Genomic DNA, 125724 nt, shown 5'->3' on the forward strand with positions numbered 1-125724 from the left:
ATCACTAATTCTCAAGTGAAAGAGCTCTGTGCATCTTTGCCCACCATTGCATTGGGCAGCCTTCAAAAGCAACAACAGACACTCTGTGTGGAGTTTTGGAGGCAGCTGACAGATTAAAGGGACATAGCACTGTGGTTTAAGAACATAAGATGAGCCTGCTGGATCATAGAATAGAATCCCGAAATTTTAGAGTTGGAAGGATCCTGAGGGTCATCTAGTCCAAACCTCTACAAGCAGTAAATGCATTAAAATGATCAGGACAACAGCCTATTGAGCCAAACGGCATGTTCTCACAATGGCCAACCAGATGCCCCAAAATAGGGTGGCATGGGCATAGTCAAGAGGTGGCAGGGAGGCAGCTGCCCACACAAATTAAGTAAATCAATAAAAATACTTACCTAGCTGAGTACCTAGCTGGCTACACCCATGTAGGGTGGTCCAACTGTTTAAACCAAGTGGGCCGCAAGAGTACTTTGACACAGAATCCATGGGCTGTACACTGCCTTCTCATGTGGGTAGGGAGCAAGGCCAATATTTCTCTCTCTCTCTCTCTCTCTCTCACACACACACACACACACACCCGTCCTCACTCTGCCTTCCCAAAGTTGGCTAAGTGAGGTGATGGGCTTTGGGAAGAAGGTGTGAGGCTCTGGCAGGGTCCCAAAACCTCCTCCATCCTCCCCAAAGCTGGGAAATTGCTAACTAGGTTTTACCAGCCTTTGGGAAGGCAGTGTGAGGGCTGTGGATGGGGCGTGGGAGGCGTTGCCAAGAACCACTGACAAAGGCCTTGAGGCCATGCAATGGGCCACCCTGCTGTAATGGACAGTAGAGCCAGACTAGATAATCTGTAGTAAATTGTAGAAATTTGTGTAATTGATGTACTGTGAGGTGGGTGCACTATATTTAATTGGGGGCAGCTGGCTGAGTAGATCTGCCACAATATTAATTGGCAGTGAAAAGAGGTGGGACCACTACACCTGCCCCAGAGGGAAACCTTCTAGCAGTATTCAATGGCATCTCAAGTACAGTACCATTTTACAAACCCATGGTGGGGTGGGGGCTTTTAACTTATTCTTTATGTACTGCTAAAGCTTTGAGTCATATATATATATATATATGGTTCACTGCTGTAGCATCATAATGCTATCCTATTTTTTAAAAGAAACTTTCCTAATCATTGCAATTAACTACATTGCAAAAATGGCAATGACCCAAGATATATTTAAAATATATTAATTACCATTACCGTGTAATGGTACAATTGTGTAATAGCACTGTTATATAAAAATTAACAACATGTTAATTTTCTATTATTATTCCTCTCATTAAAAATATGTAGCTGGGAAAGCATTTTAGCAATAATTAAAATACTGATTTTTTAAAAAACCCAAAGGTCTTAAAATAGCACTAATCTCAAGCATTTGAGTGAACATAAGATCATAAGGAGAGAGCCTGCTTCCTGGATCAGGTTAGTGGCCCATGGAGTCCAGCATCCTGTTCTCACAGTGGCCAACCAGATACCGCTTATGGGAAACCCACAAGCAAGACCTGAAGAGCTCTCTCCCCTTGTGTGGCTTCCAGCAACTGGTATTCGGAAGCAATCCTCTTTTAAAGCCATCTGAGTTGGTGGACATGCCTCCTGTGGGCATGAGTTCCATAGTTTAACTTTCTTTTATCGATCCCGAATCTTCCCTTGCTCACTTTCACTGGATGTCCGTGAGTTGTAGTGTTAGGAGAGAGGAAGAAAGACTTTTCTTCTCCATGCCATGCATAATGTTACAGATCTAAGGTAATAGAACTTAAATCACAGGTTAAACCAGGAAATCACCTGGGAGAAGGGCCATCTGGTGTAATTACCAGACAATGGCCAGTCATCGACCCTCTGTCTGAGCTCTGAGCAGAGTTGGAAGGGGGAGGTTTCAGGAGGCATGATGTCACACAGGAAAAAATGCGTCCGTTTGAAAAACAGAAGTCTGGATAAGGGGAGCGAGCTGTCAGATGGGGAGCAGTTACTTGGAGAAAGGGTTATTGGGAAGAAGACAGGAAGTGGGCAGAACTACAGGAGCTGCTATGAAGGCCAGAACCATCATGGCAGGCTGGGAATGAGGCATGGAGATGGCATGCAGGATTCTTTGGACACCACTGCTATGGGGAACAAGCCCCTCTAGAGATGCAATGCTCTGAACTCTCTCCAAAGTAGACCCAGGTGTAAATATGCATGCCTGTTACAACAATAACAAACCATATTTCTTAAAGATACTAGTCTCCACTGAGCCTTGATTTCCCAATGGAAACACAACCCTTGGTGAGCTCTGGAACCCCCTTGGAATATTGCTACTGCTCAGCAGATATTAGGGGTGGCGCACAAAACTCTGCAGCAATAATTTTATACGCTTCTACCATGTCGCCTCTAACACGCCATTTCCCTAAACTAAAAAGTTCCAAACACTGCAACCGTTCTTCATAGGGGAGTCGCTCCATCCTCTTTGCTTGCATATGCCCAGTGCAGAATCAGCTAGCATATGCCTGGAAAGTTGCCAGCTTCCCCATCACCCGAGCAGGGCTTGCTCCTTGGAGCGGAGTCGCGCTCTGACACATGGCTCCCAGCTGCCACGGCTGGATGCCACGTGGGCTTGGAGAGCTTGTGCATGAAACAGAGCCAGCCAGGGATGAGCCAAGCCTGGGAGCAACACAAAGAGCTGGCTTGTTTACTTCCGTTCGGTGTTTAACAAGCAGGATCTGGTGCAGCGCCTTGTTTACAAAGGATCTTGGCTCTCAGGTGGCGGCAGAGGCGTCTGACGCTTTCTTGCATTTCCTCGCAACTGCTGTCATAGAAGCCTAGAAGCCTAGGGTTGGAAGGGACCCCTGGCCCGGGGGGGTCATCTAGTCCAACCCCCTGCAATGCAGAACACAGCTAAAAGATTCCTGACAGATGGCCATCCAACCTCCATTGAAAAGCTCTAATGAATCATAGAATTGTTGAGCTGGAAGGGATCCCAAAGGACATCTAGTCCAACCTCCTGCAATGTAGGAATCACAGTTAAGAATATCTGACACATGGCAATCCAATCTCTTTTTCTTTGGGGGGGAGCTCACCCTTTACAGCCACACCTCTTCTGCTTCTAGGGCCCTCAGCAGGGCAGATGGTTTGTTTCCCCAACTGATTAATGGCTAATTATCCCTCTGTTGGTTTTAGGGGAGGATACCAGTAATATTTGTGAATCAAGGCTCATTCCACCCCCCCTTTTCACCCCACCTGAGATTCATTTCTCCTTGACCCTCAAGCTGGATGACACACTTCCAGGGGGAGATTTGCTCACAGAGGAAGACACTGTGGGCTTTGTTTGGACTGCCCTTTTGAACGGAGGATCACTTTTTTCATCAAAAGGTCCAAGTCCGCTCCCGAATATCCAAGATAAGCAAAGGCCACCCACCCTGGAGGATCATTTGAATCCAAGGGAGGAGGAGATCAAGCTCCATCTCAGTCCAGCCTCCACACACTCTATGCCTTCTAAGATTTAGGACAGATAAAAGGAAGGACTTCTTCAACACAGCACATAATTAAACTGTGGAACTCACTCCCACAGGAGGCAGTGATGGTCACCAAGGTGGGTGGCTTTTAAAAAGGGCTGGACAAATTCATGGAGGAGCGGAGAGCGATCAATGGTTACTAGCCATGATGTCTATGCTCTGTCTTAAAGGCCAGAGGCAGCAATGCTTCTGAATACCACTTGCTGGAAGCCACAGGATGGGAGAGCTGCTCTTTTTTGCAGGTGCTGCTTGAGGGTTTCCCATCTGGTTGGCCTCTGAGAGAAGAGAATGAGGGACCAGGTGGGCTTTTGGTCTGATCCAACAGGGCTCTTCTGATGCTCCTGTGGAACCTCCAGGTTCAGATACACTCTATCTAGAATAATCGAATCATAGAATTGTAGAGTTGGAAGGGACTCCAAGGGTCATCTAGTCCAACTCTGTGCAATGCAGGAATCACAACTAAGCTTTCATGACAGATAGCCATCAAGCCTCTGTTCAAAAACCTCCAATGAAGGAAGATGCACCACCTGTCAAACAGCTCTTAGCACCAGGAAGTTCTTCCTGATGTTAGTTGGAATCTCCTTTCTTGTAACTTGAAGCTATTGGTTTGGGTCCTACCCTCTAGAGCAGGAGAAAACAAGCTTGCTCCCTCTTCCATGTGACAGCCCTTCAGGTATTTGAAGATGACTCCATTGTTACGTCTTATTTTCCAGGGTAACATGCCCAACTCCTTCCACTGTTCCTCCTAAGGCTTGGTTTCCAGACCTTTAATCATCTTGGTTGCCCTCCTCTGCACACGTTCTAGCATGTCTATTTCCTTCTTAAATTGTGGTGCCCAGAACTGGACCCAGTATTCCAGGTGTGATCTCACCATGGCAGAATAGAGTGTTACTATTACTTCCCTTGATCTGGATGCTAACTTCTGTTGATGCAGCTTAGAATAGCATTAGCCTTTTTCCTTCTGCAACACACTGTTGACTCATGTTCAGCTTATGGTCTGCTAAGACCCCTAGATCCTTTTCATATGTACTATTGGCAAGCCAGGTGTCCCCCATCTTACTTTTGTGCAGCTGGTTATTCCTGCCTAAGTGCAGAATCTGACTTTTGTCCCTGTTGAAATTTATTTTTTAAGCAGATGTTTGGTTGCCATTTGTCATGGATGCTTCAGTTGACATTCCAGCATTGCAAGGAGTTGAACTAGATGACCCTCAGGGTCCCTTACCAACTCTACAATTCTATGATCTTATAGTTTGATTATGCTTCCCTGCTTGGAGTGACCTCTTGCCTGAGGTTCAGTTCACAGGGTGACACTCCAAGGCCATCCAAGAATCAGAACCTGGTCTTAGCTGTGATTCCTGCACTGAAGAGGGCTTGACTAGAGGACACTTGAGGGTCCGTCCAACTCTACCATTCTATTATTCTTTACTGGACCTTGGGGCAGGGTCCATCTACAATCTTCTTCCCCACAGTGAAGCATTCGTGGGCCTTCGAGAGGTTCTTTGGACTAGCGTCTGAAATATTTTCTCTACTCAGGAGGACACCTGCAAAACCTGACCCCAGTAGGAGAGCTGAGAGCCTCCAGAATCCTGTTTCCTTTGGAATCAACCGACGTCTCTCTTCCTTTGCTGGCTCTGGAACATCGCAGAGACCTGGGAGTCCTAACGACAGTCAATTGTGCAGCAAGAACTTGGCACTCAGCTCACTGCTGGGGGAAGTGGGTGTGGCAATTACACCAGTCTGCAAGAATTGGGGGTGGAGGTGAAATTCTAGATGCCTGCACTACATCCCACCAGAGTCTAAACAGAGCTGAGTTCCACAGCAGAGCAGAGAAACACAGTCCAAATAACTTCCAGCAGGATCAAATGGGTGAGTGGTGAGGTGCATGAGCCCTTTTGTCAAATTGATCAAGATGGGACAACCTGAACTTAATTAAGTGGAGGAGTGGCGCTGTGGGCTAAAGCCTCAGCGCCTAGGGCTTGCCGATCAAAAGGTCGGCGGTTCGAATCCCCGCGGCGGGGTCCGCTCCCGCTGCTCGGTCCCAGCGCCTGCCAACCTAGCAGTTCGAAAGCACCCCCGGGGGCAAGTAGATAAATAGGTACCGCTTACCAGCGGGAAGGTAAACGGCGTTCCGTGTGCGGCTCTGGATCGCCAGAGCAGCGTTGTCACGCTGGCCACGTGACCCGGAAGTGTCTCCGGACAGCGCTGGCCCCCGGCCAATAGATGTGAGATGGGCGCACAAACCCCAGAGTCTGGCAAGACTGGCCCGTTCGGGCAGGGGTACCTTTACCTTTACCTTTAGTCCTGCACCAGGAGCCCCCTAGTGCAGCAATGTAATAGGCAAGAGAGGTCACATCCACACCAGACATTCAGGCACTTGAAGAGTCACAGTTTCCCTTCCAGAAACCCCTGAGAACTGTAAGAACATAAGAGCCTGCTGGACTGGGCCAATGGTCTACCTAGTCCAGCATTGTGTCCTCACAGTGGCAAACCAGGTGCCTCTTGTGGGAAACGAGCAAGCAGGATTTGAGCACAACAGTGGCTCTCCCCTCCAGCAGTTTCCAGCAGCACCTGAGCGAACTACAGTTCCCAGGATTCATTTGGGGGTGGGGGTGACCAAAGTGATTGGGGAGGGATGGAGTGACGCCCCTATGAGGAAAAGTAGCAGCATTTAGCTTAGAGAAAAGGCAACTAGAAGTGACACGATAGAAGTTTATTAAATTAAACATGGCTCAGAGAAAGTGGATAGAGGTACCATAAGTTTTTCTCCCTCTCTCCTAACACTAAAACTGGTGTGCAGCCAATGAAGCTGAATGTGGGAAGATTAAAGACAATTAAAAGGATTTCTAGGTGAAACTGTGGAACACGCTTCCACAGGAGGCAAAGATGACCACCTACCTGAATGGCTTTATAAGAGGATGAGACAAATGCATGGAGGAGGAGAGGGCTATTGAAGGCCAAGGTGGCTATGCTCTGTCTCCATAGCTGGAGGCAGCAATCCTTATGGTTACCAGTTGCTGGAAACCACACGAGGGGGGAATGGCTCTTGGATCCTGCTATGAGTTTCCCACTGAGGCATCTGGCCATTGTGAGAACAGGATGTTGGACTAGATGCTCCATTGGCATGATCAAGCAGGCCATTCTTATGTTCTTATGATTGGCCTGGAGGGCCTTACTTACTTACTTACTTACTTACTTACTTACTTATTCATTTTCACTTATAGCCCAGCTTTTTTTCTGCAAAGAACTCAAGGTGGTGCGCATAGGTTCCCCCCCTTCTCATCCAGTCCCTGCAACAACCCTATGAGGGTAGCATAGACTGAGAGGCAGAGACTGCAACCTAGCGTCACCCAGTCAACTTCATTGAGTGTGGATTTGAACCCTGGTCTCCCAGGTCCCAGTCTAATCCTCACAAGAACCCTATGAGGTAGGTCAGGCCAAAAGGCAGTGACTAGCCCTCAACATCACACCCAGTGAGCTCCACAGCAGAATGGGAATCTCTGCCCTGCTCTCTCACAGGTCCTAGTCCTGACACTCTAAGCACTACGCCACACTGGCTTCTCCCAGTTTCTTCCACGCATGAACATCCCAGTGCAGCTTTGCAGGGTTGGCGGACAGGTCAGGTCTTCCATGTTGCAAATGCACTTTACTCCCCAGCTCTTACATTATGCTGGAAGAGAAAGGAGACTGGCCATCCTCATCCTTACTGCAACATCTGGCTCAGGGAAATTTATCAGCAGGGAATTGCATCATTTTAATCTTTAAAGCATCTCCCTCCTCCCCTGCTAAAACCTTCCTCCCCCTGCAGAATTGCTCAAGGAAAGGAGGCAGGTTTTTTGGGGGTGGGTGGAATTACTCCCTTCCCCAAATGCAGAGGCGGTAAAGGATCTCTTTACTGGCAAGCAATGGGGGGCTGGGAAGGGGCTCCCCAAATGCCATTGAGTGCTGAGACAGAAGAGGGGGGCCTGAACATTCATGTCAACGAGAGATTAGTGGGGGGAGCATTTTAGGTCTCTTGCCAGCGGCCAGGTTGCCATGGTGACCTGCTCAACCTTTCAACATCAAAGGGCTGCCTGTCAGTTTCCTGCCATTGAAGTGGGAGATGGGAGTCCCCCCTTTTTCCTCTTCTGCAAGCCCTCCTGTGGGGCAGGAGCGGTGTGTGGTGAAGAGCAAAGGACCCCCTCCTCCTTGAGCAGAAGGCAGACTGGCCTGGCACGAAGCCAGCCTCTACCCCCACCTTGAAACTGGCGGCCACTGACTTCTGGAAGCCCACAAAGGACCCTCACCTGCCAAGCTGGGGTGTTTGGGGGTGGGGGAATGGAAGAAAAAGAGCTAGCCCTGGGAATTGGGGGCAGGCTTTGTCCCTGTGACAGATGTCAGGATTTCCACTCAACTCAGCTTTCCACACCAACACAGGCCACCCCCACCCCAAGGAACCATTTTTTTGCTCCTTTCAACCCTTTCTCTCCTCTTCTTCCTCCTGCTAAAGACACAGGTTCATCTCGTGGGAATTGAGGGGGGAATGATGCTGCTTGCCAGAAGAGAAGTAACGGGGCCCCACTTGGATGCTTGCAACCAGCAAGGGAGAACAGCTGATCTGTCCTTAGAAGCACAGATCCTACTGTTGGTTTCCCTGATTGGAGGGGGGTGGTGGCATGTCTGCATGATGGAATGGCCACATTTTACACATAAGAGACGTTCCAGCATTGCAGGGCATTGGACTAGATGCCCCTTGGGGTCCCTTCCCACCCTACAATTCTATCATTCTATGACATATAGATATAAGAAGAGGTTGATGGGCCCATCTGGCCCAGCATCCTGTCCTCACACTGGTCAAATGCCCCTAGGAACCTAGGAAGCTAGGTAGGCTACCTCTTTGCCTGGAGGCTCCATAAGAGCATCATAAGAGCCCTGCTGGGTCAGGCCGATGTGCCATCTAGTCCAAAATCCTATTCTCACAGTGGACAACCATATGCCCATGGTGGGAAACTTGCAGGCGGGATTCAAGCATAAGAGCCCTCTTCCCTCTTGCTTTTCCAGCAACTGGGATTCTAAACATTGCTGCCTTCAACAGTGAAGGCAGAAAATGGTCATCATGCCTAAAGGTAAAGGTAAAGGGACCCCTGACCATTAGGTCCAGTCGTGACTGACTCTGGGGTTGCGGCGCTCATCTCGCTTTATTGGCCGAGGGAGCCGGCGTACAGCTTCCGGGTCATGTGGCCAGCATGACTAAGTTGCTTCTGGCGAACCAGAGCAGCGCGCGGAAACACCGTTTACCTTCCCGCCAGAGCGGTACCTATTTATCTACTTGCACTTTGATGTGCTTTCAAACTGCAAGGTTGGCAGGAGCAGGGACCGAGCAACGGGAGCTCATCCCATCGCGGGGATTTGAACCACCAACCTTCTGATCGGCAAGTCCTAGGCTCTGTGGTTTAACCCACAGTGCCACCCGCGTCCCGGCCATCATGCCTAGCAGCTGCAAATAACCCCTTTCCCCCTCTAATGTGTCTTTCTCCCTGGCCACCATTTTATATCTCTGCACTCATTCCAGGGCTCGTTGTGGGATGAAAATGGGAGCAGCCACAAAAATGAAATAATGAAATATTTTTGCAAAACATATATATTCTATGTGGGCCTTTTCCTTTTCCTGGAGGAAGGAGGGAAAGAAACATCTCTAAAATTCTAGAGTGTTTTCCAGAGGAAAGGACTTTCATGGGAGAACTTTGCCCGGCTAGTGAGCCTTGCACAGTGGACATTATTGAATCATGGAATTATAGACTTGGAAGGGACCCCAAGGGAATTCGGGAATCACAGCTAAAGCAATCATGACAGATGACCACCTGACCTCTGCTTAAAAGCCTCAAAGGAGAGTCCACCACTTTCCAAGGGAGTCTGTTCCACCATTAAACAGCTCTTCCTCGCAGGAAGTTCTTCCTTTGAACCCACTAGGTCCTCTCATCTGGAGCAGCAGAAAGCAAGCTTCTTCCATGTGACTCAGGTATATGAAGATGGCTCTCATGCTCCCACAGCTGTTCCTCATAAGACTTGGTTTTCAGACCCTTCGTGATCTTGGATCACCCTCCAGCTTATCAATATCCTCCTTAAACTGGGGCACCCACAACTGGACACAGTACTGCAGGTGGGATCTGACAAAGGCAGAATACTATGGCACTAATGCTTCCCTTGATTTGGACACGATACGTCTCTTGATGCGGTCTAGAATTGCATTGACTTTTTTTTTTTTTTTTTTGCTACTGCTGCTGCTTCATACTGTTAACTCATGTGAAGCTTGTGGTCTAACTAAGACCCCAGGATCCTTTTTCTATCTGCTGTTGACAAGCCAGGTGTCCTCCATCTCACATTCCTGCACTGCAGCTGGTTCTCCCTGCTTAAGTGGAGAACCTGACATTTGTCCCTGTCGAAAGCAGCCTTGGCAGACCTAAGGAATATGTGAAGGCAAGTATGATTCTTGTCTAGTTATATTGATATTTTAGCAACCCCATTTTTCTTTCTTTTCAGCTCATTTCCTTTTATGAAGTAGAGGAGACACTAGATATTAATATTATCTATACAGTACTGCATCTGCTGTCCATCAAAATGTGATTCACCATTTCTCCTGCATTGTGTTTGTTTTATCGTTTTCTAAACTATGTGCAAAATTGATAAGAGAGTATTTTTTTAAGAAGTTTTGTTAGTTTTGGCCCAGTTCTCCAATCTGCTAAGGTCCTCTTGAATCCCAAATCTGTTTTCTGAGGCATTACATAGTTACCCCTCTCAGTTTGGTGTCATCTGCAAATTGGTTGAGCATTCCCTCAATTCCTTCACCCTAGTAATTTATAAAGATGTTGAACAACAACGGGCCCAGGACAGAACCTTGTGGCACCCCTCTTGTCCCTTTCCCCTCCAGGATGATGAGGAAAACCATTAGTTTGGGTTCAGTTGGCCAACCAGCTATAAAGCCACCTAACAGTTACCTCATCTGGCCCACGTTTCTGACACACAGCAGGAACCTGCTTTACACGAAACGAATGTGGCATCTTATATTCCCTCAAATCCTTTCCACCAAGATTGCATGTGACAGAAAACTCAGCCTTTCTTCACATCTTGCGTGGTGACTGCCATATTAATTTCGCATGCAAGAGCAAGCAGAGGCATGGGGGCTCTTCTCTGGATTGGTGTCACCAGAGACAGAGATGGATCTGGAGTGGAGGTGCGGCATATGCTGAAGCAGGAGCAGAGGGCTGTTTACATGGCACAAACATCCCACTATGAGACAAAGAACCGTCTGTAAAATTACACACACCTAAAAATATGGGTTATTTTATATATATCTCCTTAGAATCATAAAATTAAAGAGCTGGAAGGGACCCGAAGGCTCGTCTAGTGCAACCCCCTGAAATGCAGGAGTGTTACATGTAGTCACATCAATTTTTCCCAACCCATAAGGGAGCAGCAAATCCAAAAATTCATATAGTAAGAAGTTTCCTGCTCAATTAGGTCAATGGCCCATCTAGTCTGGAGTCATGTTTTCACAGTGGTCAACCAGATGTCTCTGGGAAACCCACAAGGAAGACCTGAGCACAAAAGCCCTGTCCCCTCTTGCAGTTTCCAGCAACTGAGATTAAGCATTGCTGCCTCCAACTATGAAGGCAGAGCATAGCCATCATGGCTAGTTGCCCTCAATAGTCCTCTTCTTCATAAATTTGTCTAATCTTCTTTGGAAGCCATCCATGTTTGTGGCCCTCACTGCCTCCTGCAGAAGGAAGTTCCATAGTTATTGATGCACTGGGTGAATGACTTTATCTTTCCTGAATCTTCCAGCATTCAGGTTCCTGGGATGTCCATGAATTCCAGCACTAGGAAGAAAAGCTTTCCCTATCCCCTTTCTCCAGGCTATGTGTATTTTTAGGAATTTTTATGATCCCCCGATTCGACTTTTTTTTCTATCCTAAAAAAGTCCCAAACACTGCAGCCTCTCTTCACAGGGCAGTTGCTTCGCCCTCTGTATCATTTTGGTTGCCCTTTTCTGAACCATTTTTCCCAACTCTGCAACATCCTCTGGATGCTGAGGCAACCAAAACTGTACTGAGTTTTCTAAATGTGGTTACACCATATATTTCTATAATGGGGAGTCACTTTGCCCCCTTGATCATTTTAGCAGGCTTTTCCCATCACCACTGCACCTTGCTTTATCGTCTTTCTGCTCAAAGACTCACAGAGAGGCACAATTAAAATACGAGAGACAAATGATCCTTTAGGGATCTTAAAGTGTATGCAAAGGGCCACAAGAAACTCAAAAAGTGCCCTATAGATGTTAATTGTTGCTGTTCCCAAACCCCACTATGCAGAGTACTGCCAATTAGGCTACAAATTATTTTCCGGGCCCAATTCAAAGTTCTGGTTTTGACCCTTAAAGCCTAATGCAGTTCAGGACTCCAATATCTTGATGACCATCTCTCCATCTTCTCTGGCCTCTCTAGATCTGCAGGGGTGGCAGCTGATGTGCTGGGCTGCTGTCTTGCCTTGGTAATGGACTGGATGAGAGCCAAAAAACTGAAGCTCAATCCAGATAACACAGAGGCACTGTTAGGGGTTGGTTGGTTGGTTGGTTGGTTGGTTGGTTGGTTGGTTGGTTGATTGGATGGATGGATGGATGGATGGATGGATGGATGGATGGATGGGAGGTTGCCTCCTCTTGATGGGGTTACACTCCCTCTGAAGGAGCAGGTACATAGTTTGGGGATACTTCTGGATCCACTGCTGTCGCTTGAAGCTCAGGTTGGCCTCAGTGGTGCAGAGTGCCTTCTGTCAGCTTCAGCTGGTGGCCCAGCTGCACCCCTATCTGAATAGGAAGAGGCTGTTGTTAACTATGCTCTGGTAACCTCTACTGCAACATGTTATACATGGAGCTGCCTCTGAATATAGTTCAAAAACTTTGTCTGGTGCAGAATTTGGCGGCCAGGTTGCTCACTATACAATGCCAATTCTGGCCTGACTGCACTGGCTGCCAATCAGTTTCCAGGACGAATTCCAAGTGCTGATTTTGACCTTAAATGGATCAGGACTGCAATACATCAAGAACTGCATCTCCCCATATGAACCAACCCAGACCATGATCATCATCTGAGGCCCTTCTTCATGTGCCTCTTCTTCAAGACCTGGAGGAAGGCAACATGAGAACGGACCTTTCTGCAGTGGCTCCCCGATTGTGGAATGTTCTCTGGGGAAGCTCGCCTGGCACCTCCATTACTTATCTTTAGGTTACAGACAAAAACATTCCTTTTTCATGCTGCCTTTGTGTGCATGGGATGCTTTAATGTTAAGGGGACCCCCACCCCTTTAAAAATGCTGGTTCTAACATATATATGTGCTTGGATTTTGGTTGCTTTGACCAAAAAAAAGGGGGGGTAACTAATCATAGAATCATATAGTAGGAAAGCACACCAAGGGCTCGTTTAGTCCAACCCCTTGCAAAGCAGAATTCACAGCTAAAGAATAATAGAATTGTGAGTGTAATCTCCAACAGGTCATCTATTCCAACCCTTGCCATGCAGATACAACAGCTAAATTTAATATATATTCCTTGACCCAGTTTCTAAAGGAGAACAACAACAAAAGACACAGAAGACCACCAAATTCCATAGGAAAAAATATTTTATTAAACAATATATCAGGCTCCATCATGGCACCAGGGAATCAAAATCCCATTATTACTGATTTTACCAGTGACAATGATGTTATGATAACTGGGTGAGAACAGTGTGTGTGTGTGTGTGTGTGTGTGTGCATTGAATGAATGTCTACAAAGTGACAAGAATGTCAAGGAAAAATTAAAAAGATGTAACTGTTCCATTAAGTTTGATGACACCCATAGGGCCCCCAGCATTCCCTGAGCCCCTGGCACAGAAATCTGACAATGCTGGAAGCCAGGATGGGATCAACCAGTGGCAGCCTAAGTTGCTGCATTCTATGCCCCCCACCCCCAGCATAAAAACCCAGGGGGGGGAACCCTTCTGTGAGAAAGGGGTATTAAACTAAAGCTTCAAGTTCCCCTACCGCCTGCCCGCCCGCCCCCAGTGAAAACATAGTGAGGGAAATCACAAAAAATGGGAACTGTTTTTTTAAACCTGCGTCCCACGGGGGGGGGGGGCTGGCTGGATGTTACAAAATTAGGGTGGTAGAGTTGGCAGGGGTGGGCCACCCACCTGGACCACCCAGGCGACTGAAGGAGACTCACATCCACGGGAAGGAAAAAACAGAAGGTAGCATTTATCACAAAACTGCAGGGTTGGATGGGTCCCAGAGGGCAATCTGGCCCAACCCCCTGCAATGAGGAATCACGGCTGAAGGTGGCATGGGATGAGGTGGCTCACGAAGGATGTATGTGGATGGGTGCAAGGCATGGCACTCTCTCTTGAGAGGCTGTGTGTACTAACACAGTAGACACTCAACCCCCCTATGAGATGGGCTGGTTCGCGTCTCTGAAAGGTCAAAGATGCTGGGCTTGGAAGCGTGTGTGATGCTGTGTAGATGGCTAAGCTTTTAGCACACGCTAACACACACTCCTCTCTCAGCCTCATCGGCACAGCCTACCTCCCAGGGCTGGCGTGAATGAAGGGGGTTCTGCAGTCCCAGGCGGGCATGGCTGGTGATATGCTTTGCTTACATGCAGCCGGGGAATTGGGGGGGGGGGGAACTAGCTGGATGCAAAAAGTGCTGATTCAGGGAGAAGAGGAGACATTGTGCTTAAGAAGAGACCTTGGCTATCAATTACCAGAATTCAGGAGCGTTGCAGCTTCACAGTGCTCATTCGCACAGGAGCGGAATAAGGCTGTGGCCGTGACTTCTGCTCTCCCAAGTCTGACCTGGCAGGGAATGTGACCAGGACACAAGGCCCTATGTTGGAATTAGAGAACTGTAGGAAGGGACTCCAAGGTTCATCTATTCCAGCCCCCTGACCACTACAAATTGTGCAGAGCCAATTTATTTCTGAAGGGCAAGCAGGGAACCTAACAATTTCAGGGGGAAATGAATAGCATCCTAAAGGAATTTCAGCTCCAGGGAAGGCTGGAAATATTTATGAAATGGCATTCCAGCCCCATCCAAACTGGCCATCCACTTCTGCTGGGGGCGGGGGGAGAGGACTGTGACAGATGAAGGACTCCAAAATGAATCTGAAACAACCAGAGGTTTTGTTTGCCAACCCAGAGATTGCCAAATGGTCAGTGCCCATCCCATGTCTCCTCTCCTCTCACACAGAATTGTAGAATTTGAAAGGGCCCCAAGGGTCACCTAGTCCAATCCCCTGCAACACCATCTGATGATGCCCTTTTTTTGCACTGGGACTGTTTTTTCCGCTGTGGATTCCCCGCCTGGATTTTGGGAGGGTAGCACGCAGGCAATGACACCCCATGTTTGATGGATGAACCCTGCTAAGCCGGACTGCAGCATGACAAAATGTTTTACACCCGTTCTTGTGTGTTATTTTTTTTTTAAGGTTCTTATTTGTTCTGTTTTTCTAAGAAAAAGCAACCAGAAAATAATCCAGAGTTTATACAAAACATCTTTACATTATATTTTTTTCCAAAAAAAGACTAGATATTTACACAAAATAAAACCTCAAAAATACAGAAAGAAATGTTCTTCTGAAGGGGCGGGGTGGGGAGAACAACAACAAAGAAACTGTTTTAGGACCCATTAAGTCAGACACACACAAAAATATCTGATCCTCCTCCTCTCCCCCATTCCCCTTTTTTATTTGGCTGCCCACAACTGGATGAGTTTGTTCCCTTTTGGACGAGGACCAAAACTAACCTTGGCGTTGGACCCTCCTGCAATTGATTGCGCACAAACCAATGGCGACAAGTGATGTCAGGAAAGATCTTACTGATTATGGTGGCAAGGATCATGGACAGGAGGAGGGAAAAATTCCCTGCAAAGTCAGTTTTATGAAGGGGAACTGCCTCCCATGTCGTGGTGGACACGTACGTGTGTTTGACGTATTTCCCTCTATATGCAAAGATGAAGAATATGCAATTTCCACGGTTTTCTTACAGGAAATCAAGTTTCTCAATGTAGCACATTCAAAGAGAATGATTTCAGTTCCGCTCAGCCTGCCATTTCATACCTTCCTGTTTCTTGTTTGCCTCCCCCCACAGGATCTGCTATCTAAGAAATGTATCTATAACCCCCCCCTTTAAAAAAAATAGTAAAAGAAAAACCCTGGCCCCCTTTTTAAAATGTCATTTTGAGTCTGACACAAACTCTCCCTGACTTGGAAAACAGTGTGATGACATGGTAAAGCCAGCCTGGATTTGGTAGTCCTTGATTTCCAAAAGTCGCTGAACAGACCCTGGGACCCCGCCTGACCTGCCAGTTAAATCAAGAAAATGGACAGATGTACTTGTCCAAGGCAGTATGATTCGAGAAACCAATTTGTGCTGCAGGGAAGGTAAGAAGCAAAATGCAAACCACAAAACCTTAGGCTGAAACCAGCATCATCCCTTCCAATCTAGACCTGGGGTTGGCATTTCCTGCAGATATATCTACCACCCATGGATGGCCCACGGCATTTTGCCGCTTGAGGCAAAACAGAAAACAGGTGTCCCTCATGCCACCTCCTCCACTGCTGCTGGAGGCGGTTTGGAGAAGCCCCAGTGAGTGGAAGATGAAAAGGGATGGAGAGAAGCGGGGGGGGGGGGCAGCAGAGACGATGGTGGAGGTGGGAGAGAAGCAGAGGAGATGGGTGGGAGTGCTTCTCTGGGCTGAATCTGCTGTCCCTTCCCAGCCTGCCACCTGAGGCAACTGCCTCACTATGCCTCATGAGTGTACCAGCCCTGCTACCACCCACATTCTCAGACAGAGGGTTCTCTCCCCCCAAACAAACACACACTGCTTTGAACAGCCTTAAAGGACCCTACATTTGTGGCACCAAGAAAGGGATCGTTTGTATTAGGAGGAATGGAGAGATTTTCAAAAAAAAAGAAAGGAAGGAAGGGGGGAAAGCTTCAATTCTTTTTTTAAATAAAAAATAATAATAGCAATAACAACAACAACAATAATAAAAGAGACTGTTGGTTATTTGTGGAGTCCTGAGAAACCTGCCTCCTTGGCTGATCTCCATGGAGCATGCCTGAAAAGTGCAAGGTTTACCTAAAGCCCTTACGGGGTTTCCCACCCACCAACAGCTTCCGGATCCTGCATAGAAATGGGGGAAGAGTCAGTGCATTGGGGGTGGGGGCGGTGGGGGTGGGGTGATAGGCAGGAAGAAGCCAAACTGCATTGGGCATGAAGAAGGTGCAGCTGAAGTAGCCCAACTGGGGAGACCTCAAGAGATTAGCTGGGTGTGTTTGGGTGTGGGTGTGTGATATGTGCGCCTGCTCAATTCTTCCCAAGTCCATCAAGCCTCAGATTATTGCCTTGAGCAGGAGTTTGTATCAAAAGGGAAGGAAGAGAGGGTTTAAGGGCATAGCATGCTGGCAGCTGTAACGGGGGTGGAGGGCACCCTTCTGCGGTGTCTCCAGCTCCATTCAAGGCCTTCTGAGACCACCTGGCCTAGTCAGTTTGAAAGCAGAATCTACCTTTGAAGTGGAGAAATAAGGCTTTGATGCAAGCAGGGAGGGCAGGCAGCTACAGCCTCAGGGAAGCATGGGTGCTGGGCCCATAGGTGTGATGGAGGAACGGTGTTTGTGTGTCTCTCTCTCCCAGAGTAGTGGGGGCAAACCAGGCCTGGGCCTGGGGGCGGGGGCGTTCCTCCTCCCCTACACAAAGTAAGGCCTCTGGCATGACAAATTCAACCCAACAAATTGAGGGCAAATGGCTCAAATTTGGGGGGGGGATGCCCCCAAACCTTTAGAACGTCACAGCCCAGTTGTGGATCAGGCAGATTGGGTGTGTTAGTGATCAAGTGGAATGCAGGGCTCCCCACCCATGGAAAATGTGCTAACCCATCTGGAGACATGGGACATGGGGACAGGTTGGTGGGGAGGTGTCTGTCGCCAGGCGACAAAAGGAAAAAGTTGGAGCAGGGTCTTTGATTGGCGCTTCTGCCCTGATCTGAGCACCCAGCTGGGAATGCTGGTGTGATCAGAGGAGGAGCTGAGCCCCGCTTCTAGTGCACAGCAACAGGGGCCAGGATTCCCGGAGTGCCAGCCGACCATCAAGATTTGTTCCCCCTCTTCCGCACGTGAGGCAGCCAGCCACGGGACAGGCAAGATTCCCCACCCCAACCCCCAACTCTCCTAGGGGTTCTGGAGGCCACGGCTGCGGTTCCTTCCACTGGGGATGCGCCTCAAAGTCAAGAAGTCTGACTGCAATGGGCTTCGGCTAGAAAAGCCATGTTAAGTTGGGCTCTGTCCTATTGCAATAGTATCTCATAAACTCCGTGCCCCTAACTGGATCTGCTGAAGCTTGCTGTGATGCTCTTGGTTCCGTGTTTTATTTAAAAGCTGTTCCCTCACTTGGGTAATGAACTGGTGGTGGAGAAGAAAATTCTTACCACACCCTGGGCAAACCAGAACCTCAGTGCTGTTGCTAAATGGGCTAGTGGGTGACATCAGTGATGGGCTCTCTCCCTTCCATACCATACGGTGTTTGCCTGAGGGATGACGTGGTCCGAAAGTCTTTTCCGACAGAATTTTTTTTGGGGGGAGGTGTTGCTGGGTTTAGATACAGACCTCTTGTGAGAACGGATAAGGTGACGGCTCTCTCTCTCTCTCTCTCTCTCTCTCTCTCTCTCTCTCTCTCTCCCAGCCCCCTCTTGGCCTCAGACAACTGGCTTTTGTCACTCAAAACCATTTGAGACTGAATCGCCCCTCCAGCCTCAAAGTTCATCAACTCCTCTGAGCTCACTGCTTGCTGGACACAGCACGCCAGCAATGTTGGGACGCCTGAGAGAAGCGCTTTTGCACACCTCAAGGCAGCTTCTGTGGAACAGAAAATGATTAGCTGCACAGGCCTGCACATGCACCCCTTTGTTCTCACAAAATCCCTCAAAACTTAAAGCAGACTGCGTCATGTGGCATTTTAATTGGTGCCAAGAACCAGGAAGCAACGTGGTCTTCAGTGCTGGAGCCCCCTGCCTCTGAAAAAAAAAGGTTGTTAACAGTCCCTATCTGTACAACTTCCGAGAGAGATTAAGGGCTCATCCACATTTTTGCTTGACACCGTATTTTGATTGTATCATGGACCGATTCATTCCCTCAGGTCTAAGAGCTTTTCTCGCCGTTCTGCGGCTGTACCTTGTGAAAATCCGGTCTTACCCAGTGAATCAGATCTTATCAGATATGTGGAAAATCTGAAGAGGGATTTTGCTTACCTGAGCTTCAGATCAGCGGGTGAGATTGGATTTTCGCAAGGCACAGCTGTGGAACAGCAAGGAAAGCGCACAGACACAGGGGAATTAATCGGGACAAGATGCATTCCAAATAAGGGCCAAGCAAAAGTGTGGACGAGCTCTAAGAAGCAGGATGAGGACACTAGAAAGGGTAAAACAGTGGGCTTGATTCCTAATGCCTAGGGTCACTGGGTTAGAGAGCAGGTGCAGGCCTCACTGTACAGTGGTACCTCGGATTACAGACACTTCAGGTTACAGACTCCGCTAACCCAGAAATAGTACCTGGGGTTAAGAACTTTGCTTCAGGATGAGAACAGAAATCGTGCTCCGGCTGCGTGGCGGCAGCTGGAGGCCTCATTAGCTAAAGTGGTGCTTCAGGTTAAGAACAGTTTCAGATTAAGAACGGACCACCGGAACGAACTAAGTATGTAACCAGAGGTACCACTGTATTGGTTTTTCGTCCATGGAAAACGGAAGTGCTGAACTTTGTGATTCTGCTTTCCTTGTGGCAGCAAAACATGCCTTGCAAGCCAGTGGCTCAGATCTCACTGAACGGACCCTGCACAGGCGGAAGGTGGCAGCCCGTGTCTCGGACAAGATACAAGGCAGCAAGATACAAGGTTGCCTAACAGCCTGGAGGCGAGGGCTCTTTCCTGTTAAGGTTCCTTTCCTGTTCGTTACAGAACCTGGGCCTCTTTGTCTGTCTGTCTCTCGCTGACTACTGCAGACCTTTATTTTAATTTTTTAAATCTTTTTTCTGTTTTCTAAACTAAAAATAAAGAAGACAGACCTAAACCGGAGAGAGACGGGGAGAGAGAGAGAGAGATGCTCCGAACGTCCAAGAGCAGAAGCTCAAAATAGCAAAGAGGGTCATTGGAGGAGAGGGGTGGATGCCTGTTTCCAGGGCCCTGGTGCAGCTCCCGGCTGGGGGAGTTATGTGTGTAGCAAATAGTTAAAAGAAGCTTGGGAGGCTTTCGGCAGCAACTCTGAGTTCCAACATTCCGCGACTTCAAAAGGAAGTTACAAAAAAGTTAAATGTCGCAGGAGAAAGTCAGGAGCAGACACCTCCCCTCGCTTCGCAGGTTCTCCATCTTTGCCACATTGGCAAACAGCTCCCTTTCCCAACTTATCCTGGAGACCAGGTTTAAGGACAGCTGACCTGGCGTGCACAAACACACACACATTTACACCCCGCCCTGAGAACACCTGAAATCATAAAAGCTTGGAGTAGTGGAATCGAAAACAAAATGGGGAATGAGTAAGAGACGGCGACGGCAACGTTCCCTGGACATGTCCGAAGAGCGAGGGGAAAAGGCACAAAGCCCAAGCACGGACAGTGGTACGTGCTGGGGGGAGGGTGGCGGCGAAGACCTCGGCACTCCCGAGGCAGGAGGGTCTGCTGGCGAGGTCCTTCTTCCTCCTCCTCCTCCTCAACTACAAAATCTCCGAACTACAAAACTAAATTACTGGAGAAGAGGGAGAAGGGCGTGAGGGGCAAGGGTGCTCTGCACTTCACTGTGGCAGCGGGTGGACCGCCTCCTGCCCTCTGCCGTGCAGTGCAGCCGCAAGCACGTTTCGAGCAGGAGGGGTTCCTGGCAGAGGCTGCCCTGCCCCCCTGAGCCCCAGTCTCTAGAAAGCATTTCCAAGGCTGCTGCTCCCTCAAACCTTGTAGTAAATGTTTGCCGGGCTCTGCGGGGGCATCTCCTGGACGATGTAGACGGGGTGCCCGTAGTCCCCGCTCACTTTCTCGTAGTGAGGGCAGTAGTTGTTCTCTGTAGTCCGCAAGGGGATGATGATGTCGCTGGGCTCCGAGCCGCCGCTGCCGCCGCACTTGGGGCTGGCCAGGGTGCTGAGCGACAAGGCTTGCGCCCGCTGCTGCGTATGCTTCCGGTGGCGCTTGCGCAGCTTGATCAGCAGGACCACGAGGAAGATGATGATGAGGATGAAGATCACGCAACCCGCCCCGATGGCGGCGAAGACAGCCACCTTGGAGCTGAAGAAGCCGTTTCCCGGGCTCTGGCCATCCTGGCCGTCCTGGTTGACGTGGTCTGGGAGTGCGAGGGGAGGAAAGAGAAAGATGGGGGGAAGGAAACTTTGGTGAATTGGCTCTGGGCTTGGAAGAGGTTTCTAGAACAGCAATAAACCTAAATCCACTTACCAAACAAAAATAACCTTAGCTATCTTTAGAAGAAGCTGGACTTATTTCGAACCGAATTCATAGTTTTATTATAAAGTAGCATGAAAAAATGCAAGCTCTGATACCCTTAACAAAGTTTTGTTAAACACAATGGGGGAGGATATGTGGCTTTTTGACATGGGAAGGGTTTGTGTGCCAATATCTCATTCCAGTATCTTTTTAAAGGGCTGAATTGATCCATCAGTTACATTAAGCAATGTAGAGTGCAATTTAAAAACTAATCCTCTACTACCTAATTGTTGGAGGGGATGTAATAAACTCAGTACAGGCATCCCCTCCCCACTAATCTGCATCCTATTATGTTTCAAAACCTCCAATTAATCATGGAATTGTAGAACTGCAGAGTCAGAAGGGACCCCACAGGTCATCTAGACAAACCCCCTGCAATGCTAAAGGATCACAGGATTGTGTGTTGGCAGTAGGCCACAGTCAAAGGGGCTGCAAATTTGTTGTGCTGGATTCGATTTGGGGTCTTGCAATTTTGACGAGCTCATGTTTGTTTGTTTTTCTTTTAAAGGAAAGGAAGTTACTAGTTGTCATGATTGTGTGTGTGTCATTATATTACAGTTTGTCAACAAAACTATTATGTATTACGCATCCTTGTTTCTCAAGAAGAAAAGGAAAAGGAATGAAAGAAAATAAAATAAAATGGCATGGGGGTGGGGAAGGATCATATAAAATTCTATAGTGCTGTGAATGAAGTAAAAGGAAACTTAATTGTCATTTCCACTGTCATTTTTTTATGCTTGTGAGAACTAGTATCTTCCTTTCCTTTAAAAAAGAACCCCTGCCTGATCACTTTCCCCTTCTTTTCCTGCCACCCAGCACCAAGCCCCTCTTGATTTCACACCACGGCACACCCTCTTGACCAAGCTACTGGTTTCCTGGTTGCAGCTTTGCACAAATATTAAGGCAAGGAAGGCAGTAAGAACGCTCTAAATAGGGAGGAGCTGATCCAGAAAGCGTGTAGCATTGAAATGAAACTGAGGGAGGCAGAGATCCAGGGACTGGTGGAAGATCCGGACTGCAACAGAGACCAAGAGGTGAACTTCCTGGCACACGTCACTTTCCTGGGTGACTTGGCAATGATTTATAATGAAGCTTTGTGTTCGTAAAAGTGGGTCCCAGTGGTGTCATGGTTTGACGTCCAATAAAATTTAAGTTTTGAAAAGTTGTTTTTAAAAGATGAAGACGACCCCTTCCTGAAACCATGGAGAGTCACTGCTGCCAGTCCATGTAGACAAGATGGAGCTAGATGGATCAAGACTGTGACTCTATACCAAGGCAGCTTCCTATGCTCCTATTTAAATCGGGTCTTTATTCATGAGGACTGGAGCCTTATTTTTAAAAGAAGGGTCATGGCGAAAGCAGCCCTCTCTATTCCTATGGAGAAGTAGCTCAGTGGGGACAGAGCACTTGCTTTGCCTGCAGAAGGTCCCAGGTGCAATCCACAACTGACATCTCCAAGTAGGACTGGGAGAGAGACCAATACCTGAAACCCTGGAGAGGAGTTGCTGCCAGTCAGTGTAGACAAGGCAGAGTGAGATGGACCAAGGGTCTGACACTGCAGAAAGTAGCATCCTATGCTCTTTTACAACAGGGAAACCAGTTATTTTGTGAAGACAACGTACATACAAATGACTCTGTGAACTATCACAGAAGTGCTGCTTTGGAAACTAGAGGCAGGCAGACCCAAACTGACCGTGCTGAAGATCCTAGTGGGCAAAACCTGTATTTTCATAACTTTATACTTGCAAGGGGCTGGGTGTTTCCAGGAATGAGTACTTTTGTTTCATGGAAGCACTGCACCATGGGGTGCATAGTCTGAGTGCATATAAATCATGGGATTTATAGTCTCAAACATTTCCCTGCATTGTGGGGTTCATGGTCTGATTCCTATGCTCCTGCTCTGTACCTGGCTTCCCAGGGTCCTCCACAGGTGGGAGCCGGTTGCGTGGGCTCTGTGTGGCAATTTTGACTGTATTGTCAGAGTCCTTGCTGGGCCGGCTGGTCGTCAGCTGCTCGGGCATCACAGCATTCGGATCTAGGTACAAAGACAGAAAAAATCGGGATGATAAAACTGGGCCCAGAAAGAGGACATAATCTCTCCTGCTATGCACCTGGCCCTTTGGGAGGTGAGTACCAGGCCGGATTATTTTTATCAGCAGAGGAGCATGCAAGGTTAGAGCATGCAAGGTTAGGTTGCTGCTGGGTGTCATAGATCAGGGAAGTCAAGCAGGCAATATAAATCAGGGAAGTCAAGCAGGTGACATGCACTTAAGAGGTGGAAGGAATCCATACAACACTAAAGGATAGGAGTCTGACTTTTGAGTTTGAGCCGCCACTCTAAAATCACATGATTCTATGGCCTCTGTACTTCTAGTCCTCATGATTGCATATTCAATAGCTTGTAGGGCTGTGCAATGTCTGTGAAGGTTTCAAAGCCCCAAAAAGCAACCGGGACTGATTCATTTGGTCTGAATTCTGGGTTCTTAGTGTACGTGCCATGCCTCATACACCAGTGGCTATATTCCCTTCCCTTCTTGATATATCAAGCAAAATCTCACTGAACTACCAACTTTCATTTCAACCTGTTAAAAAAGAAAAAAAAAGTTTCAACGATTGATCCTTGGAAGCCAATGTGTCCCCATGAAGCTGAATCATAGGGTTGGAAGGGACCCCAGGGGTCATCCAGCCCAACTCCCTGCAATGCAGGAATTGCAGCTAAAAAATTCCTAACAGGTGGTCATCCAACTTCTGGTTAAATACCAACAATGAAGGAGAGTTCACAATTCTGGCAATGAAATTAGGTTTTGGTGCAAGCCCAAATATCCTGAGCCACAGTGCTCTCAAGCCCATGGACTTCCGAGTTGGTGGGACCCCCTCTTCTGAAGGAGGCAGGGTTTCCAGACAAGGGGGTGGGGAACAGAGGTGGTGGAGGCAGCACTGGGAAAAGTCTGGTGTCTAGCGGCAGATCTGATTGCATGCGGTTTCCATTTGGCAGGTCATCTGGTTCCTCTGCCCTCTTTTCTTTTTTGAGGAGCAAGACAATTTCTCTGCTATTTCAGAAACTGTTGCGGTCTCGCCTCCCTGCCTCCTCAGTGTCCCCTGAGCCTGAGCAAAGGGAGTGTCAGAGAAACAGGAATCTGTTTTTTTGGCTCCTGCCACTGCGGCTGATACTCTAAACAATGAAAGAACACAAGAAGAGCCTGCTGGATCAGGCCAGGGGTGGGGGTGGGGGGCATCTAATGCAGAATCCACTTCTCACAGCAGCCAGGCCCATTGTGGGAACCCTGAAAGCAAGATATGAGCACCCTTCCCTCCTGTGGTTTCCATAGCAGCATAGTAATGTAAGAAGAGCCCATCTAGTCTGGCATCTTGTTCTCACACTGGCTGACCAAAAGCCTAGTATGTGAAACCCCGAGCACAAGAGCATTCCCACTCCTGCGGTTTCCAGGAACTTATATTCAGAAGCATTGCTGCCTCCAACAGCGGAGGCGGAGGAAAGCCATCGTGGCAAGCAGCCATTGCTAGCCCTTCCCCCCATGGATCTGTATTTTAGAGCCATCCAAGGAGGTGGGCATCACCGCCTCCTGTGGGATGGAGTTCCCTGGTTTAACTATGTGCTGTGTGGAAAAGTACATGCAGGTCCCCCTATCCGCCCGCTTGTTAGCCGCAAACATAAACACCCAAATATCGCTCTATACACACAGCAGATTCAGATATTTGAACAGCCAGACCTTTGCCCACTTCCTTACTTCCTTGCTTCTTAGTTGGCAGAATCCATTTTCAGGCAGAACCCACAAGGAGGGAGGGAGGGAGGACGCAAGATCGGGTGAATCAGGGAGCAGGAGAGCTAAGGCAAATCGTTTCTTTCCCCTTTCTCTCTCTTTTGCTGGTTGGCTGCAGCCATTTTAGAAGTCTTCAGTCAAAATACTCTGAGCCTCCTCTTAAGCCAGTAAATAAATGCAGCCGGTGAAGAAGAAGAGGAGAGCACAGGGTTGGGGGAAGTGGGGGGCAGCGGCTGCCTCGTCCTCCTCACCTGCCTGCTCAGAGTGGAAGACTGAATCTGTTCCAGATTCCAAAGTCCGGAGGGAGGAAAGCCTTCAGCTGCTGGTGGGGGCCCTGTTGCTTTGCCTTTTACACATAACTGCCCTTCAATTGCTGCTAGTTTACTGTGTGGCTTTAGCTGTAATCTCCCTCACTCTTGTGAGGTATTCCTCAGATTCCCCAGAAGGCAGGTATGTGCAATACAAACAGAACAATTAACGAAATGAGGTCTTCCTTAGGACACCTTGGACACATGCATTAAGGCAGAAGCTCCCACCGACTCCTCAGTATTATTATTAATATTGTTATTTGCATTCCTAATTGGCTGCTTACATTTGAGCAGGGTGGGTGGGTTTACAAGCATGCACTGTTTTCGGAAGGAAGGAAGGAGCCCTTCTTCCCAGCAACTTTCTCAATCGAAGTTGTGCCTTCAGAAGGAGAGGAGAAACCAGCAGAGCTACCACCCCAGAAGCCCCAGCAGTGCAGATTCCCTTCCTCGGAGCTGGCTGTGGAGGCACCCCGCAAGGGTGCTGCAGGATAGAGCAGCCTGCAGACTGCCCTCTTCCCTTGTCCACCAGAAAAGCCCTTGCATGCATGTTAAACCACCCTGTTTTATAGAATCACAGAGTTGGAAGGGATCCCCAAGGGTCATCTAGTCCAACCCCCTGCAAGGCAAGAACCAGGTGCACACAGCCAGTCCCGAGGACCAATTCTTGACCAAGTTCCCAAACCGCAGGAGAAATCGCATATAAAGGCTTGGCAACTCACCCTGGCCCACTTTCATTATGATCTTCATGGAGCGTGTCTGGCAGACCCCGCCTTCCCGGTTCTCCAAACCCTCCAGAGACCCATTGGATGTAGCTGCAAAGCAAGAGGAGATTAAGTAAGGGTTAAGGTGATGCTACACACCCCACCCACCCATATTAAGTCAAATTTGTTCGTTTGTTTACTTCAGAATTTATGCACAGCTTGCTTGCTTTAAAAAACTCTCAAAGGGGTTTACAAACCCATAATAACACCATCAGGGAAAAGAACCTTAAAAGTGACTCTTGAAATTCTTTCAAAACATAAAATCAACAGTTAGCTGAAAACAGAATTAAAAATATCCCTCTACATTCTACAAAATTAAGTTGCCTTGCCTAAACAAAAAATGTTCCAAAGTGTATAGGTTCTACCACACTAAAAGAACGAACTCTCACATTATGTGACAGCTGTAACGGTGCCAGTTCCGCCGATTGAAGTGGTCAAGTATGTGGGATATGGTGATCTCACAGGTAAACTGGTCCCCAATTCTTAAGGACTTTATATATTAATAGTAACGCCTTGAACTCAGCCCAGTAGGAAAAACTCCACATAGAGTACATAACAAGAAATGATCGGCCATGCGTTAGAGAAATTTCACATCACTGACTCATTCATCCACAAATGGTGGTGTTAAAAGTGGCAATGCCCCAAAGTCTTTTTGTTTTAGGAAAAAGCTTTTTTTGTGAAACATGCCTTATCACAAAACAAAATATCCCTTTGGATGCCAAAATAGCACCTCTATTGTACTACTCAGAAACGTCTCAACAATTTCCCCATAAGGATCTCATTGCTCATCTGATCGACTGCTGCACAGCTTACTATTTCATGGTATTGCACAACAGAATTGTATAGTTGGAAGGGACCTCAAGGGTCATCAACTCCAACCAAAGCAAAATGCAGACCTGTTTGCAATCAATCAACGCACCTGCAACGCAGGAAAACATGGTTATGGGCCTCTGAGAACAGAACTGGTGGAATGATACCTTATCTTAACAACTGAAATGTAATTAAATAGGCATTTGGTGCTTCTGCAGCAGGTGGGGTGGTTGAAAACGAATTGTTGCTTCTTGCATAAATATGGGAAAATAACAATAATTTAAAAATTGGGGGGGGGGGAGATGGTGCAAAGGAAGGAGAGATCTCAGGTATTGATCTCTTGCAGGTGGCACCCAAGGAGGCACTGCATGGGGCACAGAGACGCTCACAGGTGTGGTGTGCAAAGGGAGAGGAGGTGTGGCTGGCAGCAGTGGCACTGGCGCTCCAGGGAAAGGTGGATTTCAAATGGTACACCCAAGGGTCATCTAGTCCAACCCCCTGTAATGAAGGAACCACAGCTAAAAAAACCCTGACAGGTGGCCACCCAACGACTGCTTAGAAACCTCCAGTTTCATAAAAATTGTTTTCTTAAAAAAAGAAAAACCCACAGGTAAAACACAGAAAACAAAAAACATGTAAAATATTGTTGGAATACTGCCAGGGAGACAAAGTCCATCATGGCCCCATGTCGCCTCCGGACGTCCATCGATCTCCCGTAGACACGCAGTATCAGCAATTAGCGACATGAGCTCCAGAAATATCTTGCCACATTCCAGAGCTGATGCACGCTCTTATCAGCAGATAATGCACAGCGAAAGATGCACGCAGGAGAGCATTATTTAACAGTTCAAAAGTAACTAAACCACAACAGAATCGAGAAGATCAATTTATTGAAATAACGTTAGTAAAAACGGCAAAGCACTATTAAAATGCCATTTCCTTAAAAAGCAGTCAGTTCCCATAAACCCAGAAGAAGGGCTTTGCCTGCTAGCAGAAGGATAGCCAAGAGGGAGCCAGCCTGGCTTCTCTAAGGAGGGAGATCCTAAGTTGCGAGGGAGTAGTCACCAAGAAGGCCCTGTCCCACATCCTCACCAATCATGCCTGTGAGAGAGGTAGGTCTGAGAGAGAAGTCGCCTCCAAAAATCTAAAAGCCCAGGCAGATTCATGAGATACCCTGCTTTCCAGATATAGGTCATAACTATTCCTTTGAATTGTGGCCAGGAGCAGACTGGTAGCCATTGCAACTGTTGCAACAAGGGAGCTGTCTGCTCCCTATAACCAGCCCCAGTCAGCTTCTGAGCACTTTTCAAAGGCAGTCCCACATAGAGTGTGTCACAGTAGTCCTGACGGAATGCAATTAAAGCATGGGCCAATTCAGATATCTCCAGTTAACTAGGGCACTGAAGCAGATGGAGTGTCAGGCACTTGGGGTGGGGTGGGGTGGAAATCTGGGTTCAGATCAGAATCTTGTTGGGATACCTTAAGGTGTAGGAAAGTGATTTTAAAAAACCAAAACAAATAAAAAACCCTGCAATCCATTACAGGCGGCAACCATTTTTGCACGTGTGACATCCACTGACGCATACATCACTTTTGGTCCTGGAAGGGGGCGGAACTGGGTTACGCGAGACCACTGATGCACGCAACGACCTGGAACGCAACCCCCGCAAAACACACAACCCCAACCCCAACTCATGCTTGCATTCACAATCAACAGCATACACACATTCATCTAAATTTGCACATGCAGGTCAATATATATGCCATCCGAAAATGAATCCCAATGGTGTCTAAGTTCGTTGAAATGCAGCAAAAATACAAGAAAGAGGTTTTCTTTTTAAAAAAAAAAAAGCAACCAACCACTCGGTCAGCTTTCAATATTATTGTCTGTACTCTCCAGGCTCCAGCAAATGCATCCCAGACACAGAACTAAGGGTGGGACTGTGCAGGGAGGAGGGGGGGAGGAGGAGGAGGAGGAGGAGGAGGAGGAAAAAGGCCAATAGAGGCATACAACTGGAATGGAACCCCCAAGGGCAATCTGGTCCAACCCCCTGAATCACTGGAATCACAGCTAAGGATTCCTGGCAGAAGTGCATCCAATCTCTCTTTCGAAAATAGAATTGAGTTCTGCTCATGGGCTTCCCAGTGGGGCATCTGGGTGGCCAATGTGAGAACAGGATGCTGGACTAGGTGGGGGCCTCCTTTGGTCTGAACCAGCAATGCTCCTCTCCATGGTCTTTTGGTGCTGATTTCCCACTAATGCAGGGGGTTGGACTAGATGACTCTTACCTTCCAATCCCACCATTCTATGATTCTAAGAAGAACTCCACTATATGTTAGCAGAAACTGACCTGTAGCTTTCTGTGGAACAACCTTGACCATTGTATTATGGTGCCCAAAGTTTAACTTGTACACAATCACTGCTAACTCTGACATCCTTTGTAAACCCACAGTTTTCCAAAGTGGCTATAATTGCAGAACAGAGGGCAGCTCAACTCTCTGTCACCCCTCTCCCCTCCACAATCACCAGTCCAGACCAGAGCAACCCAGACGGAATCTCTCGTTCTTGATAGACTGGACGGAGCCACCATCCACAGACCGCAGACCTCCTGGTTCAGGGAGGCAGGACTAAAACCACAATGCCAGTGCGGTCGACAAAGGCTCCTTCTCTGATTACAAGCTCATCTGCTCAATGCCCAGGGAGGGAGAGGCAGAGAAAGAGGGTCACAGAGAACTGGAGAAATGAGTGGTTCCACCGATATGGACTCCTTCCAAAAGATTTCCCAGACAGAAGGCAGATCTCGACCAAATATCTGAGTGGTAAGCAGGACTCCCTAGCTGGGAGAAAACAGAGAGAGATCAGTTGCTGTTTTGCTCAAAGCAACGAAGTACATAAGAGCTTACTGAATCAGGCCACTGACCCACCTAGTCCAGCATGCTGCTCTCACAATGGCCAAACACACCAAGAACCTAGGAATCAAGATAGGCTGCCTCTGGACCTGGAGATTCCATAAGAACACCAGAAGGGTCCAGCTGCTGGATCAAGGCAATGACCCATCTGCTCCAGCATCCTGTTCCCACAGAGGCCAAACAAATACCTTAATGGGAAATCCATAAGCAGGATTTAAGCACAAGAGCACTCTCCCCACCCCCGAAACCTAGGTCTCCAGAAATTGGTATCCAGAAGCATTGCTGCCTCCTACGATGGAGGCAGAACATAGCCATCATGGCTAGTATCCACCAGTAGCCCTCTCCCCCATAAATGTGCCCATTCCTCTTTTATAGCCATCACTGCCTCCTGTGGAAGCAACTTCCAAAGGTTAACTATGTGCTGTGCCAAGAAGGACTTCCCTTATATCTGTCCTAAACCTTCCAACATTCAGCTTCATGGATGTCCACGAAGTTGTAGTGTTATGAGGGGGCAAAGAAAAAAAAATTCTCCATGCCATCCATAAGCTTATAAACTTCTATAATGTTGCCTCTTATTTGCTTTTCTCCAAAATGATTATTTGGGTTGCCCTTTTCTAAACCCTTTCCAACTCCACTATTTCCTTTTTGATGTGAGGTGAAAAGAAATGTGCACAGGATTCCAGATTCACCCCCAGAGCTCCCCTCCCCACCCTGCCCTACCCAATAAAAACGGGATCCGTTCCGGAGCCCCATTCGCAACCTGAGCAGAATGCAACCCGCGCCTGCGCTTGCACGGGTCGCAATTTGCTGCTTCTGCACATGCGTGTGACGTCGTTTTGAGCGTCTGTACATCCACGAGCAGCGAAACCCGGAAATAACCCATTCCGGTACTTCCGGTCGCTGTGAGACGCAACCTAAAAAGATTTAACCTGAAACAAACGTAACAAGAGATATGACTGTATTCAGAATAGTGGTCTGCATGCCCCACCCACTAACGAAGGTAACGACACAATAAAACTCAGGACAGTAGCAGTTGTTTGCACATGTATCTCAAAAATGAATGTGTGAAAAAATAAATATATACACTGATCTAATCTTACAGCAAAAAAAAAAAGATAGACGCCAATGAACATTGCATTGAAATTACATTTATGCATTTATATTTTATTTATAATTGTATCTATATTTGTATTTTTATATAACTTCTATTTAGCTGTGATTCTTGCATTGGATGGGGTTGGACCAGATGGCCCTTGGGGGTCCCCTTCTAACTCTACAATTCTACGCTTCTATGACCTCAGAAGGTAGTGGCCTCTCCTTCCTTGGACGTTTTTAAGCAGGTTAGATGGCCATCCATTGGGGATTCTTTGGCTGCGATTCCAACACTGCACATGCTGGACTACGTGACCTGGGGGGTGGGGGTCCCTTCCAACAATTCTATAATTCTAAATCTAACAACAACAGCATAAGCAATTGCTTTATAAGGTCATTCGGATGGAAAACAGTAGCTAGGGGAGATGGGGGAGATGGGACGGTGGATTTCTACCATAATTGGCTCACTGCTAGAGCTTCACAGTTTAGCTTTTTTGCTGTACGCTTTTCCTGGTGGCAGAAAAAGGCAGCTCTTCTTGCTAGACACTTCTGTTAGAGGTTGAGATAAAGGACGAAGGCTCCTGAAGGCAGGTAGGGCATTCTTCTTCTTTTTTTTAAGGCTACAGCGCAAGGCATGAAATGAATTCTAGCCAAATCACATGGGTCACTTCTCTTCACTTTCCCTGCTTGGAAGCACCGGGGTGATAATTCTTCTAGACACGGAAAGCGCACAGGGCAGAGGCAGAAGCAGGAGGGAGTGCGCTGGGCCACACAAAGCATGGACATCAGCATTGTTGATGCCTGAACTCGCAGAGCTGGAAAAGGTTCGGAAAAGGGCAACCGAGATAATCGAGAGGATGGAACAATGCCCATGTGGGGGGAAGGTTGCAGCATGCGAAGAAAGACTACAGCGTATGGGGCTTTTCAGTTTAGAGAAAAGGTGCTGGAGAGGCGACATGACAGAAGCTTATACAATGATGACTGGCCTGGAGAAAGTGGAGGGAGAGAAGCCCGCCTACCCGCCCACCCTCATGCAGCCGCTTCCTAAAACTGCAACTCATGGACATCCAATGAAGCTGAATGTCGGAAGATTCGGGACAGAGAAAAGAAATCACTTATTTGTGCATAAACTATGGAAGTTGCTCCCGCAAGAGGCAGTGGTGGCCACCAAGCCGGATGTCTTGAATAGAGGATTAGACAAATTCATGGAGGAGGGGAGGGCTATCAATGGCTCCTAGCCACAGTTGCTAGGCTCTGCCTACATGGTCAGAGGCAACAATGCTTCTGAACACGGGTTGCTAGAAACTGCAGGAAGGGAGAGGGTGCTCTTGGGCTCAGATCCTGCTTGTGGGTTTTCCATTGGGGCATCTGGCTGGCCCCTGTGAGAAGAGAGTTCTGGACAAGATAGGCCATTGGACTGATCCAGCAGACACTCCTTATGTTCTCACAAAGAAACCTGCTAAGTAAGCATCATGCTATCATCCACAGAAGCACTTTTGCCTCCCGAGAACTACATTAACAAGTAAGAACATACTACCTGTTTTACAGTGGTGCCTTGCAAGACGAAATTAATTCGTTCCGCGAGTTTTTTCGTCTAGCGAATTTTTTGTCTTGCGAAGCACGGTGTTGGAAAAGTTTTGGAAAAGCTTCAAAAATCACCAAAAAGCTCAAAAAAGGCTACCACACCGCGTTCTATGAGTTGCTCCTCGAAGTCAAGTCGCAACTGTATTAACGGTGTTAAGAAAAAGGAAACAAACTTGCAAAAAAAAACGCAAGACGTTTTCGTCTTGCGAAGCAAGCCCATAGGGAAATTCGTCTTGCGAAGCAGCTCAAAAACCGCAAAACCCTTTCGTCTAGCGAGTTTTTCGTCTTGCGAGGCATTCGTCTTGCGGGGCACCACTGTATTTTATTGCATATGTATGTAGCCCTCCAGGGACGCGGGTGGCGCTGTGGGTTAAACCACAGACCCTAGGACTTGTCGATCAGAAGGTCGGCACTTCGAATCTCCGCGACGGTGTGAGCTCCCGTTGCTCAGTCCCTGCTCCTGCCAACCTAGCAGTTCGAAAGCACGAAGTGCAAGTAGATAAATAGGTACCGCTCAGGCAGGAAGGTAAACAGCGTTTCTGTGCGCTGCTCTGGTTCGCCAGAAGCGGCTTAGTCATGCTGGCCACATGACCTGGAAGCTGTACGCCGGCTCCCTTGGCCAATAAAGCGAGATGAGCACCACAACCCCAGAGTCGGTCACGTCTAGACCTAATGGTCAGGGGTCCCTTTGCCTTTTATGTAGCCCTCCTTTTTTCCTCCAAGGAGCTCAAGGTGGTGCACATGTTTCTCTTCCTCCTTTCATCCACACAACAATCCTGAGAGGTAGCTTAGGCCAAGAGGCAGAGACTTGCCCCCAAGGTCACACTCAGTGAGCTTCATGGTGGAGTGGGGATTGGAACCCTGGTCTCTCCCAAGTTCAAGCCGGACACTCTAAGCACTACACCACTTGGGTACCACATAAGAACATCAGAAGAGCCTGAATGGCCCATCTAGTCCAACACCCTGTTCTCACAGTGGCCAACCAGATGCCCCAATGGGAAACCCACAAGCAGGATCCGAGCATAAGAGCCCAACTCCTTTCCTATGGTTTCCATAAAAATGCAAGAGGTTGGATGGCCATCTGTCTGGATTATTAACTGTGATTCCTGCATTGCATGAGGTTGGGCTAAGTGACACTTGGGTCCGTTCCAACTCTACAATGGTGCCATTCCATGAGTGCATCAGTGCAGACTTGCACAGTCCCTCCTCCCCACACACTCAGCGAAACTAAAACTTTGGGGTGGGGTTTGCGTGTGTTATTTCCATCTTTCAAAGCAAAATGTGATCTGGGCAGGTTGGAAGATTTGGAACGTAGAACGCTTGGCGAAAGATAAAATGTAAGGGGGCTCTTAAACAGTAAGCTTTGGACAAAATTAAGCATTCTGAGCTGCCTCCCAGGTTCCCTTTAGCAGGTCTCTGTTATGATTTGGGCTCCAGCGCACCATTAACGTGCCGTGGCTGCAGCAAAATCCAAGCTGCTGGCCTTTTTATGGGGCTAAATGACTCTTGCAGCTGTGCAAGCTGTCTGGGTACTTTTAAAGGCGCAGGTAGAGCAGAGGCAAAACTCCACACATCTTTCCCTTTCCTTTGCATTCAGATCAAACCCAACAAAATCATTAAGTAAATCATATGAAATTCTTTCTGAGTTTAGGTCCTACAAGAAATCTGTACCAAAACAGCTGGGGGAAAAGGTATTTCAGACAGGAAATTCCTTTGGGCTCCCGGACCCAAGAAAATAAGAGATTGCTGGATCAAGCCAATGGCCCATCCAACCTGTTCTCACAATGGCCAAATGGCCCAAGGAATCTAGGTAGACTGCCACTGGACCTGGAAGATCCATAAAAAGAAAGGAAGAGCCCTGCTGGATCAGGCCAATGGTCCATCAAGTCCAGCATCCTCTTCTCACAGTGGCCAACTAGATGCCCCAGTGGGAACTCCACAAGCAGGATGCGAACACTAGAAATCATGGCATCTAATGAAGCCGAATATTGGAAGATTCAGGACAGATAAAAGGAAGTCCTTCTGAGTTAATGTATGGAACTCACTTCCACAGGAGGCAGTGATGGCTACCAACCAAGAGGATTGGGCAAATTCATGGAGGAGAATCACACTATCAATGGCTACTAGCCAGGATGGCTATGCTCTGCCTCCAAAGTCAGAGAGAAAATAAATGTTTCTGAATACCAGTTGCTGTAAACCACAGGAGGGGAGAGGGCTCTTGTGCTCAAATCCTGCTTGTGGGTTTCCTCTTGAGGCATCTGGCTGGCCACTGTGAGGACAGGGTGCTGGACCAGATAAGCCATTAGCCTGATCCAGAGGGCTCTTCCTTTAAGCAGTGTCTTCTGCTTTGCCCGTTTTAAAGCGTGTTCAACAATTCATTTCCTGGGCTAGATTCAGACATTTGATAGTTTAAATGCCATGCTGACCGTTTTCATAGAACATCAGCCTGCAAGCTATTTAATTAAATATAAATACACTACATTTCATCACCAGTTGGACTTCAAACACCCTGATGGGCACTGACATTTGCATCTGCCTTCAGGAGCCTTCATCCTTTATCTCATCCAACTGAATATTTAAAGGGGGGTGCGTGCAAGCAAATATTTTTTCTTGGTGATTTAGCAAATTTTTCATTTCCATGTTCTGCATCAGTTCCAATTGCGTTTCTACATTCTGCAAGGCACCCTGGGAATTTTACCAAAAGGCATGGGATGAATCCCTTAAAACACACACTCACAGAGCAGTAGAGTTGGAAGGGACTCCAAGGGTCATCTAGACAATGCAGGAATCACAATTAATTGCAAATGTGTAAAATAATTTTCAACATTAGAATTGCAACATTGCAGTCCATTTTGAAAGGACCGTGGCCTCTCAGCTTAGGAACCAGAGATGCTCAAAATGCATTTCGGCACAGACAGATTATTTCTTAGGCAGAAATAATCAGATGAACAACTATATGATGGGGGACACCTCCCTTGACAGCAGCACAGGTGGAAAGGATCTGGTGGTCTTAGTAAGAGACTACAAGCTTCACATGAGTCAACAGTGTGATGCAGCAGCAAAAATGGCTCATGCAATCCTAGGCTTGATCAACAAAAGTTTAGTGTCCATATGAAGGGAACGAATAGCAACCTATTCTGCCTTGGCCACACACCACCTGGAGTCCTATGTACAGTTCTGGGCACCCCGCTTTAAGGAGGATACTGACAAGCTGTGCAGAGGAGGGCAGCCAAGAGTTGGAAAGGACCCCAAGAGTCATCTAGCCCAACCCCCTGCAATGCAGAAATCACATCTCATGAATACCTGACAGGTGGCCGGCCATCTGACGTCTGCTTAAAATCCTCTAAGGAGGAGAGTCCATGACCTCCTGAGCTTGTGTTTTCCGCTATTGAACAGCTCTTACCCTCAAAAAGTTCTTGCTAGTATTTAGTCAGAATCTCCTTTCTTGCAATTTGAATCCATTGGTTTTGGTCCTCCCCTTTAGAGCAGAAGAAAACAAGTTTGCTCCACCTTCCACATGACAGCCCTTCAGATATCTGAAGACAGAGACCTTTAAAAAGAAGAAGGGGGCAACTTTCCAAACTCTTAAAATCCTGCAGTTTGCTTTTATCTTATTTTGTGGTATCTGAATGCTTATTTGTTTTCCGGTAATTTTCACTTCTGGAAAGCTATGCTGGGAACCTCTTGAAGGGGGAGGGGATCCAAAATAAACTAAAAACCGGGGCGAGAGTGGGTGCTTTTCCTCAAAAACCTCTGTATCTCGCAAAGCAAAGCCATCGCAGAATTTCAAGGTGGTGTCAGCCAGAACATCTCGTTGCAGGGTGCATTGTTTGGGGCCATGTTCAGAAGGGCAGGGAACTGGGAAAGAATAACAGAACTGAAGCGTGGGAAGGGATCTCCAAGGGTCCTCTAGTTGAACCCCTCCACACACAATGCAGGAATCCCAGCTCAAAAATCCTGACAGATGGCCATCCGACCTCTATTTAGAAACCTCCAAGGAAGGAAAGAGCACCACCTTCCCGGCAGGCTTAAGCTTCGTGGTTCCCTTTCAGGAACTGACCACCGGACAGACGTCCAAATCAAGCATCCTCTCACACTTGATTGTCTTGGCTCCGTTGAACCACTTGGCCCGTGCGCTCACTGCAACTTGCCAGGACCTTTGCATTTCTTTTCAAGGAAGCAAATTAAAAAGAAAAATCCTTTCCCTTGCCTTCTTGCCTAACACCTTGGAGAAAAGAAGCCTTTTAATGAAAGCCATTTAGCATTCAGAAGCTTGATGTTTCGGGGACTCCAAGAGGATGGGGAGAAAATGTCACATGAGGCTTTTGCAGGCCTTGCCGGTTGTTTGGAAATCCAAGCTCCAAGCAATGAAAGAAGAAGGAAGAGGAACATGAGAACATAAAAAGGGCCTGCTGGATGAGGCCAACTAGTCTAGAAAACTGTTCCCACAGTGGCCAGATACCCCTAAGAGCCTCGAAATCTAGATAGACTGCCCCTGGGACTGGAGGTTCTGGAAGAACACAGGGAAGAACTTGTCTGCTGGATCAGGCCACTAGCCCATCTAGTCCAACATCCCGTTCTCAGTCCCCAAACAGACGCTCCAAAGGTAGACCAACAAGCAGGACATGAGCACAACAGCTCTCTCCCCTCCTGTGGCTTCCAGCCACTAGGATTCAGAAGCATTGTGGTCGATAGCCCTCCCCTCCTCCATGAATTTGCCTAATCCTCTTTTAAAGCCATCTATGCTGGTGGACATCACTGCCTCCTGAGGTTAGGAATTCCAGAGTTTAACTCTGCGCTGCAGTGAGAAGGGACATTCCTCTATCTGTCCAGAATCTTTCCATATTCAGCTTCATGGGATGTCCACCAGTTCTAGTGTAATGGGAGCTGTTTGATAGTGGAACGCACTCCCTCAAGATGCAGTGGGCTCTCCTTCATTGGAGGCTTTTAAGCAGAGGTTGGATGGCCATCTGCCAGGGCTTGTTGATTCCTACATTGCAGGGGGCTGGACTAGATGACCCTTGGTGATCCCTTTCAACTCTACAATATTCTATGATTCTATGAAAGAGGAGCATTTTATAAACTTCCATGCATAATTTTATAAACATCTATTGTGTCCCCTCTTCCTCACCTTTTCTTTAAGTTAAAAAGTCCAAAAAACTGCAAGATTTCTTCATATGTCGCAACGGTTTTTTTATTTGCACTACAACCTGTTTTCAAATGCTGCAACTATTCTTCATAGGAGAGTCTCTCCATCCCCTTGATAGTTTTGGTTGCCCTCTTCTGAACCTTTTCCAACTCCACAATATCCTTTTTGACGTTCTCGGCAGGAGAAGAGGGGTAACAGCTGTGCCCAGGGTGTTTGGCAGCAGGTGAGAGAATGATGAGCCCCAGGAAACTGCCATGGTCCAGAAAATGCAGCAGATTCTCCACCTGGGTTTTGGAAACCAGGGGCGGGGGGCACAGCGGAAGAGAACAGCCCCCGCCCACCCTCCTTTTAAGCTTCCTCTGGGCTTAAATCCTGCCAGTAATATAAAAGGCAAGGGGAGAGGAGCTTACATCTCTCGAGGTTTCAGGGGAAGACAAAAACGTGGGTGGTCCAGACTTGCTTTTTTACGGCGATCTCTGGAAGTTGGCAGCAGAGAGGTCTTGGGACTCGCGGGGGATCCGAGATCAGACGAAGATCTTTGGCCCACCCAGAGGCTGAGGATCAGTGCTCAGTGGATGCAAGGAGGAGAAGTCAAGGAAGATTAAGGTCAGGCATGAGACAGGACGAGAGACAAAGGAACACAGGAAGCAGCCTTATATTGAGTACTTGGTCTATCTTGCTCAGCACTGTCTATGCTTTCTGGCAGCAATGGCCCTCCAGGTTTTCAGTTAAGGGGTCTCTCTCCTGGCCCTATCTGCAGATGCCACTGGGGATTGAACTTGCAAGGCAGATGCTCTACCACTGAGCTGTGACACTTCTGCTAGGAATAAAGTAAGATTCCAGTCCTCATGGTTCTCAATAACAGGCTCAGCTGAATGGAAAAACATAGGAAGCTCCCTTATACTGAATCAGACCCTTACTTCTCTTATCTACACTGACTGGCAGCAATAGCTTGCCAGGGATTCAGGCAGAAGTCTATTATAGCCCTACCTGGAGATGCCACTGGGAAAGGGATTTTTCTGCTTTCAAGATCGATGCTCTACCACTGAGCTACGGGGGCCTTTGTTGGGCAATCACTGCCATGGAGGATCCACTCACCCTGCTTCCCTTTTGCAGGGCTGCTTAAACTCTTGGGTTGCCCTTAGAGGAAAGAATATACAGGCATTCCCCCACTTAACGCGCATTCTACTTGCACATGACTGCTTTTACAAGGGTCGCCGCAAAGTAAGTAAAGAATTTGAATGAAACGGCATGCTTTCCCTTGCTCAGGTCAGCTGCCTGGAAGTCGCTCTTGGCCACTCGCTTGCTGCGATGGCACTGAATGGAGGAAAGGCATGCTGGGCAGAGGCCTCAAGCAACTTCCAAGCAGCAGCCCCAGCCGTGCACATAAGTCTCTCTCCTCCCCACATATGCTCTCTATTAAAGTGGGGGGGGGCTCCCCACTTTATGCAATTTCAGTGATGCACGCAGAGGCCCGGAACATAACCCCCATGTAAGCTGGGGACACCTGTATACAAAAGTATACAGGGCCTTCAAAACAGCAGCTCAGCTTAACGGATTTCACCCGATAAACACCACGACGCAGGGTGAGATTTCAGCCTAAAAACACCATGATGCAGGGTTCCTGCAAAGCAAAAGGCCTGGAAATTCCTGGAAATGTCCAGCCCCTCGCAGTTGTAAAGGAACAAGTTATGAAAAGACAGGTTTTCTCCAGTAAGATCTGGGGCATTACAGAGTTTGGCCTGGCTGCCATCAGCTCCCAAAACAGCATTTCTGCTGTTCTGGGTGTACATTATATGTTAAGTAGTTTTTGCTGCCTTTAGGATAGCAAAGGAAGATAGGAAGTTTGCTCGTACTAAGTCAGACCATTGGTCCATCTAGTGCGGTACTGTCTACACTGACTGGCAGCGATGGTGCTCCAGGGTTTCAGGCAGGGGTCTCTCTCCCAGCCCCAACTGGAGATGCCAGCAGGGGTTGAAGATGGGAGTTTCTGCTTGCAAGGCAGGTGCTATAGCTCTACAGAAAGTGCTGCAGAGGTTCCGTTCAAGCTTTCGACTCCTCCCCATCTCCTAAGCCCCTTGCTGTCCATTGCCTCCACTTAGCCGTGCAGAAGGCAGGAACCGCTGGCTCCAGATTTGTTCCAGATTTCTACTGGTCTTGAACAGAAAGCCTGACATTACACAAGTTAAGCTAAAGGGATTGAGCTACTCCTGTAAGCAGGATTTGAGAACAAGAGCCCCTCCCTTCCTGCAGTTTCCAGCAACTGATAATCAGAAGCCTTACTGCCACCTACCATAGAAGCAGAGCAGAGCCACTGTGGCTAGTAGCCATCAGTAGCCCCCTCTTCCATTAATTTATCCAATCCCCTTTTAAAACCACCCAAGTTGGTGGCTATCCCTGCCTCCTGCAGCAGCGAGTCCCATAGGTTAATGAAGAGGACCTTCTTTTGTCTGTCCTAAGTCTTCCAACATTCAGCCTCAGCGGAAGTCCACAAATTCTGGAGTCACAAGAAAAGGAAAACAGCTTTTCTCTGCCCGCCTTCCTCAGGCTATGCATGATTTCTTAAACTTTTATTGTGCCGCCTCTTCATCGCTTTTCCCCTGCGCTAAAAGGTCCCAAATGCTGCAACCTTTCCTCTTGGGGGAGTAATCTGATTGTCTGCGGGTGCCCTTTTCTGATCTTGCTGCAACTCTTGATATGGTGGAAACTGGAGAGGAGGCATTTGACAGGGATCCAAAAGGCCAGCTTCCCAACCTTTCACATCAGACCCTTCACCTTTCACTGCTCCCCCTCTGCCTGAGGATCCACCTGCCCTTTGCGAGGAAGTGACCTACTCACAGCAGAAAGGGCATCGTTCTACTTGGAGCAGACAGACAGAGACAACAGGCCACCAATCACCCACAGGTGTGGGGAGAAGAGATACAACAGCTGACAATAGAGAATCCTCAGCAATGAATATCTGAACATAAGTGCTGGATCAGGCCAATGGACCACACAGTCCAGCATTCTGTCCTAAACAGCCAGATGCTCCAATGGGAAACCAGCAAACAGGATCTGAGCAGGAGAGGCAATGCTCTCCCCTCCTGTGGCTTCCAGCAATTTGCGGCATTCAGAAGCATTGCTGCCTCCATCTCAACAGTCCTCTCCTCCACAGATTTCTCAAATCCTCTTTCAAAGCCATCCAAATTGGTGGCCATCCCTGCCTCCTGTGGGAGGGAGTTCCAGAGATTACCGTATTTTTTGCACCATAACACTCACTTTTTTCCTCCTAGAAAGTAAGGGGAAATGTCTGTGCGTGTTATGGAGGGAATGCCTACAGGTGGCATACCTACGGATTTTCCTCCTCTAAAAACTACGTGCATGTTATGGTTGGGTGCGTGTTATAGAGCGAAAAATACGGTAATTAAGCTCTGAGTAAAGAATGGATTTCTTTTTAGGTGTCCTAAATCATCCAAACAGTCAAATCCTGGGATGTGGGGCCCAAAATGAAAGGGGCAGGTGATGCCCTGCTTGCCTCCACGGAAGCTGTTCTGATTGTTCTACCCACATACCTCTATGTGGGTAGAGGTATCCTTGCCCCCCCCCCACATCGCAATCAGGCTCGTCACATTGAGCCCCCTGGTGCTGCTCTCCACCCCAAACAAGCATCCCAATAGGCTTCACCCCAGGATATAGGTGAAACTGACAGGCCCGCTTTTCATTTTCACGACCGCCAGAAAGTGTTATGTTGTTAATGCAATCTTGTTATATTTACACTGCTGAAATGTTGTTCGTTTACAATGTGTTATATATTTGCTACTGTGTTGTTTTCCCATGGTGCTATTATGAAATTGCATTTGCAATGTTTGATTCTGAGATGCATTCCTGTTTTTTCTCGGCTGCTTTGAAAAGCAGCAAACAAAGAAATCTGGAAGATTCAGGAAGTCCTAACACAGCACATAGTTAACCTGTGGTACTCCCTCACGCAGGAGGCAGTGATGGCCACCAACTTGCTTGGCTCTAAAAGAGGACTGAACGAATTCACAGAGGAGAGGGCTGCTGATGACTAACTAGAAACAATGGCAATGCTCTGCCTCCGCAATCAGAGGCGACGATGCTTCAGTGCCAGATGATGGGAGCTGCAGGAGGGGAGAGTGTTATTGTGCTCGAATCCTGCTTGTGAATTTCCTATAGGCATCTGGATGGGCCACTGTGAGAAGAGGATGCCATTGACAACCCTTTCACCCATGTCTAATCTTCTTTCAAAGCCATCCACATTGGTGGCTATTGGGGCTTCCTAGGGGAGCAAGTTCCACAAATTAAATATGCACTGTGCTAAGAAGTCCTTCCTTCTACCTATCCTGAATCTCCTAACACTCCGCCTCAGTGAATGTCCATGAGCTTTTGAGGGGGAGAGGGGGCTTTTTCTCTCTCCACTTTCTCTAGGCTATGCATAATTTCATAAACGCCTATTGTGCTGCCTCTTCCACACCTTTCCTCCAAACTAAAAGTGAGCGAGCAGCAGGCTGTGTCTTTGCTCCCGCCTAAGATGCTCTCAAGTCCCCAGGCTGGCTTCCTCGCTAGGAGGGAAATCCCAGATCTAACAAGTCCTTGTTCCTCCCATATAAAGGAGCCCTTGAGAGAGATGTTGCACGCTGGGACTCTTTGCTCTTGAGAAGCAATGGCAGCTGTGGGGAAGCTGGCAAGCAGAAGTGGGGGTGGGGCGGGGGGGTGGTTGAGACTCTCTCCGGAAAAGCATCCCTCGGCCATATAACTGGAGCAGGTGGCGGGGGCAGAACGGCACGGCAGCTGTGCAAACCCCAAGGAGCAACACAAGGCTCGGGTCTGTTCTAGACCTCACGGCGGCCTGGGATGGCTCAACTCTGCAGACTTTTTGGTTTGGAGCAGAGGCAGCACGATAGAGATACTGTGTCCGGTTCTGGAGGAGGATAATGACCAGCTGGAAGGTGTGCAAGAGGAAGGCAGCCAAGAGGATGAAGGACCTGGAAACTAAGCCTTTCAAGGAACGTTGGGAGTTCTATCATGACACCTTTTCTCTAAGCTACAAAGTCCCAAATGTTGCAACTGTTCTCAATCAAACACATATTCCATTCTCTCCCGAGTTAGCCCTGCTGAATATGTGGAGACATTTCACCAAAAGGAAATGACATGGACTCCCCTATGAGGAACGGTTGCAGCGTTTGGGGCTTTTCGGTTTGGAGAAAAGACAACAGAAGAGACGCGATAGACGTTTATAAATGGATACAAAGCATGGAGGAAGGGGAAAGAGAAATGTTTTGCTCCCTCTTTTCTAACACTGGAATTCGTGGACATCCCATGAAGCTTGTGTTGGAAAATTCAGGACAGATAAAAGAAAGTCCTTCTTCACACAGTGCAGTTAAACCATGGCACTCACTCCCCCAGGAAGCAGTGATGGCCACCAATTTGGATGGCTTTAAAAGAGTGGGCAAATTCACGGAGGAGAGGGCCATTGATGGCCACCAGCCATGAGAGAGTCTCTGCTCTGCTGCCAGAGGCAGCAACCATCCTAATAACAGTTGCTGGGAACCGCAGGAGGGGAAAGGGCTCTTGTGCTCAAACCCTACCTGAAGATTTCATAGAATCATAGATCTGTAGAGCTGGAAGGGATCCCGGGGGTCATCCAGTCCAACCCACTGAAATGCAAAAATCTCAACTAAAGCATCCATTGAGGCATCTGGTTAGCCATAGAAAGAAAAGGATGGCCTCTTTTGGCCTTGTCCAACAGGGCTGTTCTTATGTTCTTATGGAAGAAAAGCCAGCATTCAGTCCTCTAGCCCAATGGGCTTTCACTGGTCCAGACCAAAAACCTGCCTCAGACCCACAGCCTGCAACACGAAACCCACTTTTACATTTTGACTTTTGATTAATACTAACAATGCACACTGGTCATGCCAAAATTGTGACAGACGGAGCAGCACCCCTTAGTGTTGCTACAGAACACAAAGCAATGATATGGTGTGTGTTTTATGCTGAATCTGAGCAGAAAGGCTGAGAGGCCATTGAAAGTCAGTGTTTTTTTCATTCTGGGTGGTCTTGATAGCCAAAGACCAGCCACATTCAACCTGCGCATGGGGGGGGGGGGACCGGACGGGGACGACAGGGACCTTTGAGGGGCCCAGCCTAGAGACTCACGCTGGACCCTGCCTGCAAGCACGAGACACAAACACACATTTCAGCTTGTGAATAGGGGTGGTGTTACATCAGATTTAGGATTAGGAATGGGATTTGGTTTGGGGTTGGGACAGGTTTAAGGCCAGAGCTGGGGCTTACCAGGATTTTGGGAACAGAATGTTTTTAAAGAAAGGGCTAGTTCTGTGATATTTTTATTGTAACAATACGTGTGTGTTTTAAAAAATATTTGATAGATAGACAGACAAGAGATACAGGCGCGCACGCACACACGCACACCATTATGCGCATTCCACTCAAGTGCAACTGCATTTATATGCATCACTGCGAAATAAATAAATGATTTGAACCAGGAAATGGTGCCGAAAGAGCAGGAGAGAGCAGGGGAGCAGGGAAAACAGCTTGCACGGCCGCTCCAAGTGTCTCACTGCCGGCCCCCCCACTCACTCACTCTCTTTGGCCTTCTTCTTCCCGGCTATCAGGGTTCTCTTGCGGGGGGGGGCATGCTCCATGCCTTCACAAGCCCCTCTCTCCCTTGCTCGTATCAATTGTGTTTCTTGGGCAGGGTTTGAAAGTCCCTCCACCCTCCCTTGCCCTCTCTCTCGCTGCCCCACAAGAAGGGCAGCAACATTATTTCTTGAGGGTGGGGGCAAAACTAAATGAAAAGAAACCCGTCTCCAGCAACTTCCGAGACTAACGGGGAGATCACTGAGAGGCCCCGTAGCGGCGCTGGGCACCTGGAGACACCCAGCTACAAACCCCCATATCCAGTTTCTGATCATCAGAAGCAGGCAAGGGCACATTGCAGCCCGGGTGAAGGTGAATGGGATGGACAGTTATCAGCTGAAAGAGTGCTGCTTCCCAGCCTCTCTCAAAAGCACCCCTCCCCACGTTACACAAATTTCCCATATACGCGCGGAGTCCCTGAATGTAACCCCCGCGTAAGTGGGGGGACGCCTGTATATAAAAAAATTGTACTAATGTTTGATTGCTTTTTTAATGGTTCCTTTTCCCCTCTCTGTTTCTAGCTGTTTCTCTTTTAGCTATAAAGGCACCTTGAGTCCCTGTCAGTGGGAAAAGGCAGAATATAAATATGAATATACTAATGAAAAGTAGTCGGGCAAAATAAGACCAGAGGGCAAACAGTGCAGCCGGGGAGACTCACAGGTGATGAAGTAGTCCTGGTGTCTCTTGAACTCCAGGCCCATGTAATTGGGGCTGAACTCCTGGAACTTGATGGTGAAGCGGATCTCCTGGTCAGGCCGGTTGCAGGTCACCAACACGTTGGGGTCCATGATGGTGCTGCAGGCGTCTGCCTGGCCGCGCTTCACCAGGTAGAGCTTGTAGTACTCATAGGGCCTGGAGGACTCAGCCTTTGGGCAGATAATGTCCAGCTTGTCCCCAATTTCTGGGTAGATGATCAGTCCCTTTCCAGACACAAACCTGAGAAAGGAGAAGGAAAGATATTAGAGCAATGATGAGGATGATGGTTGCAACCCAACCTCCTACAATACACAAATCACAATTGTTGTTGTTGTTGTCCCACTTTCCGCCTTAAGGTCCCAGGGCAGGTAACATCATTAAAACAAAACATTAAAAGCAGTTTTTATAAATGTCCAAAATGTTACGGGGGGGGGGGACATTTTTGACATTTTAAAAACTGCTTCTAATCTTGTGCTCATATGTACATATCTGGGTATAGATAACCTAATTGTCATAGGGGCTGCAATAAACTTGGTGCAGATGATCATTTATGGTGGACTTGCTCAGTCAGTAGAGCATGAGACCCTTAATCTCGGGGCTGTCGGTTTGAGCCCCATGATGGGCAAGATTTCTGCACTGCAGCAAGTTGGACTGTGATTATCCTCATGGTTCCTTCCAACTTTACTATTCTATGATATGATTCCATGGCAAGAGTTATCGAGGGATGAAGGCAAGGAGATGAAAGAACTGAACATCAACTTAGGTTCTCAAAGGGTGTGACTTGCCACACTGGTGTGGCAGGAGAGGATGACAAGTGTGGAGGGGGAAATTCAAGGGCAATCAAAGAAACATTTGAACATTTCAGTGTAGTAGTATAGTATGAATACACACACACACAACCCAGAAACAGTATGAAAGATCGAAAGAGAGGAAGGCTTCTTTGTGTTGAAGAGGAGATGAGAATTTGTCTGCATCAAATTAGACCTAATATAAATGAGATTACCTGGCAAATGCAAGCTCACACCTCTCATGGAGTTTGTAGACGTACTTAAGGTACATATGGAAGAGGCTCATTTATAATTACATTTTGGGAATGATTCATGTTCTTATGCCGCCACATTGTTTTATGCTTTCTGCATATCCCATGATCACATTATAAAGTAATCCTGTTCTATGGTATAATCAAGAACTGCTAGGAGCTGTTTCTTTTTTGCTTTCCAATGCATTTCTTATCAATAAAAAATTGGGTGTGGCACTAGCAAATTTTTATTCTGAAAGTGTGGCCCAGAGGGGGGGGGGAGTTTGGAGAACACAGACTTAGGCTAACGACCATAATCTGCTCCTGGTGAAAGATAACTCAGGAACAGATGTGAAGGCAAAATTATCCTGACTGCTGCAGGGCAGAAACAGGGGGCTCCAGGAGGGTGGGGGGAATAGTGGTGTGGGCCCAGACTGCTGGCTGCACCCTCCCAGTCAGGCTGCAAGGCATTACCTCTTTCCTAAAGCAGGGGGGATGGGGGAGAAAGGGAGAGGAGGGGGAGAGAAAACACTTTCCACAAATGCGCAACAAGGATGCAGAACTTAAGAATGGTTGAATGTAAGAATATCCTTCTGGATCATGCTATTGGTCCACCTAGTCCAGTTCTCACAGGGGCCAAATGCCCCTAACATCTTAGGAATTGAGATAGACTGCCTCTGCAGCTGGAGGTTCCATAGGAGCTTGAGAAGAGTCCTGCAGGATAAGGCCAAAGGGGGACCATCCAGTCCAGCATTCTCTTTTCAAGGTGGCTCACGAGATGCTCATTATGGGAAACCAGAAAGGGTCTGAGTAAAAAAAGCCCTCTCCCCACATCAGTTTCCAGAAACTGGACTTCAGAATCATTTCCATAAGGTAAATACTTTGTTATCTGTTTGAAGCTGGGCTGTGTTTGTATTTCTGCTCCTCTAACCTGTGATTCAGAATATGTTCAGAATGTCTGAAAGGAAATGTAGGAATCCTGTAATTGTAGAGTTGGAAGAGACTCCCAGGGTCATCTAGTCCAACCCCCTGTAGTGCAGGAATCACAGCCAATTGCAGAGAAGGCAAGAGAAAATAAGGTCTGGGTATGCTATGTTGCAGGTGACTATGACACAGAGCCCATAACGCTGCCCAGAGCTTTTAAAAGGAAGTTGTTCAGAGTGTCCCCTTCTCACTGCCTTCTGACAAACCCCACCCATGTACAAAGGTCCCCTTCCATGCCTTTTGGCAGCCTGGTGACTCACCCACGAAACCACCCCACAAATCATGGGACTGAGGCCCGTTTCTCAGAAGCAGCTGATAAGGTGCGTAAGCGTTCTGCCCCAGCTCACAAGACTGAACACTCCTCCATCCAAAGAAATGAAAGAAATAAAAACCCAGCAGTGGAAGAGATGGGACGCAGGAGCCTCATTCCATCAGCTTTGCTGAAAACCCAGCTCTATCAGCCGTTGAATAGTTTAGAAATCAATGCCGGAATTTTTATTTTTCCTCTTCCCTCCTCCTCCCTTTTTCTTGCGTGTGGTTTAAAAAAAAAAAGACAGTAAGCCTGCGTGGGCAGGGACTGTCTCATTTTCACTGACTGCATGTAAGATGAAGAGCAGGGTGCAAATGCTCTGAATAAACAGATTAAAAATGCTTTGTCAACCCATGCATGTAGATGAAACACACTGGATATTCAGAAAACTCAATCTAGAATGCCAAATGCAGGAGTTGCAACACTCACATCCACAAAAATTAAGACAAATTTAAAGTAATTGTGGAGAGTTATACTCTGCAGGGATTATATTACACAAATCCACAGCCCCACCCCTTTACCCAAACCCGTGGGGCTGGAACACAAGGAGGGTCCTATAAAGGATTTTTAGCTGAGATTCCTGCATCGCAGGAGGTTGGACTAGATCAGTGTTTCCCAACCTTTTTTGGGCAAAGGCACACTTGTTTGATGAAAAAAATCTCGAGGCACACCACCATTACAGCCCCGTGACGTCAGCGTGCAGCGTCACGCCGGGAGGGACGCACGAAAGTGAAAGTTTCAATTTTTTCCCCTCCCCCTTGCCGGGGAACCTCCAAGCTTTGGGGGTGTGGGGGGAGGAGGCAGCAAAGCGAGGGACTGAGGGACGGCGGCAGCTGAGGCGGCGGCGGCTGTTGTGGTGGTGGCGGCGATAGCGGGCGGAGGAGGGGGCGGCGGCGGGGCCGAGGTGGCCGGCGGCGGCGGGGGAGGCGGCGGCGGGTGGAGCAGGAGGGCGGCCGAGGCCGGTGAGGGAGTAGGGTTGCCCGGGGCTTGAGGAGCTGTCGCCGGGAGTTGCTGCTGCTGTTGTTGCTGCTGCTGCCCGGACATACCGGCCTCCTCCTCGTCCGCTGTCTCGCGCTCCTCCCTTTTGCGCGCACTGCCCCGCCGCCGCCCCATTGGCCGGGTCCTGTCAGCTGATCCTGTGTTATTTCCTGTGTGTGTGTGTGAGGGGAGAATGGAGAGAGAAACCTCGGCACCACCACTGCGGAGCCGCCCCCGGCTCGACGCGGATCCTCGCCGCCGCCGCCCCGCCTCTCGCCGCCCGACTCGCCCGCCTCCCTCCCACGGCACACCAGCCAACGTCTCGCGGCACACTAGTGTGCCGCGGAACACCGGTTGGGAAACACTGGACTAGATGAGCCTTGAGGTTGCTTCCAACACTACAGTATTTGTCTTCTGACTTTATGCATCACAATCCTGCGTGATTAACACCAGAGTTCTGTCCTGGGCCCAATGTGTGCACAACTTGAAAGAAGTAATTGAGAGCAACCAAGATGATAAAGAGTCTGGAAACCAAGCCTTAAGAAGAGGAACAGTTGAGAGAGCTGGCGATGATCAGCCTGGAGAAGAGGAGACTGAGAGATGGAATTACCAATTCTCTCACATATGGAGAATTGGTAACAAGAGGGGGGGGGATGGAAAATGAAAACTTATGAAGAGGTGAAAGAATTTGTTTACGACTGGTTACACTACTTTCAAATTAATGAAATATTTAAAAAAGATTGTAAAATGTGTGGGTATGAAGGTAAAGAATCAAAATTCGAAGTGGAGGTATTGAATAATGAGTATAAAAACCTGTCTAAAATGTATAAAGTGTTGCTGGGGTGGCATACAAAAGATGAAGAAGTAAAAGTAGTAATGATACACTGGGCAAGAGACTTTGGTTACAATATACAGTATGATGATTGGATGAAATTATGGAATGAAAGTCTAAAATTTACAGCATGTACTGCGTTGAAAGAAAATGTAATGAAAATGTTTTACAGATGGTATATAACGCCAGTTAAACTGGCCAAAATGTATAAAACATGCAATAAGTGTTGGAAATGTAAAGAAAAAGAAGGTACTTTCTATCATATGTGGTGGGAGTGTAAAAAAGTGAAAGACTTCTGGGAAATGATATACAATGAATTGAAAAAGATGTTGAAATATACGTTCATTAAAAAACCAGAAGCCTTTCTATTAGGAATGGTAGGAAACGAAATCAATAAGAGAGACTGTAAACTGTTTCAATATGCAGTAACTGCCGCAAGGATACTTCTGGCCCAAAGATGGAAACAGGAAGAAATTCCAACAGTGGAAGAATGGAGAAGGAAATTGACTGAATATGCAGAATTGGACAAATTGACTGGGAAGATTCGTTACCAGAAAGACCAAAAGTTTATTGAGGACTGGGGGAAATTTACAGAATATCTGAAAAATATATGTGATGCACAGACAACGCTTGTTGGTTTTGAAGAGACTCTGTGAATTAGTAAGAAATACTGCAAAAAAGAGAGTAAGAGGAAAAGGAGTGGGGAAAGGCAATATCATGTTTAGAAATGCGTCAATAAATAGAATTTTTTCAGAAGATTGACAGAGAAACTGAGGGAAGTCAAAAATTGAAGCATGAGTGTAAAATAACTTGTTGACTGTATAAAACTTGTTTGGAAAATGAATAAAAATTATTTTTTTAAAAAAAAGAGAGAGATGGAATTACAGCCATCTTTAAATATATGAAAGGTTGTCCCATGGAAGATGGAGCAAGCTTCTTTTCTGCTGCTCTGGGAGGATTTGAACCAACAGATTCAAATGACAAGAAATGAGATTCTGGCTAAATACTAGGAAGAACCTCCTAAGGGTAAGAGCTTTCTGACAGTGGAACAGACTCTCATAAGAGGTGGTGGGCTCTCCTTCCTTGGAGGTTTTTAAGCAGAGGTTGGATGGGCTACCTGCCAGGGATGCTTTAACGGAGATTCCAGCATTGCAGACGATTGGACGAGATGGCCCTCAGGGTACCTTCCAACTCTACAATTCTATGTTTCTGTGTCCCAAAATCTTTGGTCCAGGTGATAAAACTCTGGCAGAAATGAAGGGAATGTAGACTGACTTAAACTAACTGGGAAAAGTCCACTCAGGCTTCCGGACATCAAATCCCACCCACTTCAACGCAGGAATCCCAGCTAAAATATCTTGGAAATATGGCCCTTAACCTTTGCTTAAAATTCTCCAAAGGAGGAAGGTGTGCCTCCTTCTTCAAATGTTGTCTGTTCCAAAGTCCAATGGATCTTATTGGGTCAGCATATTCCTCAAGCTGCCTACTAGCAAAATTCCCTTATATGCTTATGTCCCCCTCTCCCCCCTCCAAAAAAAAGGTGTGGAGGGGGACTCCTTGCTATTGCTTTTGGCCAGTGCTTGTGCTCAAGACCAAGAGCCCCCCTTCCTCCAAAGACTCCTTTGTGCTCAAACATGGGGGGCAGGGAACAGATATGGAAGCCTCTTTCACCTTGGAAGGAGGTGTCTGGTACCAGGTGAGGTTTCCTACATTGTTCTTAGAGGTGTTTTCTGGTGGTTAAAGTGAAAGTGCCCCTTCTGAGACCACTGAGTTGAGTAAACAAAGAGAGGTCTGTTGGCCAAGGGGCCTTGGGGGGCAGGCAGCAGACACTCTTGCAGAGAATGGGGGGAGCGTTAAGGGCAATGGAGAGCCTCAAGCTCACCACGGATAACCCGACCAAGTGGATAATATAATCATCCCTGCATTGCATGGGGCTGGACTAGATGACCCTCAGGTTCCCTTCCAACCCTACATTTCTATGATTCTATAAAAGCACAGAAATGCACAGATTATTTAGCTGTGATTCTTGCATTGGAGAGAGTTGGACTAGATGGCCCTTGGGGGTCTCTGCCAACTCTATGACTCCTCTGCCTAGAGATCTATATCTTAAAGCAGTGGTTTCCAATAGTGGGTCCATGCAACCCACCCAGGGGCCCGTGGCACATACCCGCCAACTGCCCAGGACATCCTTTGGGGTGGGGGTGGGGATATGCTCTCACATGAGAGCACGGTGCCAAAAAAGCGCAACTTGTGTGGTTTTGGGCACCGTGCAATCACAGGGGATGTGGGAGCACAGCCCAAAAGCTGTGCATCTCAGTTCTTACACTTGCACATGTTGGAGGGTATGGTGTCACCATTCACATAAAAACTACCGCAGAGATAACAGCATTTTAAAAAGTAGGGGGTCCATAGCTTGGCTTTTGAAAAACAGAGGGCCCACTGCCCTAAAGATAGCAAATGGGGCCCAACAGCTAGTGGCTTATGACCATCAGCTTCTCATAGGGGCTCAGGATGAAATCTCTGAAGAGCGCTGAGCAATTCAGCTTTAATCCCCACTCACTCCACACAGTGGTTTACGGATTCCCAGAAGGGGCTTAAGCGGAATTCGATCTCACGGCCTAAGTGCTGCATCTGGCTTGATAATCTGGTGACTCCCAAGGATATATGTTAACAGATTGCGCTGGGACAATCCTGTCTCCATTAATAGAATCTCAGAATTGTAGAGATGGAAGTGACCCCAAGGGTCATCAAGTCCACCCCCCCCTGCAACGCAGGAATCTCAGCTAAATCATGCATGACAGATGGTCATCCAACTTCTGCTTTAAAACCTCCAAGGAAGGAGAGGCCACCACCTCCCGAGTGTTCCACTGTCAAACAGCTCGTGCTGTCAGAAAGGTCTTCTTGGTGTTTAGTCAGAATCTCCTTTCTCATAACTTGATGCCATTGGTTTGGGTCCTACCCTCTGGAGCAGGGAAAAACAAGCTTGCTCCATCTTCCATGTGAAATCCCTTTGGATAAGTGAAGATGGTTATCATATCTCCTTTCTTTCTCCTCTTTTCCAGGTTTTGTTCATTTTGCCCCATTTCGTATGTACTTATGGATCCTCCAGGCCAGAGGCTCTCTCTCTATTCCTAGGTTGTTTGGAGCATTTCACCACTGTGAAAACCAGGTGCAGGGCTTGCTGGGCCACTGGTCTATTCCAGCAGCCTCTTCTTACATTCTTAAGAAACTGGGGAGCAGTTGCTCTTAAAAGCATCCTATTTCTATAGAATTCTTCCAATGCTTCTGCCTGTCCTTGGGTCCAGGATGCTGAGTTTGGGAACCACCAGAATGAATCAGAACAGCAACACTGTTTAATTTTTTTACTTCCTCTTCAGGCAGCTTGCTGGCTCCAAGTTCAGGATCTACCTAAAAAAAACCTTCTTATCCCCCTTTCCTGCCACCTTCTTCCTCCTCTGAGTCACAAACAACAATGGCATTATTTGATATTTTTTTTAAAAAAAAATTGGAATTGCTACCTCACCCACTGATTTTCCATCTTCCTCCACCGACTCAACATTAATCCTCAGTCCTGCTTATTTTAGGGTGCTAAACCTCCCACAAAAGCAGCCACAATCACCCAGCAGGTGACCATGTGTTTGTAATCAGCTCATGAATATTCACTGGCCTATTAGCATAACTGTACGTCTTGGGAATATATTTCCTAATGGGAATGAGTTTTATAAAGGGCGGGGCGGGGGGAAATGTTGAATCAAGCTCATCCAACAGGAAATAATGTCTCCAGAGGCAGCCTCATATTTTATACTGCACTGTAAAGAGCTTCTCTCAGCATTTCATCAGCACCTGATTTGAACACAAAGAGCTGAAAGGCTTCTCCCATCCATTCTCCTGAATTGCAAAAAAGGGTTAAATCACAGCAGCAAATGCCTTCTGAACTAAAGGCTTCAACACATTATTTCTGAGAGATGGCCCTTGGGGTTCCTTCCAACCATGCAACCATACAACTGCCTTTTCCCATTTGAACCAACCTGGACTCTGCATTTATCATTTGAGGTCCGTCTCTGTGTGCCTCCTCTGGGAGAGGTTTGGAGAATGGCAACACAAGAACAGGCCTTTCCTGTGGTGGCTCCCAGCTTGTGGGATGCTCTCCCCAGGGAGGCTTGTCTGGCACCTTCACAACATATCTTTAGACTCCAGGCAAAAACATTCCTCTTCTCCAAGGTCTTTGGCTATAGCCTTTAGAATGCGATGGGAAGGGAGAACTTTTGTTTGTTAATATGGTATGTATTTTTATACAGCCCCGTGATTTGGAAGGTGAAGGGAGGTTGAGAAAGAAAGAAAGGCAGGCAGGCTTTGGAAGGTAGAGAATTCTCCTTCCTTGGAAGCTTTTTCAACAGAGCTCAAATGCCTGCCTCTCAGGGATTCTTGAGCTGTGATTTGTGTACTGCAGAGGGTTGGACTGGAAGACCCTTGGGGGTCCCAATCTACAGTGCTATGATTTATTTGAGGTTTTTAAACAGAGGCTGGGTGACCATCTATCAGGTATCATTTAGCTGTGCTCCCTGCATTGCTCAGGGCTGGATTATATGGCCCATGGGGACAATTCTCCAATTCTAGGTGAAATGCTGCTAGGTGTGGCAAGACATAGACACCCTGCTCCAAACCCAGCCCTCCAACCCTAATGCTCCAATTGTCTGGGGAGCAAGGGTGGTGGTTAAATACTCCTCTATTAATAAAGTCCAGGGAGCTAAGGAGAGGCTATGGGGCTGCCTTTGTCCCCTGCTGCCCTCTCTACTCGACCTGGACCCCTGGACCCCTCAGAGACACACTTTGAGGCCATTCTTCCCCCTCCATGTTTTTTCACTTTTAACGAGGCTCAGAGACAAAAGGGGCCCACCTCCACGTCCTCCCTAAATGGATTTACAAGATGCATCAATGGGGCAGAAAAGAGGTTCCCTTGGCAACCCCTAAGCTCCCCCCTACACCCAAACTCAGCTCCCCTCCTCTTCTCAGCCCCAAACACAGAGATGTTTGGAAATCTGGGAGGAGGAAAATCCCTCGGTGGTTTAGGAAAACCTGATGCTTTGGTTAACCCCAGAAACCTCCCCCCCCCCCAATAAGCAGCTGCCATTTTGTTACTTGGTTAAACCAACAATGCTCTCCATCCCCAATCACATTGGGGTCCCCTTTGTGCGCTTGAAAGGCACCTCATTTAAAAGGAAAAAAATAGGCATTGGGGGTGCCAGGACCGTCCTTGCCTCTGCCCTCCCCCTCGATGCCCAAGCAAGAGAATTCTGGGAAAGAAAGAAAGAAAGAAAGAGCATGAAGACCTCCGTAAGAGCTTCAGTAAGAGGGATAACAGCAGTGGAGGTGGACGCACAAGAAGCTGCAGCAACATATAGCAGTGATTCCTGCATTGGTGGGGGTTGAACTAGAAGACCCTTGGGGGTCCCTTCTAGTTCTAAAATTCCATGATACACAGAAAGTACCCAAGTAGAACACTCATGTGGAACAAGGGTTTGGAATTAGGGCCCAAGGGCTGACTTGTAAAGCCATTTCACAGAAGCCTAGACTTGGAAGGGACCCCTAGGATCATCTAGTCCAACCCCCTGCAATGTAGAGAGGGGAATACCAGCTCAAGAATTACAGAATCCTAGAGTTGGAGGGGAACTGGCCTATGGGACAGAAGATTTGGAAGGGGTGGCACATAACCCTTCACATAACTAGAGGGTCGTCAGATGGAAGAGGGGAAAGACTATCTATCTCAGAAAGGGTAGGGAGACCAAGGACCTAGGAGAGAACGGGGCAGATCACGCTATTGGAGAAAAAAATGACAAAAGGGGTGCAGTGGTTAAAGCTGGGTTCTCACAAAGATAAAATGAGGAATGGAACCTGGGAAAGACCAGGGTTCAAATCCCCACTCAGCCATGAAGCTAACTGGGAGTTCCATTTCCAGGGTGGTGGCAAATCTTGTTTCTGGGCTTTGCATTGTTTTGCAGACACCACCAACCACTTCAGTAAAATTCACACGTTCAGAGAGGCAACCACACTGCAGATGACATAGATATAATATAGACACATGGAAACACACCCTTCCTAAGCAAATCCAGGCACTTTCCGATGTCATTCCAGAACACACACTCAGTAAAAAAAAATAAAAAATTAAGCCTTAAGGGCTTCTGCAAAGGACCGGGGCTGAGACGCAGAGCGAGAGAGGATTCCCAGGCCAGGATCACACCCTCACACCACAAGCCAGTCAAAGCCTCTGGGTAGCACAGAACCTCCCTGGGGACTGGGATCAGGGAGGAGAGACCAGCAGCTGCTTCAATAAGGCCTGTTCCTCTGGATCTTTGTGTAAGGCAAGGACATAAAAAGAGCCCTCTAGATCAATGCAGCTGCCCATGTAATCCAGAATCCTCTTCTCACAGTGGCCAAATGCCCACAGCAACTTACATATCTGGGTAGACTTACATAGCAGCACCAGAAGAGAGCTACTAGACCAAAGGGGCCCTTTAATGCAGAAATCACAGCTAAAGAATCCCTGACAGATCACCTTCCAATATCTGTTTTTTTCAGAAGGAAAAAAACCACCAATGAAGGAGAGATGAAGGTTGAAAATATTCCAAGAACCTTCACAAGTTTATCTTCCAAGAGGCTGTTTTTGACCTGAAAGCAACTCTGCTTTGAAAATGATGCACAGAATTTAAGAATTTAAATGACATAGTAGAGCCAAATATTGGAGACCTCTGAATGTGGATTAGAAATTTTACTCCCTGTCAGGTTGCCGTCCAGCCTCTGTTTGAAAACTTCCAATCGCATCACAGAATTGTAGAGCTTCATTCAGTTGCACACAGTGGCAGCATTAAGGGCAGGTGCTTCCGTCTTCCCATGGGCCTCTTAGAGCTGTGTGGGTGTCCTGGGTGTGGGGAAGGGTTTGGGTTTGACGAGGCAGCACTTTGAACTTTGCAAACAGGGTGTGAGCACGCAACGCATATATTACTGCAAGGGTTTGGCAACAGCATGCACAAGTCTTCAAAGTGCTGAAGGGCCATTTGATGGAGGACTGGAAACAGGTTTTAAAATAAAGCAGTGTGAACTTGATTGGCTGTGTGTCTCCTTTTCCAGACAAGCGTTGAGTAAGCCGCCTGAAGCTGGATCAAGACCAAGAGAGGACCAGTGCAGGCTTGCAAGCTCACACTCCCCTTGGGGCTGGTTCTGACAAAGATCTGTACTCAGCCTTAGCAAAGCCTAAGTTGGAATGCTGTCCTCCCCAACAGAGTCAAAGAACAAGGGCGGAAAGCTGGAAAGAACAGCAGTATACTTGACTGGAGGTTTGGAGAAAGTGATGGTGTATGTGCACATTACTGAATATTACTGAAGAAGAGCTTGTTGGATCAGGCCAACAGCCCACCTCATCTGGCATCTTCTTCTCACAGTGGCTGAATACATAACTGTGGGGAAGCTGCAAGCAGGATTTGAGCCCAACAGCAACTGATATTCAGAAGCGCTGCTGCCTCCAACAGTGGAAGCAGAACTAGTAGTCATTTCATAGCCCTCTCCTCCATGAATTTCTCCAATGGTCTTTTGAAGCCATCCAACTTGCTAGGCATCACTTCCTCCCGTGGGAGTGAGTTCCACAGTTTAACTATGTGCTGCATAAAGAAGGACTTCCTTTTATCCATCCTGAATCTTCTAACGTTCAGCTGCAATGGATGTCCACAAGCTCTAGTGCTATGAGAGAGGGACACTAGACTTCTGTGGGTACAGCCTAGAATAGCATTAGCCTTTTTTGCTGCTGCATCACACTGTTGACTCATGTGGAGCTTGTGGTCTCCTAAGACCCTGAGATCGTTTCTGCATGTCCTGCTGTCAAGCTGAGAATCACCCATCCTACATTTGTGCATCTGGTTACTCCTGCCTACTTGTGGAATCCTCCTTCAGTACTTGTTTTTTCCTTTACATCCCAGTCTGGAGAGGGGACTCTCCCTTCTTTAGCAAGTTCTCATCTGCATCCAGACTCATGAGTACTGGGGAAAGAGGAGCCTGGAACTGGTCCCACAACCGCCCAGTATCAGTGAAAGTGCTTACTCCAATGTAAGCTCAAAAACACATCGGACACCCAGACATAAATAACCATCACTCTAAGTGCCTTGTGTAAGAGTGAGATCATTCACAGGATTTTTAAAGCACCTGAAATGTGCTTCCAGACTGGATTGCTGCAATGCATTCTATGTGGAGCTGCCCTTGAAAACGACTCAGGAACTTCAGTGGGTTTGAGGTCAACAGTCAACATTATTTTCTCACTGCATCAGCTGCAGGAGAAATGCCGAGAGCAGAGACACCCTTTGTACATCGCCTTCATAGACCTGATGAAGGCCTTTGACCTTGTCAGCCAAAATGGGTTCTTGACGCTACTCAACAAGATAGGGTACCCACCTAAGCTTCCACAAAAACATGTGCCGCACCGTCCAATATGACGGCCCATCCTCATCCACCTTCCCTGTAAAGAGCGGTGTGAAACAGGGCCATGTTCTCAGCCAAACCCTCTGCGGCATATTCTTCTCCCTGTTGCTCTCATATGCCTTCAGCTTGACAGAAGACAGTTTGTACATCTATTCATAGAGGTTTGTTCAACCTGGCACATCTCTGCATCAAGACAAAAGTATGGCTGGTCCTTTTCTGAGAAATATTTGCAGATGAAGCAGCTTGACAGCACACTCCAAGGAAGCTTTATGGAGGCTTGTCAACCATTTTGACCAAGCCTACAGAGAGCTTGGCTTTACCATCAGCCTGACAAAGACCAACATCGTTGTCAGCACTCCATGCATCAGCATTGGTGACCACATGCTTGAGATGATAAATGATTTTGTGCTTCTGGGCTCCACCATAATCAGCAGCCACTCCATTGATGCTTAGCTGGACAAGAGTACTGGCAAGGCAGCTCTGGCAATGGCTCACCTCTCCAAAAGGGTATCGGAGAATGTGATGCTAATGGCCAATACCTAGATGAAGGTCTACCAAGCTTGTGTCTAGAGCATGCTGCTTCATGGAAATGAGTGGTGGGCAACCATCAGGAGCGATACCTCAACACCTTCCCCAAGATCTGGGGTATCGCATGGCAGGACAGGGTTTCAAACAAAGATATGCTCTCCCAAGCCCACAATCCCAGCATGTTTACACTCGCATCTCAGTAACATCTATGCTGGCTTGGTCATGTCCAAATGGAAGATGTTCTTTGGGGAGCTAGCTTCAGGCACCAGGTCCATTGGCAGATCACCTCTGTGTTACATAGATGTCTGAAAGTGAAATATGAAGGCTGGCAACATCAACCCCGTTTGGGAATCCCTTACAGACAACCACAGTGCCTGGAGACAGACAGGTTGTGTATCTGCAGCAGTGACCAGAGGAGGAATGACCACTGGAAGGATCACAGACAGAAGAAACTCCATGGTGCATCTCTAATGGTGAAACCAGATGCCTTCATCTGCCCCAGCTGCAACAAAACATCTCTCTCACTTATCAGCCTCTAAATTTGGCTTGAATCCTAAATACCTGAAGGTATTCCCTAAAGTACCTCTCAGATGCTGAGATTGGCAGAGCTAGTCTTGGTATCCCTCCACTTTGGGTGGAGGGATACCAAGAGGCACCTCTTTACCCTGGTCCTTAAGGATCCTAAGAGCCACTTGTTGTTGTTTAGTCGTTTAGTCGTGTCCGACTCTTCGTGACCCCATGGACCAGAGCACGCCAGGCACTTCTGTCCTCCACTGCCTCCCGCAGTTTGATCAAACTCATGCTAGTGGCTTCAAGAACACCATCCAACCATCTCATTCTCTGTCGTCCCCTTCTCCTTGTGCCCTCCATCTTTCCCAACATCAGGGTCTTTTCCAGGGAGTCCTCTCTTCTCATGAGGTGGCCAAAGTATTGGAGCCTCAGCTTCACGATCTGTCCTTCCAGTGAGCACTCAGGGCTGATTTCCTTCAGAATGGAGAGGTTTGATCTTCTTGCAGTCCATGGGACTCTCAAGAGTCTCCTCCAGCACCATAATTCAAAAGCATCAATTCTTCGGCGGTCAGCCTTCTTTATGGTCCAGCTCTCACTTCCATACATCACTACTGGGAAAACCATGGCTTTTACTATACGGACCTTTGTTGGCAAGGTGATGTCTCTGCTTTTTAAGATGTTGTCTAGGCTTGCCATCGCCTTTCTCCCAAGGAGCAGGCGTCTTTTAATTTCGTGACTGCTGTCACCATCTGCACTGATCATGGAGCCCAAGAAAGTAAAATCTCTCACTGCCTCCATTTCTTCCCCATCTATTTGCCAGGAGGTGATGGGCCCAGTGGCCATGATCTTCGTTTTTTTGATGTTGAGCTTCAGACCATATTTTGCGCTCTCCTCTTTCACCCTCATTAAAAGGTTCTTTAATTCCTCTTCACTTTCTGCCATCAAGGTTGTGTCATCTGCATATCTGAGGTTGTTGATATTTCTTCCGGCAATCTTAATTCCGGCTTGGGATTCATCCAGCCCAGCCTTTCGCATGATGAATTCTGCATATAAGTTAAATAAGCAGGGAGACAATATACAGCCTTGCCGTACTCCTTTCCCAATTTGGAACCAATCAGTTGTTCCATATCCAGTTCTAACTGTAGCTTCTTGTCCCACATAGAGATTTCGCAGGAGACAGATGAGGTGATCAGGCACTCCCATTTCTTTAAGAACTTGCCATAGTTTGCTTTGGTCAACACAGTCAAAGGCTTTTGCATAGTCAATGAAGCAGAAGTAGATGTCTTTCTGGAACTCTCTAGCTTTCTCCATAATCCAGCGCATGTTTGCAATTTGGTCTCTGGTTCCTCTGCCTCTTCTAAATCCAGCTTGCACTTCTGGGAGTTCTCGGTCCACATACTGCTTGAGCCTTCCTTGTAGAATTTTAAGCATAACCTTGCTAGCATGTGAAATGAGTGAAATTGTGCGGTAGTTGGAGCATTCTTTGGCACTGCCTTTCTTTGGGATTGGAATGTAGACTGATCTTCTCCAATCCTCTGGCCACTGCTGAGTTTTCCAAACTTGCTGGCATATTGAGTGTAGCACCTTAACAGCATCATCTTTTAAAATTTTAAACAGTTCAGCTGGAATACCATCACTTCCGCTGGCCTTGTTATTTGCAGTGCTTTCTAAGGCCCATTTGACTTCACTCTCCAGGATGTCTGGCTCAAGGTCAGCAACCACACTACCTGGGGTGTACGAGACATCCATATCTTTCTGGTATAATTCCTCTGTGTATTCTTGCCACCTCTTCTTGATGTCTTCTGCTTCAGTTAGATCTTTACCACTTTTGTCCTTTATTATGGTAATCTTTGTACGAAATGTTCCTTTCATATTTCCGATTTTCTTGAACAGATCTCTGGTTCTTCCCATTCTGTTGCTTTCCTCTATTTCTTTGCATTGCTCGTTTAAGAAGGCCTTCTTGTCTCTCCTTGCTGTTCTTTGGAAATCTGCATTCAATTTCCTGTATCTTTCACTATCTCCCTCGCATTTTGCTTGCCTTCTCTCCCCCGCTATTTGTAAGACCTTGTTGGACAGCCACTTTGCTTTCTTGCATTTCTTTTTCATTGGGATGGTTTTAGTTGCTGCCTCCTGTATAATGTTGCGAGCCTCCATCCATAGTTCTTCAGGCACTCTGTCCAGCAAATCTAAATCCTTAAACCTGTTCCTCACTTCCACTGTGTATTCATAAGGGATTTGGTTTAGATTGTATCTTACCTGTCCAGTGGTTTTTCCTACTTTCTTCAGTTTAAGCTTGAATTTTGCTATAAGGAGCTGATGATCTGAGCCACAGTCAGCTCCAGGTCTTGTTTTTGCTGACTGTATAGAGCTTCTCCATCTTTGGCTGCAGAGAATATAATCAATCTGATTTCGATGTTGCCCATCTGAGGATGTCCATGTGTAGAGTCGTCTCTTGTGTTGTTGGAAAAGCGTGTTTGTGATGACCAGCTTGTTCTCTTGACAGAACTCTATTAGCCTTTGTCCTGCTTCGTTTTGATCTCCAAGGCCAAACTTGCCAGTTGTTCCTTTTATCTCTTGATTCCCTACTTTAGCATTCCAATCCCCTATAATGAGCAGAACATCCTTCTTTGGTGTCACTTCGATAAGGTTTTGTAAGTCTTCATAGAACTGGTCAATTTCAGTTTCTTCAGCACCAGTAGTTGGTGCATAAACTTGGATTACTGTGATGTTAAAAGGTCTGCCTTGGATTCGTATCGAGATCATTCTATCATTTTTGAGACTGCATCCCAGTACAGCTTTCGCCGCTAGATCGGGCTAAAGAGCCGCTAGATCAGGCTAAAGGGGGCCCATCTAGTCCAGCACCCTGTTCTCACAGCAGCCAACCAGATGCACATTATGGGAAACACACAAGAAACACCTGAGTGTAAAAGCAACTGCCCCCTCCTGTGATTTCCAGCAACTGGCATTCAGAAGCATCCCTGGAGGCAGAGCATAGCCACTCTGGCTAGTAGCCATTGACACCCAAGATGTGTGTTTTCTGAACCCACCCAATTCTTGTGAACATAATGCGGTTTAACAGCCTTTAATTCTGTATTAAAAATTCTTGCAACCCACCCTGGGGCCCTGCTGGTGAAGCGTAGGTTAATAATTCAACAGCAACAATTGACGGAGATCCACTTGAATCCCAAGGTTCCTGGCACGCCGTCAAACACACTTTTTCTTAGACCTCCAAGCTGTGCAGTTGCTCTTTAACAACTTCTGGCCAGCAGCCCCACTACTTTCCCCTTCCTCCCCAAGTGAAATACCAGAGCGCAATCTGCCTCCCAAATAAAGACTGGGTCCCTTTCCAGCACCTACCAGGCTAATTTCCTGGCCCAGCTACCAAGGGCTAATGACCACCATTGTCCACTCCGGATCCCCAGATTCCGTTTGTTCAGTCCTCGGCCTCCAAATAACCCAGCAGTTAATTATTTTCCGGCCCCAAACAAAGAGCTTTGCCTCCTGAAACTGGTCCAAAGTCTTTAGCAGCACCTCAGAAGAAGGTGGCATGCTCTCCTTTGTTGGAGGCTTTTAAATAGACTTTGGATGGCCACCTGTCAGGGATTCCTGAGATGTGATTCCTGCACTGAAAGAGGTTGGACTGGATGACCATTGGGTCTCTTCCAACTCTACAATTCTCGGATTCTATGATTAATTGCAGGTTATTCAACAGAGGTTGGATGGCCATCTGTCAGGGATTCTTCAGCTGTGACTCCTGCAATGCAGAGGACTAGACTTAATTGGGGGGGGGGCGCTTCCCAACCATACAATCCAATAACAGGAGTATGACCACTCCACTCCACCTATCTCAGGTAATTCCCTCCCCCTCCCGATCTCCCCCTCCCCAAAGGAGCTGGCTGCACAAGACCCTGCATGGAGTACAGCCCAATTAAGACTGGAGCCGGCTTCCCACCCCACCCCATCCTGACTTTCCTCCCAACGGGAAAGTGGGGGAGAAGCGGAGAGTGTCCGTCTGGCTCACCCCCTACCACATCCAGCAACCCCCTCACACACAAAAATATAAAATGGGCATGTCAATGTGATTATCTCCATCAATGGGTCCCCCATGCTGAGAATGAGGTAACAGGCAATTCAAAAGAGAGGCCTTTGTTAAGAGGTTTTGTGGGGTGTGGGGTTTAATGGGGGGGAGAACAAAAGAGGCTGATGAGAACTGACGGAAGCCTGAACAAAAACCGCCTGAACAAAACCCGTAAGGCAGCTGAATGCCGACATGGGGCGATAATTGGAAAAGTGAGACAATGAGGCGCTGGGCCTGGTTTTAAAGTCCCAGCCTGCCCAAGGAGGAGGTGGGGGTGGGGATGGGAGAAAAGACCCCAGGGCTCTGCTGAGATCGGCAAGGAGGGAGGGAGCCCCCTACCCAAATACACAAAAGACTGGATTACTGCAAAGCGCTCTATGTGGGGCTTCCCTTCAGGATGCTGCAGGGTGATTGCTGACAGGAGTCAGGCCTTGTCAACATATGACACCTGTGCTCCAGAGATCTGCACTACTTGACCACTGGCTACCAGGCCAAGTTCAAGGTGCTAAGGTGCTTATAAAGCCCTTAACAACTTGGGACCAGATTATACCTGTGTGGTTGCCTGATTCCATATGTGCTCCCTCAACTGCTTCAACCAGCGGAACTGGCAACGGTACAGGTGCCACGTAATCCTCCCTCTGCTTCTGTAAAGACTTGATTCTTTAGTGCAGTGACTCCTACACTTTGGAACTCCCTGCCTATTCATATCAGGTAGGCTGCACTCTTTTCAGCGCATGCAAAAAAACTCCTCTTTATGGGCAAGCTTGTCTATAAACTTTGCTTACAAAGTTGATGCATGTCTTAAGCTGTTCTCAATCTATTGTTACTTTAACTTAATGAGAATTAAATTGTTGTTGTTGATTTGTCTTATTTATAATTCTATTGTTTTATAGTTTTCTGTAAACCACTTTGAAGTGTTTTTTCTTCTTCTTTTAATCAAGCGGTGTATAATTTTATGAAATAAATAATTAATGAACAACATTTCTCCCCTGCAAATGGGAACTTGCTGAAGAAAGGAGATTCCCTACTCCAGACTGGGAAGGAAAAGAAAAAGCAAGCACAGAGAAGGGTTTTTGCACCTGGGCAGGAATAAATCAGATGCACAAATATAAGATGCGGGGCCACCTGGCTTGACGGAAGTACATGTGGAAAAGATTCAGGGGCCCTATTAGGACACAAGGTCATGATGATTCAACAGTGTGTTGTATCAGCAAAAAAAAAAAAAAAAAGGCTAGTGCAATTCTAGGCTGTATCATCAGAAGTGCACTGTCCAGATCAAGGGCAATAAAGTCCAACAGAAATAGTTGTAGTAGAAGAAAAATCTGATGATTCCAAAATCTGGCTACTACTGTCCCAAAGGAATTGACAGTAGGCTCATCAAATTTTCAGGGGACACCAATCTGGGAGGGGTAACCAATATTGCAGAAGATAGAATAAGGACTCAAGATGACCTTAACAGTTAATAACAATAACTCTCCTTCATTGGAAGCTTTAAAACAGAGGTTGGGTGGCCACCTGTCAGAGAGATTCATGAGCTGTGATCCCTGCATTGTAGGGGGCTTCTCTAGATGATTGTTGGAACTCCCTCCCAACTCTACAATTCCATGACTCTATATTCTATAAGGGAAACCAGAAGTCCTCTTCTCTCTCCACCCTAAACTGCATCCAAAAGCACAACGCTTCCCAAGCTCCCTGGTTAGGCTTTCAGAAAGCACAAAGGAGAATGTGCTTTACGCACACACGCACATGTTCTGGCTCTTCTTGCAGGCTCCCCGCCAGAGAAAACCTTTCCCCGTCCCACCACCCAAAATTCCAAATGAGCATAGATTCCTTTGCAAAGCAGCAGGGCTCCAAACACCAGTTAAATGATCTGACAGAAGGGGATCAGGTTCCTCTGTTTGCATTTGGCTTATGAAGGCCTATGGAGCCCCTTCTCCAATGATTTTCGGGAGGGGGGGAAGGGAAGGTTAGATGGGAAGGTGGCTCGACCCAGCATGATTCCCACTCCTTACTTGACCCCCAAGAGAAATCCAAAGAGACAGGCAGCACACACACACACACACACACACACACACACACACACACACACACCCAGCTTCCAAAGCAAAGAATTTCTTTGGCATCTAATGTCAGCATTGGCAGCTGAGCGCCTGGTTTGGAAGATGGGGTGAGTCTCGGCAGCAAAAGTAGTTGGGGAACTTGATTAGGAGTCCAGTCTCCGAAGAGTATTGTAAGAACATAGAATCGTACAGTAGGAACTGACCCAGTAAGAACTGGCCAGTGGCTCATCTGGTCCAGCATCCCCTTCTCACAGTGGCCAAATACCCCAAGCGACCTAGGAATCTATGGGACTGGAGATTCCACTACAGCAGGGGTCGGCAACCTAAGGCCCATGGGTCACAAGCGGCCCAGGGGGGTCGTTTAACCGACCCTCGAGCCACCCGTTCTGCGAGTCCCCACGGCAACCGCATCTGTGCATGTGCAGACGCCAAAAACCGCAGGCATGTGCGCCATCCAGCCTACGGAGGGATCTCCGCTGGAGTGAACCGGCCTAGGCAAGGTAAACCTTGCCAACCCCTGAACTACAGCATCGTAAGAGACCTGCAGAATAGGGCATCCTATTCTCACCATGGCCAAGCAGGAATTGAGCAGAAAAGCACTCTCCCCTCCTGTGGTTTCCAACAATTAGCATTGCTGCCTCCGAGCTAAGATGTCCAACATAGTCCTCCCCTTCCTCATCCAATCCTTACAACCCTGCAAGGTAGGTCAGGTTGGGAGGCAGTGACTTGTCCCAAGTTCATACCTAGTAAGCTTCATGTCCAACTGGGGATTTGAACCCTGATCTCCCATGTCCGACCTAGTCCAAAACTCTGACCACTACACCACACACTCTCTCATTTTACCTCTTGTTATATGTTGTTTTAAACTACTTTTAATGCTGCACTGCCTTGAAATATTTAATGTAGCAGGGTGACAAAATTCACTGGTGTCATTTACAAAAAAAGAAAAAACTCCAACAGCCAGCTGCGGGGGGGGGGGCAGGAGCAGTGTTAGAAACTCAATATATTTAAGCTAATTGCCAAACGGCACCTTAAATCTATGTGTTACAGCTGCCAGAATGAGATGTCTCGATGCCATTTTTCCCCTGGTGAAATTTGTTTTTGTTCATTTCATTTCTATGCCACTATAAAGAAAAAAATCTCAAAGTGGTTTATAACACATTAAAACACCAAATCAAACCATTTAGAATATTTCAAGGTAAATATTTCAGTTCCTTCTCTAAATGTCATTTTACTTTCTCTATATTGATTTACCTAATTAATTTATAGAGCTGCCCCATAGCAGAAGTACCCTAGGGCAGTGTTTTTCAACTACTGCTCCGCGGCACACTAGTGTGCCGCGAGATGTTGCCTGGTGTGCCGCGGGAAAAATTTGAAAGATTTTAAAAAATAAATGTCAATTTTTCGCCCACTAGGCGGGCGCCGGACTGTGTCCTGGGTATGGGTGAGGTGGGGTTTTTGACCCCACCCTCGGCCAGCAGGGGCGCCAACTGGTGCTCCTCAGGGGGACACCCTCCACTTTTCTGATGTCCGGGCCGTGATTGTTCCAGACTCCAGCCTGGACCTATCACAGTAGGACATCATCTTCCGACTTCCTTTCCGCCCGAGCACAGTGTGCGCAGCAGCGGAGAGAAGAAGATGTCGCGACTCGAGTCACCAGGAGGACTGGAGCAGGAGGAGACAGACGGAGACCAGGACTCGGCAGGAGTCGGCACTGCAGAGAGACTGCATCCAGATCCAGACCAGGCCGCAGGTGCAGCGTGAGGTGAGGTGGTCAGCAGCCCGGTAAGTTTATATATAGTCAATATAGGCACAGAGTTAAATTTTTTAACATTTTCTAATGGTGGTGTGCCTCGTGATTTTTTTCATGAAACAAGTGTGCCTTTGCCCAAAAAAGGTTGAAAAACACTGCCCTAGGGAGTCACTGTGGTGTAGTGGTTAAGAGTGTTAGACTAGGACCTGGGAAATCAGGGTTCTAATCCCCAGTCATGAAGTTCACTGGGTGACTTTGGAGTGAGTCAGCCACAGCCTTTTACCCTAACTCAGAGGGTCATTGTGGGTATTAACCTGGGGTGGGGTGGGGGTTGAACCCTTTACTTCTTGGAGAAAACATTGGGGTATAAACACAATAAACAAGCTCTTCAGCTTACCTGCTTAAGAAAGCTGGAGGGGGAAGGCTAGATGGAGATGTCATTCACCAATCCAGCACCCAGAGATCTCCATGTGGTCGCAATTGAACCCGCACCAGCAGCAAAATGCACCTGGTGCCTGGCTAACTTCAAACACTGGGGAGGAGATCCAAGTGTGTGCCCCCCACCCCAAAAAATCTCCTTGCAATTCAATAGGTGGGAGAAAGCGGCAGGATGAACAACTCCCTCTCTAAGAGCAGACCATAATACCCCTTTTTGTCCCCTCCCTGAAGTAGGTTATGGCTTCTGATTTGGGAAAGGAGGGAGAAGAGAAGGGAAGGAGTGCAGAATTCAGATAGGAGAAATGAGATTTATTCCAACACTGGGGAGAGTGGTTTGTTTTTTGTTTTTTTGTTTTTTTTGGCATGCCAAAGAGCCCTCCCCAGTTCTGAGGCCTCTCAGAACCTCAATGGGAAAATGGGGCAGAAACCTTTTTTTGCTTCTGCATCACACTGCCGACGAAAGTTAGGCTTGCATTCCACTAAGACCCCCTAGATCATCTCAATCTCCTTCTGGTGTTAGAAATTTCCCAAGTGCCAAGTGCATTTTGCGACTGGAATGGGTCCAACTGTGACCTCATGGAGATCTCTGGGTGCCAGGATGGTGACTGACACCTGCATTTGGCAGCCCCTCCAATTTTCTTAACCAGGTAAGCAGAAAAGGTTATTTATTGCATTCCTCTCCCACCTCTTTCTCCAAGGAGTACGTGGTTCAAGCCTCTCCCTACAAAGACCCTATGAGATAGGTTAGGATGTTGGGATTAGCCCAAGGTCACCCAGCAAGCTTCATGACTGAGTGGGGACTTGAACCCTGAACTCCCAGGTTCTGGTCCAAAATCAAATTACTACACTACACTGGCTTCCTGGAGTACTTCTGCTATGTGGCAACTATATAAATTAAGTAGTTAATAAATAAGGGAAAGCAAACTGTCACTTACAGAAGGATCTCAAATATGCTCCTTGACGCTTGAATTTGTTTTATTCTGGATCGTTTTGTTTGATGTTTTAATGTGTTGCAAACTGCTTTGAGAGATTTTTTAAAGTATATAAAGTGATATATAAATGAAAGAAAAATTTTCATCCGTGCAGAAATGGTGCCTAAACATTCTATTGTAGTGACCATAATTTAGGCTTAAGGTGACATTTGGTGATTAGTTTATGTACCTAAGTTTCTAACACAGTCTCCTTCCTCTAACCACCTTGCAGCTTGTCAATATCCTTCTAAGCAGAAGTAGGGTGGCCACCTGCCAGAGATTCTTTAGCTGTAAATTCTGCAATGAAGAGGGTTGGACTAGATGACCCTTGGTGTACCTCCACAATTCTATGGTTCTTAAACTGGAGTTTTCAGAACTGAACACAGGACCCTTTAAGGATTTGGGAGGTTAAAGCCACCCAAAGTGCAGGTTCACAAGAAGCCAGGAAATATGGTTTTGGGTTTTGCGCACATCTCAGGTGCATGGAAACCTTAGCAACTGTGAAGTGACACATCGCAAGTGGCAGGTTCTTACCAGAGAGGACTACAAACATCCAGATTTCCTAGCTGCTCTTCCCTCTGTCTCCCCAAGCAAGTGTTGGGAACTCTGGAGGAGGCCAAAAACCTTCTTGTTTGTTTTGGCAGAGACAGGCAGGAGGCACACAAGCGGCTGATCTAGTCACCATTTTGGCCTTCCCAGAACACCTATAAATTCATACTGAGCTCCCTCAGAAAACAGGGGTCACCCGTCTTCCTGGAGGGTGGCCAGGCATCCCCAATTCCCCCCAAAAAATACCAAAAACCTTTCTCCTGCAGCAGAAAAGGGCTTGATTCCTCAAGGATACACTGAACTCGCAAGGAAATAAATACAGCCCTTTTCACTTAGCAGAGATTATTCGTACAATCAGTTTTTTTGGCGATGCACCCGTGGCTTCAGATTTCAGCCTCCTGTACGTCTTTTGTTTCACTCACTGCAATTTGTGATCATGTGACAGTATCATAGGGTTCTACATGTGGAAGGGACCCCAAGGATCATCTAGTCCAACCCCCTACCTTGCAGGTATCACAGCTACAGCAACATGACCACATGGTAGCACTGAGCAATTGCAAATCATATCTGGGTGTGCCAGCAACCCCTCCCAGCCATTTGGCTTGATCTTTGGGCAGTCCTGTTCGGCTACCAGGTTCCATTCATTGCTTGTTTCATTCATTCACTGGCTTGACATCACTCCATATGGAAAGGATTTGTGGGTCTTCTGGTAGACCAAAAAACTTAACATGAGTCAACAGTGTGATGCAGCAGCAAAGAGGACGGAGGAGAGGGCTATTGATGGCTGCTGTCCATGATGACTGTGCTCAGCCTCCACAGTTGGAGGCAGCAATGCTTCAAAGTACCAGTTGCTGGAAGCCACAGGAGGGGGAAAGGGCTCTTCACTTGGGTCCTGCTTGTGGGCGTCGCACAGGGATAAGTGTGAGAACAGGATGCTAGACTAGATGGCCCAGTGACCTGATCCAGGAAGGCTTGCCTTATGTTAAGCTGTGATTCCTGCATGGCAGGGAGTTGGTCTGAATGACCCATGGGATCTCCTTCCAGCTCTCCAATTCTTGTTACTTACAGCAATTGTGCCCCACTCTTCAGCCAAGAAGGCTCCCAGGGGGGCTTACATGCCATCAAAACACACTTACAATCAAAAAGACACACAAGGGAAGAGTAGAGAAAAATCAAAGTTCTTCATATGTGATCCAACCAAGGGGCTGCCCATTCAGCTATAGGGGATTTCTTTTCTTTCTTTCTTTTCATTTTAGTGCCCAGCAACAGATTTTAAAAGCGACTCTCACAGTTCAGAATAAAACAAGCAAGTATTCCTATAACCTCTGTAAGGCAACAGTTGCTGCACCTGCAACCATTCAAAAGCTCAATAAATCCAGCCATAAATCCAGATTAAAGGACAGTCAAAGGGAAAAACAGCAAATGGCATTGAAGGCTTGTGAAATGGACTGTCCAGATAGTGAATCACTCTCCCCATCTGCAATGCTGAACCCTGATGGCCACCTGTCAGGGATTCTTGAGCTGTGATTCCTGCACTGCAGGACTTTAGGCCACATGACCCTTGGGGAATCCCTTCTGACTCTACAATTCTAGAATTCTATGGAGGAACTGAGTAAGCATGTGCCTCAATGTATGTGTAAGAAATAAAAACATGCAATAAATTTAAAAAACACTTTGTTTCAGGGCGTTATTGTGGACTATTCTGCTTCCCCGTGTAGCCAAATTTAAGGAAGGAAGCAGGGGAAAAACCTCAGGTCACATTTCTGTTCTGCATTCTCTTGAGGCAAACACAAACAGGGTTGTTTTTCTTTTTGTGAAATCCTCACATCTGGGCAAGCACCTTTTAAGCCAGTGTGTTGTAGTGATTAAAGCACTGGACTAGGACAAATCCCCACTCAGCCATGAAGCTCACTTGGGTGACTGACCTTAGGGGCCAAATCACTGCCCTTCTCTGCCTAACCTCCCTCAAGGAGCTGTTGTAGGGAGAGAACTACGTACAGTGGTGCCTCGCAAGACGAAAAGAATCCATTCTGTGATTCTTTGTCTAGCAGTTGACGGATTAGCGGATTAGCGCTATTAGCGGCTTTTAGCGGCTTTTAGTGGCTTATCGGATCAGCTGATAAGCTGCTTAGCGGCTTAGAAAAAGGGGGGAGGGGGGGAAAACTGCAGGAACTCGCAAGACATTTTTGTCTTGCGAAGCAAGCCCATAGGAGATTCGTTTTGTGAAGCACCTCCAAAACGGAAAACTCTTTCGTCTAGCGAGTTTTCCGTCTTGCGAGGCATTCGTCTTGCGGGGCACCACTGTATGCCACCATGAGCTCCTTGGAAGGAAAAAAGGTGGGATATGATTGCAATGCAAAGAGTCCGTCCACATGAGTTACAGACAGTGGTCCTCAAATCAATGCTATTAAATATACTGGGCACTTAGAGCTCAGGTCTCTTGCCCATTTTCCCCATCTAGTCCAGCATCCTGTTCTTACAGTAGCCAAAACCTCTAGGAATCTGGATATTAGCAACTGGTATTTGGAAGTATTTACTGCCTCTGACCATGGAGGCAGAGAATAGCTATCCTGGCTAGAAGCCAACAATAGCCCTCTCCCCACGAAATTGCCTAATCCTTTTTTAAAGTCCTACAAATTGGTGGCCACCCCGCCTCCTGTGGGAGAGAGTTCCAAAGTTTAGTTTGAAGTGCTTCCTGGGCTGGATTCAACCAGAGATGGTGAGTGGGAGGGAGAGAGGGAAGGGAGGGGGGAAAGAGAAAGTGGGAGACAAAGAGAAAGAGGAAGAAAGGAGGGAGAAAGAGAAAGAGAGTAAAAGAGGTTTCCCAAAATGTCCGCCACCACACAGAAAACAACTTTGCATGTCAACAAATCCAGCCTTTTGTCGCAGCCGTGAACTGGGAGGATTTTCTCCATGGCAACCATTTCCCAGGAGAGGCCTTGTGAAGTGGAGGCCGTGACCATTCTGAGCCTGCCGTTTGCAAAACCTGATCCCCAGCGAGCAAGAGGTTCCTTCCGGTCCTTGCAGGCGCCGCTGCTGGCCCTTAGCTAAGATCCTTACATTCCCTTTAAAATCAGCTCCTTCAAGACTGGAATACCTCTGTTTACATATCCCTCTAGATACGTAAACTTTGGGTTGCGAATGTGGCAAACCCGGAAGTGTATACTTTCAGGTTTCGCCACGTGCACATGCGCAGAAGCGCTCAATTGTGCTGCGTGAGTAAGGGCGCCTCTGGTTACGGACTTTTCGGGATACGGCCGGGCCTCCAGAACAGATCCAGTCTGTAACCGGAGGTACCACTGTACGGCAATGGGCTCTTGGTGGGGCTTTTGTCGTGCTGGATCCAGAAGCTGCAGCCGGAGCAGGATTCTGCAGCCCAGTTGCTGCAAGGCCTTGTTGTATATAATCCCTATACAGTACTCAAAAGATCTGCACTGGTTCTCCATTTGCTACTAGGATGAGTTCAAGTGGTACAGGTGGCGACCATTATGCATGGGGGTTCTGTCCTGACCAAAGTGTGCATCAGCAGAAGACACATAAACCACACACACACACACATGTTCCGCCCCACCCCATTTTTGGTCCACCTCCTTGTCGGCAGCAACAAGTGTGTGATTGCATATCAATTGGACATGCATAAAATGGTCGCTGCCTATATACAAAGCCCTTAATAATTTAGGACTGATTTACCTGTGAGATTGCCTTACCCCCCACAGGAGCCCACACAACTGCTGCAGTCCTTTACAGGTACCACAAAATCCCCATTCTGCATTTGTAAGAACACAACTCTTTTATTGTGCTTCCACCTACACTGTGGGACTCCCTGCCTTTTGATGCCTTCACTATACCATTTACTGTTTCCATTGTTGTTGCCCATGTTTCTAACGGATCTTTCTCAATATCATTTTAATTTCTATTAGCGTGTAATTACATTTTAATGTAATTTCCTGCGTTTTGAGCTTCTTCTATTATATCTTGAATCCCAGACTGGTATTAATAGTAATAGTAATAATAGTAATGGTAATAATAAATCAATATTTTAGTGTGGAAGCAGCCAAACTTTGAAACTCCCTGCCTATTGATATCAGGCAGGCACCTTCGCTGTACTTTTCAACGCCTGCTAAAAACATTTTTTGTTTAAGACAAACCTTACCCTGTTACCTGGAATGCTGATGTGCGTTATTAGTTTAATTGAATGTTTCAACCATTTTTACCAATCATCCTATTGATTTTTAGTCTTTTTGCAAACCGCTTTGAGGTTTTCTACAATCAAGCGGGGCTTAAATTTTATGGAAAGGAATACATTTAATTGGCAATCACGACGATGAGAGCTATTATTGTCTCCGACTGCATCTGCTCAGTTTCTTTCAGCGGGAGAGGTCTCTAACCTGCCTCTACCTCTGTGGGGTCTATTTTTAAACCTCAGACGTCCTTTCTACCTGAGTGGGTTCAGCAGATCTCCAGGGAACAGGAAAATGGGATTGCTGAGCTTGTAAAAGACAAAGACAAGACTCGCCCTCGGAGAGACAGCAGAAATTAGAGGTTAACACAGTTCCCTCCTAACCAACCCAAACCGAAAGCATTTGGAGAGGTTCCAAACAGTTCCAAGCAAATACAGATATCCATGTGCAAATACTTACAGTGTTAAAACAAGGAGGATATTGATAAGCTGGAAGGTGTGCAGAGGAGGGCAGCCATGACGATCAAGGGTCTGGGAGCCAAGCCCTATGAGGAATGGATTATCTGTGGGTTCTGCATTGTAGGGGATTAGACTATTAGATGACTCTTGTGGCCCCATCCAATTCTATAACTCCAAGAATGAGAGAGTTGGATGTTTATTCGGGGGAAGGGTTGGCAGAGAGGGGATATGAGAGCCACCTTCAAATATCTGAAGGGCTGTCACATGGAGCCAATTTAGAAAACTTTTTTATGCCTTTCCAATGCTTAACATGGATCATCACAAATCTATTGCCAAACAGAACAAAAAAGTTTCTTTTAAACGTTTATATTTTTTATATGCACTTTCTGGCTAATTGTTTTCTTTTCCTATTCCATGTTTCATTTGTATAATAAGCAGGGCATAGTTGCTTGGAGTGGGGGCTTGTACACCAATACAAATCCCATGTAAGGGTTTTTAGCTGGTCTGCACTTGTTGGGGGGCCTGGGGGGCATTCACCTGGGCCCAAACCCACTCTTGGGGGCCCTTAGTGAGAATGACCCTCCCCTGGGATCTGTGGCTCCTCAAGGAACAGGCTGCTTGCTGATGCATTGAGCTGAGACAGCCTCCTCCTGCTTCAATGTAGCTTCCAATTTTTATTCCTCATTCTAAAATAAGTGACTCATTGGCCATGTGCAACGCTCAAAGCGAATTCCAGGCTTGTACTGGCACGAAACATTCATTAAGCAAATCAGAGAGTTGCAGATTCAGCATAAGCAATGTGGGGATAAATTTCTAAGTGGAGATACCCAGGTCAGAATGACCCACAGGAACCTCCAAGCCCAAATGGAGCGAAAGAGTCCCAGACCAGAGAACTGGGCTACAGCTCATCCAATTACCGTATTTTTCCATGTATAAACTAGGTTTCTTTTTACCCAAAAAATAGGTTTAAAATTGGGGCTCGTCTTATACACAGGTAGTGCTGAGGGGTGTTTTCTTAATTTGGAGTACCCAAAAACAGTCTTATACATGGGGGCATCTTATACACGGAAAAATACAGTAATTTCAATAGGGGCAAATGCCAGGTTCTGCACTTAGACAGGAATAATCTGATGCCGAAATATGGGGGGGGCACCCGGCTTTATAGCAGGACATGTAAAAAAGGAAGATGAGGTCTTGGGGGACCACAGGCTTAACATGAGTCAACAACAAAAAAAGGCTCATGCAGTTATAGACTGTATTAACTGAACTCACGTGTCCCAATCAAGAAAAATCACAGCACTACTCTATACTGCTTTGATCAGACCCCACTGGGAGTGCTGTTTCTGGGCACCACAAAATTTTAAGTATCGTAGAATTGTAGAGTTAGAAGGGCCCTGAGGGTCATCTAGTCCAACTCCCTGCAATGCAGGAATCTCAATTAAAGCATCCTTGACAGATGGCCACCCAACCTCTGCTTTAAATGCTCCATGGAAGAGGAGTCCACAACCTCCCAACGGAGTCCATTCCACTGTCAAGCGGCTCTTACTGTCAGAAAGTTCTCCCTGATGTACAGTTGGAATTTCCCTTCTTGTAATTAGGAATCCATGGGTTCAAGTTACAAGGATATTCAAGAAGCACATTGGCAAGGTTGATTGTGTGCAGCAGAAGGCAACCAAGATGATCAAGGATCTGGAAACCAAGACTTAGGCGGTTAAGCTGTGATTCCTGCATTGCAAAGCATTGGACTATGATGACCCTCAGGGTCCCTTCCAGTTTCTTTTCTGATGCTCCAGGGTAGAAGACCCAAACCAATGGATTCAAGTTAAAATAAAGGAGATTCAGACTAAACAAGAAGAACTTTCTTGATGGTAAAATCATTCTGAAAATGGCGTGTTAAGGATATTCAGAATTATTGAGTATTCAGAAGCATTCCTGTCTCCAACTGCGGAGGCAGAGTATAGCTACTGTGGCCAATAGAAATTAATAGCCCTCTCCCCCATGAAGTCTAATCCTGCTTTAAAGCCATCCAAGTCTGAGGCCATCATGAGCTCCTGCAGAAGTGAGTTCCAAAGTTTAACTAAGAAGTCTTTCCTTCTAACTCTCCTGAATCTCCCAACATTCAGCTTTGTTGGGTGTCCACTTTCTCTAGGCCATGGATAATTTCATAAGCTTCTATCATGTTTGCCTCTTACTCATGCCCTCTAAACTAAAAAGTCCCAAAGAATGCAACTTTTCTTCATGCACCGCAACTCTTCTTTTTTGGAAGTTTTTAAGCAGAGGTTGGGTGGCCGTCTGTCACAGGGGAGTCACTCCGTCCCCCTGACAGTTTTGGTTGCCCTTTCCTGAAACTTTTCCTTCTTGAGGTGACGTGGCCAAATATTCCAAACACACCAAATATTTGTATAATGCATTGCGATACTGGAAGCTTTATTTTCAATTCCTTCCCTAATGACCCCTAGCACCAGGGAGTTTGCGCCCATCAAATAAAGGGGACCCGGTGTTGCCCTATTATCTCCAGGTTTTGGGGAGGGAGGGAGGGCAGCAGCACCTGGAGTGGGGGGAGGAAGGAAGAGGGAGCAGGCCTCATCCAATCACATTTGCCTCATAGACAAAGAAACGAGGTCACACAAGCTCGGAGCCTCTGAAAAGGAAAGAGAGTTCATTACTTGTCAAGCCCTTTTCAATGGGGTGGAATGTGGGAGGGCCCCCTTTTCAAGGGCCAATCCATCACCCAGAGCTGGGGGGCAGGGAGGTGAGAGAGAGGAGGCCTTTGCAGAAAACACACCACCCTGCCAGCCTTGACAGCTGGGAGTGGGGATGCTCAGAGCGCAGATACAGATCCAGGCTCGCAGGGCAAAACATATTCTGGTGGGCCTCGAGGGAGAATGGCCCAAACCATGTAAATCAGGGTGGTCCAACGTGCAGCTTTCCGCAACATTTGACGCCCCCCCTCCCTCCTTCAAGCTGCCTTTCCAAAGCCTGGTAAGTGGGGCAGGCTCTGGGCTTTGGAAAGGAGGTGGGAAGGTGTCGAATTCTGGCCGCTCTCCAGCACCACCATGGTGCAACAAGGCAGTGTGTGGCCCACAGGTTCTATGATGAAGTACTCTTGTGGCCTAGTTGTTATGAAAACGTGGACCACCCTAACGTAGAATGTAGAACTGTAGAGTTGGAAGGTAACCTGCAATGGTCATCTAAGTCCACTCCCCTGCAATGCAGGAATATCAACTAAAGTGTCCATGACAGGTAGCCATCCAGCCTCTGCTTAAGAACTTCCAGCGAAGGAAGGTGCACCACCTTCCAAAGGACCCTGCTCCAAAGCAGCCTGTTCCACTGCCCAGTGGCTATTGCCCTTAGATGGTTCTGCCTAACGTTTCGTTGTTTGCAGTTGGTTGCACTAGATGACCCTTGGGGGTCGTTTCCAACCCTAAAATTCTTTGATTCTGTGCAACAATTCTAGAGTGTTTCTTTGCAGGGGGTTTAAAGCTCTTAAAGCAGAAATACGATCCCGCTGGGTGGGAAAAAAATAATTGCTGGAATGAGGAAGGCTTCAGAAATTGAGGGGGAGAATGAGCAATGCATTCAGCAGACTAAGCAATCCAGCAGGACCCTGTTAAAGTGGGAAATGATCTGCAATAATTATTCCAGTCGTCTCTCTGGAACCAAAGTTCTCAGAGAGAAAGAGTCTGAAGGCAGAAATGGATCAGGGACGCTCTACAGGTCTAGAGGGGCTGGAGGGGATCCCGGAAGGTATATGGGGATGCCAGCAGCAGGCTCCCAGCAAAGAGAGGGGCCACAGCAGGCTGGCAACCCCTTGTGGAAAAACAGTTCAAATTCCAACATGCCAGTATTCAGGTAGGGGCTGGAAGGAAGGTGGAGATGCCTTCTGATTTAGAGTCTGCTGGATCAGACCAAAGGGCTATCTCGCCTAGCGCCTTCATCCCACAGCGCCTAACCAGACAGATGCCCTTAATGGGAAACCCACAAGCAGGATTTGAGCACAGCAGCGCTCTCCCCTCCTGGGGTTTCCAACAATACGCTGTCTCCATCTTTGGAGGCAGAGCACAGCCATTGTGGCTATTGATAGCCCTCTCTTCCTCCATGAATTTGTCTAATCCTCTTTTAAAGCCATCCAAGTCGGTGGCCGTCACTGCCCTCCTGCAGGAGCGTAACTAAGGAAGAATTTCTTTTATCCGTCCTGAATCTGCCAACATTCAGTTTCGCTGGATGTCCACGAGTTCTGGCGTCATGAGAGGAATAAAACATTTCTCTCTCCAACTTTCTCCAGGCTATGAATAAAGTGCCATTTTATAAAGTGCCGCCATATTGCCACTTCCCTGCTTTTCCTCTGAACCGAAAAGTCCCAAACGCTGCAATCTTTCTTCATCAGGGCATCACTCCAACCCCTTGATCATCTCAGCTGCCCTTTTCTGAACCTTCTCCAACTCTGCAGTGCAGTTGCAAATTCCTACGTTGCAGGGGGCTGGACTAGGTGAGCCTTGGGTTCCCCTCAAACTCCACAGTTCTATGATCCTTTTTGAGGTGAGTTGCCCAGTACAGTGCACAGTAACTCACAGATCGGATTAGGGGTTTCTGAACTTTCTCTCCCCGCCCCCCATCACAGCTGGGTAGGAAATCTATAACTGGTTTTATCCTGGACTTCGCCTCCAAGATCATTTCACTGACACTCACCCTAAGTGCGTCTGCCTACTTTGAAGTATTTGGCAACAGTTACGCAGAGATACAACCTTTATTGCATTTCCTATGAATCACTGTAACTGCATATATATTTTTCGTAACAAAAGTAATTTTATGCTTTTATGCTTTTTACCCTTTGTGGGGGGGTTTCTTCCATTTTTAATTGGGTGAGCTTTCTTTCAAGTTACTGGTTCAGTCTCCCATTTCTTCCTTCCAGATATATTTTACTGGCAGACAAAAAAAGGGCTCTGAAAGCAGGAGTTGCGGGGGGGGGGGCGACCAGATGCAGATTCATTTCAATAGCCCAGACACAGTGTCCTACCCTGTAGAGGAGTCATTAGGATTACAGATAGCCAATATCATACAATTCAGCACTTTAGCTCAGAGAAGAGCTGAGAGGTGAGATCATCATCATCATCATCATCATCTATTTCTTTATCCCTTGCCCTTTTTCCCTGAAAGGAACTCAAAGCAGCTTACAAATAAAATAAGAATAGCTAAAAACACAGGGAAGGAGAAGCAATAATTTAAAAACACTTAAACATTAATATAATTAAAATGACATATATAATTTGGAATAAACCGTATTGCATCTAATATAGATATAACGCTCTATTAAAAACATGTAATCACAATAAAAGCAGCACAGCACCAGGCGTTTCACTAAAGCAGCCAGTCCCCAAGCAGGCTGTTGATAGCAAGGAGGGAGTCAGTCTGGCTTCTCTGGGGAGGGAGTTCCTAAGCTGTCTGAGAGGAGCCACCAGTGAGAAGGCCCTTTCCTGCTTCCTGCAACACCACCAAGTTGAGGGTGGTGGGACTGAGAGAAGGGCCTCCTCCAAAGATCTCAAAGCCCAGGCAGATTCATATGCAGGAATACAGTCTTCCAGGTAGCCTGGACATAAACTGCAGATATAAGCCACCTGAAGATGGAACAAGCTTGTTTTCTGAAGCATCGGACGGGAGGACCCAGATTCAAAAACAAGGAGATTCCAACTGAACTTTAGGAAAAAACTTTCTGAAGGTAAGAAAATACTTGAGGCTTGACAACCATATGTCAGGATTGCTCTGATGGTGTTTCCTGCTTGGCAGGGGGTTGGACTCGGTGGCCCTTGTGGTCTCTTCCAACTCTATGATTCTATGATTCTACTGTTCCTTGGAAAATACTGGACTCTCCCTCATTAGAGATTTTTAAACAGAGGTCAGCTGATCATCTGTCAGGGTTTCCTTTAGCTGTGATTGCTGAATTGCAGGGGTTTGGACAATTCTAAGATTCTTTTTAGGAAAAGAGAAACCAGCCTCCAGGATCACACTTTCCCCCTAACACTTTTAGCTGCTTGCACATTTTCAGGAGCATAAGCAAATTATGGGGACTCCTGAGTTAAGGGCAGCTTTTCAGTGCTGCCTCGCTGACAAGTCAGGCATCTGTGTGCCTTTCAGTGGCCTCTGGTCAAGCTATTTCTGCAGGGCAAAGTCTTGGCCTGGGGGAGGCTAAGACAAGCTTGTACAAAAGAGCTTACTGGATCAGGCCAGCGGCCCACCTACTCCAGTGTCCTCTTCTCACAGTGCCAAATAGATGCCCCTCGTGCAAAACCCACAAACAGGATTTGAGCACAAGATTCACTCTCTGCTCTTGTGACTTTCAGCAGCATTTGCTGCCTCCAACAGTGCAGGCAGAATACGTAGATATCCTGGCTACTAGCCACCAATAACACTGTGCTCTCCTCCTTGAATTTGTCCAATCCTCTTTTAAAGCCACCCAAGTTGGTGGCCTTCATTGCCTCCCGTGGGAGTGAGTGTTGTCGTTTAACTACGTACTAAGTGAAGAAATCCTTCATTTTATCTTCCAACATTCAGCTTCATTGGATGCCGATGAATTCTGGTGTTCTGTGAGAGGGAGAAGAACTTTTCCCTACCTACTTTCTCAATGCCAGGCACGTCACCACTTACTTGTCTTTTCTCTAGGCTACAAAAATCCCAAATGCAGCAAGATTTCTTCACGGGGGGGGGGGGTCGCTCCATCCCCTTAATAATGTTGGTTGCCCTTTTCCAACCATGTACTATCCTTTTTCAAGTGAGGCAACCAGAACCGTACACAGTATATTGCAAGTGTGGTTGGCACCAAGAGATTTATCTAATGGAATTAGGTTACTGGTAGTTTTATTTTCAATTCCTTTCCTGATGTACAGCCATCAAGCTCCCTTAACTGGGAGGCAAATCTTGCTCCGAAAAGAAAGAAAGAAAGAAAGAAAGAAAGAAAGAAAGAAAGAAAGAAAGAAAGATTGTCTGGGCATACCCAGAGTGAGCAACATCTTAAAAACATGCTTCTGTCCTGGGAGAGGAAGGTGGCCTGAAATGGACTCCCTGCTTCCCTCTCACGGGAGACCGAGATCATGTTGGTGGCAAAACTAAACAAAGGAATCGCACTCCTCACAAAAGCAAAGCTGAGTTTGCAGGCAGGCCTGCAGGCAATTGCACACTCTTTCTTTTAATTAGCAGGGACATTTGCAAACTGCCCTCCTGTTCCTAGTGAAGACCAATCGCTCCTACTCCTGCATCTCCACACACACACATACTTCCCCTGTCTCAGCCATTTCAGGGGCTGCTTGCTTAAGAGGCCATGTTTTTAATCAAAGGGAAGGGAGAGTGAACCAAGCACTTCTCTCGCAGCCCTGCCTCTTTGGGGCCCAGGCAGAGACGGCAGTTTTGCAGAGTGAAAAAGAAGAATGCAAATGTTCAGAAGGGCTTGCAAAGGCAGGACAGGACCCGGCTGGAGCAGAGAGCATCAGAAGAGCTCTGCTGGATCAGGCCAATGGCCCATCTAGTCCAGCCTCCTGTTCCCGCAGTGGCTGACCAGATGCCTATCATAGGTTTGAGTGCAAGAACAAAAGAAGGTGATTTGTTAATGAAAATATATGGAACTCTATCTCTTCCTGCCATTACATGCCTCACTTTCTCAGCCTTCTTTCCTACAGATATTAAACAGAGAAACATAAGAAGAGCTTGCTGGATCAGGCCAGCCAGTTGCCCAAATGGAAAACCCCCAAGCAGGATTTGAGCGCTAGAGCTCTCTCCCCTCCTATGGTCTCCAGCAACTGAGATTCAGAAGCATGGCTGTTTCCAGCTGTGGAGGCAGAGCATGGCCATTATCCTGGCTAGTAGCCATCAACAGCCCTCTCCTCCAGGAATTTCTCTCATCTTCTCTTAAAGGCATCCAAGTTGGCGGCCATCACTGCCTATTGCGGGAGTGAGTTCCATAGTTTATGTGTGAATAAGAACAGTGGTACCTCGGGTTAAGTACTTAATTCGTTCCGGAGATCCGTTCTTAACCAGAAACTGTTCTTAACCTGAAGCACCACTTTAGCTAATGGGGCCTCCCGCTGCCCGAACACAATTTCTGTTCTCATCCTGAAGCAAAGTTCTTAACCCGAGGTACTACTTCCAGGTTAGCTGAGTCTGTAACCTGAAGCGTATGTAACCCAAGGTACCACTGTACTTTCTTTTATCTGTCCTGAATCTTCCAACATTCAGCTTCGTGGAATGTCCCCCACTGAGTTCTTGTGTTATGAAAGAGGAAGGAAAATGTTTCTCTCTCTGCTTTCTCTTTTCCTTACCTTTTACCTAAACCAAAAAGTCCCAAACTCTGAAACCTTTCCTCACAGGGGAGCCGCTCCATCCAACAGAGGTTGGATAGCCACCTGCCAGGGGTTGGGCTAGATGACCCTTGGGATCCCTTCCAACTGTACTATACGCAACTATGATTAAGGAGCACCTTGCAGGGAATGGGAGGCTCTTAATTCTGCATCAACACAAGGGGGAAGGGGCTTAATGACATAAGGGGGACTCTCTCTGGTCCTCATCATCTATAAAAAGCCAAGCTGGGAAGCTTCCCATCTCTGGTTGCCCATTGAGATATCGTGCACTGACAGCATTCAGCTGCGCAGGGTTGTGCCCATTACCTTTGTCAAGGGCCTCTGGCAAACGGCGGAGAGCAAATCTGACCTCAGTCCTGAGTGGGCTCAGTTGTCCACCCCTCAGGCTACTGGCCGGCAGGAGGTGCGGGATGCTCAGCAACGACAAACAGGGGAGGAGGAAGCAGGTTGTAGAATTTTAGAGTTGGAAGGCAGCCTAAGAGACATCTGGCCCAACTGGTAAAAAATAAAATATTATTTTTTTAAAAAAATAGAAATCTGGCCCAACTACTGCAAGTTAGGAATCACAGCTCAATAATCCCTTCACAGGTAGCCGTTCTGCTTCCAAGGAATGGCAACCCACCAGCTTCTGAGGGAGTCCACTCCACTGTATATCAGCCCTCCATGATTGCTCAAGAACTTCGGATGGAAGCAAAAATCCATCCAGCCCACAATATTCTACTTTCCACAGCAGACAGGAGGAAGAAGGAAATAAGGAAGAATTCTACCCCAACCACTTGCCAGCTTCCAAGCCCATGGCATTTAGAGGTAGAATTTTCCTGCATATGGAAGGTACGCTGTGGCTCCTCAACTAGCTTGCAATACAATTGGGAAGTGGGGAGAGTGGGGAAGGGGATCCAAGAGCCATCTAGTCCAACCCCTGTTTCCCCGCCCCCCAAAAAATTCAGGAATCATGGCCAAGTTTATTTTGGCTTGCCTGGCACCACCATTACTCATCTTTAGGTGCCAGGCAAAAAATTCCTTTTTTGCCACGCCTTGGCTTTTAATCATCTATCGCCTTTTTGCGTGGGTGGGATGTTTTAACATAGGGGTTTTTTTAAGGAAAAGACACACCTTTCTTTCTTTCTTTCTCTCTCTCTCTCTCTCACACACACACCTACACACACACCTACACACACAAAATGCTGGTTATCATGTATGTATGGGGGGGTTGGGTTGTTGTTGTTTTTGCTTAAAATATTGTAAATCACTTTGAGTTACCCTTACACCAGGCTGCCTCAGTGGGAGAGATGTGGAAAAGGCTCATTCCATCATTTCTGTCAAAAATGAAGACCCATCAGACCCTGAACTGTGGCAGCTGCCCACTGCAGCAACAACAGTTTAGAAACTGCTGTCTTGAGTTCTGATATTTCTGGTCCTCCTTGTCCCTTTTTTCCTTGTGCACTGTGTTTGTTTGTTTGTTTGTTTGTAAGATTCACTGAAGCTGCTCTGGGAGCCTTTTTATCTGACGGGAGGGGATGAAAATGCTCTGAATAAATGAAATGAAAATGTAATGTAATAATATGATAATGGTTTCCCCAGGCTGCAACACCTCAACCTGGAGGCAGAAACTTTAAGGACCTGCCGTCTCTTGTCTCCCTGATATGGGGAAAGGTTGGGTGGCCACCTGTTGGGGATTCTTTAGCTGTGATTCCTTCACTGTAGGGGGTTAGGCTGGATGACCCTCAGGGTCCCCTCCACCCCTAAAATTCTGGTTCTATGCTGACAAGGCCTCGCTTCTTTCAATAATCGCACCACAGCATTACGGATTCAGCACGAGGGAAGCCCATATACAGGGATATAGGGGGAGCAGCCAATCCTGCAATCCCACCCACCCCTCCGCCTGCAACCTGACAATGGTATGGCCCAGGTACACCTGATGTCTCAGGTGAAACAACACCTACAGCCTTCCCTTTTCCCAATCCCAGGCCCAGGAGCCCTTGGCTCCTGTCCAGCTCCTCCTCCACCAGCCTCTTTTCTAAAGTGGAGCAAGGCCGACATGAAGCCCTGCGCTCCTCTCAGCACCTGAGGAAATGAGAGGCCGTTGTGGCTGTTGGATGAGGGAGGCATTCTGGTCTCATAAAGGCCAACCAGATGCACCAGGGTGAAACCAGCAAGTACAAGCAAGGTAGCCACTCTCCCGCTGTGCGGTTTCCAGCAACTGCCATTCAGAAGCATCAGGCCTTGTAAGCACACAATGAGATCCCATGTAGCCGAGCATCCTGTTCTCACAGTGGCAGACCATATGCCGTCTGCTGGGAAACCTGCATGGAGGATTCGAGTACAAATGAACTCCCCCTCCCGAGGTTCCCATAAGAACACAGGATGAGGCTGACTGGATCAGGCCAAGGGGCCCATCCGAGACAGTATCCTGTTCTCACAGTGGCCAAACAGATTTTCTCCATGCTGCGCCTAATTGAATACACCATCTTTACTGACTAAAATGGCAAGAAGGAACTTTGATTTTTTGTGAATAGTGAGGACGGTCAGGCGGGGAACAATCCCTGCGTGAAACCAGGTAATAGGACCCAAGCACAAAAGTCCTCTCTCCTGTGGTTTCCAGCAACTGGGGTTCAGAAGCATTGCTGCCTCCGGAGGCAGAGCCTAGCCATTGTGGCTAGAAGCCATCAATAACCCTCTCCTCCTCCACGAATTTGCCCAATCCTCTTTCAAAGCTATCCCATTTTGTGGCCATCACTGCCTCCTGTGGCAGTGAGTTCCATAGTTCCCCCTTGATCATTTCAGTTGCCCTTTTCTGAACCAGCTGAAACCTATTCTTTGTTTGGAGTCTTTATTTCTAAGAAGGGACACATGGAAGCCCATGTGGATCAACATTTACCCGATGAAAACAGTGAAGGGCTTTTGAGGAAGATCCTTAGGAAAGGAGCTGAAAACAAAAATGCCACATCATATTTTTTTTAAAAAAACCTATGGTCTGTCGTCATTTGGAACATCCTGTGCACAGTTCTGCTCACCTCAAAATTGCAAAGGTGAAAAAGGTTCAGAAAATCAAACGAGAAAGGGGATGGAGTATCTCCCCTTTGAGGAAAGGTTGCTGTGATTGGGGCTTTACAGTTTAGAGAAAAGGTGAGTAAAAGGTAACATGACAGATGTTTCAAAGATTTTGCAGGGCATGGAGAAAGTGAAGAGGGAGAAGTTTTCCTCCCTGTCTATCACTAGAATTCATGGGCAATTCGGTGAAGCTGAATGTTGGAAGATTCGGGGCAGATGAAAGAAAGTCCTTTTTCACTCAGTGCAAACTACAGAACTTGCTCCCCCAAGAGGCAGCGATGGCCACCAACTGGGATGGTTTTAAAAGGCGACTGCACAAATTCATGGAGGAGAAGACTATCAATGGCTACTAGCCAGAATGGCTATGCTCTGCCTCCAGCTGGAGGCACCTTCTGGGTATCAGCTGGTGGAAACTGCAGGAGGAAAGAGGACTCTTGTTGCTTGGATCCTGCTTGCTGGTTTTCTGCAAGAGACATCTGATTGGCCACTGTGTGGACAGGATGCTGGAATGGAAGGATGGAAACTTATCCAGCATGTTCTTCAGACGTCCTTATGACTTCTCCACAAAATTTCACCCCTTGGCTCCGAGATGTTACCCCATTACCCTGAATCGAGCAGCCCCGGACGTCTGGCATTGCAGAAAAAAGGATGACTGAAATCACCCAAGCAAGGCCATTGTTCTCCTTTCCCCGGAAAGATATTTGCTACGCAGACTTCCCCCTTCAGGCACGAGGGGATAAAATTAAAACCAGACCAGCGTCTGTCTGTCTGTCTGTCTGATACACTCACAGACACGCGCATATATACAGGGACTTTTCCTGGAAGGAAAATTCCAACAGACGATCAAGAATCAATAGCGAATTTGAAACGCAGAACGAATCGTAAGCATTTCATGAATTATTCGAGACATCTTCGCCCTGCAACTACAAAGAAATAAATGTTTAAATATTATGAAAAGGTAGAGAACTCCGATTCCATTATCTCTACCAAAATACAAAACAAATGATTGCCTGCTTACCTAGAAGCAATGCTAGATGTCTTCTTCCAACTCTACAATTCTATAAAACTGAAGATTTAAAACAGGTAGTAAAATCTGGTAAAGCGGCGTTTGTTTCTTCCATCAGATATTTAACTCAAGAACGTTAGCCAAAGGGATGTTTTAAGAAAAGCTAAAAGTTCTCCTACAATCCTGGCTTGGGTGGCATTCAGATAGTTATAAACTACTGTTTTAGAGTAGCAGAAGTTATGTCGGAGCGAGGAAAAGAAAACTGGAGGCAGGAGTAGTGCTCAGAAATTTGAAACGATTTCATTTTTAAAAATGATTTTTATTACAGTTTTCACAATACAATAAAATACTATTTGGAACACACAGAATCAAAAAGACAAGAAAGGGAGGATAGAGAGAGAAAGGGAACAAGACAGAAACAAGAAAGGAAAAGAAGAAAAAGAAGAAAAGAACAGAGAGATAAGAAACATTAAAGATAAAGGAAGAAAACTTCTGGTTTTCCGTCTGCTGGTTACAATAGAAATAGATTATTTAAGGTGTTAGTATCCATCTTTTCTACATTCTGCTAAATCATATGAAAATTTTGAACCATTTCAAGTCATTTTCTCAACACCGCAAAGTGCAACACCATTTCTACCAGGTTGGAAAACTCCACACTTCTTGTTTTTCTTTTTAAAGGATATAGGCAATTTGTTCTGAAAACAAATATTAAATCACAGCACTTGTGGAGGCCAGTTAGGTGGGGGCAGAGAAGGCAGAACCACCATTATGTGCTCCAGAGAATCTCCTGAAATGAAGCACAGAATCAAAGGGTTGGAAGCCCCCCCCCCGGGTAATCTAGTCCAACCCTGGCAATGCACATATTGCACAGCTAAAGAATCTCCTAAAGACGACCATCCAAACTCTGCTTAAAAACCGCCAATGAAAGCAAGTTAGTGCAAGGTTTTGGGAATTTGATTTTGACAGAAGTGATCAATATTACTAAAGAAGCTGCTATTTCTTGTCCAGAATGAATGCTACTGATTATTTTCGATGATACCAGTATCAACAGAACAGCTTTTATATATGATCTTGGCAGCTCAAACGGCCATTACAATTCTATGGAAAGCAGCCCAAAATCTTAACACTGGACGCTTAGTAGCTAGAACTTGCTCTGTAATAGAGCCATAGTGGAGAAAAATGCACATAATTTGATATTTCAACAAGGGCTAGAACCTCCAGGCTTTTTTTTTTTTTTTGTATGATTTGGCATTTCTATATGACATATACAACAGAAGCATCATTAACTAAACAACCCTTGCCACAAGCCTGGCAAAACTGGAATAATCAAATAAAGGGGATATTCTTTAATTGGACATTGTTATTTTCACACAAGCCCAACCAGTCTCATTCTATGTGCCTTTTTAATAGCTTCACTTTTTGTCTGTCAATCTTTACCTGTTGTTATAACTGTTCTCTGTTTTATAGAATAAAACAGAAAGCTTTACAATAAACAAACCTCCATAGAATTGTAGAATTGCAGAGTTCGAAGGGATCCCCAAGGGTCATCTAGCCCAACCCCCCCCATGTTTTAATGACGGTCTTCTCAAGGCATCTGGGAAGGGGGGTGGAATCCAAACTCCAGGCTTATCCACACTTCCTTTCCCCCATGCTTTCCACGCATAGTCCACACTTTAATGCTTTTTGTTTTCTCCAGACCTCTCGCTGTGAAAACCCGCTCTTTGAAAGCTCAATCAGAGCAAACAGCAATCCACAGAAAACCCAAATTGCTGTTTGCTCCAATTCAGCTTCAAGCAGCGGGTTTTCACAGAGGAAGCTCCAGAACAAACAAACAAAAAGAGTGGGGGGAAAGAGAGAGAGACTTTACAGGGCAGTAAGTGTGGAAAAGCTGGTCTTTAAAACTAAGCAGTTTGCTTGTTTTTAGTACACAAACTTCCTTAAGCTGAAGTCTCTGACCGTATTATTTTGCTGGGAACTTAACAAGATCTCCAGCCACACGGAAGAGTAGGATGTTCTCCTGCAAGGTATTCTCTGCCTTGCCGACCTGCTCTGCAAGACAACCACAGACTACTCCTGCCACATCCTCCAGCCACCCCAAATCCAAAAGTGGGAAAGCATGGTGAATGCAACATGCCACTGAGTACAGTGCCAGCCCCTCGCCTCTAAAAATATACTGCAGAGTTGGGAAAGGTTTGGAGAAGGGGAAACCGAAATGACCGTAGGAATGCAGCGGCTCCCCTACGCAGAAAAGTTGCAGAATTCGGGATTTTTTAAGCGTAGAGGGGAAAAGGCGACATGACTGAAATTTAAAGAATTATGCCTGGCTAGAGAAAAGTTTTCCTTCCTCGGTCCTAACACTGTAGCTCATGGACATCCAACAAAACTGAATGCTGAAAAATTCAGCAGAGGAAAAAGAAAGTGCTTCTTTTAAGTACATAGTTAATCTATGGGACAGGAGGCAGTGATGGCCACCAACCTAAATGATCATGGCAAAAAGTTCTCCATCTGTTGGGAGACCCTAAATGCAGGCTTGCTTTGAGAACCAGATCTCGCAACTCTGGGATTTCATATTAACTGGACAAACTGACAACCCAACGTCCCGAGAGAGTTGAACAGCCTAGAAAACCCCGACTTTTCAATCAACCTGGTCTTGTTTTATTACATATGCAATATCGACAGAACACAGAAACCTAGAATTGCATTGGAAGGGGTTCAAGGGCAATCTAGTCCAAAAGCATTCAAAAGTCACAGGCTTCTAAACACATTTACCGAACTATACCGTTGTTTTTTAAAAGGACTTAAAATCAAATTCAATTAAATAGGCATTTGGTGCTCCAGGTGGGGGGGGGAGGGCATTGTTGAATACTGATGGAAGTTTATAAAATTATGCGTGATCTGGAGAAAGTGCAAATGACACCTGGATCTCATGGATGCCCAGTGAAGCTGAATGCAGGAAGATTCAGGATAGATAAAAGAACGAACTTCTTAGTTAAATTGTGGGACTCGCTAGGCACAGGAGGCAGTGATGGTCATGAACCTAGATGGTTTGGAAAAAAAGTGTGAGACAAATTCATAAAGGAGGACACAGCTATCAATGGCTACTAGCCACGATGGCTAAGCTGTGCCTCCATGGTCAGGGGGCAGCGACAATTCTGAATCCCAGTTGCCGGAAACTGAGGGGAGAGTTGCTCCTGTGTTCGAATTCTGCTTGCAAGCTTCTCATAATGGTAATCTGGCGAGCGACACTGATAACTGCAAGCTCTTCTTATGCTCTTATGTTGTATGAATAAGTGAAGAAAATAAAAGATCTGGTAGGGAAGGTCTCCTATCATACAGACACTTTCTAGCTGTTATTTGGCATGCTATCCCTTTTTTATTTGGAAGCGATGACCAATCATCCCACAAAAGGGTCTCGAAATTTCAAGACCCACATCGGTCCACTTGTACAGTGGTACCTCGGGTTACAGACGCTTCAGGTTACAGACTCTGCTAACCCAGAAATAGTAACTCAGGTTAAGAACTTTACCTCAGGATGAGAACAGAAATCGTGCTCCGGCGGCAGCGGGTGCAGCGGTTAGCTAAAGTGGTACCTCAGGTTAAGAACAGTTTCAGGTTAAGAATGGACCTCGGGAACGAATTAAATTCTTAACCTGAGGTACCACTGTATTTAAAGACACACACCTACCCCCCCAAATAAAAGAAACCCTCCACTCCCCAACAGAGTGAAGCGTGAAGATTTCAGGCTCTTCCAGAATCCTGCTCACGAATTCCAGTTCCACCCTTAAAAACTGATCTGCTGGATCACTTGGGGGGGGGGGAGGAACCACGTTCTTCAATTTCATCAAAAAGTTTCCCCTTTTTCAGGGATATATAAATATGTCCTCCAACAACTTGATGCAGAATAATTCTTTTTGTCGTGCTCAGAGAAATGTAGCAGCTAATAAATTTAATAAATGTTAATGATGATTTTGAAGGCTGGAGAAAAGGGGTCCTTTCCCAACTATGTGACTTGAAAAGAATATGACCCCACCACCACCACCTCTCCCTCCCTCCACTTTCTGGGGTTTGTTCCCTGACGGACAAAGTGGGGGTGCACTCCAGAGGGTTAGTTCACCCTTGATTTTTTCCCCCACCCTAAAAGAGATAAACAGGCTTATAAGATAAAGGATAGCCGCTCCCAAAACATCCTGATGAAATCAGTCTCCGAACGTCTCTGGATAATTAGCACTCCAACTGGGAATCTAAACATCTCTCAGAGGACTTTTTTTTTAATTCTCGCAGTTGAGAGGACTGTTTGGAAAGAAACATCTGCCATTGTTAACATTTCTTTTGCACAAACCAAGTACAGAGGCAGGCCTGGAATTGCACTGTAATTATTTTAATAAAAAGGAAAAATGTGAGGTCCCAACAGTGGACTTACAGGAACCCAGAAACAATGTTATTTATTTATTTAATACTGCTACAATATCAAACCTATTGGCAACAATATAAAGAGAAAGCAACAGCGCAGCTTTTTTAAGCTCTCCCAAGTTGCTGGGCCACCCCCCACTTAACTTCCATTAGTGTGGGTGCAAAAAATGCACTTCCTATCATTATCACTTAGTTTTTAATTTTTTGTACATCTTGCTGGTAATTTTTCTTAGTGATCATTTTAGGAAACCACTTTGCTTTTTGGAAATCAAGCCGCCTGACCACATATATTATTGTTTACATTATTAGATTTAATGTGGCAGCACCTACACTTCGGAACTCCCTGCCTATCCTCCGCTGTCCTGTTTTCGGTGCCTGTCGAAAACATTACTGTATAGACAAGCCTCTCGAGATGTTTAGAAACTTGATGGGAATTTTAATCTGTTTTATTGTTATTTCAACTTTTCATCAGTCTTAAACTATCTTTCTCCTTTTTATTCAGAGATCATTTTGTTATCTTTTTTGTAAGCCATTTTGAGGATTTTTATTTCTTTTACAATCGAGCAGTGTGTAATTTTTATGAAATAAATAAAAAATAAATATCACATGGAGGGAGGACCCACACACTTTTCTCTACATCCAAGGATGCTTCTTGCCACTATTAAAGTATTATTTCATTATGCTGCCATGTGAAGGGCACTCCATGGAATATTGTATTATGGGGACAGACAAGTCTCTGCCCCAGGGAGGTTCCAATTTGCATTTTGATGAGGGAGAAGTGGAAGAGCTGAATCCAAAACCTGTCCTCCTTGCCCAGCACAAGTTAGTACAATAGGTATCTCAGGTTAAAATTAATGGGTAAAAGGAGAACCGGGAAGACTGGAAACCAGGCACTTAGTGAGACTTTCTGCAAAGTCAAACTCAGGAAACCCCACAGCCCAGTAAAGAGAAGTGGGTGATGCTTTGTGTCTGCAAACGCCTGGCAAACATTTCTGCAGCTGGGTCTGACAGACAGAGGCCTGCCAAGGCGGCATGCAGAAGGCCTGCTGGACAAATCAACACTATGCTGGCACCAATGTTTACCATCTATTCCTGGGTGTCTCAGTGGTTTTTCCAGGGCACAGTGGTTTTTCCAGGGCGCAGCTTCAACTCACTAAAAACTCAAAGTCTTGGTTTTGGGGTTCAGCTACTCTCGACAAGCCAGGTTTAGGGGTAGCCCCACAAACCACAGAGGGGCAGGGGATAAACCTGACCCCAGGGGTCGCTTGGTGCCAGACGAGGAGAGGAAGAAATATTCCATTTGCAGTGGGTCAATTTCCATTATCAGAGTGGGTCAATTTTGGGCGCCCTATTCAACAGCATTCACCAGGAACAACTACCTTCCCAGCCACACCCAAGAGTGGGCGCCAGCATCCAGTTTGGGTGCAACCTGAGATGACACTCCCCCCAGGTGAAGTGCTCAGGGCCCAAACAGAAGCCAAGGAAGGAAGCAGGTCCCTTACGAAAACCCTCAAACACCTTAAGAGTGTGGCACTTATGCCCCCCACCTTTAACTCAGCTCTCTTCCCCATTCCAACTCAGCTCTCTGCACGCACACATATGCCAAGCCAAAATCCACTTTCCTGCAACAAAAGAACCCGTCACCCAATTTGACCCCTGCATCACAGGGGGTTGGACTGGGTGACCCTTGGGGGTACCATTCAACTCAAGAAGCCTAGTTTTAAAGCGGAGAGGAATGGGTGAAGAAGGGGTTCCCTGAGTGTAGCATTTAACAGGGGTGAAAGTTAGACAAGTCCTTGGAGGGGAAAGAATTAATCCATCGCCTATTAAGAGAAAGAAACTCCCGACTGGCAAAGAAAAAATAGATGGAAAAGAGGAGGCGCCCCCCCCCCTTCCAACACACACCAGGAGACTCCTTTGTCTTCCACAATCTGGACAGTGCTGCCTTGATATTTCCTGTTTGCTCATTAAGCGATTGAAAATCAATTAAAAATACATTTTAAAAGAACACACAGGCAATTCGGACTCACTTGGTTTTCTATTTCAGCAACAAAGAAGTGCCATTCTCCCCCAAAGACAATAAATGAAAATTGGGGAGAGGGTTAAAAAATTAAGAGAGAAATGCAACCACCCACTCAGGTGCCCTTTCTCCTCCCCGGGAAAAAAACCCGAAACCGGACTCGGGACACGCCGGCGCCTTTCAGACGAGCGGGAGCGCCCGCTTCGCCCTCCGAGGCCGGTCAAGGGCGAAGGAACAACGCGGGGAGGGGAGAAGGGGACTACAGCGCCCGCCCTGTCCAACCCAGCCCCGGCAGAAGAGATTCCTGGACAGAAGAGCCCGACGGAGCCGCTCCCGAGTTGGGACTGAAGATGCAGCCGGTGCTCCCCGCTCCGGCCTCGGCCGGCAGCCTCCCCAGCCCGCCCTCCGTTCCCGTCGAGGCTGCACGTACTTTGGGTTGGCGGCGCTCCAGGCGACGGGCTCGAGGCTCTTGGCCAGCAGTGGCGGCGCCAGGCGGCACAGGGCGAGCAGCAGTCCCAGCAGCAGCCGACGGCAGAGGAGGCGGCGGCCGTCGTGGGTCCCCTCCGGGCGGCCCATCCTCCTCCTCCGCCGCCTCCGCCGCCGGCTTTCCGGCGCCTGCGCTTCCGACTCCCCCTGTTAAATCCACACCACGAGCGAAAAGTAAATCCCCGATCCTCCACGGCGCCTCCTGCGGCGGCTTCAGGCAGCTCCTATAGCCGGCTGCGATCCCTCTTCCTCCGGCCAGGCTAAGCAATCCCTCCCGGGCTGCTCCTCCTGCTCGCTGCGCTCCAACGCCGCACACTCTCCGGCCGCCAAACCCCGACTGGCGCGCCGCGCACCCCTTGCCGCGCTCTGCACCCGCGAGCAGGCGGTCACCGAGGACAGCCCCCGTGCGTCGGCCAATGGCGGCGCGGCGGAGAACGGGTCCTGCCGTGAGTGACGGCTGCAGGAGAAGGCGGGAGGAGCCGGAGGCCACGCCCAGCTCGGGGAGGCGCGGCCGCGGCAGACGCTCCTGGGGACTGATTCCGCGTCTGCTGCTGCTGCTACCGCTTCTGCCGCGTCGGCGCTGACTCGCGCGCTGTACGGGCCGGCTCACGAGGAGACCTATTCCTACTCCGAGTCCTGACAGCTGCTGTTGCTCTCACAGGAGCTTGACCCGTTATCTCACAGGATAACGGGAAGGGAGGCAGCCGAGCTTTAATATCATTATTACTGTTAATAATTTATTAGTGGTATTATGTCATTGGGATTAATATAACAATACTAATTAATTTTGATATCTATTGTTTTATTATAGATTTTATTATTGGTGTCAATATATTGTTATTTATTAAGCAATAATAGTGTCTATACTAAGCATTTGTGAATATATTAATATTGATAAAATGTTTAAAAGATTTCGTATAGTATTGATGTATTGTTAATTTATTTACTGCCCACTCTTCACTGTCATGGTCCCAGAGGTAAAGGTACCCCTGTCCGCTCATCTCACTTAAGATTGTTGTGCGCTTATCTCACTTAAGAGGCCGGGGCCAGCGCTGTCCGGAGACACTTCCGGGTCACATAGCCAGCGTGACGAAGCTGCTCTGGCGATCCGGCACCAGCGCAGCACACGGAAACACCGTTTACCTTCCCGCTATAAAGCGGTCCCTATTTATCTACTTGCACCCGGGGGTGCTTTCGAACTGCTAGGTGGGCAGGAGCTGGGACCGAAAGACGGGAGCTCACCCCGCCGTGGGGATTCGAACCGCCGACCATGTGATCGGCAAGTCCTAGGCACTGAGGTTTTACCCACAGCGCCACCCAAGTCCCTTGGTCCCAGAGGAGACTGCAGCATTAAAACACAATATTTTTAAAAAAAATAAAATAAAACAACTTCCAACGATAAAGGAGGAAACATTTCCTCGGCTTCCCTCACGCTTGCCCTGCAAGGTAGGCTGGCGGCAGCACCAAGGTGCTTCGACAGATGTAGCAGCCTGCCAGGCCAGAGTGGAGACTTTCCTGCTTTAGGGAAGGGGGGCTGTACTCCCTGCTTCTTTCTTTTCCCCTCCCTTGAGTAGCCTTTGCTACCTGGGGGCTCTCCAAGGCTTCAGAGGTAGGGGGCGCAGGCCCAGGCCCACCTGAAGATGGTGCTGTGGGGGGGAGAGATTGAGCTCAGGGCCTCCTGAAAAAGGTGGTCTGTCTGTCTGCCTCTTCCAAATGGGCCTAGAGTCATAGAATGGTACGGTTGGGAGGGACCCCCACAGGTGTCATGTAACCCATCCCTCTGCAATGCAGGAATCACAGCTCACCTGGTTCCTTTCAGGAAGCTTTCCTGAAGAGACAAGAAGCCTGCTCTGCTCCCACCTGGCTAGAACGCACTGCCTCCACTTTATTCATAATCACGTTTCTAGGGGTGAGCTGGGGTTTTCTCAATGGGTGCAGGGGCTAAGTCCCAGTTCAGATGCAGCCCTCTGCCCACCTGGCCAGGTCTCTTGGTACAACATGTCCCTCCCTCCTCTACATTCCCACCACCACCACCCCTTGGATGTCCCAAGTTTGCCAGTCCAGATCACACAGCATAGAATCATAAACTTGTCAGCTTGGGAGGGACCCACAAGGGTCATCTGATACAACCCCTTCAATGCAGGAATCACAACTAAAGACTCCCTGACAGGTGTCCACCCAACCAGATGACGTGACCTGTGGTCCACAGAGGCCTCTGCTTGGACAAAACCTGAGCTGCCTTTTTTCTCTTTGCAAGGAGACTCCCAACGAGAGGGGAAGCCTGAAAAAAAAAATCCTTTCCATGCCTGGAATAACCTGGATACACAGTACTGATCAAATTCAGTGGTGAAATTGGGGGGGGGCTGTTCCAGACCCACATTCCCTTAAATTTTGGATTTTGCCTCTTTCCAAGCAAGCTTGCTTGTTTATTGCATTTCCATCCTGCCTTCATTTAGCACCTTTATAATAGCACCTCTTTACTCTGGTTTTTTTACATTTGAGGTTTGTATTCTTATTTATTTTATTGCATTTATTTTGCGCTATTTCTGTGAAAGGGTGTATGTGGTCTTTTCCCTCCTCATTCAATCCCCACAACAATCCTGTGAGGTAGGAGAGGCTGAGAGAGTATCTGGCCCAAGGTTGCCCAGTGAGCTTCATTGCCAAGTGACAATTTGAACCCCGGTCTCTCCCAGGTCCTAGTCCGACACTCTAACCACTGCACCACACTGTCGTCCTACAGAATGGCTTCTCCCCTGCAGAACTACACTACTCTGAAGCCCTGAATTGTGTTTTTCTTCAGTGAATAACTTTTTTGAGGGCAATTTTAACATGTAAAAGTGAAGATTTTCAGTGCCTTGTTGCTTACATTTGTATCAGGGATGTCCCATTTAAAGGGGGTCTAGAAATTCATCCCCCCCCAAAAAAAAATTTTATTGTTAGTGGGATTATTGAAAGGGAAGCCAATGGCACTCCTCAAAAATGAACCAATACCTCCCTCTTGTGGCCAGGAACAGCCACTACTGGCTTCACTCCTGCTCCCCCTTCAGGTGAGTCATTCATAAAAACTGTGGAAAGAATCAAAATATAAAACAAAAATACTTGTGAAATTACCTTCTTTCTGCCGCATGTCTATTGATTGGTCCAAAGAATATAGGGGAAATCATGACATGAAAAGCTTGCCTGGTACACTGATTTTTCGAAAGAAAAAACAAAGGCAGCCACTTTTTTCTCCCTTTGTTTGTTTGTATCTATTTTTTGTAATAGTAAAAAGATACAAGTTTGTAACATCTTATAAAAACTACAGTTTAAAAGCGCCAGGGTAATACACACCCTGCCCCAATTCCCTCCCGTATAGCAAAATAAGTTAATTATTGAATACATTAGAAAAAGAATATTGGCATATGTCTCTTCCGCAAACTTCTTGAAAAATTAGTGATAAGCAACATCTAAAAATTGGTTGACAATGTTTCTTGATGTAGAATCATAGAATTGTTAGAAAGGCACCCCAAGAACCATCTAGTCCATGCAGGAATCTATGTAATACAGACTTTTTTATTCTTGGTGCTGTTTGTGTCTGTGATGGTTTCAGGTATAGGTTTATGTTTCTGTATATCTTTTAAGTTGTGTGCATCACACCTCTTGCTCTCTCATTTCTTGTGATGGTACCCTCCACTGTCTGCATCTCATCACAAATATCCAGATAACCTGCTTTACTATTTATTCTGGTGAATGCAACGTCCCATGCTAGCCTTGTACTTAGTAAATCAATAGTAAGTAAGTAAATAAGTAATCGTAAGTAAATAGTAAGTAAATAAATAGCAATGCTTCCTTAATATTTACTTCCTTACTATTTATTTACTTCCTTACTATTTATTTACTTCCTTACTATTTATTTATTTACTTGCTTACCGTATTTTTCGCTCTATAACACGCAGATTTTTTCTCCTAAAAAGGAAGGGGAAATGTCTGTGCGTGTTATGCAGCGAATGTGTGGTCCCTGGAGCCGAAAAATAAGGCAAAAATCAAACTGCGCTTCAGGGAGAAGGGAAGCCTGAAGAGAGGAAGTGGCAGCTTTCCTGCATTCTGCCTCAGGGTCTTACTGCCCGCCCTCTCTGTTTCCTTGCTGTGTTTGCTCAAACGGAACAAAGAGCAGGGGAAGCCCCTCCCCTCCAGGCAAGTAGAGAGGAAAGCAGAGCGTCGCTCTATCCTGTCCCTGCTCCGGAGGGAACAATGTATGTGAAGGGAAGAGAGATTACAGGTTCGGCTTAAAATTCTGATTTGACTTCCTGCTTTTTGTTTTTGGAGACACACAGCATTCAAATATGCTTTCTTCCATTTAAAAGGATGAAATCCTTAAACAGTGGCTGGCTTGTGTGGGTGGGTGGGGGGAAACTTTTGCCTTCCTTTCCTCACGTTATAGCCCTCTCCTGCATTCTTAGCCTTCTGTGTTTTTCCTTCCCTCCCCACTTAAAATGTGGTTACAAAGCATGGATCCACATGGATCCTCAGGATCTTTGCATTGGGTCACCCCAAATTCACCATCAGAGCACACAGCATGTCCATGGCTACAGCCTGCCCCCCCCCCAAAAAAAAATCACGCACCCACTGTTGCCTGGGGCTGCAATGGTGCAAAAACGTGGTTACAAAGCATGGATCCACATGGATCCTCAGGATCTTTGCATTGGGTCAGCCAAAATTCACCATCTGAGCACATAGCATGTCCATGGCTACAGCCTGCCCCCCCCCCAAATCACGCACCGACTGTTGCCTGGGGCTGCAATGGTGCAAAAACGTGGTTACAAAGCATGGATCCACAGGGATTCTCAGGATTTTTGCATTGGGTCACCCCAAATTCACCATCAGATCACATGTCTGTGGCCACAGCATGAAGCACAAAAATGATACGTCCACTGTTTCATTCAGAATATTTTTTCCCTTGTTTTCCTCCTCTAAAAACGATGTGCGTGTTATGGTCAGGTGCGTGTTATAGAGCGAAAAATACGGTACTTACCGGTACTTACTGTTGACTTACGATTACTTATTTACTTACTTATTTACTAGTAAGTTAATAGTATGTAAACAATAAATAAGAAAAATAACTAAATAATACATAACCAAATAATTAAATGACAGTCAAAGGGGATGTGTCCAATGCTAATCCTACTCAGAGTAGAAACATTGAGGTCAATGGATGGGACTGAGCTGCCAGGAGTTGAGAAGTTTGTTTCCTGCTTGACAGGGGGTTGGACTCGATGGCCCTTGTGGTCTCTTCCAACTCTATGATTCTATGATTCTAAGTCTTCCACCCTGGGATGGAGGTGATAAAATGGATGAAAAGCTGATTGGGTAATTCTATATATATATCCCTCATTTGGATAAGAGTAAAATCGCCAGATTCTGTGACCTCAGAAGAGTCTCCTGGAACAGGGCAATGGCCCATATCGTCCAGCATCTTGATCTCACAGGCAGTGGTGTAGCGTGGGGGGTGCAGGGGGGGCCGGCCGCACCGGCCGCAACATCTGGGGGTTAGGGTTAGGGGGCGCAAATCCACGGGTTAGGGGGCGCAAATTACTTGCCTTGCCCCGAGCGCTGACAACCCACGCTACGCCACTGCTCACAGGGGTCAACCAGATTCTCCAATGGGAAACACACAAGCAGGATCTGAGCAGGATCTGAGCATAAGAGCCCTCTCCCATCCAGTGGCTTCCAGCAACTGGTGTTGAGATGCATGGCTGCCTGGCTCCCAGAGGAGGCCATCTCTACTCCTCGATATCAACCAGGTGCCTTTTGGGTGCGTGCTAAAAACATTCCCAGATGCTCAGGAAGCAATTTTAACCTGTTTTAGTATTTTAACTTTTGTATGTTTTAAAGTAGGGTTGTGGATCTTTCTGGATTTTATCTGTCTTATCTTTTGTAACCTGCTCTGAGGTTGTTGTTGTTGTTGTTGTTGTTGTTGTTGTTGTTGTTGTTGTTGCAATCAAGGAGCATATAACAAATAAACAAACAAGGATGGAGCAAGTTTATTTTCTCCTGCTCCGGGGGCTAGGACTCAAACCAATGGATTCAAGTTACAAGAAGGGAGATTCCAACTAAATATTGGGAAGAATTGGCAGTAAAATCTATCTGAGAGTAAGACATACATCTTTGGAAAGTGGTGGGCTTTCCTTCCTTGGAGGTTTTGAAACAGAGGCCAGATAGACACCTGTCAGGGGTTCTTCAGCTGTGATGCCTGGATTTCAGGGGTTGTGCTAGGGGGGCCCTTCCAACTCCACAATACTTTGATTCTCTCTCTTTGTGCACACAGCCTAGGAGGACTCAAAGGCACCTCCTTGGCCTCCCATCCATCCATTAGCCAATCTGTCTGTCCGTTCCCCCCCCCTCTGGGATCCTCAGTAAAGAGACTGGCTCACAGCGACCCAGACAGGCCCAGCCTTGCCAACGTCAAACATTTCGGGAAGCAAGTCATAAAACCCAGCCAGGCTTCACAACAAGTTCAAACAGACCAGGCAAGGTCTGGCCACCTCATAAACATCCAAGATAAAAAAAAGGGGGGAGGGGGAAACACCTAAGTTCCTTCGATGCTGGTCTGATCTTCTCCCTCCCCAATAAACATCTGTGGGGGTTGCATTTGCAGAAACCTCAAATGCGCTAGGATTCCCACAACCCTGTCAAGGGGCCGATATGTAGCAGCTGAGACTGGAGGACCAGAGAAGGCAGCAGGGTTATGTAATGGGCTCCCCACCCCCCATAGTAGTCATAGAATCCTAAAATTGTAGGGTTGAGAGGTAGCCCCAAGGGCCAACAGGCCAACACCCTGCAATGAAGAAATCACAGTGAATGAATCTCTGGTGAATGGCCATCCAACCCTAGTTTAAAAACCTCCAATGAATCATAGAATCACAGAATTGTAGGGTTGGGAGGAACCTCAAGGGTCGTGGAGCTGCAATGAAGGAATCACCACCCACCTCTGTAGTGCTGCAGCATTTTGGCCAAGCAGGATCAGGGCTATCCAGGGGTTAGGAAAAGAAGGTTCTCAGTGAGGGGAGGCCTGGCCTGAAAGCTCCACTGTGGCCCCTTTCGGATCTACGGCATCTCTGTATAACAATATGAAAACATAAGAAGAGCCCTGCTGGATCAGGGCCAGTAGCCCATCAAGACCAGTACAGTGGTATCTCAGATTACATACGTTTCAGGTTACAGACTCCGCCAACCCAGAAATAGTACCTTGGGTTAAGAACTTTACTTCAGGATGAGAACAGAAATCGTGTGGTGGCAGCAGGAGGCCCCATTAGCTAAAGTGGTACCTCAGGTTAAGAACAGTTTCAGGTTAAGAACAGACCTCCAGAATGAATTAAGTTCTTAACCAGAAGTACCACTGTATCCAGTTCTCACAATGGCCAGCCAAAGAGAAACCCACTAGCAGGAACTGAGCAAAAAAGCACTCTTCCCTCCTGTGGTACTCTAACCACTATGCGCTGCCAGTTGCCCCAGTGGGAAATTGAGGGTTGTAGCACAAGAGCAATCACCCCCCCCCCTTTGTGATTTCTGATATTCAGAAGCATTGCTGTCACAAGAATGTAATAATAACATGAGGATCAGGTGGATCAGGCCAACGGCCCATCTACCCCAACATCCTGATTATAGATTCATATCTATAATGAATCTATGATCATAGATTCATAGAATTGTAGAGCGGGAAGGGACCACGAGGGACGTCTAGCCCAATATTCTGTAAGGCAGGAAGGTGGGACTCAACCCCCCAAACCCTGAGATTAAGAGTCATGCTCTATTGACGGAGCTATCCCAGTCTTTCTCACAGGGGCAAACCAGATACCCCAGTGGGAAACCGGCAAGCAGGATCCAAGCACAATAAAAGCTCTCCCTACCTGTGGCTTCCAGCAACTGGTACTCCAAAGCATTCCTGCCTCCAACCATGGAGGCAGAGCATAACCATGTGCTGTGTTACTTTACATGCTCAATTGTTTTTTCTTTCTTTCTTTCACACTGTGAATTGCTGGGATATTTGGCTAGTCTTGTTTGTTCTTCATTAAATTTATATATATATATATATATATATATATATATATATATATATATGCAGGTTTTGGTGTCTTCGGGTGTCTTCCCGTGTAAGAGTCGGGGTGTCTGGGCGACGTTTCGACGAGGTCTCACTCGTCATCTTCAGGCTGGTGCTTTCGGCTTCTTGTTCAAAGCACCAGCCTGAAGATGACGAGTGAGACCTCGTCGAAACGTCGCCCAGACACCCCGACTCTTACACGGGAAGACACCCGAAGACACCAAAACCTGCATTCCTGTACCCGTGAAAATCTACGAAAGCATATATATATATATATATATATATATATATATATATATATATATATATATATATTTGCTTTCGTAGATTTTCACGGGTACAGGAATGCAGGTTTTCTGGTCGTGACGAGAGACCACAGGCTGCCTTGCCCGGCCAGTCACTCCCATGCAAGACAGAGTTCTCTTTTGTTCTTTTTTCCTGGGCAGGTCCCAACACCCGTAATGATAAGGTTGGGGCAGGCGAAGGAACAACAGAGGCAGAACTGGCAGCAGACCCAGATCCAGGCAGGAAGCTGGAAGGGGAAAGACTCCCCTCCTAAAGGATATGGCAGAGTTGGGGATAAAAGAACTGGTTCAGAAAAGGGCAACCAGAAAGTTCAGGAGGCTGGAACAATTTCCCTATGAAGGAAGCATGTGAAGAAAGGCTGCAGCGTTTGAGACTTTTTAGCTTAGAGAAAAGGTGGGGGGGAGGAGCCATGATAGAAGCTTATAAAATGAAAAAGTGGTCAGTTTTCCTCCCTCTTTCCCAACAGAAAAGACTTCTTCCCACATCGCATAGTTACCGTATTTTTTCGCTCCATAAGACGTACCTGGCCATAAGACGCACCTATGTTTTAGAGGGAGAATGCAAGAAAAAAATATTCTTTAAAGAGAGCACTGAGTAGAGCCTGTATGCATCCCAGGCTCTGCTCAGCGCTCCCTTTCACGAGCTGCGTGGAGCGTGTGTGCGGTGCTTGCGGGCTTTTCCCCGAGGAGGGCAGTCCATCACTGACGGGCTGCCCTTCTCCCTCCTCAGGGAAAAGCCCCCAAGAGCCACACACACGCTCCGTGCAGCTCTTTAAAGGGAGCGCGGCTCTTGGGGGCTTTTCTGGGAGGTGGGGGAAGGGACTGAGGGGCTAAGCCAGAAGCTAGAACAGCAAGAGGGAGGGCTGCGCAGCAATCCCTCTCGCTGTTCTGGCTTCTGGGATAGCAGGGGGGCCTGCATTCGCTCTATAAGACACACACACATTTCCCCTTACTTTTTAGGAGGGGAAAATGCGTCTTATAGAGCAAAAAATACAGTAATCTATGGAATTCCCTTCCACAGGAGGCAGTGGTGGCCACCAACTTAGATGGCTTTAAAAGAGGATTGGACCAATTCATGGACCCAGACCTCATGGAGGAGGAGAGGGCTATTGCTGGCTACTAGCCAGGATGGATCTTGTCTCCTCCATGGTCAGAGGCAGTAGTGTTTCTGAGTACCAGTTGCTGGAAACATACCCTCCAGCATTCCTCAGGTGAAAATAAGAACATTTCTCACTATCCCAACAACTGTCCCTCCTCAACCCCCATTTTTTTGCCTCCCCTCACTCTGATAGAGCATTTCTCAACAGAAGAAGGGCGAGTGCTGCCACCACAACACTAATGGGGAAAAACGCACACGAGAGAGAATTCCACAAGCACGGTGCCACCTCTAGACCGTCTCAGAGGTATTGCGGTCCTGAGCTGTTTAAGGCTATATAGGTCAAAACCAGCACTTGAAACTAATTGGCACCCAGTGCAGTCAGGCTAGGATCGGTGTAATATGTTCAAACCATCTTGCCCTGGTGAGCAACCTGGCTGCCAAATTCTGCATCAGCTAATTTAGAAAAAGAAAAAAAGAAAACACTCTAATTGAAAATGAAACACAAGTCCCACCCACCCACCCACATCTCTTTGGGTCCTGAGCCAAACGGGAGCAAATCAGAAGAAGATTTAACCTGATATGAACCCTCTAGGCTGACAGTCAAAGGGACGCCCAGGCAGTTTCCCCTTCAACCTCTTCTGACAGAGCATAATTGGCAACGCAGGAGTCACAGCTAAAGAATTCCTGACAGGTTTTCCTTTCATGTGGCAGCCCTTCAGATATCTGAAGATCGCTATCATGTCACCTCTCAGTCTCCTCTTCTCCAGGCTAAACATGCCCGACTACCTCAACTGTTCATTTGGTGAGTTTGGGCGCGGTCCTCCATTCTAGTAAGGTCAAACTGAATCCCAATTCTGTCTTCAGGCTCATTAACTCCCCCCACCCAGTTTGGTGCCATCTGTGGATTTTTTGAGCGTTCCCTCAGTTCCTTGAATCAAGTCATTTATAGAGATGTTGAATAGCATTGTGCCAGGATAGAACCTTGCAGCTTAGGAAATAAAGTAAGAAGAACCTTGCTGGATCAGACCAGTGCCCCCACGTAATCCAACATCCTGTTCTCACAGTGGCCAAGCAGATGCCCCAAAGGAAAACCCACAATCAGGATTGGTGCACAAAAGCATTTTCCACCTGTTGTTCAGAAGCATTCACTGCTTCCAACTGTGGAGGCAGAGCATAGCTGTCCAGCCATCAATAGCCCTCTCCTCCATCAATTTTCCTTTCCGGATGATCCCATACTCAGTCGTGGGCATAGCCAGCATTTTGTTTTTGGGGGGAGGCTTTATGATGGGGTTGGCAGTACCAAGTTATCTGTGATGCAATTGGTCAGTTAGTTAAGTGTTTTTATTTATTTACTTGATTTACACCTCCTGGCTACGCCCATGTGCTCAGTCCTAACAGATTGCATGAGTGGAGGGAGTCAGGTGCGTGCATGCAACTGCTGCATACAGAAACTCACTGGGGGGGTCTGTCCCAGCAAGCAACCTGCCATGCCAAGCCCTCCCCTCCAGGCCCAGGGACTGCCACTCCAGGTGCCTGGGAACAGGATCCAAGCCTGGGAGCTGGAACCGCTTCAAAGCTGCCTGTAGGGTGGAGCAAGGAGGGGGGGCCCTCCTGGCGACCGCAGGCGGGAAGACAGGAATGTTGTGGGGTGTTGCTGTGAGAAAGGGTGTCGGCATCAGGAGGGGCCTGTCACTCAGGGAACAAAGAGGCAAAGAGCGGAGGCTTCCTTTCCAACTCCCAAGCCTGTAGTAAAAAGGGCTGCGGCAGCCCTGGGAGAGGTGGGGCTCTCAGAACATAGGAGCCCTGCTGGATCAGGCCAATGGCCCATCCAATCCAGCACCCTGTTCTCACAGGGGCAAATGGCTTTGAGAACCTAGGAATTGAGATAGACTTCCTCTGGGCCTGGAGGTTCCACAAGAACATCAAAAGAGCTTGCTCCCCACCCTCTGTGCTTTTAAGATTCCCCAGCAAAAGTCCTTCCACCTTAAGGATTGTTTGTGGAGCTGACCACCCTTCTGGGGACTTTTCCTGCAAACAATTCCCAGTCGTGTCCCATCCACTGCTCAGCGGGGCTTGGGATGTCACTTGACAATTGCTTGCAAAAGAGAGAGAGAGAGAGAGTAGGAGGAGGTGCATGTCGCAGCGGCAGACTTTCTGAAGCAGTGCCTCAGCCAGAAGAAACTTTCCTCATGGTCTGGGCCAGGAATGAGGAGGTGGTGTCTAGGCAGGCATGCAAGGAAGAACCGAAGGTCATCATCTCGTCTTCCTGCAATTGCGCATGTGCGCAGCAAACCACTCTCTTCTCACTCATCTTTGTTGATGCATGAGCACCAGGATGGGCATGTCTCTGGAGGTTGGATATTGTCCCTATTTTCATCTGAGGAATGTTGGAGATTATGCAAATGGCACTGGTTAATTTTTTAAAAAATAAAGAAATCCTGCCATCAAAACTCAGCCAGGTAGTCTATAAACAAGGCTGGTTTACTGGGCCAGAGTTAAACAGGACATGGCTGGCTGCTTTGGCTATTGGATCTTTTCTTTCTCCTCCCAGCCTCTCACCCTGGGAGACTAACTTTTCCCTACTCCCCACCAGGATCCCTCCATCAATCATATCATCATCATCATCATCAGTTTATTGTTTGTATTGTATTAAAAACACAATAAAACATCAAACATTAAAGGCTTCCCTAAACAGAGCTGCCTTCAGATGTCTTCTAAAAGTCAGACAGATGTTTATTTCCTTGACATCTGACAGGAGGGCATTCCACAGGATGGGCACCATGACTGAGAAGATCCTCTGCCTGGTTCCCTGTAACTTTACTTCTCACAATGAGGGAACTGCCAGAAGGCCCTCGGAGCTGGACCTCAGTGTCCAGGCTAAATGATGGAGGTATACAGGGCCGAGGATGTTTGGGGCTTTAAAGGTCAGCACCAACACTTTGAATTGCACTCAGAAACATACACACAGCCAGTGTACATCCTTTAGGACCAGTGTTACATGGTCCTGGTGGCTGCTCTCAGTCACCAGGCTAACAGTGTACAATCTCTGGAGCCTAATAAAGACAAAGAATAAAATGAAGAAGAGAGAAAAAGAAAAAAGAAGAAAAGAAAGAGAAAGAAACAGGCAGAGGAAAGGAAAGAAAGAGATGTCCATAAGACCACCCAGCAAGCATTGCTGAGCAGGAGTTTAATTTGGCAGATCTGTCCCCAAAATGCTTGCCTCACCCCAGACCTCCTTGTCCACCTGGGAGGCTTCTTGGCGCAGCCACCTCCTCAGCTGTGCAAACAGAAGACTGTGTCTTCAGGCTTCCAGCCTGCAAGATGGGACACTTGTTTTACCAATTCTCTGTCACCAACGGCCTACCTGCTAAGAACAGAAGAATGTAAAAAGAGCTCAGCTGGATCAGGACAAGGACATCCTGTTGGCTAACCAGGTGCCTTATAGAGAATCCAGCAAGCAGGACCCAAGCACAAGAGCCCTTTGCCTTCCGACGGTTCCCAACAATTGGTATTCAGCAATGTTGCTGCCTGTAACCAGTGAGGCAGAGCGTAATAGTCATTTACTGATGGTCCTCTTGTCCTCCCATCGCTGCCTCCTGCGGCAGTGAGTTCTACAGGTTATCTGTGTGCTGTGTGAAGAAGTACTTTATTTTATCCGTCCTGATTCTTCCAACATTCAGCTTCACTGGATGCCCACCAGGTCTAGTGTTAGAAGGGACCCATCTCAGTGTCCTGCCTGCAGAGTTGGTGTGTTCCATGGAATCCCAAGAATCACCTTGCACAGTGCCCTAGAGAGGCCTGGTGCCCTAGAGGTGGGATGCTCTCCCTCCATATGTTTGACCAGAGCTGCACAGGTGTCCTTTGACATCAGCTTAAAACATGATGCTATAGAATGGAGGGGGACCCTCCCCTAAACCCTTGAAATTAATAAATGCTAGGTTTTCAATTATTTGGTTTATTGAAGGGAAAACGGCAGGCCAAGCCAGGGCCTCACCTGGAACAGAGGTGTTAAAAGGTGTTGATGGCCTATCAAACAGGAATCTTGGGCCTGGGCAGACAGAGGTCACCATGGTGATGGGGTATGTTTTTGAGGCAACAGGAAAAGAGAGTTTTGGGGGCAAGGTGTGCTGGGAAGAAGAAGGGAGAGAAGAAAGACTGGGATCCATCTTGGGCAGGCTGGCCAAATGCTGGCTGGGAAGGATGCCTTGGACTTCAGGGCTGCACTGCTGTGGGGAACAAGTTCTGCTTGAGATGACCATACCGTAAGATCTGGATGCCCTCCATGCAGACTGAAGGTGTGACTAGGTGAATAAACCATATTTCTCAAAGTTATGACAGTCTCTGCCGTGTCTCAATTCTCCAAAGGAAACACAGACCCTGGGTAAGTGCCTGGAACCCCCTGGAATCTTGCTACCACTCAGCAGAGACTGGGGGTGGCACCCAACTTCTGTAGCACTGTTTATTTTTCCAAGCTCTTAAGCACTTTATTGGGTATTGAGATTATCTCTAACTTCTGGCATTAGTATACTGATATGCATTGTCATTCTTGACCTGGGGTCAAGAATGACAGAGGGCAGGATCAACATTTCCTTAACAAATAAAGCAGGGGATTGAAGGAAATTGGACACAGAGCTGGGGAGTGCTAACCCCTTCCCCAACCTCCTCCTTATCCTCCCTGAACCCCCAGGCTGAACAATGATTGCATGGATGGTTTTGGGGGGGGGGAGAGCCAAGTAGGGTTCTCCACAATAAAAGAAAATGTGGGTGTGAGTGAAGTTTGCACTCAGGTCCTGCTTATTGGTTTCTGATTGCGGCATCTAGTGGACAACTTGAGAGAACAAGATGCTGAGCAAGATTTGGTCTCCTTTGGCCTGACCCAGCAAGAAACTTATTAGTTTCTTGTTTCTTCGTGTACCTGTCTGGAATGGGGAATGACCGAGTCAAGGAGCACTAGGTGCTGTTCTGCTTGGGGTCAAGGCCCTGGGGAATCCTAACAGAGAGGCTGGATTTAAAATAATCAAGAGATAAGGTGACCTCTGGCCTCATATGCAAACTCACCAAGGTCCTACCAACCCAGGTACTGATAACCCAGAGAAGATGCCATCGTTGCAGTCTGGGCAAGAATGCAGAGAATCAGAATCTAAACTAAAGCTGCAGCATTGCCTCTTTCCTTAGAAACCTACTGAGGAGCAATTTTGGGTGGAGTCATTTTTTATTAGTAGCATTTTTTTATTTAAAAAAACTTTATTAATTTGACACATAGTTTAGAAAAAAAAGAAAAAGAAACAATAGGGAAGAAATGGCGAATCACATTTTGGTGGATAGAGGATATAAAGAATAATAGAATCCTAGACTGGTAGAGCTGGGAGGGACCCCAAGGGCCATCTAGTCCTAACCTATACAGTGCGGGAAAATATAGAAAGTATAAATGACTGGTGTACCTTCACAAAAGGAATGCAACCACAGCAAATGAGCTGAAAGAAAGGAAAAACTGGGGAGCATGAAAAATGTCACCATAACTCTGCAAAAATTGTACTGTTTTCACACATTGCATATATCTGCCAAGACTCACATCCAGAAGTGTTAATTTTGATTTGATTTGATTTTGATTTGTGTTCTGCATTTCCAACAGCAAATGTTGAGCTCAATACAGCTCACAGTAATCCTGATAACACTGAAGGAGGAAACACATACGTTGTGTCTCTGCAGCAATATAAAACACAATGATAGGTAAATGCAGCAAAGAATGTTAGAATAATTAATGCAACTCAGTCCAATCATGACTCAGTTCAATGCTGAACCAATGATCCAAGTTGCAAAGAAGGAGGTTCTGACTAAACATTAGGAACAACTTCCTGAGCCATTCAGCTGGAAGGTGGCAGACTCAGTTTTCTTTTCTTTGAAACAGAAGTCCGATGGCCATCATCTGTCAGGGGTTCTTTCGCTGTGATTCCTGCATTGCAGGGGGTTGAGCTAGATGATCCTTGGGGTGTCCTTCCGACTCTATGATTCTATAAAATACCTAGAGGGCTGCTACAGGGAAGTTGAGCAAGCTTGTTTTCTGTTGCTCCAGAGGGGAGGGCATGAACAAACAGACTGAAAAGACAAGAAAGGAGATTCCCACTAAATATTAGGAAGAGCTTTCTGACAGTGGAAGGGACTACCTTGGAAGGTGGTCATTTTGGTTGCCCTTTTGTGAACCCTTTCCAACTCTGCAACCTCTTTTTTTCAGGTGAGGTGAGCAGAACTGTACGCAGTATATTCCAAATGCAGCCATGCCATGGATTTCTATAACTGCGTGATGATATTGGCAGATTTATTCTAAATCCCTTTCCTAACAACACCTTCTGCATCCAGCCTGCTCTCGTGCAAGGTAGTGACGCCGGTGTGAAGGAGACAAGCTAGTGGTGATTCCTGAATTTAGTTGTGATTCGTGTATTGAAAGGGGTTGGGCTAGATGACCCCTGATGTCCCTCCCAGCTCTACAATTCTTTAAGGCCCAGTTTGGTGCCTTCCTGGCTGTGACTGCAGGATTTTTGTGTGTGCGTCTTATTGTTGTTTCTCCGAGAGTGGGGAGGGCCTTCCTGTAAATCTCCCGTGGCCCATCCTGCCTAATTTATGCTCTCCATGGGGCCCTTTGCACTCTTTCATCCTTCCTCCTTAATACAAACCAGAAATTTTCTTTGGCTCAGAAAATCCTGCTGCATTTCCTCCCACTGGTTCTCCCTTCCCCACCCTCGTTCCCGTTTTTTTCTTTGCAGGGTGCGATAAGGACAAGATTTATATGGCAGAGGAAGGAGGCAGCGGGCAGGGGGTTAAAGACCCACATTTTTTTGAGATGCAGGTCAGGGAGGGGGGGTCTTTGAAGATAAATTTAACTGCCTCTTATCTTTTTGCTGGGGAGGCATCAGGAAAAGGTTCACAGTGAGGGAAGGGAAAGGAGATGTGAGATAGGCTGTGAAAGTGGGGACTGTTTTTAATAGAATCAGAGAACTGTAGGTTTGGAAGGGACCCCAAAAATCATGTAGTCCTGTCCCCTAGTCTGTGCCAGTTTGGGGTTCATTATAACAACATTACCAGGCTTAATAGCCCATGCACAGGTTAATAACTCTTCCACTGGATTCAGATGGCAAGAAAGGAGATTCTGACTAAACATCTGGAAGAGTTTTCTGATGGTAAGAGCTGTTCAGCAGTGGAACAGACAGTCGCAGACTCTCCTGCACTGGAAGTTTTTGAACAGAGATTGGATGGTCATCTGTCACGGATTCTTTAGCTGTGATTCCTGCATTGAAGGTGGTTGGGCTAGATGACTCTTGAGGATCCCTTCCAAGTCTTCAATTATCTGATTCCATGATTCCACTCTGCTGTGGCCTCAGGCTAGATAAACGCAACTCTCATGGCATGTAAGGAACTGGGGAATTTGAAACCTAATACCAGATAAAATGCGGGAGAGGGGAGCATGGAAGCATTTCTGACAATTCTCCAGTGTTTAATTGTCGGGGGCGGGCGGGTAGGATGGTGTTACCACAGGTGCTAGAGGCAGATGCCCATGACCTTACTCTTTTCCAATACACTGGTACCTTGGGTTACAGACGCTTCAGGTTACAGACTCCGCTAACCCAGAAATAGTACCTCGAGTTAAGAACTTTGCTTCAGGATGAGAACAGAAATTGTGCTCTGGCGGTGTGGCAGCAACGGGAGGCCCCATTAGCTAAAGTGGTGCTTCAGGTTAAGAACAGTTTGAGGTTAAGAACGGACCTCTGGAATGAATTAAGTTCCTAACCCGAGGTACCATTGTAATTCTACAGCTGGAAGGAACCCTGAGGGTCATCTAGTCCAACCTCCTGCGATGCAGGAACCACAGCTAAAGAATCCCTGACAGGTAGCCACCCGACCTCTATTTAATTATCTTCAGTGGCAGCCAGGTATTGACTTGATGGACAAATATCCCCCAAACCTTTGGAAGCTCAGAGGTTGCATCCTGCATCACTACAAAGGTCATTTCCCTCAAGTTTCCTCAGAGGTTTGAGGTTCAATCCCCTGACCTCTGTTTCAGCAGATATTAGTGATCTGCTCATGTGTTTCCTTCGTGCTGACAAAGACAACAACTTTTTTTTCTTTTTTGGAAGTCTGCCCCCCCCCCAAACTCCTAACAATATTCAATTAACATTCATTTTGGACAGCAAATAATAGTTTATATAGCAATTGTCTTCACCCAAAAGGAAAGCATTGTCCAACCTGGTCATCACAGAATAAACAATGCCAGGAGGGAGCTGCAGCCTCAGACAGGAAAAGAGGTGGTAGAGGAACAGCTAGCTACTTTAAATGGCTTAAAATCTGATGAGGGCCTGAGGAGCTGCACCCATGGGTACTAAAGGAGCTTGCGGATGTAATCTCAGAGCCTCTGTATATAATCTTTGAGAATTCTTGGAGAACAGATGAGGCTGGAGACTGCAGACTGGAGGCAGGCAAATGTTGTCCCCATCTTCAAAAAGGGGTGGGAGAAGAAGACTCAAGTAACAACCAATTGGTGAGCTTGACCTTTAAACAGTCGATCTTTGAGTATTTAGAAAAGGATGCTGTGATTACTAAGACCCAACATGGGTTTCTCAAAAACAAGTCAATCCTGGTGGATCTCATTTCTTTTTTCTGATAGAGTTACTAACTTGCTATGGACATAGTGTAACTTGATTTCAGTAAGGCTTTTGACAAAGTCTCCCATTATATTTTTTCCAGAGAAGCTGGATATGGTAACTGTTGGGTGAATTTGTAGCAAGTTGACAGACCAAACCTAAAGAAGGCTCACTAATGGTTCCTCGTTATCTTGGGGGAAAGGGGACAAGTGTGGTCTGCAGGGTGTTGTTCTGGCCTGTAGTTGTTCAACATCTTTATGAACAACTTGGATGAATGAATTGAGGGGATAGTAATAAAATTTGCAGATGACACCAAACTGGAAGAGCTACCTAATGCCACAGAAGACAGAATTGTGATTTAAAATGACTTTAACAAATTGGAAAACTAGGCCCAAACTAAGAAAATGAACTTCAAGTGGGACAAATGTGAAGTTCTGCACTTAGGCAGGAAGAACCAGCTGCAGAAATATAACATGGGGGATAACTGGCTTGCTTATAGTATATGTGAAAAGGATCTAGGGGTCTTGATGGAACACAAGCTGAACATGAGTCAGCAGTGTGATGCAGCAGCAGCGGGGGGGGAGGGGGGGGCTAATGCTATTCTGGGCTGCACCAACAGAAGTCTAATGTCCTGGTCAAAGGAAGTCATAGTACCACTCTATTTTGCCTTGGTCAGACCATACCTGGAATACTGGGTCCAGTTCTTTTTTTATATATATAAATAATTTTTATTGGTTTTACATATAATCACATTACGTAACATCGTACCCTCTTGTTTTATCTCTTTGGCTCGACTGAGCCTAACGACTTCCCGCCTTCCTGTCTGATAGTTTACAAAATTAAACTTTACATCTTTACATTTCACTTCGTTTCCTATCCTTGTTATATCATTACCTAGAATATTATATTACTCAACCTGAATACATAGCAATTTCACCTTACAGATCTTCAAATAACCCTGCTAATGATGTTAATTGCTTACAGTTGTCTTTCAAATATAATATAAATTTGTTCCAGCCCTTTTGGAATGTTTAATCTCGGTGGTTCCAGATTCTTCCCATCAGTTTCGCCAGTTCTGCAAAGTCCATCATTTTCATCTGCCACTCTTCTTTTGTTGGTAACTCCTGTTGTTTCCATCTTTGGGCTAACAAAATTTTTGCTGCAGTTGTTGCATATAAGAACAATTTGTTATCTTGTCTCGGTATCTCTCTACCCACTATACCTAATAAAAAAGCTTCTGGTTTTTTTTAACAAAGATGTTTTTAAACATTTTCTTTAACTCATTATATATCATTTCCCAGAAAGCTTTTACCTCTTTACATGTCCACCACATACGGTAAAAGGTATCTTCCTTTTCCTTACATTTCCAACATCCATTTTTTGTTCTATACATTTGGGCCAGTTTAACTGGTATTAAATACCACCTATACATCATTTTCATAACATTTTCTTTAAGTGTGCTGCATGCTGTGAAGTTAAAACCTTCATTCCATAACCTCTCCTAATCTTCTAACTGTATATTACTTGGTCCAGTTCTGGGCAGCACAATTTAAGAAGGCTATTGACAAGCTGAAGCATGTGCAGAGGAGGGTGACCAAGATGATTAAGGGTGTGGAAATGGAGTCTGACTGAGGGAGTTGTGTATGTTTAGGCTGCCGAAGAAGAGACTGGGAGATGCAATGGCCACCTTCAAATATCCAAAGGAAGGGCTGTCACATGGAAAACAGAGCAAGCTTGTTTTCGCCTCCTCTGGAGGATAGGACCTTAACCAACGGATTCAAGTTGCAAGTAGATTCTGACTAAACATCAGGAAGACCTTTCTGATGGCAAGAGCTGTTTGACAGTAGAATTGACTCCCTTTTAAGGTAGCGGAATTTCCTTCCTTTGAGGTTTTTAAGCAAAGGTTGGATGGCCAACTGTGATGGATGTGTTAGTTTTGACTCCTGCATTGCAGGGGGTTGGACTAAATGACCCTCAGGGTCCTTCCAACTCTATAATTTTATGCTTCTATAATATTTATCATTTCTGTCAAATCTTGCAGCAACTTAAATTCCCTCCATCCATGATAATACATTCCAAGTTTATTGCAGCCCCTCCAACAATTAGCTGATATGGGGGGCGGGGATTACATTGGTAAAGGAATGTAATGATATCTGCGTAGTAATTCCAAAGAGTTTTTCCAAAGAAAACTGGAAAGAGATTTTAAGATTTCAAAATTTTATTCCAATTCAAGGGAATATTTCGTTTGCCAGTATCAAGTTCCCATGTCTTTTTAAGGGGTTCCACGGTCAAAGCAGCTCATGTTTTTTCAACTAAATTTACGTTAGCAAACATCTCTCTTCCCCCCCTCTCCACCCTCCCCACCCCCGCATCCTGTGACATTCAACTCTGTGGGGATTTGGTCAAACGGTGCTCCGGTCAAAAGTACACTCCCTTCAACCCCAACCTACCCCATGATCAAAACAGATGTCCTCCAAGGCACTCCAAACTGTGTACTCTCACCATGTTATAGAAGCTTTTGGTTTGGTTTAGTTTTCATGTGTATGTCTCATGAAGTTCTATGTTGTTGTTTGCCTTATATGGCTAAAATTGAACAAAAATACTTTTTTAAAAAATACTACAGAAAAGAAAAAAGGAGATTATTCGTAAAACAGAATGAAAGATCTGCTATTTATTATTATTAGTATTAAATTTATGTATCACCTTTCATTCCCTGTTTAGGGAAGTTTTTAATAATTTAATGCTGTATTGTTTTTAACACTCGATTGGAAGCCGCCCAGTGTGTCTGGGGAAACTCAGCCAGATGGGTGGGGTATAAATAATAAATTATTATTATTATTATTATTATTATTATTATTATTATTGCAAAGGCAAAAGTACATAACAACATACAAAACAATAACCCAGGTCCCAGAATGACACCCTTAATCCCTACACCACACTAGCGTATCCCACCTCACAGGGTTGTTGTGAGGATTAAATGAGGAGGGGGGCATCACATACATCCCCTCAAAATCCTTGGAAGGAAAAAAAAGGTGGGATACAAATGCAGCTAATGGACAAAATAAAGAAAAACTGAGCTATGGGGTTCAGAGAGACTTTTGAGTCTGACTTGTGAATTTACACCCAGCTGGCTTTTCTCTGTCTCAATTGGCTCTAGGACAGGAGGCCATATATCTGCCAGAGAGCTATCTAGAGATTTGAGCCCTGCCTCCCTTATCTCCATGATATAAGCCCCTGGTCCTTTCTAGGTATCTTGCCCTCTTTTGAACCAGGCCCCGTCTTATCAGTGGGGCCAAATCCAGGCTCTGCCCTCCACCACCCTCCTTGGTCTCCGCAAGACTGATGGGCCATACCTTTGATGAGGCAGAGGTGTTTCTGCCATAGGCTTGCAGAGTTGGAAGGGATCCCAAAGGGTCAGCTAGTCCAACCCCCGTGTAATTTAGGAACCCAGCCTAAGAATCCCCAACAGGTGGCTGTGCAACCTCTGTATAAAAACTTATAATGAATCCTAGCGTTGTAGTGTGGGCAGGGACACCAAGGGTCTTGTAGTCCTTACAGTGCAGGAACTGGAGCTAAAGAACTAAGGCAGGCAGAGGGAGAAAGGATCACCGGAATACCTGGGTGAGAGAAAGATCCAGCACTCAGCCATGCTTTCGCTGGACTCACATTTTGATCATATCCTGTGCTGATTAATTCCCACATGCCTGATAACTTTTCTCATTGTTAAGAATATATGAAGAGGCTGTGGCCCGTCTAGTCCAGCATCCTGTTCTCACTCACCTAATTACCCTAACAGCCTAGGAATCAAGATAGATTGCCCCTGAGCCTGGAAGTTCCACAAGAGCACCACAAGTGGCATGCTGGAACAGGCCAATGGCTCACTTAATCCATAGTCTCCACCTGCCCCCGAAATGCCAGGACCATCACAAGAACCCTATCACTAGGGCTGGGCAATACCTGTTCTTCAACACTGTGATATATTACCAGCTAACCATTGTGATATAGTGAAATATCACTACATCTGAAATAAGGAGGGTCAATTGCGGTGGAGAGGGAGGGAGGGAGGGGGAGGAGCAACCAAGAGGAACAAGGCAACCCACTTGCTCCAGCGAAGGCACAGGCAGATAAATGGGTGGGTGGGCTACACCTTCTTGGGCTCCCTCTGCTGAGGCTGTGGGAGGGAGGGAGTGCGAGAGCATCAAGTGGCCTTACAGGGCACAAGCGTCACTCAGGAGTGAAATCTGCTATGTTGGCAGTGACCAGGGAGCCAAAAGGGATTCACGATATACTGTATTGCCAGCTCAAAATTCTGAAGCCGTTACCACAATCTAAACTTCAAACCAGTTTCAGACAATGTATTGATATATCACCCGGCTCTAGCTTTCATAGATCATGGAATTAAAGAGTTGGAAGGGACCCTGAGAATCATCTAGTCCCACCCCCCTGCAATGCAGGAATATGCAGCTGTACCATATGGGGATCAAACCTGCAACCTTGGTGTTATCAGCACCACACTCTAACCCAGTGTTTCCCAACCACTGTTCCGCAGCACACTAGTGTGCCGCGAGATGTTGCCTGGTGTGCCGCGAGAAAAATTAAAAAATTCGAAAGATTTTTTTTTTAAAGTCAAATTTTCGATTAGGGCACCGTCACTAGATGACCCCTGGGGTTCCCTCCCTCCCGCTCCGTGCCTCCCTCCTCCTCTTCCTCCTCCGGGGAGGCCCTTCCTGGCTCTCGGCCAAGGCTTGGCGGCTGCCACTCACTCACTCGCTCGCCCACCCGTCCCTCCATCCCTGCACCCGGCCTCTCCCCCTCCGTCCCCGGCGCGGGGGCTGCCGGGATCCGTAGTCCCCTCGCCCTTGGGCTCCGCGCCCGCGCGGGGTGCGCAAACTACGTTTCCCAGCGTGGCCTGGTGGGCCGGGCGCTTTGTTTGAAGCGCTCTTCTCCCGGCCATGGATTGAGCGCAGCGGCGGCGGCCGGGCGGGCAGGGGCTCTTCCACGCAGACCCCGCGCAGCCTGCCTGCGCCCCCGCGGAGATCGGGCGGCAGGATGGAGCCTGGGGATCCCCGCGAAGGCGGAGCGGCGGAGGCGGAGGCTGCCCCCCAGGTAGGGCTGCGTCGGGGGGGTTTATTTTTGCAATGCTGCATCCGCACCGGAGGGGACGCATCGGACCGCGGGGAGACCCCTTGGCGGGCGTGCAAGGCAATGCATGCGTGCAGGCGTTGCATGGAGTGCAGTGCAATGCAATGGCAACGCGGCGCCCTGCATGCATGCATGCAACTTCCACCGGCGCTCCGGACTTGGCAGGTGAGGGGGGTCCCCAGTGGGCGGCAGAGAGAGCCGGGAGGGCGAAGGGGAGCCCGGGGGGAGCAGCGCTGCTCCCCGAGCCGAGCCCGGGGGGAAACTTCGGCGTCGTTGCGCCGGGTGTTGGAAGCGGAGGCTGGTGGGGGCCCCTCACCTGCAAAACCTGGTCGCCTCTCATATATTTCGTGCATTGCGTTCATCGCCCGCTTTCTCCTCCAAGGAGCTCCCGGGGGCGCGCGTGGTTCTCCCCGTGTTATCCTCGCAACAACAGCCCTGCGAGGTGGGTCAGGCGAGTGGCCCAAGGGAGTACCCAGGGATTGTCCTGGCCAGGTGGGGTGATTTGAACCCTGCTCTCTGCCCGGTCTTCGTCCTCATTTAGCCCCCACATGTGCATGACTGTGCATGACTGAGGTTTTCCCCCCTCGCCTTGGCTACCGTGTGAGTCTGTACTGTTAATTAATGGGGTTCTGCCTTCGGAGAAGATGAGCCAGCCCTCAAGGAGGTGATTATGTAATTTGCTAGCAATTCATGTCCCTCCCGGCGTGACGCTGCGCGCTGACATCATGGGGCTGTAATGGTGGTGTGCCTCGAGATTTTTTTCATGAAACAAGTGTGCCTTTGCCCAAAAAAAGTTGGGAAACACTGCTCTAACCTACTGACACAGCTTCTCTCTTTGTTACACAGTCCTGAATTACACAGTCCAACACCCAGCCTGCAAGGCCTTTTTGCTGGTCCTCAAAGAAGTGTCATTAGCACCAGCAGTCATTCTCTTCCCTTTTTATCTCTATATTCATTCTAGGTGTGAAGAGGTGACAAGTTGCAATTGGCTAAGACCTGAAGTGTGGGGCAAACTCTCAGCAAAAGGGATCTCCAATCTGAGGAGCATCTGCGATGCTGCCTTTGCATGCAACTTACTTGAGGGCTTTGCAGCTGAAGGAGGGAGTGGGTGGCATCCTGCTCCATGGCACTCCTAACTGAACTCTTGGAACCAGAGCAAAAAAGCACATGGAAGGCCACAGGGAGCACTTCTTGGCTTCCTGCCAGCTGAAACGGGATCCTTGCTTGTTTCCCTGTCCTTGTGCACCCTCTAGTGGCCACTGGTTCAATTGCAGTGGCTGAACTCTGCAACAGAGAACAAGGGAATTCTCCAATTGGAAAGAACATAATAAAGCAGAGCCAATATGCCCGTGAGGTGGGCTGAACAGTGCCGGATTTATGTACAGTGGTACCTCGGATTACATACGCTTCAGGTTACAGACTCTGCTAACCCAGAAATAGTGTTTCAGGTTAAGAACTTTGCCTCAGGATGAGAACAGAAATCGTGCAGCGGCAGCAGGAGGCCCCATTAGCTAAAGTGGTGCTTCAGGTTAAGAACAGTTTCAGGTTAAGAACAGACCTCTGGAATGAATTAAGTACTTAACCCAAGGTACCACTGTATAGGCTAAGCAGGCTGAAGCCTAGTGCCTCTCAATCTAGGGGGCCTCCCCAGCCTGCCCCCCCCCCCAGCGGGCAATTTCCCCTCTCCCAAAATTGCAAACCCAAGACTTCATGCGAGGGCAGGGCAACTTGGGCTCAGGGCCAGCCAGTGGGGCCCTATTTGAAACTCTAGGGCCCAACTTGAATTTTTTTGTGGGGCCCCAGTTCACAGCCAAAGTCTGCAGAATCTTAGGTAAAGGTAAAGGGACCCCTGACCGTTAGGGCCAGTCGCGGACAACTCTGGGGTTGCGGCGCTCATCTCGCTTTACTGGCCGAGGGAGCCAGCGTACAGCTTCTGGGTCATGTGGCCAGCGTGACTAAGCCGCTTCTGGTGAACCAGAGCAGCACATGGAAACACCGTTAACCTTCTCACCGGAGCAGTACCTATTTATCTACTTGCACTTTGACGTGCTTTCAAACTGCTAGGTTGGCAGGAGCAGGGACTGAGAAATGGGAGCTCACCCTGTCACGGGGATTCAAACCGCCGACCTTCTAATCGGCGCCACCCGCGTCTTAGAGATATAAATAAAATTCATCTAGATTGCCCTAGTGCACAGGGGCCAATTTGGCCCAATTGCTCCAATTGCCCTAAGGCCAGCCCTGATTAGACTGTGCAGGGGTTGGACTGACAATACCTGCCCCTTCTAGGTCCCTGATGCTACTATTCAGAGTACAGACTCCAGAGCCAGCAGGCTCAGAGTCAACAACCAGCTGCACAGCCTTTCCCAGCTCAACAGTCAGGTCAGTAGTGGTATGTGCTGCACTTTAATCAGTGGGAGAGTGTGAGTGGGGGGCCAGCTGGGGGAGATAGACCAGGCAAGCAAGCTCTCCCAAGTCCCTTCCATTCTTTCCCTCCTCCTTGGCTTGAACAGAGCAAGGCAAGCACATGTGACTGGCACTGGCCTCACCCCTCCCAGGCAGGGAAGTCTATCTTTCACACTTCACAGAGCTGTGTTGGTGCCTGCAGCATGCACTGCAGATTGCCCACAGGCAGTGCCAGATTTATGTATAAGCTAAACAAGCTATAGCTTAGGGCCCCACTCTCTTGGGGGCCCCAAAAGAAACTAAAGGGGGGGAAAAGTAGATGCACTTTTCCAAAATATAAGATAAAAAACAAATAAAACCACCTCCATACAGCAACAGTGTTTTGTGTTGTGTAGGCTCCTATGGTGTAAGTAATGGGCCCCGCCTGCTAGCCTGCTCCCTAAAATATCACTGGTTTTAGATACCTATTAGGTCCATAAATTACCATATAGCATATATTCAACACAAAAAATAGTGACAATTTTTTGTTGGCAAAGGACAGCTGGACATATAAAGCGCCCCATTACCTTCAGTAATAGGACGCGGATGGCGCTGTGGGTTAAACCACAGAGCCTAGGACTTGCCAATCAGAAGGTTGGCGGTTTGAATCCCCGCGATGGGGTGAGCTCCCGTTGCTCGGTCCCTGCTCCTGCCAACCTAGCAGTTCGAAAGCACATCAAAGTGCAAGTAGATAAACAGGTACCGCTCCGGCGGGAAGGTAAACAGCATTTCTGTGTGCTGCTCTGGTTCACCAGAAGCAGCTTAGTCATGCTGGCCACCTGACTGGGAGATGTATGCCGGCTCCCTCGGCCAATAAAGCAAGATGAGCGCTGCAACCCCAGAGTCATCCGCGACTGGACCTAATGGTCAGGGGTACCTTTACCTTTACCTTACCTAACAGGGTTGTTGTGGGGATTAAATGATTCCTAGGACCTGGAGACCAGGGTTCAAATTCCCACTTGGCCACGAAGTTTGCTGGGTGTGACCTTAGGGGCCTGTCGCCACCTTCCACCAGCCTAACTCACCTCACTCACCTCACAGTGGTGTTGTTAAGGATTAAATGAGGAGGGGGAGAACAATTAAAGCACCACCTCTAGCTCTTTGGAGGAAAGCTGGGGTGTAAATGCCGTGAGTAAATAGCTAAATCATGGTAAGATTCTGCACTTCTGGAGGCTGGAAGCCAAGCAGAGTGGTGGGACTCCTGTCCCTTCAACAGGAAAATGAGGCTCAGGTTGCCACTCATAAGAACATAAGAAGAGCCAGGGGCACATCTAGTCCAACATCCTGCTTACACAGGAGCCAACCAGATGGGAAACCCACAAGTAGGATCCCAGCACAAGAGCGATTCTTTCCACTTGTGGTTCCCAGCAGCTGGTATTCAGAAGCATTGCTACCTCCAGCTGTGGAAGCAGATCAGAGCCATGGTGGCTGGTAACCATTGGGAGCCCTCTCCATTATGGTGGGCATCAATGCCTTCTGTGGGAATTTCTTTCATCTTTCGCAAATCTTCCCACATTGGGTGCTGATGAGTTTTAATGACGAGCGAGAGAGGAGAGCTTTTCTAAATCCACTTTCTCCATGCCATGCATCATTTTATAAATTTCTATCATGTCACATCGTCCTCACCTTTTCTCCAAATTGTCCCAAATTGCTGCAACCTTTTCTCCTTGGGGAGCCGCTCCAATTGCCTCGACTGCTTTGCTTGCCCTTTTCTGAACCTATCCCAACTCCACAATATCCTTCCTGAGGTGAGGCGGCCAGAACTCCACACAAATGCACTGTAGATTTGCATAATGGGGCATTATGATACCTGGCGTTTCCATGCTGTCAGAGCTGCTTCCAGATCCTAGCTCACAGAGGATCACGCTAGCCAGCAATCACTTTGTAAAAGTCTTTATTGAGTTACAGTTTCCATTCTCCAGCTGCTGCGTGCAACTCTACGTCTTATGGGTCAGACCGGCGAAGCTCCGTCTGAGTCTCCGCCCCTTGTGCACCAACTTAATATCCTAGCCTTACTCCACCTTTTCCGCCTGACTGTTCTTCTCTGGGTCCCTCTGCCCCCCTGGGTCTCTTCCTTCCTGGACTCTTCTGACGCCGACCCCCCGGACCCTCCTGCCTCCTTGCACCGGGCTTTAGGACCTGGCTCCCTTTCCGGGCTGCTTACTGCGCCACCTTCCTGTGCATTTGAACTTGGCGCGCGCGCCCAACCTTCCACTTTCCGTCTGACCGTTTCTTCGCTCCCCGATGGAGGTGTGGCCACTCCTGACTCGTGCCCTCCCTCCTGTTGTGAGCTGCCAGCGCTTGATACCTGACGCCCTTCCTCTCCCCTGCTCTCTGTTGGTGACGCTGGTCCCGATTTCCAACTGCTCCCCTCTGAGCTCCCTCTGGCCCTTTCCTCCTGGGGTGTTCCCCTAGGCTCCCCCCTTGCCCTGGCCACTGGTGCTCCTTTCTGTGAATCTTCTGATTCACTGGAAAGACTCGGAGATCTCGGGTCGTCGTCATCACTCATCCTTTCTTCTGCCTCCTCCCCCTCGCTCTCTGTTTCCTCCCTTGCCCTTGCCTCTGCTCCTGAACCCCTGACACATGCGCTGCTCTGGTTCACCAGAAGTGGCTTAGTCATGCTGGCCATGTGACCCGGAAGCTGTACACCGGCTCCCTCGGCCAATAAAGCGAGATGAGCGCCGCAACCCCAGAATCGGCCACGACTGGACCTAATGGTCAGGGGTCCCTTTACCTTTACCTACCTTCAGTAGCTTCAGGCAGAGAGAGGCCTTGGGGATCAGGGAAGACAGCAGTGGGAATGGATTCTCGGAGGGATCCAGAGCTACCTGCAGAAGGCAGGAGGCCAGGCTACAGGTTGGTAACTGGACCTCATCCCAAGGGAAAATAAGTATAGGGATCTGTTCAGGGACAGAGGAACTGCGTTTTGTCTTATTTTATTTGTGCCCGGTGGCGTTTTCCTTTCTGTGTTTGATTTAAAGTGCCTTTTTGTGTTTAAAAGCCTGTTACTTGTAAATAGTCAATAAAATATTTGTTCTTTGTTTAAAAGCCCAGTCTGGTGTTCTGACCACGGAGTCTCCCCCACTCTGCCCACTACTGTTCAGCTGTGGATTGCTGCCTTGATGCAATGAACTGTTTAGGCATTATCAGTGAAATTTATACCTTCTTTTCACCTGATTCTAAAGTGCCTAAATATTTGTCAGACACTAGGTGGGACGCACACGCAAAAGCTACAGAATCTGTCTTGGAAAGTTACAGTGCTAACACTAATGTCCTCGGTCATTTCTACTCTGATGTTAATGGGAAGGTGGAGACCAGACTTCAAGCTAACAATCTCTTGCAGAAAATGGAAGAACTGGAATTTGTATTTATGGTGCATTTTTGGACCTATGTGCTAGGGCATTTTCACAGGTCAGAAAAGCCCTTCAGAAATCAGACCTGTTATTGAGTTCTTGTGCAAGTTTGTACAGTTCACTTCTGGATTATTTAAGGAAAATTAGAGAAGATTTTGACAAGCTTGAGAAACAAGCAAAAGCCACCTTGCCAAATGTCAACTACAAAACAAGGAGACAAAGAGTGAGGGAACAGCAGATAAATGACAGAAGTGCACCTGGTGCCTTAGATGAACTTTGAATGAATGAATTTATTAATACTGTCACAGACCAGCGTCAACACACACAATATCACAGATCATGAAAAAAATATATATATCAGAAATACAGAGGACAATATGAATATAACAAGGATTTAAATATAAAAAATTAAAATTAATTATTAGCGTGCCCCCTGTAATTAACATTTAGGGGTTTGGTCATTATGGGATACCACTTGCTTCCTGTGATTAATTGCAGACGCACAGAATTTGGCTACATTTAATGTAGTCTTGGGATTCTTGTCCTCTAGCAGTAGTTTTAAACTATAATGTTCCGATTCTTTCCTGGACTTTTGCAAGACAGGTGTAATAAAAGTCAAACGTATATCCTCATAAAGACGACAACGTAATAGTACATGTGAAGCAGTTTCAACTTCCAACGAGCCACAAGGGCAGACCCGGGCTGTATATGGTTTACCCTCAAATCTGCCCTGAAGTAAGGCAGAAGGGAGAACGTTGAATCTGGCGAGGGTAAAAGACCGTCTGTATTTGGGTACCTGAAGACCTGACAGATAGTTAGCTGGAGAGAAACCCTTTCCCATGGTCCCTTATTGCTGGATGTTTGATTAGATGCACTTTCTTCAAGAGATACCAATAAGTTTCGGATAAAATCCTTTATTCCTTGATTCTTTTTTCTCTTTTTTCTCTTTTTTTCTGGTAGCTGAGTAAGATTTTCTTCCATAAACATGGTTTTAACAATGAGTCCATAAGTGACTGTGGAAGCCAATTCTGGATCCACACATCCTTCCACAGTGGGGACACTGGTTCCACTGGTGGATAAAAAAGGCTCAAGAGATCCAGGACGTAGCCAACACCCATGATGCACAGAGTTTCTTTAAAGCTACAAAGACCATCTATGGGCCAATAAATCATGGCATATTCCCCCTATGCTCAGCAGATGGTACCACACTTCTAAAAGATAAAGAAGCTATTGAACTGCGCTGGAAAGAACACTACCAACATCTCCTTAACTGCAACTCCCCCGTAGCTGCTGAGGTCCTCTCACAAATTCTGCAAAAACAAGTTAGAGATGAGCTTGCAGTATCTCCAAATCTAGAGAGTTGTGTACAGCTATTAACCAAGTGAAAAACAACAAAGCCAGTGGACCTGATGGGATACCTGCTGAAATCTTCAAAGTGGGTGGAATTGAAGTTACACAACTTCACATGCTCATAAAAAAAAAAACTGGGAAAGAGAAGCAATCCCAGCAGACTTTAGGGATGCCAAAATTATCAATCTCTTTTTTTTAAAAAAAAAAAAAAGGTGACAGAACTGATTGAGGAAACTATCAAGGCATCTCTCTATTAGCTGCGGCCGGCAAAATTCTTGGAAGGATCTTAGCAAACCGTCTCTTAACAATATCCGAGGTGACCCTTCCTGAATCCCAAAATGGTTTTCGGCCTTCTAGGGGGACAGTGGACATGATCCTCACCGCTCGACAGCTTCAGGAAAAATGCAGAGAGCAAAACCAACCCCTGTATATGACATTTATTGACCTGACTAAGGCTTTCAACACTAAATCGTAACACCCTGTGGACTGTCCTTCTGAAAACTGGCTGTCCAGATAAATTTGTAAACATCATTCGGCTCCTCCATGATAATATGACAGCAACAATCGCAGATAACAATGGCTCTCAAAGTGAACCATTCACAGTGGGATCAGGTGTTAAACAGGGTTGTGTTATTGCCCCAACTCTATTCATTATTTTCATTGCCATGATCCACCAGGGGTCAGCAAACGTTTTTAGCAGGGGGCCGGTCCACTGTCCCTCAGATCTTGGGGGGGGCGGACTATATTTTTTTGGGGGGGATGAATGAATTCCTATGCCCCACAAATAACCCAGAGATGCATTTTAAATAAAAGAACACATTCTACTCAAATAAAAACATGCTGATTCCCTGACCATCCACAGGCCAGATTTAGAAGGCGATTGGGCCGGATCCAGCCCCCGGGCCTTAATTTGCCTACTCATGTCCTACACTTTGTCGAAGGGAAACTCCCCACTGGGGTATAAATCATATATCAAACAGAAGGAAAGTTCTTCAATCTGATTCCTTTATTAGATGCACTTGAAGCCAATTTAAAAAGAAGTACAGTGATGTTGCACAATTGTTTTCCATTCTTGCTAATCTGACAGCATCTAAGCAAGAAATTCAGCAAGGTGTTGAACTGTTGATGGAAACATACCCAGAAGATATTGACCTGAAACTTCTTGATGAACTTTTGCACTTTCACCTGTACGTGAGACAAAGCCATAGGCTTACAGCAGAGCACTCTCTGTCTCATACAGAACTTTATCAAATTGTATACAGTCATACCTCGGGTTAAAGACGCTTCAGGTTAAATCTTTTCAGGTTGCGTCCCGCGGCAACCTGGAAGTAACGGAATGGGTTACTTCCAGGTTTTGCCACTCGCGCATGCGCAGATGCTCAAAATGATGTCATACTCATGCGCAGACGCGGTGAATCGCGATGCACAGACATGGGTTGCATTCAGCTCATGATGCGAATGGGGCTCCGGAATGGATCCCGTTCGCATCCAGAGGTACCACTGTACAAGGAAAAAATTCAGCTGGCCTTTCTTAATGTGGAAGCAATCTTGCAGCTATTTCTTGGCTTTACGGTCACCAGCTGCTTGGGAGAGAGGAGTTTTTCAAGACTCAAAAGAATTAAAAATGAATTAAGGGTGATGATGTCTCAAGAGAGGTTGTCTGCACTGAGCATTTTGTACATTGAAAGTGACAAACTTAGGCAAACGTATTTTAATGAAGTTTTGGATTATTTTGTTATGAGGAAGGCTGGGGGGAAGCATTTTTAGTCTTACTGTATTTGATGGTTGTAGTTTACTTCTTAATATGTATTTTAAAACCGGCTGTTTAATGACACCATAAAGTAGATTGTAAAAGTGCCACACTGTTAGGTAATCATGATCATATTATTTACACTTCCCAGGCAATATAATTTGTAAACTCAAGGTGTTTTTGGAGGAGGAGGAGGAGGAAGAAGAAGAAGAATTTTTATTATTTATTTATTTATTTATACCCCACTCATCTGGCTGGGTTTCCCCAGCCACTCTGGGCAGCTTCCAACAAAGATGAAAAATACATTAAAACATCAGTCATCAAAAACTTCCCTAAAAAAGGCTGCCTTCAGATGTCTTCTAAATGTCAGATAGTTGTTTATCGCTTTGACATCTGATGGGAGGGTGTTCCACAGGGCGGGCACCACTACCGAGAAGGCCCTCTGCCTGGCTCTCTGTAACTTGGCTTCTCACAGTGAGGGAACTGCCAGAAGGCCCTCGGCACTGGATCTCAGTGTCTGGGCAGAATGATGGGGGTGGAGACACTCCTTCAGGTATACTGGACCGAGGCCGTTTACAGCTTTAAAGGTCAACAGCAACACTTTGAATTGTGCTCAGAAACATACTGGGAGCCAATGCAGGTCTTTCAGCGGCCGCTCCCAGTCACCAGTCTAGCTGCCGCAGTCTGGATTAGTAGTAGTTTCCGGGTCACCTTCAAAGGTAGCCCCATGTAGAGCACGTTGCAGTAGTCCAAGCGGGAGATAACTAGAGCATACACCACTCTGGCAAGAAGGTCTGTGGACAGGCAGGGTCTCAGCCTGCGTACCAGATGGAGCTGGTAGACAGCTGCCCTGGACACAGAATTGACCTGCGCCTCCATGGACAGCTGTGAGTCCAAAATTATTCCCAGGCTGTGCACCTGCTCCTTCAGGGGCACAGTTGCCCCATTCAGGACCAGGGAGTCCCCCACACCTGCCCGCCCCCTGTCCCCCCAAAAGAGTACTTCTGTCTTGTCAGGATTCAACCTCAATCTGTTAGTCGCCATCCATCCTCCAACTGCCTCCAGGCACTCACACAGGACCTTCACTGCCTTCACTGGTTCTGATTTGAAAGAGAGGTAGAGCTGGGTATCATCCGCATACTGATGAACACCCAGCCCAAACCCCCTGGTGATCTCTCCCAGCGGCTGCATGTACATGTTAAAAAGCATGGGGGAGAGGACAGAACCCTGAGACACTCCACAAGTGAGAGCCCAGGGGTCTGAACACTCATCCCCCACCACCACTTTCTGGACATGGCCCAGGAGGAAGGAGCAGAACCACTGT

The 125724-nt window shown here is 47.1% G+C and overlaps 1 protein-coding gene, 1 long non-coding RNA gene and 1 pseudogene across 3 annotated transcripts; 2 read left to right on the top strand and 1 right to left on the bottom strand.

Moving 5' to 3' along the window:
• Window positions 1-15078: 15078 nt before the first annotated feature.
• EFNB1 (ephrin B1) lies at window positions 15079-92599 on the bottom strand. The gene is made up of 5 exons (XM_082208563.1): window positions 92191-92599; window positions 44780-45057; window positions 25878-25970; window positions 22975-23103; window positions 15079-20910 (listed from the first exon to the last, which is right to left on the bottom strand). Exons 1-5 carry the CDS (start codon window positions 92334-92336, stop codon window positions 20522-20524), a joined length of 1035 nt encoding a protein of 344 aa, XP_082064689.1. The 5' UTR covers window positions 92337-92599; the 3' UTR covers window positions 15079-20521.
• Window positions 21902-22932, top strand: LOC309524248 (protein S100-A6 pseudogene; annotated as a pseudogene). The gene has a single exon. The product of its transcript is annotated as a protein S100-A6 pseudogene (transcript).
• On the top strand, window positions 47067-56040 carry LOC309524159. Its single transcript, XR_014215825.1, has 2 exons — window positions 47067-47139; window positions 55516-56040. It is a non-coding gene; the product is annotated as an uncharacterized lncRNA (long non-coding RNA).
• Window positions 92600-125724: the final 33125 nt, after the last annotated feature.

Source organism: Podarcis vaucheri (assembly GCF_965113315.1).
Source record: "Podarcis vaucheri genome assembly, chromosome: Z".
NCBI classification, from domain to species: domain Eukaryota; kingdom Metazoa; phylum Chordata; class Lepidosauria; order Squamata; family Lacertidae; genus Podarcis; species Podarcis vaucheri.

Excerpts from the sequence above, each read along its gene's own strand:
- EFNB1 (XM_082208563.1), bottom strand. The coding sequence starts at position 92,336 with ATGGGCCGCCCGGAGGGGACCCACGACGGCCGCCGCCTCCTCTGCCGT. Across the intron at positions 45,058-92,190 it reads TGGAGCGCCGCCAACCCAAA|GTTTGTGTCTGGAAAGGGAC; the intron begins GTACGTGCAGCC and ends CTCCTTTCTCAG. Across the intron at positions 23,104-25,877 it reads CATAATGAAAGTGGGCCAGG|ATCCGAATGCTGTGATGCCC; the intron begins GTGAGTTGCCAA and ends CTTTGTACCTAG.